The sequence below is a fragment of the Pseudophryne corroboree genome, chromosome 2 (genome assembly GCF_028390025.1).
Source record: "Pseudophryne corroboree isolate aPseCor3 chromosome 2, aPseCor3.hap2, whole genome shotgun sequence".
Taxonomy (NCBI): Eukaryota; Metazoa; Chordata; class Amphibia; order Anura; family Myobatrachidae; genus Pseudophryne; species Pseudophryne corroboree.
In genome coordinates this window covers 881,978,928-882,123,106 of record NC_086445.1, presented here as the reverse complement: position 1 = coordinate 882,123,106, position 144,179 = coordinate 881,978,928, and the positions used below count along the sequence as shown (strand labels likewise).

The window sequence follows — 144,179 nt, the reverse complement described above, 5'->3', positions numbered from 1 at the left end:
TTCACAGGAAAGATGCCCACTGGGGTGATGTGCATGTGGGGCCTGTATTGTTTGTTGACATGTGTGGGGTGGATGCTGCCGCCATGGTTATACGGTATACCTCTGTTGCTGCCCATGTGAGGCCACATCTACAGATTTTTCCAGGGTCACTGAGTACTCAATCTGCTAATCACCCAAATAACATTTATACACATGAAGATATGTCATCAACACTTTGGAACACTTGTTAGAGAATAGATAATTAAACATCTGAGACTTTTAGTTGGTTCTGTAAACATATCTGTGTTTCTGAGGCTGAGCAAAATTACCTGATCTGTTTCCCTGAGAATTTTGTATTGCCCATTTAATTTCTAATAACATTGATAATGAAGTCATGTTTTTTTATAGTATTTTTCCACATTTAACTCTCAGCAGTTTTTAGTTCTTATCACTACTTATAAAAATGTTGGCCCATTATCCTTTATGCAAAAGATAATCTGTGAACTTTGCATTCTGTACACCTACAATTCAGTTGTTCTCCACTTCATCAGGAAGCTTCACCTCATTGTATTTGTGTAACAACATAGAGAGACAATTGTTGTTGTCGCCTGTTACCACCCATACAATTTTTTATGTATGCAGCCACGCTAATACCCCTTATCCATTACTGAGCACGGGTCGCAGCCGGGAGCCTGACACAGGTGCTACCCGGCTGCGGTCCGTGCTCAACCCCCTTTCCCACTGCGCTCACCAACCCGGCATATTGCCGGGTTGGTGATGCTGCTGGTGACACGGCAGGGGCGGCGCTGGAAGATCACATGATCTCCCAGCGCCACCCTTCCATACAGTGTAAACACTACAACCCTACCCGGATCATTCCCGTGTCCTACCCAGGTAGTTACCCGGGTAGGATTCATGGGTCACTTGATCCAGGTTTTTGCGGAGGGACCCTTTTCCACTTGAAAAAAACACGGGTAAATGTGCGCCCTTGTGCATTTACCCATGTTTTTTGAGCTAGTGGAAAAGGGGTATAATTGTACTGTGTGTGGATTGGCTGATCTGCTATATACATAGGGAAACAGCTGCAGTTTAAAAAGCGCTTGAGAAGGAGGTTTCCATTTGTCATTGTGATATTGCTTGTAGACACCTGCAGATCGGCAAGAGATATATTGACTGATCAATTGATTGGCCAATATATCTGCCAATGTGTACCCAGCATTAGTGTATACCATGTAGAGACTTCAGTATGGTGCTTATCTAAAAGATAGTAAAATATTGTCCTATAAAAATTGAATAAAATTCGATTGGGTGTTACCAAAGATACCTCATCAGTAATATGCAAATATTAGGATAAGAAAATTTACAGTGTCTAAATTTAAGGAAATAGGAAATAAGCCCAGTCGGACAAAGGCTACAATATTTATCATACATCCATGGGATTAATAAATAAATCACTGCTATAAATAAGCTTGAAGCTGACTTTTGGAAAGCATCTGACATATCAATGTTACAAGTGATTTAGCTGGTAGCTCAAGCAGCTTGTAAAAGTTATTACATAATATTAACATGTATACAAGATGAGTTAATTAGTACGCCCAAAATAACTTTAGTGAATAACATGTTTATACTGAGCTATTTCCTTCCAACAAGCTAAATTTAAAAAAAATAAAAAAAATTATTGGGACTGAGCTTCTCTGAGGTTAAAGTGAGCCTCCTCCGGCTCACCTAACCCAGGAAGAAGTCGGGCGCCCACCGAGATTTTGTTACCAGCGGGTGCCAGCTTCTTCCTCTCAGTGGCCACCAGACGCCTGAGCTCACTCCTTAGCTCCGGCTTCCAGCTCAGGCAGTGAGCGCGTGCTGCGCTATGGGAGAGACGTCATAGCATCTCTACCATAGATCCAAAGAGCGCGCGGCCAGGTGGAGGGCAGCAGTGGTCCAGAAGCAACAGCGGGGCTGGTGAGTATAGTTTTTTTTTGTGTATGTGTGTAAGCGGTGCTACTAGGTGGCACATCTACTGGGGGCACAATGGCTGGGGCACAATTGCTGGGGTCACATCTGCTGGGGGTACAATTGCTGGGGGCACAACTACTGGGGTCACATCTACTGGGGTCACATCTGCTGCTGGCACATCTACTGGGGGCACAGCTACTGGGGGTATAACTTCTGACTGGGGTCACAACTACTGTGGTCACATTTACCGGGGGCACATCTGCTGGGGGCATATCTACTGGGGGCACATCTACTGGGGGTGCAACTACTGGGGGCATAACTTCTGACTGGGGGCACATGTACTGGAGGCACAACTGCTGGGGGCACGTTTACTGGGGGCATGTCTACTGGGGGCACGTCTACTGGGGGCACGACTACTGGGGCACAACTACAGGTGGCATAACATCTGACTGGGGGCATATCTACTGGGAGCATAGCTACAGGGGGCACAACTACTAGGGCCATATCTACTGATGGGGGACATAACTACTGGGGGCATAACTACTGACTGGGGGCATAACTACTGGGGGCGTAAGTACGGGGGCATTACTACTGGGGCAACACTACACAGGGCATTACCACTGGGGGCATTACTACTGGGGGCACTATGAATGAGGGCATTGCATAGGGGGCACTTTATAAGGGGCATCACTCCTGGGGACATAAGGGGCACTACTACTGGGGGCATTGTATAAGGGGCACTATTGCTGTGGGAATTATGTGTATTTGGGGTGCTACTACTGTAGGCTTTGTGTATAAGGGGCACTAATGTGTGTCATAACAAGAATAAGGGACACTACTATGTGGTGTAATATTAATAAGATTGTGCTACTGTGCGGCATAATTTGAATTGGGGCCTTATTGGATGACCACGACCCTTTTTGATACCATGCCCCTTTTTTTGCTGCGCATGCAATCCCTTTATTTCACGAGCGTGGGGGAGGGAGGGGGGAGTTCCACCAGCTCTCTAGGACCACTTTAAGCACTGCACATAACTGTGGAATAGCAATGCTGAGCCATTTGGTTTTAGCAATCTTTATGTGTTATTGTAGACACATACTATCCAGAAGCAAATAAGTCACTGTTTGTGGTTTTTACTATTTATGAAAGAACTGGTTCAGATAATTATGCTATAGTTTTAAAATGAGATGTATGAATGAATTTGACATTATTTCCTTGTGGAAATTTGAGATTGTTAAATGGAGCATTATTTGGCTCTTTTTAAATATGGAAATTCAAAAGCTGACCTTATGACCATTGTATGTGTTCTTGCTATAACACATGAGCTTCATTCTTTTGTTAGTTGTATCCTCTGGAACCTTAATTCCCCTCCTCCCCTATTCCGCTTCCTCCTAGACCCCATAGACGCTGATATCAGATCAACTCAATAACAATGTACATCAAATAATATTACAATAAAATACAATGAAGTAAAGTTAAAAATTAATAATGGTTTGCACAACACATGCTGCTAGTTCATACAGTGTAGTCACTCGCTATAGTGTTGGAAATGCCAATAGGAAATGGAATGGGAGAGAGGACAGCACAAGTGAAAATGCAATCAATATTGGATGACAATACATTCTGTAGGTTTCTATGATCAGTTAATTAAAGACTGCTAAAATCAGGCCCAGCGCTACCCGCTCAGCAAAGGGATGCAAAGCAGGTAGGCGCCAGGAAGGCAGTGGCGTGCGGTGAGGTCAGTGGCTGGTGAGGCACTATAGACATAATGTCCGCCGAATCCTGCCGATGGCCCCTACCGCCGCCGAGCCAATGCCCGCTACTTGCCCTGAGCCGCTGCTTGCTGCCACCGCCAATGGCTTACAAACTCACCCACCATCAACTGACCCAGCCCTCCGCCACTAATTTGCATCTCAGTCCAATGCCACCAATGCCTTCTACCTGCCTGCTCATCATACTTGTGATATATTGTACATTTGTATAGAAAAAAAAAATAGTGTTTGGGACTGGGAAGGGAGTGGGAGGAGGACATGAATGCAATTTTGTTGTCCAGGGCTTCCATTAACTTAATGGAAAAGGGTCTGAATGGGTTAAAAAAAAAATTTCAAAAAATGCGTGAGGTCCCCCCTCCTAAGTATAACCAGCCTCGGGCTCTTTGAGCCGGTCCTGGTTGTTTAAATACAAGGAAAAAAATTGACAGGGGTTCCCCATATTTGGACAACCAGCACCGGGCTCTTAGTCCAGTCCTGGTTCCAAAAATACGGGGGACAAAAGATGTAGGGGTCCCCCGTATTTTTAAAACCAGCACCGGGCTCCACTAGCCAGGGACATAATGCCACAGCCGGGGGACACTTTTATGTAGGTCCCTGCAGCCGTGGCATTACCCCCTCAACTAGTCACCCCTGGCCGGGGTTCCCTGGAGGAGTGGGGACCACTTAAATCAAGGGTTCCCCCCCCTCCAGGCACCCAAGGGCCAGGGGTGAAGCCCGAGGCTGTCCCCAGCACCCCTGGGCGGTGGGTGCCGGGCTGATAGCCATGTGTGTAAAACAAAAGAGTATTGTTTTTTGTTGTGGAACTACAAGGCCCAGCAAGCCTCCCCCGCTTGCTGGTACTTGGGGAACCTCAAGTACCAGCGTGCGAGGAAATAATGGGCCCGCTGGTACCTGTAGTTCTACAACAAAAAAAATACCCAAATAAAAGCACAACACACACACCGTGAAAGTAGAAGTTTATTAAAAACACACTTACACACTCACACATACTTACCTACATCCCACGCCGGTCACGTCCACTTGTCCAATAGAATCCAATAGTGGTACCTGTAAAAATGAGAGAGAGATTACTTACCTACATCCCACGCCGATCACGTCCACTTGTCCAGTAGAATCCAATAGGGGTACCTGTAAAAATGAGAGAGAGATTACTTACCTACATCCCACGCCGATCACGTCCACTTGTCCAGTAGAATCCATTAGGGCCGGTACCTGCAAAAACTGAAACTTATGCTTATATACATCAATGCACAGGAGAGAGAGAGAGAGAGAGAGAGAGAGGGAGGGAGGGAGGGATGGATGGATGGATGGATGTGCTGTACTCACCACAGGCGCCTCTCGCTGTCCCTGCACTCCGGACGCGGCTCCGCTGCACACACAGACAGACACCTGCTGCAGAGGCTGGAGGAGGAGAGCGCCAGCCGCCGCTGCTCAACTTTCACCACTTGCCTTACACTACAGACGCCGGCTCCAGGAACGCTGCCGCCGCTGTCTTCTACACATGGTCCCTGACATGATCGCCAGCAGGCAGCAGCAGGTGACGGACTACGGGGGAATGAAGGGAGGGGAGCAGCTTACTGTCCCGCCGCCTCGTATGGATGATTGGACCAGCGGATCCAGCACTGGATCCGCTGTCCAATCATTTCTGCCTTGCTGACAGTGATGTCAGCGAGGCACTTCTATAGGTGCCGCTTTGCCTATGCTTTTCAATGGGCTTTTACAGCCCACTTCTTGGCCCCACCCCCCGCTCGATCCCCGTTTCCATTATCTACGGGAGGCACTGCTATCAGTGCCTCCCAAACCTATTTAAAGCCGTAAAATTATTAGAATAACATAAAGAACATACTTATGACACAGAACATGTGTCATAAGTATCTTCTTTTTGTTATTTTAATAATTAATCACAGGGGAGGCACTGCCTCCCCTGACTGCACGTCCCTGCAGGAAGGAGAGGAGTCTCCCTGCTCTGTATCCCTGTGCTGCACCTGGGACCTTTCTTCTGCCGGCTGCTGTGCCTGTCACCCCGTTTGACAGGCAGCGGCTCCGGCAGCTTGAAGCTTCCTCCTACCCCCTTTCGCCGCAGTGTCAGTGTCTTGGCCGAAAACCGGGCGGAGCTACATGGCACCGAGGGGTGGAGCTACATTGGACCAGGCTACAGTGCAGAGGAGGACAGATACTGCTAGTGCTACAGATTCGGCCTGCCAGATCAGATGGTATGTTGAGAAAGAGAGTGAGTGAGAAAGTGTGTGTATGTGTGTATCTATGTGTATGTGTGTATCTATGTGTATGTGTGTGTGTGTGTGTGTATGTGTGTGTGTGCAGGGCCGGATTAAGGTAGATGGTGGCCCAGGACAACGAAGGTTGTGGGGGCTCCCACTATTGCTGGCAAAGCTTCTCAAACCCCCCCACCTAAACCGCAACATGCGCCCCCTTCCATTAATCCTGCCATGATCCCATAAAAGTTTTGGGGTAAGTCCTTCAGTCTGCTCCGCATTTTACCTGTGAGTCTTAATGGCAGGTGGTGCACCTGATGATCAGGAGGGAACGGTAGGGAAGGAGCCTCACTCCACTAGTAGATGGGTCCCCCTATTCTGTGTGCAGCAGGTGCTACTGTGTGAGTGTGAAGGACGTTGCGCCACCCTAGCAGATCCTTATAGCCAGTAGAGGGGGGTCCGCTCAGCGCCAGAGCATGCAGCAGCAGAGGAGAGTGAGATGAGCGGCGCTGCTCTCACTGCTGCCAGGGAGAAGCCACCGCTGCTGCAGCAGGATACACTCATATATAGGGAGCAGGCAGGGACGGCACTTCCCTCTGCACAGGACTCTTATAAGGCAAGTGGGACACTGGGACAAGCGGAGGGAAACTCCACCGATTCCAAACGCGCTGTGTGTGGGGGCCAATGGACGGCCGCTCCTGTCACCCCTCCCTTAATCCGGCCATGTGTGTGTGTATCTATCTATATGTGTGTGTGTGGGAGGGGGAGCATAATTTGTATAAATGGCACTTCTGAGGGCATTATATGTAATTAACACTACTACAGGGGCTATTATGTGTATAAGCATCACTACTACAAGGGCTATTATGTGTATATGTGGCACTACTACAGGGGCTATTATGTGTAAAACCGACACTACTACAGAGGCTATTATGTGTAAAACTGGCACTACTACAGGGGCTATTATGTGTATAACCAGTGCTACTACAGGGGCTATTATGTGTATAACCGGTGCTACTATAGGGTCATTATGTATATATAAGCGGTGCTACTACAGGGGCTATTATGCGTATAAGCGGTGCTATTACAGGGGATATTGTGTATAAGCGGTGCTACTACTGGGGCTATTATGTGTATAAGCGGTGCTACTACAAGGGCTATATGTGTATAAGTGGCACTACTACAGGGGCTATTATGTATATAAACAGCACTTCTATTCGTGGGATAATGTGAATAAGATTGTGTGGCGTAATTTGAAATGGGAGTACTATTGTGTGGCCACGCCCCTTCCTTGTGAGACCACACCCTTTTTTGCTGCACGCTGACCCTTTATAAAATATGGAAGGGCGCAAATTTATAGTTTGCAGGGGAGCGCCGAACACCCTAGCACCGGCCCTGGCTATAATGCATAGCAAATGAGAGAAAAAAATTGCATACTTTATAGGACACAGATGGGTGTGAATTATTAGATCTACACTAAAAAGGTCTACAGCCAATAGGTCTACCACTAATGGTAGACATACATTAGGTTAACAGGGACACAAAAAAAGGTAGACACAATTTTATTTATATTTTGGGGTCGTTCTGTCACTTTTCTGCCACAAACAAGCTCCATTAGAGCACCATGTCCCCTCTCATGGCTCGCTGCGCTCGGAACAGGTTACTATTCCCAATCATAGTTCACATGGATCGTAGAAGGATGGTGAAAGTATGAAAAAGTTGACAAAAATTAAACAAAAATGATAAAACTCGTGTCTACCTTATGTGTGTCGACCATTGTCATGTTGATCTTTTGACCATGTCGACCTTTTGACCCTGTAAACCTTTTGATCAGTCTTCCTTTTACATGATGACCTTTTGACCCTGTCGACATTTTGACCCTGTTGACCTAATGCACAGGTTCTCAAACTCGGTCCCGACTCCTCAGGACCCCACACAGTGCATGTTTTGCAGGTCTCCTCACAGAATCACAAGTGAAATAATTAGCTCCACCTGTGGACCTTTTAAAATGTGTCAGTGAGTAATTAATTCACCTGTGCACTTGCTGGATTACCTGCAAAACATGCACTGTGTGGGGTCCTGAGGACCGAGTTTGAGAACCACTGACCTAATGCATGTCTACTATTAGTGGTAGACCTATTGACTGTAGACCTTTTTAGTGTAGATCTATAGTCCAGATACCGGTGTGAATAGCCCAGTGATCGAAATCATAAAATGACGTAAAGTAGCAGTCACCAAGTGTCACTATGGAAGTTCAGAGGGATAAAATTTTAATCAGGAATATTAGCAGAAGTATATACAGTACATCATATTGTGCATAGGCTCTAAATAATATAGTAATAATAAAGTATTAACCTTAGCGTGTGCTTGCATGTTAGAGAATTTAGGGGGTTATTCAGGGTTGTTACCAAAGCAAAAAAGCACACAACTGGGAAAAACCATGTTGCACTGCAGGTGGGGCAGATGTAACAGAGAGATTTTGGTGGGTTAATTTATTTCTGTGCAGGGTAAATACTGGCTGCTTAATTTTTACATTGCAATCTAGATTTCAGTTTGAACACCCCCCACCCAAATCTAACTCTCTCTGTGTGATAGCCGGGCAGCGCCAGATCCATCAGTCATTTTTAAAGCATTGCACGCCAGGCCAACTAATCACATAAGCAAGCAATTTATTCACAGTTCAGACAGGGTTATCACGACAATAACATTTGATTTCTTGTTCTCCTCTCTTCAGCGAAATATTCATATGGGTTACATCAGGTTACATCTCCTTTCATTTGCTTCACTGCCATAACAGCATTAACAATGATGTGACAGTATTACAGTACAGTACATACCAGTGCAGTCTCTGGGAATCAGTAGTGCAGCTTCCGCAAACTGAGATTCATTTCAGTGTGCTCTCCCCCATTCGCTAGGGGCTCTATCTAAACAGGATCTCTCATGGACACGTTACTGGGGGCTTTCCGCCAAATGTGGTTTCCTACCACTCACCCAGATAGTTTTCTCCCGAAGAATCACACCTCCCGTCCTGCTTCTTGGGTATCCCTGAAGGTGGGGATCCCCTTTGTTCCTGGTTCCTTCCACGGTACTCTGCATACTGTGGCTCTCACACTGCACTCTCCATCTCTCACTGAAGCTGCTGGCTTTCCTGCTACACTGCAAATATGGGCTCTCCCTCTCTTCATAGCAACACCCACATGCTTCTCTTCTCTCCATAATGCCAGGGACTGTGGAGTACCATGCTTGTTCCACAGTCCCCAGACTGCGTTTCTGTTGGTCACTAGCCTGTGCCCTCCATCTCTGTCCTCAGCTCATACTGAATTCTAGCCTGTGTCTTTTCCTTGTCCTCTAAACCCCCCTACACTTCCTGTCATAACCCCCTACATGTTGCAGGGTCTGTGAGTACTGGTTTAACTGGTTTTGGGGCCATAAACTCCCCCACTCACTGATAAGAATTAAATGGCTTTTGAAACTTTCCAATATCTGTTAACATTCCAGTATGCCACATACACCCCTGCTAAAATCTTGCGTGTCCCCACGCAATATACCTATGATCTTGCAAAAACTCTAGCAAGGAACAGTCTCTTATACTCTACAGCAAGGTCAAAACATAACACACAATAAACAAGCATAATTGCAGTATACATCACACACAGTATAACAATCACATGAGCAGAATAACATGGCATGCAAACACACAATATAACAATCACATGAGCAGAATAACATGGAATGCAAACACACAATATAACAATCACATGAGCAGAAAAACATGGCATGCAAAACATCACATGAAATACAAATCACATATACTGCTGCCTATTTACTGTGAATTACAGTCCTGGGTCACAGATGATCATGAATGCTCCAACATCTTCTGGAAATTGTGCCAAACACTTAGAACCTGCCCGTGCTGGCCCTTGTCTCCGCAGTTCGCTGGGTCAAAAGAGGTAGGTGGCTTTCATGGGCCTCTCCCAATAAAGTTTTCCCCAAATTGTCAAATAAATCTTCGGTACCGATCCTGTTCGCGGACGCCAAGTTGTGATAGCCGGGCAGTGCCAGGTCCATCAGTCATTTTTAAAGCATTGCACGCCAGGCCGACTCATCACATAAGCAAGCAATTTATTCACAGTTCAGACAGGGTTATCACGACAATAACATTTGATTTCTTGTTCTCCTCTCTTCAGCGTAATATTCATATGGGTTACATCAGGTTACATCTCCTTTCATTTACTTCACTGCAATAACTGCATTAACAATGATGTGACAGCATTACAGTACAGTACATATCAGCACAGTCTCTGGGAATCAGTAGTGCGGCTTCCGCAAACTGAGATTCATTTCAGTGGGCTCTCCCCCAGTTGCTAGGGGCTCAATTTAAACGGGATCTCTCATGGACATGTTACCGGGAGCCTTCCGCCAGACGTGGTTACCTACCACTCACCCAGATAGTCCTCTCCCGAAGAATCACACCTCCTCTCCTGCTTTTTAGGTATTCCTGAAGGTGGGGATCCCCTTTGTTCCTTGTTCCTTCCACGGTACTCTGCATACTGTGGCTCTCACACTGCACTCTCCATCTCTCACTGAAGCTGCTGGCTTTCCTGTTAAACTGCAAATATGGGCTCTCCCTCTCTTCATAGCAACACCCACATGCTTCTCTTCTCTCCATAATGCCAGGGACTGTGGAGTACCATGCTTGTTCCACAGTCCCCAGACTGCATTTCTCCTGGTCACTAGCCTGTGCCCTCCATCTCTGTCCTCAGTTCACACTAAATTCTAGCCTGTGTCTTTTCCTTGTTCTCTAAACCCCTCTAAACTGGTTTTGGGGCCATAAACTCCCCCACTAACTGATAAGAATTAAATGGCTTTTGAAACTTTCCAACATCTGTTAACATTCCAGTATGCCACATCTGCACGTTATATCTAGCCCCCCTCCCCACCAGTGCAACATGGTATTGCCCATTAGTGTGCTTTTTTGGTTTGCTAACAAACCCTCAGACTGTACACTTCAAGGGGCCAGACACTGATATAATTCAGAAATATTCTCTATAAAGAGCTGTGTAAAAGCTATACAAAAACTATTAATAATGTAAATAATAATCTCAAAAGTCTATGTAGCTAATTATCAAATGGCAGCAAGGGATTTATATTGTTAGCAAGAGAGTGCTGCCTAACATATAAAAGGAGAAAACAGGAATGGGCAAAGGAGAAGAACAAAGGGGACAATTTCTATCAAAAGAGAATCACATATAATGCACACAATAGAATGACAGTAATGGTGTAGATATATGTGATAAGCATAGTAAGCACAGATGAAGCTAATGTGGATTGAAACTCCAAGGGCGAAATTTACTAAACAGTGGTTTTTGCACCTGATCCATCACAGAGGTTTGACCCCAAAATTCAAAATGATAATGACATTAAACATAAAACAAATATAACAAGTACAGTATGAGAAGAAAAACGCATGAAAAAAAATGGATGACAAGTATGAGAAAAAAAGTGGAATGGCTCACTTCTGAACAGAAGGGGAGCACCTTTGCCTATACAGGTTGAGTATCCCTTATCCAAAATGCTTGGGACCAGAGGTATTTTGGATATCGGATTTTTCCGTATTTTGGAATAATTGCATTCCATAATGAGATATCATAGTGATGGGACCTAAATCTAAGCACAGAATGCATTTATGTTTCATATGCACCTTAAACACACAGCCTGAAGGTCATTTTAGCCAATATTTTTTTTATAACTTTGTGCATTAAACAAAGTGTGTCTACATTCACACAATTCATTTATATTTCATATACATCTTATACACACAGCCTGAAGGTCATTTAATACAATATTTTTAATAATTTTGTGTATTAAACAAAGTTTGTGTACATTGAGCCATCAAAAAACAAAGGTTTCACTATCTCACTCTCACTCAAAAAAGTCCGTATTTCGGAATATTCCATATTTCGGAATATTTGGATATGGGATACTCAACCTGTATATGGATCCCAAATGGAGGATATCCATTTTTTCATTAGGAATAGCTAAAGTGCTTTAATCATATTTAGAAGGGGAAATAGCTCATTATGAAATCCTCATTGAAGCCATTATGAATAAATGTGATAAGACTATAGATCCCTTTGATGTTCAGTAGCAACACTTTCCTGCCCCTACTACTCTCTCATTAAAGAGGGGAATGAAGTTGAAGAAGACCTTTGTCAACTTCAGTGGCAACACAATGTTTTTAGGTTGTGGTGGTGGTGGTGAGGGAAGATATTTAATTTTGGTGCCCATAAATTGCTGATTGTTTCCCCCTCGGGGGCAGCTGGACTTGCCCTCCACACCACCTACCTGAAAGAGATATATAAATATACTGTATATCTATACAAATATATCTCTTTCTATCTATCTGCAGGGGAGGGTGTGTGGAGGAGGAGCTGAGGGGGAAGAGGGGAGAAACATATGAAGTGGGAGATGATAAGGATGCAGGACTGGTGCCAGAGGAGAGGCCAGCCCACAGAAAATCAGCACACACTGTGGGGGCTGGAGTTGGGTGCAGGGGGGCGGAGGACACTGGAGGCGGGTTGCAGAGAAGGGCTGGGGGTGGGGTGGGAGTAGGTGGAGCTGCCAAAAAGGGGAATATCTCCATCCTGACACTGACCGGGGTAAGCCTGGATGGTGGCTGCACTGCGCCTCAGGACTGAGTGCCTGGCCACTGGTAGACTTGTCAAGTTTTTGATGGTTTAGCAGCAGACAGTGCTTGATGGGTGCCATATGCTAAGTGGTGCCATATGCTAAGTGAGACCCTCTTTGGGAATTCGGTTAAATTTGCCCACATATAATAATTTATAAAGAAATAGATGATAAACCTGCTTTCAGTGCCGGGGGTTTGCCCCTGTGGGCCGGTCCAACCCTGTATAAGACTCATGTAATTTTATATTTAGGACTTGTGTGCTTGCTTTTGTACCTATGATCCATTATATGTCATCACATTTCCTTAATTTAAATTAAAAAAAGTGAACTCTAATTGTTGGCTTAGCAAGAAAGGGATGCTAAAGGATTAAACTCTGTGGACCTTGAAACGCCATCCAAGTTTCTTTATGATTATACTGCATTGATAGCAGTCATTTGCTTGGCTATGGCACATAAAAGTAAAACTGACAGTTACAAACTAGATCAACAAAGTTACCATGTGATCAAATCCCAGGGCCAGTGACCCTGATTCTGAGTTGCATGCAATGGCGATGGTCACATAGTTAAGGGATTATTTGTAACTGCGCATTCGTGAAAGATTCTGAAATCTACGGCGCATGTGTTATCCAGAGTATACGCACAAAGGTGCTATTGGTATTAGAAGTGGGGCCTTCCTCGGCGGTGGTTAGTAATAAATGCAAAAAGGTGATAAAAGAACATATGTGCACAAGGTACGAAGTTTCAAGTGGCATTTGCATAAAGTCGAAGGCGGGCGACCACTAACAGATGCTACTGCGTGAGATTTTGCGTGAACCAGGCCCATTATGTGCTTAGATTTATGTGTTTATAAATATACACACATGAGCCCGACCGCCGGCAAAGTGAAGACCACCCATTACATGACTGGGGGTCTGCTTTTTTGCATAGAATTAATAAAATCTTCAGTTCCACATTTTTAGCATATGTTCCACTGCTTACCAAATGCAGAATAAATCTTGTTTATTAATAGGTCCAAAATATATATATTTTCCTTAAAAGTATATAATAATGTGAATCATTTTGGAAACTGTTTTTTTTATAATTCTTTATTGTAATTCTATTTATGAAGTACACTTGTTTTACGGAAGACTCCCTGACATCTATAGAAAATAAACAGAAAATTGTGTACAGTGACGTTTCCATTTAAAGTACTGGTTGTACAAAAATATGTACTTATTACGTATATGTTCAGCCTTACCCCAATATTATATATAACTGAAGCTCTCTTTAAAAGGTAAATCTTCCTTTCATACTGGCATATCCTATTAATTGTTAAACTAGTGAATACCTCTGGGTAGGAGAAGAAAATCCAGTTTGGTCGATAGGGCTGCCATTATAGCAGGACAGTGCTTTCCATTGGAAGCACTCTCTCTGCTAATTGCAGTCTGGACAGGAAGGAAGTTCTAGGGGTAAATTTACTAGGGATGAGCGGGATCGGTTCTCTGAGAACCGAACCCCCCCCCTCCCCCCCCGAACATCACGTCCCGAGCCTGGATCCGAGTCCGGCTCGGGATCTTCCATATAAGGAGCCGCACGTCGCCACCATTTTCACTCCAGTCCTGGACAGTGTAGTAAGAGGATGTGTCTCCTAAAGTGGTGTGGCGACCTGCTCTTTTGTGTCATTCCAGTGTTTTATTGTGCTGCATCAGTCCAGTAGTGGTGTCTTGTGCTGCATCAGTCCAGTCACAGTGGTGGTATCCTGTGCTGCCAAAAGTCCAGTGCTGCTGTATAAGTTCAGTCCAGTGCAGTGGTGCTGTCTTGTGCTGCATCAGTCCAGTGGTGGTGTCCTGTGCTGCCATAAGTCCAGTGGTGGTGCTGTATAAGTTAAGTTTAGTGGTGCTGTCCTGTCCTGCTATAAGTCCAGTGGTGTTGTGTTGTGCTGCATCAGTCCAGCGGTGGTGTCCTGTGCTGCCATAAGTCCAGTGATGTTGCGTATTAGTCCAGTCCAGTGGTACTGCCATATCAGTCCAGTCCAGTGGTGCTGCCATATCAGTATAGTCCAGTGGTACTGCCGTATAAGTCCAGTCCAGTGGTGCTGCTGTATAAGTCCCGGGGTACTGCCGTATAAGTCCAGTCCAGTGTTACTGCCGTATAAGTCCAGTCCAGTGGTGCTGCCGTATAAGTCCAGGGGTACTGCCGTATAAGTCCAGCCCAGTGGTACTGCTGTATATGTCCAGTCCAGTGGGGAAGCCATATAAGTCCAGGGGCACTGCTGTATAAGTCCAGGCATACTGCCATATAAGTCCAGTCCAGTGGTGCAGCCGTATAAGTCCATGGGTACTGCCATATAAGTCCAGTCCAGTGGTGCTGCCGTATAAGTCCAGGGGTACTGCCATATAAGTCCAGTCCAGTGGTGCAGCCATATAAGTACAGGGGTACTGTCGCATAAGTCCAGTCCAGTGGTGCAGCTGTATAAGTCCAGGGGTACTGCCGTATAAGTCATGGGGTACTGCCATATAAGTCCAGTCCAGTGGTGCAGTTGTATAAGTTATGGGGTACTGCTTTATAAGTCCAGTCCACTGGTACTGCCGTATAAGTCCAGTCCAGTGGTGCTGCCGTTCAAGTCCAGGGGTACTGCTGTATAAGTCCAGGGGTACTGCTGTATAAGTCCAGTCCAGTGGTGCAGCCATATAAGTCCAGGGGTACAGCTGTATAAGTCCAGTCCAGTGGTACGGCCGTATAAGTCCAGTCCAGTGGTGCAGCCATATACGTCCAGGGGTGCTGCCGTATAAGTCCAGGGGTACTGCCGTATAAGTCCAGGGGTACTGCTGTATAAGTCTAGGGGTACTGCCATATAAGTCCCGGGGTACTGCCATATAAGTCCAGGGGTACTACCGTATAAGTCCAGTCCAGTGGTGCAGCCATATAAGTCATGGGGTACTGCCGTATAAGTCCAGTCCACTGGTACTGCTGTATAATTCCAGTCCAGTGGTGCTGCCATATAAGTCCAGGGGTAATGCTGTATAAGTCCAGTCTAGTGGTGCAGCCGTATAAGTCCAGGGGTACTACCGTATAAGTCCAGGGGTACTGCCATATAAGTCATGGGGTACTGCCGTATAAGTCCAGTCCAGTGGTGCAGCCATATAAATCATGGGGTACTGCCGTATAAGTCCAGGGGTACTGCCGTATAAGTCCACCAATATTGTGTGTGCATTACATCTGGGAAAATTCCAACACGTCCCATGATTTGCACATACAATTAATTTGGTGGTGCAGAATTTTTTGAAAAATGACAGGGGCATGCAGGAGATAATGTCGGTGGCCCAAAAAATTGCGGGCCACTTTCGACATTCAGCCACTGCGTGCCACTCCTAGATGAGCCAGGTGTTTGTGCCACACACTTGTGTTGCTTAGCTTAGTCATCCAGCTACAGTACCTCATTGCACCTCTTTTTCTTCTTTTCATGATGTGCTGTTTGGGGCCTAGTTTTTAAAAGTGCCATCCTGTCTGATACTGCAGTGCCACTCCTAGACGGGCCAGGTGTTTGTGCCGCACACTTGTATCACTCAGCTTAGTCATCCAGCTCCCTCATTGCACCTCTTTTTTTTCTTTGCATGATGTGCTGTTTGGGGCATAGTTTTTAAAAGTGCCATTCTGTCTGACACTGCAGTGCCACTCCTAGATGAGCCAGGTGTTTGTGCCGCACACTTGTGTCGCTTAGCAAAGTCATTCAGCTACCTCAGTGCAATCTTTCGGCCTAAAAACAATATTGTGAGGTGTGAGGTGTTCAGAATAGATTGGAAATGAGTGGAAATTAATGTTATTGAGGTTAATAATACCATAGGGTCAAAATTACCCACAAAATCTGTGATTTTAGCTGTTTTTGTGTTTTTTTCAAAAATTATCCAGATCCAAAACCAAAACCCGAAAGGGTGGTTTTGGCAAAACCAATCTAGATCCAAGACACAAGCGGGGATCCAGATTCAAAACCAAAACACAAAACACGAAAAGTGCCTGCTGCACATCTCCAAAATTTACTAATAATTGTGTTTACCTGAGATTGCATTCTCAGGAATTTTTGTCCTATTTGTCAATCACGGAAATTTACTTTAGACAAACAAGGGTGTGTGTATTGAATCAAACTTCCAAATATGGGGGGTGATTCCGAGTCAATCGTAGCCCTGCTACGATCATGACCATAGACATGCGGGGGGATGCCCCACAAGTCAGTGCTGCCCCCCCCCCCCCCCCCGCAGAAGTGTAAAAACATTGGGGGTAATTCTGAGTTGATCGCAGCAGTTGGGCAAAACCATGTGCACTGCAGGGGAGGCAGATATAACATGTGCAGAGAGAGTTAGATTTGGGTGTGGTGAGTTCAATCTGCAATCTAATTGCAGTTTAAAAATAAAGCAGCCAGTATTTACCCTGCACAGAAACAAAATAACCCACCCAAATCTAACTCTCTCTGCAAATGTTATATCTGCCTCCCCTGCAGTGCACATGGTTTTGCCCAACTGCTAAAAAATGTCCTGCTGCGATCAACTTGGAATTACCCCCATTGCACAGTGGCTTTTGCACTTTAGGAGTAGCTCCCGGCCAGCGCAGCTTTAGCGTGCTGTCCCGGATCTACTCATCGCTCCCCGGCCCACAGCAGCTGTGTGTGACATCACGCTGTCGCTGCGTCCCGTCCCCCGCACGGCCCCGCCACGCCTGCGTTGGCCGGATCGCGCCCACGAAACAGCAGCCAAACGCCGCCGTTCCGCCCCCCCACCCAGCGACTCCTCTGCTGTCTGCCATGCACCTGCGCCATTCTGACCCGATCGCACCGCTGCGATAAACTACAGCATGCGATCGGGTCAGATGACCCCCAAGGTCTATCACTCAAATACAAGTCAACACAACATCGACCAAACTAGCAAGTACTTTCAAAAGAATAGAATGCATTGTGGAAGGATCTGCAACCACTGCTGTGTGTTTGCAATACAGTTGTTTGGATTTGCGATGCCGTCTGTGGGTGTTTTATTACTTTTCCAGGTGGCTACAGCATAAGCATACTGTCACACAGCCATTGCATTAGCATACATCTCTGAATCAGGCCCACAATGATAAAACAAGACTGGATACTAACAAAGAGGTGTAGTATATAAGGCCACTGTTCATAAGCTTCAGTTTATAGGAGAGTAGAATATTAATTGGCAAATATTGCATATTATTGGGGGTAATTCTGAGTTGATCGCAGCAGGAACTTTGGTGGTCATTCCGAGTTGTTCGCTCGCAAGCTGCTTTTAGCAGCTTTGCACATGCTAAGCCGCCGCCTACTGGGAGTGAATCTTAGCTTATTAAAATTGCAAACGAAAGATTCGCAATATTGCGAAAATACTTCTCTGTGCAGTTTCTGAGTAGCTTGAGACTTACTCTGCCAGTGCGATCAGTTCAGTGCTTGTCGTTCCTGGTTTGACGTCACAAACACACCCAGCGTTCACCCAGACACTCCTCCGTTTCTCCTGCCACTCCCGCGTTTTTCCCAGAAACGGTAGCGTTTTTTCGCACACACCCATAAAACGGCCAGTTTCCACCCAGAAACACCCACTTCCTGTCAATCACATTACGATCACCAGAACGAAGAAAAAACCTCGTAATGCCGTGAGTAAAATTCCTAACTGCATAGCAATTTACTTGGCGCAGTCGCACTGCGGACATTGCGCATGCGCATTATCGACTAATCGCTCCGTTGCGAGAAAAAAATAACGAGCGAACAACTCGGAATGACCCCCTTTGTTAGCAGTTGGGCAAAACCATGTGCACTGCAGGGGAGACAAATGTAACATGTGCAGAGAGAGTTAGATTTGGGTGGATTATTTTGTTTCTGTGCAGGGTAAATACTGGCTGCTTTATTTTTACTCTGCAATTTAGAATGCAGATTGACCACACCACACACAAATCTAACTCTCTCTGCACATGTTATATCTGCCTCCCCTGCAGTGCACATGGTTTTGCCCAACTGCTAACAAAGGGGGTAATTCCAAGTTGATCGCAGCAGGAAATTTTTTAGCAGTTGGGCAAAACCATGGGGGTAATTCTGAGTTGATCGCAGCAGGATTTTTATTAGCAGTTGGGCAAAACCATGGCCCTCATTCCGAGTTGTTCGCTCGCTAACCGCTTTTCGCAGCAGTGCACACGCTAAGCCGCCGCCCTCTGGGAGTGAATCTTAGCTTAGCAGAATTGCGAACGAAAGCAGTTTCTGAGTAGCTCGAGACTTACTCTGCCACTGCGATCAGTTCAGTCAGTTTCGTTCCTGGTTTGACGTCACAAACACACCCAGCGTTCGCCCAGACACTCCCCCGTTTCTCCAGCCACTCCTGCATTTTTCCCAGAAACGGCAGCGTTTTTTCACACACACCCATAAAACGGCCAGTTTCCGCCCAGAAACACCCACTTCCTGTCAATCACACTCCGATCACCAGAACGAAGAAAAATCTTCGTAATGCCGTGAGTAAAATACCAAACTTCTTAGCAAATTTACTTGACGCAGCCGCAGTGCGAACATTGCGCATGCGCAGTTAGCGGAAAATCGCACCGATGCGAAGGAAATAACGAGCGAACAACTCGGAATGAGGGCCCATGTGCATTGCAGGGGAGGCAGATATAACATGTGCAGAAAGAGTTAGATTTGGGTGGGTTATTTTGTTTCTGTGCAGGGTAAATGCTGGCTGCTTTATTTTTACACTGCAATTTAGATTGCAGATTGAACACACCACACCCAAATCTAACTCTCTCTGCACATGTTAAATCTGCCTCCCCTGCAGTGCACATGGTTTTGCCCAACTGCTAACAAAAATCCTGCTGCAATCAACTCAGAATTACCCCCCATGTGCACTGCAGGGAAGGCAAATTTAACATGTGCAGAGAGAGTTAGATTTGGGTGTGGTGTGTTCAATCTGCAATCTAATTTGCAGTGTAAAAATAAAGCAGCCAGTATTTACTCTGCACAGAAATAAAATAACCCACCCAAATCTAACTTTTTCTGCACGTTATATCTGCCTCCCCTGCAGTGCACATGGGAGGTCATTCCGAGTTGGTCGCTAAGTTTTTCGTTCGCACAACATATTCGCAAAGTTGCGTTAATGTAGTAAATTTGCGAACATCCGCCCCCAACGTTTTTTTGCACATTCGTACGCAGTATTACACAAAGTGGGCGTACGCCAAATGACATCGCAGTAATGCGAAACCATCGCAGCAATGCGAAACCATCGCATTAACACATACTTCATCGTAAAAATACTAAGTTGTAGTAGATTTACACATTTTTCCTTAAAAGTGCACACTTTAAAGGAAAAACGCACAACAATGTTTTTTTTTGCTATTAAGTGAAAATACACCTTTCAGTTTAAAGTCCACAAGCCCTCGTCAATTACGAATCCAATTAGTGTAATGATTGATAATGTTCCAAACCAATTAAGTCAGCAAAAAAAACCTGAAGAACACTTTGTTGCCATAATTGGCCATCAACATGTAAAAGTCTAAAATATAAATATAGATGTTTTTTTGTTTTTTTTTTTGTTTTAAGGTGTTGATTGTGAATGAAGGTGTTTACATGTTTATTAACACAATAATCTCCTAATTTATTTTTGTTTTATAATCTTACGTTAGATGTGTGAAATGTTTTAGGGAATCAATTTCTGTTTGCCAATCTGCTGATCCTTTTTTGCATTAATAAACACAACACCCGGTTAACTTTAAACAACTTGTTTTTATCAGTATTTTTTTTGTAATCAATAAATGTATTTAAAAAAAAAAATCATGCAAATTTTTGTAAATGATCCAAACAATTAATTAACCCATGCAGGTGTTGGCGCATGGTTTCAATAATTACCCCAAAACTTGTGGGATCTCCAACTGCAACATCTGAAATTAAGATGCAACATAAACATTAATAACTTAATCACATTACTTATTAGCCAAGCAAGGCACAAAGCACACTTAAATGCAGGCATGTCCAAACTGCTGGCCTCCAGCTGTTGTGAAACTACATATACCAGCATGCCTTGACACAGTTTTGTGGTCAGAGAATGCCAAAGCTGTGTCAAGGCATGCTGGGATGTGTAGTTTTTATCCAGCTGGAGGGCCGCAGTTTGGACAGGCCTGCTTTAATGCCTAAGTGACTACATCATGGCTGCTTTAAGGATAAATCAGTAGCATAACAACACACAAGGCTGCTCAGCAATGTTTTTTTTTTTAAACAAGAAAGTGTACCACACCATGGGGTACATTTACTACTACGGGAGTTCAATTTAAGATGCGAAGTTGACCATAGCAACCAATCAAATTAAACATGTTATCTTGTAAAAGTGGGCCTAAAAACTTCAAATATAATCTTATTAGTTGCTATGGGCAACATCCCATGTTAAAGAGAACTACCATCTTAGTAAATGTAACACCATGTTGGCATTCATTCACATCTGTAGTGAAGAGAATTAAATTTAAGGAGGTTTGGTCCTGCATCATCACACTGCATATCAACATCTTCAGAAGGACTACATATCCTAGCATGCCCACAATCCCTGAAACCCGCCTTTACTAAATAAGGTCAAACAGGTCGTGAAAAATACAATAAGCATTTTGTGAGTGTAACTTTCACACCACAAATCATTGTGTTGTTCGGCTGGCTAACAAAGTGAAGCATGTGATTTGAAAGTGCAAACATTATGAATACACAGGCACAAGTGTAAAAGACTAACAACATACTAAACTCCACTCAGGTAGAAATGTTAGGCAGAAAACTGAGCACATATTAAACCATGTTGTCCTGGCAACCCTGTCAAACTAATGAGTGTCGACCTAGAGTGGACACACAAAACATTGCACACATAAACACTACATATAATGATACTCACAAAAATTACAATGCAACATGAACACCATCAATAATAACTCAAAATGTTTTCCATGCTAGCTGATTTTCAACAGTACAACAGTGCATGTTTTTACATTGTAAGTGTAAGTAGGTAATATTTTTGATAGAAATGTTAAAACACTTACTTTCCTCAGCAACATTATGTTCACCACTGAGACCATCAGGGGCTTCTTCTGCCCATTCAGTGGGTGGTGAAGGCAGCTGGATGGGGGAAGGAGGAGGGATTGGGGAAGGAGGAGGGATGGGGGAAGGAGTCTGGATGGGTGAAGGAGGAGGGATTGGGGAAGGAGGAGAGATGGGGTAAGGAGGAGGGATTGGGGATGTAATTTCTGAGGGGGGGTCTGATTGAGATGGCGAGGGGGGCGGAGAGAATGTTTGTCCAATAGAGGGTGAGGGGGGCTGAGAAGGGGAGTTGGAAGTAGAAGGAGAAGGGGACTGGGAAGGAGGAGAAGGGGGCACAGAAAGAGAAGGAGAGGTGGGCTGAGAAGGGGAGTGGAAAGGGGAGGGGGCCTGGGAAGCTGAGGGGGCCTGGGAAGCTGAGGGGGCCTGGGAAGCTGAGGGGGCCGGGGAAGCTGAGGGGGACTGGGAACCTGAGGGGGACTGGGAACCTGAGGGGAACTGGGAAGCTGAGGGGGACTGGGAAGGTGAGGGGGACTGGGAAGGGGAGGGGGAGTGAGAAGGGGAGGGGGATTGAGAAGGGGCGGGGGAGTGAGAAGGGGAGGGGGAGTGAGAAGGGGAGGGGGATTGAGAAGGGGAGGGGGAGTGAGAAGGGGAGGGGGAGTGAGAAGGGGAGGGGGGCTGAGAAGGGGCCTGATGTTGCCTCCCTGCATCTGGTTGCCGTTGTGGTCGTCCTATAATGATATATGTGTTATATTTTAGATTGCATGTTAAATTTCAGAAACACCATTTGTCAATTACACTGTTCTGTCCCATGTAAAAGACACAGGGCTTGTTTTTTTTTTTTTATTAAGATTTTTCTAACTCTTCATGTTGGCCACAGCAACCAAAATGATTCTACTAAACTTTTTTTATGCTCATTACTGAATCTATTCCATTGAGTCATATTGATTGGTATAGGCAACATCACCAGATCACTATTCAAGCCACCTTATTATATAGACACCACTGATCAAGTTATTTGGTACAGTTTCCAGCCTGGGTATTAATTCTGGACAACATGCACTTGTTTTGAATCACTTTGCTACAGTCAGTACTGTTTGCCCTAACCACACACACTGTCATATTTATTAAATTTGTTCAGTCAGTGTTGCAATTACAGACTACCACTTAGTGTAATTTTGCAAAATTTATGCTAATAATCTCTGTTATGTAATGTAACTTACTGCGTGCACGCAGTGCCCGGATTTGCTGGCGGATCTCCGCCAACAGTTCAGGAGTCCTCCTGCGGAGATCACTCCATCTCCTCTCCAGTTGAATGATGGTCCGCCTGCTGCGGAGGCGAGACCGCAGTAGGTGGCGGACCTCCGCGTAGGCCTCGCGCTTAACCCGATTTGGGATAAAGCGCCCAACGCGGCCTACGCGGCGGTCCATCACCGCAACCAGGACGCGGAGCTCCCGCCTGGTGAAAGGTGCTGCACGCATCATGGCAATGGCGTTTTCCTTATTTGGGCATATATTTATAGTGTGTGTTAGCATGTGATTTGTCTAAAATCTATGCCGTCATTTCAATTAACTTTATTGATCTTTGCAATGCTGTGAAGAGCACAGTGGTAATTTCGCTCGAGCGGAAATATGCAGTCGCGGAAGAGAAAAAAGAAAAAAATAATTTAACACACAACCAACTAAAACACCCACACAAACACAGACACACACACACACTTTTTTAAGAATTTGTAAAAATATCTGTGTACTCACCACAGTTTGTGTGATAATTCAGCTGGACAGTCACAAAGTGGTCAACATTCATTTTCATTTTTTTTTTTTTTTTTAAAACAACAGGATTTTATGAAAGAAAAAAAATAAGGACACTATTTAGCAACATCACATTATTAGATTTGAAAATAACACATTGTAAGCTTAACCTGTTTACGGTTATTTTTGATAAACATAATTAGAGATTCCCACACACCCGAATAATTACACAATGACCTTACAATAGTAAGCCAAATTTCTGCGTTACTAAATGAGCATAAGCATACTGTGTTTTTGATTAATTTCAAAAAGTAAATAAAAAAACACTATACCTGAAATATTCTTCAACAATGCTTGCCCTGACTTGGCTTCCCCTCCGTGTAACACTCCCCCCACCGAAGCGACGGACAACCCCTGGCTCCTCATCAGGCAATTCCTCTGTCTGAGGAAGCTTTACGCTACTCCTTACCGCGATGTTATGTAGTATAGCGCACAGGACCACTAGTTTACTTGCCATCTCCGGCGAATACATGATGTCGCCACCAGTGCGGTGGAGCACACGAAACCGGCCTTTAAGGACCCCAATTGTGCGCTCCACCAGCTGTCTAGTGGCAGTAAGCGCGGAGTTAAATGCCGTCTGTGGTCCTGGCCTGGGATTACGGTAAGGAGTCATGAGCCAGGGGGTGCAAGGATATTCACGGTCTCCTGTTTGAGGAGAAGAAAAAATTAGAAAGAGTATATTCCTAAAATTGTTTAAAAATGGCAGGAAATTATGTTGGCCAACTCACCCAATAACCACATGTCTGCTCGTTGACTTGATCTTAATCTGTGCCATATCCCTGATTGTCTAATGACATAAGCATCATGCGAGTTTCCGGGAAACTTGGCATTCAGGGAAAGGATCTGGAGGGATGGCCCACAAACAACCATTACATTCAGAGAATGAAACAGTTTCCTGTTTCTATAAATTTCTTCATTATGTCTTGGTGGCACAATAGCTACATGTGTGCCATCCACAACCCCAATAACATGTGGGAAGCGACTACCACCTTCCTCAAATTGCCGCTTCACCACATCTAGGGCACCAACATCCAAAGGCATAGCAATAAATTGCTTAACCCGCTTTATGAAAGCCTGGCTGACACGCCGCAGGACCTTACTGAACTGGCCCTGCGACATGCCAACCAGGTCTCCAACAACATGTTGAAAAGACCCTGTGGCCAAAAAATGTAACACAGCAAGGAATTGTGTCAATGGTGGTATTGCTGTAGGATACCGAATTGAAGACTCCAGATCACTCTCTATTATGGAGAGAGTGTCTAGGATTAGATGTGGTGGCAGCCTGTATCTACGCACAACAACATCATCTGGCATCCCAAAAAGTAGGACACGGGTGCCGAAAATTGGTGGCCTAGCACGCCTCCGTTGCCTTGGTTGATGAGGAGCCGGTTGTGGTTGTGGGGCTGGCGGTTGGGGTGGGAGTGCTGCCGTGGGTTGGGGTGGGAGGGCTTCTGCTGCCACAAACACTGACATCACACACTTTAAAAAAAATTAAAAAGATATGTTGAATAAGACAAATGCAATCCAAAAAACAACAACAAAAAACTAAAAACGGGGTGTCAACTTACTGCAGGAGCATACGACATTTTTTCTGGGTTCAATTCCGGAACAATTTGAAATTGAGACAAAAAAGGAAAAACACAAATTAAAAGTGTGAAACCTACATAGTTTTTACTAAAAAAAAAAAAAAAAATGTCAACCAACAATACAGACACATAATAAGAGCATCAAATACATAACAAACACCTAAGTATAAATATCGAAAAATAGGTTCGACATCTAAAATAGATTCCAAATTTTTTTTAGCCCTTTAGTAGCTAGTACAGGCAAGAACAGCACTACTTTGCAGAACAATCCTGGGAAAAATTATTTAATTTATTATAAAGATGGATGACAAACATAAGCAAAACACTTTGAACAAACACAAACAGCCACAAACACAGGCCAAGGGGACTTACCTGCTCCTCCAAAAACAGCAGTAAATTAGTGTTTTTGGGCACACTAAACAACACAAACCAAAAGGGGATAAATCTCCCAAAATAAGACACCTACAAGAGAGCAAAAATGACAGTAAGCACAAATAGAGCCCATTAACACAAACAGCCACAAACACAGGCCAAGGGGACTTACCTGCTCCTCCAAAAACAGCAGTAAATTAGTGTTTTTGGGCACACTAAACAACACAAACCAAAAGGGGATAAATCTCCCAAAATAAGACACCTACAAGAGAGCAAAAATGACAGTAAGCACACATAGAGCCCATTAACACAAACAGCCACAAACACAGGCCAAGGGGACTTACCTGCTCCTCCAAAAACAGCAGTAAATTAGTGTTTTTGGGCACACTAAACAACACAAACCAAAAGGGGATAAATCTCCCAAAATAAGACACCTACAAGAGAGCAAAAATGACAGTAAGCACACATAGAGCCCATTAACACAAACAGCCACAAACACAGGCCAAGGGGACTTACCTGCTCCTCCAAAAACAGCAGTAAATTAGTGTTTTTGGGCACACTAAACAACACAAACCAAAAGGGGATAAATCTCCCAAAATAAGACACCTACAAGAGAGCAAAAATGACAGTAAGCACACATAGAGCCCATTAACACAAACAGCCACAAACACAGGCCAAGGGGACTTACCTGCTCTTCCAAAAACAGCAGTAAATTAGTGTTTTTGGGCACACTAAACAACACAAACCAAAAGGGGATAAATCTCCCAAAATAAGACACCTACAAGAGAGCAAAAATGACAGTAAGCACACATAGAGCCCATTAACACAAACAGCCACAAACACAGGCCAAGGGGACTTACCTGCTCCTCCAAAAACAGCAGTAAATTAGTGTTTTTGGGCACACTAAACAACACAAACCAAAAGGGGATAAATCTCCCAAAATAAGACACCTACAAGAGAGCAAAAATGACAGTAAGCACACATAGAGCCCATTAACACAAACAGCCACAAACACAGGCCAAGGGGACTTACCTGCTCCTCCAAAAACAGCAGTAAATTAGTGTTTTTGGGCACACTAAACAACACAAACCAAAAGGGGATAAATCTCCCAAAATAAGACACCTACAAGAGAGCAAAAATGACAGTAAGCACACATAGAGCCCATTAACACAAACAGCCACAAACACAGGCCAAGGGGACTTACCTGCTCCTCCAAAAACAGCAGTAAATTAGTGTTTTTGGGCACACTAAACAACACAAACCAAAAGGGGATAAATCTCCCAAAATAAGAAACCTACAAGAGAGCAAAAATGACAGTAAGCACACATAGAGCCCATTAACACAAACAGCCACAAACACAGGCCAAGGGGACTTACCTGCTCCTCCAAAAACAGCAGTAAATTAGTGTTTTTGGGCACACTAAACAACACAAACCAAAAGGGGATAAATCTCCCAAAATAAGACACCTACAAGAGAGCAAAAATGACAGTAAGCACACATAGAGCCCATTAACACAAACAGCCACAAACACAGGCCAAGGGGACTTACCTGCTCCTCCAAAAACAGCAGTAAATTAGTGTTTTTGGGCACACTAAACAACACAAACCAAAAGGGGATAAATCTCCCAAAATAAGACACCTACAAGAGAGCAAAAATGACAGTAAGCACACATAGAGCCCATTAACACAAACAGCCACAAACACAGGCCAAGGAGACTTACCTGCTCCTCCAAAAACAGCAGTAAATTAGTGTTTTTGGGCACACTAAACAACACAAACCAAAAGGGGATAAATCTCCCAAAATAAGACACCTACAAGAGAGCAAAAATGACAGTAAGCACACATAGAGCCCATTAACACAAACAGCCACAAACACAGGCCAAGGGGACTTACCTGCTCCTCCAAAAACAGCAGTAAATTAGTGTTTTTGGGCACACTAAACAACACAAACCAAAAGGGGATAAATCTCCCAAAATAAGACACCTACAAGAGAGCAAAAATGACAGTAAGCACACATAGAGCCCATTAACACAAACAGCCACAAACACAGGCCAAGGGGACTTACCTGCTCCTCCAAAAACAGCAGTAAATTAGTGTTTTTGGGCACACTAAACAACACAAACCAAAAGGGGATAAATCTCCCAAAATAAGACACCTACAAGAGAGCAAAAATGACAGTAAGCACACATAGAGCCCATTAACACAAACAGCCACAAACACAGGCCAAGGGGACTTACCTGCTCCTCCAAAAACAGCAGTAAATTAGTGTTTTTGGGCACACTAAACAACACAAACCAAAAGGGGATAAATCTCCCAAAATAAGACACCTACAAGAGAGCAAAAATGACAGTAAGCACACATAGAGCCCATTAACACAAACAGCCACAAACACAGGCCAAGGGGACTTACCTGCTCCTCCAAAAACAGCAGTAAATTAGTGTTTTTGGGCACACTAAACAACACAAACCAAAAGGGGATAAATCTCCCAAAATAAGACACCTACAAGAGAGCAAAAATGACAGTAAGCACACATAGAGCCCATTAACACAAACAGCCACAAACACAGGCCAAGGGGACTTACCTGCTCCTCCAAAAACAGCAGTAAATTAGTGTTTTTGGGCACACTAAACAACACAAACCAAAAGGGGATAAATCTCCCAAAATAAGACACCTACAAGAGAGCAAAAATGACAGTAAGCACACATAGAGCCCATTAACACAAACAGCCACAAACACAGGCCAAGGGGACTTACCTGCTCCTCCAAAAACAGCAGTAAATTAGTGTTTTTGGGCACACTAAACAACACAAACCAAAAGGGGATAAATCTCCCAAAATAAGACACCTACAAGAGAGCAAAAATGACAGTAAGCACACATAGAGCCCATTAACACAAACAGCCACAAACACAGGCCAAGGGGACTTACCTGCTCCTCCAAAAACAGCAGTAAATTAGTGTTTTTGGGCACACTAAACAACACAAACCAAAAGGGGATAAATCTCCCAAAATAAGACACCTACAAGAGAGCAAAAATGACAGTAAGAACAACATTTTTACATTAGTCCACAAAACAGAAACACTAAAGCACAGGTTTAGTGTTATAAATTTACATTCAAAATATAGATTAACAACATTTAATATTTAATAAACAAAAAAAAATTGCTACAACAAACAGTTGCATTTAACAACAAGACGAATGCACGAATACTCACAAACGGAATTTCGCAAAAAGTATGCAATACTGTCTATATGCTAAACGCGAACAAACGTCAAAATGTATGCTTGACAATTACTCACTCAGAAAAGAACAATAGCACCTTCACGCACGGGCCAACGAACTCCAAACTGCAACATCCAAAATACGACAAACTCCAAACTACCAACACTCACAGCGTGCAAACTAGGCCCTTAAATAAGCAGTGCAATCATTAGCAAGATTACCATACTGTACACCTGTGTGAATGAACGCGCCGCACGTAGGTATAAATAGGCACACACCTGGGCGTACACACGTCATCTCCAACATGGCTTCTCGTGAGGAATTAGCAGCAGAGATGGACCGCATTGCACAGCCGCAGATGGCATTGGCGAAAAAACGCCTAGAGTGCCAGAAACGGATGTTGGAATACGCCTCTGCGGATTCTGAACAGGCAGGACCTAGTACTCTGCAAATGTCAGCTTCTGAGCCCCAACAATTGAGTGGGGATACCCTGCCACACACACATACTGGCCAAACTGAGGAGGAATCAGCATTAGCCACACAAACACAACAGACAGAAGCTGCTAGTGAGGAGGAAGATGGTGAGGAGCAACAGGAAGAAACCTCACAGGCTACCTCCAGACGTAAGAAAAGACAGCCAGCATTCACTAAGAGGGAGTTGCGTGTCTTGGTCACGCAGGCCATGTCCAAAGTACATAGAGGCCCCAAAAACATGGGTGCTGCTACAAAAGATCGCATCTGGAGGGACATCACACATTCTGTGAATGAAGTTGGCTCTGTCGTCAGAACATCGCAGGAAGTTAGACGACTGTAAGTGCATCTTGCCAGTCCTTTTTCTGTGCTAAGTTGACTTAAAAATGTAGTGACATGTGATGTTATGTATAGCAAACAGAAGCAGAACATGTGTCCTAGATATTTACATACACAAATAATAAGACTCTACTTTGCCCCTATTTCACAATACATATGTAGGTGGGCCGACTTCAAATCCCGCCTGAAGGCAAAGAGGTCTGCGGAGTGGAATGCCTCAAGGGCTACAGGGGGAGGACCATCTGTCGCTGTGGAGTTTACAGACATGGAGGAGATGGCGATGGCCTGTGTCAGTTATGAGGAGGGCCAAGGGGTGTCTAATATGGACACGGACCTGCCTGAGATCCTGACGGGACATGACTTGCCAGGTAAGTTTACACATGTATTTGTCTGCAATTTAAACTGTATTTATAAAATAAAATCTAATTTTTTTTATTGTACTCTTTTCCCACACATTCTTCTATTTGCTTGCCACAAAACACAGCACAGGGGGATGACCAGTTTGAGTCACAGGAGGGTTATGTGGCTGAGGCTGAGGTGGAGGGACCTAGTGGGTCTGCCAGTGTGGGGCCACAAATCCCACCTCTGCAGGTTCCTACTGGCCCCCCCACCCAACCCTCTGCTATCCCGGAGATCCTGCTTGAAATCGCTAGGTATGGTGAGAGCCTAAATGCGTTTCAAGACGGGGTCCTCCGGGAGGTAAGCCAGATAGCTGTCCGGCTCACTGAGCACCGAACCAGTGTTGAGCAAGGTGTTGCTCAACTCTGCCAAGGTCTGGCAGAGATCAGGCAGGGCCAAGAACAACTTGCCTCCTCATTCCAAAGCCTTGCAAATAACATCTTGCAAGGGCTCCAGGCCATCGCTGTCTCCCTTGCCCACAGTGGCAGAGAGCCACCCACATCGGCTCCCTCCCCTGCCCCTGCCCAGGAAGAACAGCCCACTGGGCAGGCCCAACGAAGGTCGCTCCGCAGACCAAGCCAAGAAGAACAGCCTCAGGCGGGGAGAAAAAAAAGAAAGTGATGTCTCTCCAGATGGGCAGCACCCATGTTTTTCATGTTGCCTCTATGTTATTTTGGAGTTGGCTTGTGTGGCCAGAATGGATAACTCCCTCTTAGTGAAATGTATTATTTATGTTTGGAGGTATTGTAGCCTGTGAGTTTTTTTGTATAAACACCAGAGCCATCTTCCTCTTACTAGTGTGCTATGTATTGTTGTGTTTGTGTGGTGGATCCTAATTCTTTCTCAGTTGTGGCAAAATTTTTGTGTGGCAGGGTGTGTAATATGTTTTATTTTTGATTACAAATTATAATTTAGTCAGAAGCAGAATTTTGCAGAGTACTAAGTTCTGCTATATCATTTGTGTCAGTGCCATATGCTTGCTGCTTGGTCCATCTCTGCCTGTGAGACTCACGTGTAGCCATGTTGTTTTCATGTTGTGAAATCTTACTACAGTAATAAAAAAAATGTAATTAAAAATTGTGCAGTTTATTCAAGGTAATGCATTAGGTAAATCTTAGTTCCAGAAAAATTAGGTCAGCATATAGACACTTGTGGACCAATCTGCAATTTCTGCCAAAAAATTGCATCATCCAACAAATACAGGTATGCTTTGCACCACACTTTAATGTCCATATTAAGTAAACTGACACAACACTTTTTAGATTTATCTATTGGTCAACAGGACATAATTTAAAACATTGTCAAATATTATAAACAAATATTAATGTTACATTTCTGACAAAATTAAAGTGTATGCTGCATTATGTGGGTGTCGGTTTCTTTAGCAAAAATGTTGCAGCTTTCAATTTAAATGTTTAATTATTTCACTTGTTTGTATTTGTTATTCTTACACACATTAAAACAATTTTAAAAAATGTTTACACACCAACTTTAACACAAAAAACAACCTTATTTGGCAGTGTGTGAGATCTATATGTGAGTAGAATAAACATGTAATGTTGGTTCAGACAATTGCTGTTTGCTAACTTTCATCTGCGCAGTAATTAGTAAGTAATTGGCCATCAGATGAATGTGCTCTCCAATTAACAGCTAATTACTGCATACACACTTGGTAACAGTACTTCGCAAATGTAGAGTAACTGCAGACCTACTCGGCTGCTGCGTGAAGGTTGCTACGGTTTCCTATGTTAGATTTAACAGCGACAAGGTATAATTGCGAAAAACACGCCCATTGCGAGTTGCATACTCCCACACTGTACGCCCACTTTCACGCCCATGTCGGAGCATTGCGAAGTCTCGCCTCCGCCACGCCTCCGCCACGCCTCCGCCACTCCTCGTTTTCGTTTGCCAGTTACGTGTTGGTTTAAATTTGGCATTTTTGCACTAATGTCGTACGCATGTACTCGCGCATGCGTATTTACGCTTTTGCGCATGCGCAGACACTTAGTTTTCGTACATTTGCGATGCGATGAATCTCTGCGATCAACTCGGAATGAGGGCCATGGTTTTGCCCAATTGCTAACAAAATTCCTGCTGCGATCAACTCAGAATTACCCCCAAAGTTCCTGCTGCGATCAACTCAGAATTACCCCCCATTATTCCAGCCACATTGGCCCTCATTCCGAGTTGTTCGCTCGCTGCTAATTTTAGCATAATTGCTAATAGGCTAAAATCCGGCAGTTCAGCGCATGCGTATGCACAGCAGGGCGCACGTGCTAAGCAATTTTACACAAACTATGCTATTTTACTCACGGGCGAACTAAGCTTTTCAATCGCTCTGCTGATCGTAGTGTGATTGACAGGTAGTGGGTGTTTCTGGGCAGAAACTGGGCGTTTTCAGGGAGTGTGCTAAAAAACGCAGGCGTGCCAGGTAAAAACGCAGTAGTGGATGGAGAAACGGAGGAGTGGCTTGCCGAACGCAGGGCATGTTTGTGATGTCAAACCAGGAACTAAACGGACTGAGGTGATCGCAATCTAGGAGTAGGTTTGGAGCTACTCAGAAACTGCAAGGAAATTGCTTTCGTTAGCAATTCTGCTAATAATAGCAGAATTGCTAATCTTTCATTAGCAATTCTGCTATGCTAAGAGACACTCCCAGAGGCCCTCATTCCGAGTTGTTCGCTCGCTAGCTGCTTTTAGCAGCATTGCACACGCTAAGCCGCCGCCCTTTGGGAGTGTATCTTAGCATAGCAGAATTGCGAACGAAAGATTAGCAGAATTGCGAATAGAAAATTCCTAGCAGTTTCTGAGTAGCTCGAGACTTACTCCTACATTGCTATCAGTTCAGTCAGTTTCGTTCCTGGTTTGACGTCACAAACACACCCAGCATTCAGCCAGACACTCCCCCGTTTCTCCAGCCACTCCCGCGTTTTTCCCTGAAATGCCTGCGTTTTTCCGCACACTCCCAGAAAACAGTCAGTTTCCGCCCAGAAACACCCACTTCCTGTCAATCACTCACCGATCAGCAGAACGATGAAAAAACTTAGTTACACCGTGAGTAAAATACCTAACTTTTGTGTAAAATAACTAAGCGCATGCGCACTGCGAACCTTGCGCATGCGCAGTAAGCGACTAATCGCAGTATAGCGAAAATCGGCAATGAGCGAACAACTCGGAATGACCCCCTGAGGGCGGAGGCTTTGTGTTTGCATTTCTGCTAAAAGTAGCTAGCGAGCGAACAACTCGGAATGAGGGCCCTTGTACTGAGAGAAAGTGCTTATGTGCTATGTGAGGCAGTCACACAGCAATGTCAGTTTTGGGACAAGAAGGCTGTTCAAGTATAGAACCAGGGCCAGATTAACAATGGGGCGGATGGAGCTCCAGCTCCAGGCCTCCACATAAAAATAGGCCCATCATGCTGGCAGCAGGATGATGACACTGGCCAAGCAATCATAATTGATAAGTATTAATATATTATTGTTTTTGTAGTTTTCTCAAAAAATTATCCAATTTTTCTATGTTTATGTATTTAGGGAGACATTGGGGCACATAGTGTACAGGATATACAGTGAGGTATGTGCGGTGAGCTAAATGGCTGAGGAGGCACTGGCTAGCACCAGAGCCAGATTTACACACAATATATGAGCCAAAGTGTACATCTAGGCATTACACACAGGTGCAACAGTATAAACTCCTGGAAATTTGGTGAGTTTTGATCAGAGATGTGCGGAAAAGGTAAGCAGGTTAGGCACTGCCTCACCTGCCATAGACTTTTTACTCCAAAGTTTTGGCTATAAAAATTATTAGTGTAATATAAAGAAGATATTTCAAACATATTTTTTGTATTTTTCATATACTTTATACCAGGGCTGGCCAAACCAGTCCTCGAGATCTACCTACAGTTCATGTTTTCCAGGCCTCCTGGAGATCTGTAGAATTGTCAGTTAGGAATGAATGCAGCACATCTTAATCAGTAATGACTACACCTGTGCACCAGCTAGGTGGTCTGGAAAATGTGTACTGTTGGTAGATCTCGAGGACTGGTTTGGCCAGCCCTGCTTTATACAGTCAAAATTCTGGCACAACTGTTAGTACGATAGGAAAGGCTATGTCTCACCTGCCTCACCCCACTGCACGTCACTACCCCACACGTGACTCGGGCCACACCCACACAGCACTGGTCACAGCACCTCTCCATCTCAGTATAGGCCCTTGAAAATTTTCAGCTCCAGGCCCATGTGGCCCTTAATCCAGCCCTGTATAGAACTATGGCCCAGAATTATCATAGTGAAAAATTGCATGGTGATACAGTACCAACCAACTAGATACTAACTGCCATGTTATAGGCTGTTTACAAAATGACAGTTAGGAGCTGATTGGTTGGTACTTAATCACCGTGCAATATCTCACTTTCCAAGGTTTGATAAATTTGGGCAAAGTAGCATTATTAACGTGTTTGTCCATAAAGCGCTGCAAAATATGATGCTATATATATATATATATATATATATATATATATACACACTAGTAGGCGGCACTCACGAGTCTTGGAACCAAGAATAATTCAGACGGACAGCGTCACAGTGTTCGACGTTTCAGTCGTGTTAAGACTTTTTTCAAGAACAAGTGTACAATAATGTAAACATACCTTAAATAGTGTAGTCTGACCAGAGCGCCAGGCTCAGCTTCCAGCCGCCGCCAGTCCCCATCGGATGACATCATCCCAGTGCATGGTCTCCTGTTCGCTCCCGCCGAACGGGCCAAGCGTCCCCCCGTCGCCGGAAAGCAACGCCTGAGCTGCCTCTCAATAGGGAAGGAGACGCCGAGTGGTTGCCATGGCACCCTGTAACCAGAAAGACACAAAACACAACACATAATAACAAGCGCATAATGCGGTGATACAAAATATCAAAAACAACTGATAACAAAAAGTGAATGTGAACTAAAAGTGAGACTGATGAAAGTGTTGTGCTTAACAATTAGTGAAACTGAGCAGGGTAAAAATGTGTGAATGAAAGTGCTATTAAAAACCACGTAAGAAAAACGTGATGTCTACAGTGTATTAATCAAATAATAAAACATTAATAAAAAAATGTGTAAAATAAGACTTTTAAGTTGTGTGCTATCACCGACTTAGTGCAATCTACTTATGCTGTTACTATAAAGATAAATACTGTATCGTAAAAATGTTGTTATCAAGCATTGCCAAGCAGCACAGCTCTGAGGTATGTACTTGTATACAAGTATAAACATAATATCTAAAAACTATTATGTCTTAAAGAATAATAATGGTAATGTATATCCAAAAGGAGATCTATATTAGAAAGATGGGTCAAATTAATAAATCCCATGACTCGAGCTAAAAAATATATATCTCATCCTACTTCCTCAGTTAGACATCCAGTGTGCCCATACCACCAAATCGAAACTAGAACACAGTGATAAAAAATCGGGTAAGCCATAGTGGAAGTGTAGGCTAACTACGTGTATATCAGTATCCAACAATAGGCTGGAAAAAAATAATTAATTAAAGAAAAAATTAATTAATTAAAGAAAACAAGAGAAGGACAAGGTCTCATTCAGGCCATAGGGTGAAACAGAATTCATGCGATGAATCCATTTGGCCTCTAGTTGTAATAGTTTTTTATCTCGGTCCCCGCCACGTATGGATAATCAATTTATATACTAAAGAGGATAGCGGATGTTGTTTTCTTAAAAATGTCTGGCCACCGGCTGGTCGATGGCTTTGCCCTCCAGGGCCATACGTATCGCAGATCTGTGCTGAGTCATCCTCTCGCGTACACAATGTTTTCCCGATGTACACGAGGCTGCAGGGACACCGTATCAGATATACAACATATCGCGTGGTGCAAGTGAGAACATGATGAATGGCCATCTTCTTGCCAGAGTACGGATGTAAAACATTGCTACCAGTTTCAAGATATCTGCATGTCGTGCAACCAATGCACTTATAACTTCCAGCCTTCTTAGTTAGGAAATGTGCAGGATTGTCACCAGTAGGGGTCTCTACATTGTTATGGACTAACCAGTCTTTGAGATTTTTGTTTCTTCTGTATCCCATCATCAATTTAGAGCCCTGTAAGGGTGGCAGAGTTGGATCCGTGTTGACAATCGGCCACAATCTTTTGGATACTGAGTTAATAGCTTGGGATTCCGTGTTGAAATTATTCACAAAGATGGTTTTCCGTTGTCATTAGGCTTTTGTTTCTTCAACATGTCACGGCTCAACTGCATGACCTTAGTTTTGGCCATGTCCAGTGTTTTCTTGGAATACTCTCGGGCTCGAAATTTATGCATCATTCGATCAATTTCCAACACGTCCAGCCCGTCATCTGTAGTAATTCTACGAATTAGCAAAAATTGCGAATAAGGAAGACCCATTTTGAGGGACACAGGGGGATGGCTTTGCGCATTGTTGACATCTGTGGGAATTACTACAGATGACGGGTAAAAAAACTATTACAACTAGAGGCCAAATGGATTCATCGCATGAACTCTGTTTCACCCTATGGCCTGAATGAGACCTTGTCCTTCTCTTGTTTTCTATAATTAATAATTTTTTTTCCAGCCTATTGTTGGATACTGATATACACGTAGTTAGCCTACACTTCCACTATGGCTTACCCGATTTTTTTTCACTGTGTTCTAGTTTCCATATGGTGTTATGGGCACACTAGATGTCTAACTGAGGAAGTAGGATGAGATATATATTTTTTAGCTCGAGTCATGGGATTTATTAATTTGACCCATCTTTCTAATATAGATCTCCTTTTGGATATACATTACCATTATTATTTTTTAAGACATAATAGTTTTTAGATATTATGTTTATACTTGTATACAAGTACATACCTCAGAGCTGTGCTGCTTGGCACTGCTTGATAACAACATTTTTACGATACAGTATTTATCTTTATAATAACAGCATAAGTAGATTGCACTAAGTCGGTGATAGCACACGACTTAAAAGTCTTATTTTACACATTTTTTTATTAATGTTTTATTATTTGATTAATACACTGTAGACCATGTTTTTCTTACGTGGTTTTTAATAGCACTTTCATTCACACATTTTCACCTTGCTCAGTTTCACTAATTGTTAAGCACAACACTTTCATTAGTCTCAGTTTTAGTTCACATTCACTTTTTATTATCAGTTGTTTTTGATATTTTGTATCACCGCATTATGCACTTGTTATTATGTGTTGTGTTTTGTGTCTTTCTGGTTACAGGGTGCCCTGGCAACCACTCGGCATTTCCTTCCCTATTGAGAGGCGGCTCAGCCGTTGCGTTCCAATTGCGTGCGCCGGAAGTGGCAGCGGCGACGGGGGGGGCACTTGGCCTGTCCGGCGGGCGCGAACAGGGGAGCGCGCACTGGGATGATGTCATCCGATGGGGACTGGCGGCGGCTGGAAGCTGAGCCTGGTGCTCTGGCCAGACTACACTATTTAAGGTGTGTTTACATTATTGTACACGTTTTCTTGAAAAAAGTCTTAACACGACTGAAACGTTGAACACTGTGACACCGTCCGTCTGAATTATTCTTGGTTGCAAGACTCGTGAGTGCCCCCTACTAGTGTGTACATTTGGTGGAGTTTTCTGCTTCAAGGAGGGCACCCGAGCGATTTTTAGCCTGGTCATTTATGAGAGTGCAGACTTAATTGTTTGATATATATATATATATATATATATATATATATACATACAAAGAACTGGTCCGGCACTCACAGTCGTATATAGCAGAAGGTGAATGTGCTCCGGTGCCCTCCCTCCGGACTGGGGGTCCGTACATATAGAGAAATGACAAATAAGGCGGCACCTGAGTGCCGCCTTATTTGTGATTTCTATATATATATATATATATACTGTATATATATATAAGGGCAGATCAATTAATAAGGTAGCAAGACTTCTCATTGCGTAAATGTATTCAACTTATATGTATTATCAATAGTGTGGCCTTGGTACACATTATATTTCCATATAGTTCTCATACTTGTCTAAGCATTTGTTCCAATGGTACACCAAGGCATCTGTCCCAACACAGAAGAAATAAGTGTCAAATGCCCACAGCCAATACGTGACAGCTTGCTGAACATCACTGTTGGTTGCAAATCCACCCAGGTGCTTCTTCAATTAAAAGATGGAAATCACTTGGCATCAGGTCATGGCTGTAGGGAGGATGGCCCAGTACTTCTTACGGTAACATCTTGACCATTGGCAATGGCCACATCTGGAAGTATGTACATGCCATAAAGACTTATGTGCTCCATACCAATGCACCAACAGTCTCCTCCTTGTGGCCGCAGCAATATCGTGGTCCAACAGAGACTATTTTCACCATTAATTGTTCAATGCTAGTAATTAATTAGGCAGTCGGGTGGATGTCGGCCGAACACGGACATTTTTTTATAGGAGGCAATCATGTACAAGGCATGGTTTAGACATGTACATGATTGCCACTTTAAAAAACAAGTCTAAGTTTGGCTCGCATCCATCATGACCGCCTATCTTGGACTTCATTACATCCCGGCTATAGTGTTAAATTACACATCTGCATAGGCCTAGAGAACACTGGGTCTGATTCAAAAGTGGACGCAGTTAAGTGCACACACATTGGCGTCGGGATGTGGGTACTAATTACCTGGGCCCAGTCTTGCAGGAGGGGCCTGGCAAGAGTATATATATCTTCATGTAGGATGTGTATACATCCATGATGCCGGTGCCATCTTCCCAGTGACATCTTCGGGAAAATGGCTCCACACTTTCAAAGCAAAGACTCTGGAGAGCCTTAAATTTCTAGTGCACATGCGCCATCTTCTCAAATGTCACTGGGAAGATGGCATCGGCCAGAGAGGGGGTACCCGCCTCTCGGAGCAAGCAAGGTAGGTAGCAGTTGCCCTCCACCATCCCCCTTGGATTTGAATGGCACCCCCCATGGAGTGTGGGTTTTTAATAAAGTTTATTAAAATCTCTATGGCCCTGAGAACACATGTTAGGTACAATAATTGGTAAATTCTGCATACTCAGCCCAGGAAAAATCCTTACAATGCACATGGAAAAACATAGCATTTGCATAGGAGAGAGCTTCTGTGATCCACCGGTTGTTCAGGGTGAAGACTGGAAGGTAAGGAGCGCTGGTTTAAAATTCAATTCATAAATTTAATATCAATTTAAACACACATAGTATAGTAAAAACTCAATTGAGTATCTATATAAGCTGACGCTTCAATAAGCTCATAAAAGTGCACATAACTGTATTTAAAAGTTCAAAGATAGATTCCAATCATGATCTACAGCAACAGAAATCAGCTGGTAATTGTCGGTCAAAGCTTAATTAGCAATCCAGGGTTCCTTTTATCTGCCTTTCAGTTGTAATTATGTCCTCCAAGTGCGCAGATGATTAGAGAGCATAGAATGGTTTTATGATAATTCAGATTAGAGCTCTATATGTTATGCACACCAGTGCCTGCAGGAAAGTACTGGTGTCAGGACTGTTATGCACTCCAGTGCCTGCAGGAATGTACTGGTGTTTGAACTGTTATGCAAAACAAATGGACTTACAGACAGACTGGGGAATATGACATAACGTACACAGAAGGTGATAGGTTAACAAAATACACACAAAGTGAACAGAGAAGCCCAGAGGCTAAGGAACTGGGTATCTCCCTTGTATTAGAACTGCTCAGATGGGAAAAGCAAGATGTTGTGTTTTAATACGTAGAGAACCCGAAATGCTGTTGCTAAGGGCAACAGCAAAACCCTAAAGGGTTACCAACGGGTGTGGCAGTAAACTCCTTGGTCAGAGATGGAATGATAGACACAAGGAGAGTCTCCACAATCCTAATTCTCACTTGCAGTGCACAGGTTCAGCTTACTGCCACTAAACTGACCCCTGACACCTAGCACAGTGAGACAGGATTAGACAGGCAAGTCTTAGAATACAGCCGCAAACTTGCTAAGTTCACAGAGTAGTAACAGAACCCCAGCAAGCTAAACGACTGACTCCAGTCTTACTGCTAGGTCTGGATTGGCAGAGTGTAATACCAAATCCCCAAGCCTATTTGCAGTAAGCAACAAACAAATACAAAGCTACACAGTACAGGCTAACTTTCAGAAACTGACTAACCAACAAAGATTCAGCAGCATCTGCTTACCCTGAGAAGAGGCCTTATAAAGCAGGTGCTGTCCACGCCCCACTCAGACCTCACAGACTGTGAGCACAAAAACCAGCACCGGATCCCCTGCCATGCACAGAGCCTATAACCACTGCACAGCAAAAGACCCGAACCGGAGTATCAGCTGCGCTCAGGTCACTCCGCTAGCACTTGTCTCCCGGTTGCCATGACGACGTGGCAGCACAGGGCAGGAGACCCTAACAGTCCCCCCCCTCTGACGAGGGGTCAAAGAACCCCTACCACCGGGTTTATCGGGGAACTGCGAGAAGAAAGAGCGTATCAGTCTGGGGGCATGAAGATCACAACTGCGCACCCACGACCGCTCCTCCGGGCCATACCCCTTCCAGTGCACCAAAAATGACAGCCGACCCCGAACCACCTTGGAGTCAAGAATCCTTTCAACAACAAACTCCCTCTGGCCACGTATCAGAAGAGGGGAAGGTCTTCCACTGGAAGAAGGATTACTAATCGCCCGTTTTAAAAGGGAACAATGAAAGGTTTTATTGATACCCAAAGAACGGGGCAGATCTAACTGAAATGCCACCGGATTGATAACCCTGGTGATCTTATAAGGGCCGATGAACCGGGGGCCTAACTTATGAGATGGCTGTCTCAACTTCAAATTCTTGGTAGACAACCAGACGAAGTCTCCTAATTTGAAGCTGCAGGGTCTTTTCCGCTTATCAAAAACCCTTTTGGTCACTAATGACACAGACGCAAGGGCTTTCTTCACTTTCCGCCAAATACCTCTAAGGACCGAAACCACAGAGGAACCACCAGGCGTGGAGTCCAGGGGGTCAAAAGAATTGGCCTTAGGATGATGCCCATACACACAAAGGAATGGAGAGATCCCTGTAGCAGAGTGAGCCGCGTTGTTATAGGCAAACTCCGCCATGGACAGATGAGCAACCCAGTCAGTCTGACACTTGGAGACATAACACCTGAGGAACTGCTCCAAGGACTGGTTCACCCTTTTAGTCTGCCCATTAGACTGCGGATGGTAGCCCGACGACAAGCTGACAGAAATCTGGAGATCGGAACAAAATGCCCTCCAGAATTTGGCCACAAACTGGGATCCGCGGTCAGAGACCACATCAAGTGGCAACCCGTGGAGACGCACAACATGCAGCATAAATAATTCAGACAAGAGGTCCTGGGTAATGCCCACTTTAATACATGATGGGGAAACAATGGGCAACGACTCCTCGGTGGTCTCCTGGATTGGAGCAAAACTCCGCGAGAGCGCATCAGCCTTGATGTTTTTTGACCCAGGGCGATATGTTATCAAAAAATTAAAGCGAGCAAAAAACAAAGCCCATCGTGCCTGCCTGGCATTGAGACGCTTCGCTGACTCTAAATATGCCAGATTCTTATGGTCAGTGAGAATTGAGACCACAAACTTAGCCCCCTCAAGCCAGTGTCTCCACTCTTCGAGTGCATCCTTAATAGCCAACAATTCCCGGTTACCCACGTCATAATTCATCTCGGCAGGCGAAAATTTACGGGAAAAGTAAGCACAGGGATGAAGGCGATTATCAGACACTCCCATCTGAGAAAGCACTGCCCCAATACCCATCTCAGAGGCATCCACCTCCACCACAAAAGGACGCTCTGGATCTGGGTGTCGCAGCACCTTGGCCGAAACAAATGCCCTTTTGAGACGGGCAAAAGCCGCTTTAGCCTCACAAGACCAGTGAGCAACATCCGCCCCTTTCTTAGTGAGTGCCACCAAGGGCGCCACTATAGACGAAAATCCAGCGATAAATCGTCTATAAAAATTCGCAAAGCCCAGGAAACGCTGAAGCGCCTTCAAACTAGTGGGCTGCACCCAATCCAGGACTGCCTGTACCTTGGAACCCTCCATTTGGAAACCTTCTGGGGAGATAATATATCCTAGAAATGCGATTTGCTGAACTTCAAATTCGCACTTCTCCAGCTTCGCCCCAAGCCGGTGGTCTCTGAGTTTCTGGAGGACTAAGCGTACATGCTTCCGATGTTCCTCCAGGGAATGGGAGAAGATTAGGATGTCATCTAAGTATACAACTAAGAATCTATCCAAATATTCCCTGAGCACATCATTCATGAAATCCTGGAAGACTGCCGGGGCATTACAGAGCCCAAAAGGCATCACCAAATATTCATAATGCCCTGAGTGGGTATTAAAGGCAGTCTTCCATTCATCCCCCTCTCTTATTCGGATTAGATTGTACGCACCGCGTAGGTCAATCTTAGAAAAAATGGTGGCAGTACGAAGCTGGTCAAACAAGACCGAAATGAGAGGCAGTGGGTATGAGTTTTTAATCGTGATACGGTTCAATTCCCTGAAGTCGATGCAGGGTCGCAACGAACCGTCCTTTTTACCCACGAAGAAGAACCCCGACCCAACTGGAGACTGTGAAGGTCTGATAAATCCCTTAGCCAAGTTCTCCTGAATGTACTCTGCCATAGCCTGAGTCTCAGGACGTGACAGGGAGTACAACCTGCTCTTGGGAAGCTTAGCATTTGGCAACAAATCAATGGCACAGTCATAGGGGCGATGGGGAGGTAGTACCTCTGCAACTTTTTTGGAGAACACGTCCGCAAAATCTGCATAACACCCTGGCAATCCTGGCAAACTTAGCTGCGAGAGCCTGACTGGAAGGCTCAAGCAACTCCTGAAACAATCAGTACCCCAACTAAGAATCTCCCCAGAGACCCAGTCAAATTGAGGATTGTGGGCCCTTAACCAGGGTAACCCCAACACCAATGGGGCAAAAGTACAGACAGTCACATAAAAGGACAATTTTTCAGAGTGTGTGGCTCCAATAAACAAAGAAATCTGGCTAGTGCAAGAGGTAATTTTACCTTGGGATAATGGTTCCCCGTTTAACCCACAAATCTCAATTTCCGATGCCAAGGGTACTAAGGGAACAGAGTGTTTCAGGGCGAATTGGCGGTCCATAAAAACCCCGTCGGCCCCACTGTCCACAAAGGCCTCAGTCTTGACAGTTTGACCGAGGATCTTCAAGGTCACCGGAATGATAAAAGTCTTCTTGGGAAATTCTGACTTCTGGCCTGACAGGATATTTCCCATCACCCTCAGGCCCTGAAGTTTTCCGGCTTTTCTGGGCATGATACTACCACATGACCTTTATTCCCACAGTACAAACACAACCCCTGCTGTCTCCTCCGCGTCTTCTCACGCGAGGAGAGGCGGGTAGCCCCAATCTGCATAGGCTCCTCTGAAAATTCCTCAGAGTCTGAGGTTCCCTTGGGAAGGAAGGAAATCTCAGTCTCCCTTTCAAGCCTACGCTCTCTCAGCCGTCTATCCACCCGGATGGATAACTGCATGAGCTGATCCAAGCTATCAGGCAAGGGATATTGTACCAGTTGGTCCTTTATCTGGTTAGAAAGACCTCTTCGGTACTGGTGTCTCAGGGCTGGGTCATTCCACTGGGTATCATGGGCCAACCTCCGAAACTCCGTACAGTAAACCTCAACTGGCCTTCGCCCTTGCTTAAGGATCGAAATCTGAGCCTCGGCTGAGGCCGTCTTGTCAGGGTCATCATACAACATGCCCAGTGCCGTAAAAAAAGCATCAACACTTTTAAGCGACGGACAGTCAGGCTGCAACCCAAATGCCCAGACCTGTGGGTCTCCTTGTAGCAAGGAAATCACTATGCCCACCCGCTGAATCTCCGACCCAGAAGACTGAGGCCTAAGCCGGAAGTATAGCTTGCAGCTATCCTTGAAACAAAAGAACTGCGAGCGATCTCCAGAAAAACGATCCGGGAGATTTACTTTCGGCTCCTTAACCCCTGCAGGTGCTGCTGCTGCGGGAGCTCCGCCAGCAGCCTGGGAGGTGTGCATTTTAATGGACAAATCATTAAATTGTCGAGTCAGGACCTGCACCTGATCGACCACCTGTTGCAACGTATTTTGAGGGGTATGCTCCATATTCCCACAAAATTTCAACAGGAGTATTAGGCTGCTGAATATGTTATGCACACCAGTGCCTGCAGGAAAGTACTGGTGTCAGGACTGTTATGCACTCCAGTGCCTGCAGGAATGTACTGGTGTTTGAACTGTTATGCAAAACAAATTGACTTACAGACAGACTGGGGAATATGACATAACGTACACAGAAGGTGATAGGTTAACAAAATACACACAAAGTGAACAGAGAAGCCCAGAGGCTAAGGAACTGTGTATCTCCCTTGTATTAGAACTGCTCAGATGGGAAAAGCAAGATGTTGTGTTTTAATACGTAGAGAACCCGAAATGCTGTTGCTAAGGGCAACAGCAAAACCCTAAAGGGTTACCAACGGGTGTGGCAGTAAACTCCTTGGTCAGAGATGGAATGATAGACACAAGGAGAGTCTCCACAATCCTAATTCTCACTTGCAGTGCACAGGTTCAGCTTACTGCCACTAAACTGACCCCTGACACCTAGCACAGTGAGACAGGATTAGACAGGCAAGTCTTAGAATACAGCCGCAAACTTGCTAAGTTCACAGAGTAGTAACAGAACCCCAGCAAGCTAAATTACTGACTCCAGTCTTACTGCTAGGTCTGGATTGGCAGAGTGTAATACCAAATCCCCAAGCCTATTTGCAGTAAGCAACAAACAAATACAAAGCTACACAGTACTGGCTAACTTTCAGAAACTGACTAACCAACAAAGATTCAGCAGCATCTGCTTACCCTGAGAAGAGGCCTTATAAAGCAGGTGCTGTCCACGCCCCACTCAGACCTCACAGACTGTGAGCACAAAAACCAGCACCGGATCCCCTGCCATGCACAGAGCCTATAACCACTGCACAGCAAAAGACCCGAACCGGAGTATCAGCTGCGCTCAGGTCACTCCGCTAGCACTTGTCTCCCGGTTGCCATGACGACGTGGCAGCACAGGGCAGGAGACCCTAACACTATAGCAGTTCAATTATCCGTTTAGTATAATCACACAGACAATGCAGAAGATGGAATTACCAGACCAGGCTGTCACGGAAATTTCTCCACCAAATTGCTAGTATTTTTCAAGCTGACACTGCATGGATACTTAACGGTGTTGGACCCAGCGGTCAGGATGTCCCGGGAGGGCTTGCCGGATATGGCGGTCACGGCGTTCGGTCCTCACAACTGGTAGACGCACTGAAAGGTTTGCACACGGAGGAAACGAGTGGCAGGGAACCAGGCTGACTGTAGCATACACGGTGCACAATGGAGCGTCCTCTACGCGTTTCTCCGCTCTAGTGGTAAGCGGTTTCCGCTTACCACTAGAGCGGAGAAACGCGTAGAGGACGCTCCATTGTGCACCGTGTATGCTACGGTCAGCCTGGTTCCCTGCCACTCGTTTCCTCCGTGTGCAAACCTTTCAGTGCGTCTACCAGTTGTGAGGACCGAACGCCGTGACCGCCATATCCGGCAAGCCCTCCCGGGACATCCTGACCGCTGGGTCCAACACCGTTAAGTATCCATGCAGTGTCAGCTTGAAAAATACTAGCAATTTGGTGGAGAAATTTCCGTGACAGCCTGGTCTGGTAATTCCATCTTCTGCATTGTCTGTGTGATTATACTAAACGGATAATTGAACTGCTATAGAGCTCTAATCTGAATTATCATAAAACCATTCTATGCTCTCTAATCATCTGCGCACTTGGAGGACATAATTACAACTGAAAGGCAGATAAAAGGAACCCTGGATTGCTAATTAAGCTTTGACCGACAATTACCAGCTGATTTCGGTTGCTGTAGATCATGATTGGAATCTATCTTTGAACTTTTAAATACAGTTATGTGCACTTCTATGAGCTTATTGAAGCGTCAGCTTATATAGATACTCAATTAAGTTTTTACTATACTATGTGTGTTTAAATTGATATTAAATTTATGAATTGAATTTTAAACCAGCGCTCCTTATGTTTGTCTCTAGTTTATCAGAGATTTATATATTTATCTTATCTTGACATCCAGTTGTCCCATAGGAGCTGCTATTGGAAGCTATTTATTATATGTATTGACAAAAGATAAAACCTTTTTTCCGTGTGTTTACAGGTAGATATATTTGCTTTTGTGCGCCCGATCAAATATTCATATACACTCAAGTAACGTTGAGTGTATATTGAAAATTATATTTGTAGAAGACTGGAAGGTGACACTAAGTCTTAGCAAAAGAGAGATGTCATGGGCATATAATTGGAGTGTCATGGGAATGTTTAGCATGTAGCTGCAATCTTATTTGCAGCACCACAGCCACACTGGCTATATCTTAAGAAAGTTACAAGGGAGGCTGTGCAACAGACAGGGACTGCTCATGGAGTCAATGTTGCAAGCGATGGTGTGTCAATGGTGGAGAGGTCAGATCCACCAGTACACTTGAGTAATGCTCAGATATGAAAAGTGGGCATTGCAGGGCTTGCTCAATTCATTGCATGAAAATACACAAGCGAAAGCTTGAACTGGCATTTGCATACTGTATATTTGTACTTGAGGATCAGTGAGAAATCACAGATCTGCATGCACCTCTGAACCAGGTCCTCTGTTGAATGGATTAGGGGAGAGGGCCTGGACTGCACACCCTAGCTACGTACTACTTATAATGGGATGTGCTACCTAGCTGAGACTTAGTACTACAACAAACTGTAGAAACAAGAGAGCAGGTGCACCATACAATCATTAGAATTATAATAAATGTAATAATTATACATTATATACAAGGTTTTTGGTATAAAAATATTATGAGCCTACCCACCAAACATCAATGTAATCTCATCGGGTAGGTCCCCAGAGGTGAACCCCTATAATGTTAGGGACCTACCCAATGAGGTTACCTTGGAGATTGCTGGTAGGCTCATAATATTGGCCAGTCCGTGTTGTGGAGTTCAGTGCACTGTGGAAACTAATACCGTTTGCCCATCACCTGTATGTCCCTGACTGCAGTGCTGCTGACTCAGGCATGCACCCTCTTTTGTTAATATATCTGTTTTTTTCAGTGGTATTTCATTTCTAAAATAATTACTCAGATAAATAACTAGAACATATTAAGACAGACCTGTGAATTAAAAAATTGTGAAAGAATTTTTTTATAAAATTAATAATCACTCGGCATCATTGAATAAAATGAAAAAACACTCAGCAACGATGGGTAAGCACTGCTAGTCACTTAATATTTATATTAAACAAATACAACAAAAAACGAAATTTATGGTAAGAACTTACCGTTGTTAAATCTCTTTCTGCGAGGTACACTGGGTTCCACAGGGAATAACATCGGGGTGTAGAGTAGGATCTTGATCTGAGGTACCAACAGGCTAAAAGCTTTGACTGTTCCAGAATGCATAGCGCCGCCTCCTCTATAACCCCGCCTCCGTGCACAGGAGCTCAGTTTTGTTAACCAGTCCAATGCAGTAGCAGGTAAAAGAGACGACAACCGTTAGTAGCCACATACACCACATTCTCACGACAAGAGAAGGTGTCAGCGGCTAATGCCATACAAACACAAAAAGCAAAGTGCGTCAGGGTGAGCGCCCTGTGGAACCCAGTGTACCTCGCAGAAAGAGATTTAACAATGGTAAGTTCTTACCATAAATCTCGTTTTCTGCAGCGGGGTACACTGGGTTCCACAGGGAATAACATTGGGGATGTCCTAAAGCAGTTCCTCATGGGAGGGGACGCACTGTAGCGGGCACAAGAACCCGGCATCCAAAGGAAGCATCCTGGGAGGCGGATGTATCAAAGGCATAGAACCTTATGAATGTGTTCACTGAAGACCACGTAGCCACCTTGCATAATTGTTCAAGGGTCGCACCACGTCGGGCCGCCCAAGAAGGTCCAACAGACCGAGTAGAATGGGCTTTGATAGTCGCAGGAGCTGGACGAGCAGCCTGTACATAAGCATGTGCAATCACCATTCTAATCCATCTGGCCAGGGTCTGCTTGTAAGTAGGCCAGCCACATTTGTGAAAACCAAACAGTACAAAGAGAGAATCAGACTTCCTGATGGGAGCTGTCCTCTTCACATAGATACGGGGAGCCCGTACCACATCCAAAGACCGCTCTTTGGAAGACAATTCAGGAGAGACAAAGGCCGGAACCACAATCTCCTGATTAAGGTGGAAATAAGACACCACCATAGGTTCTAAGAACCACCTGGTCACGGTGAAAAATCATATACGGGGGACCTACAAGACAAGGCACCCAAATCCGACACCCGTCTAGCAGAGGCAATAGCCAGCAGAAACAACACCTTAAGAGAAAGCCACTTAAGGTCTGCAGATTCAAGAGGCTCAAATGGAGAATCTTGTAATGCCTCCAGAACCACCGACAAATCCCAAGGAGCCACAGGCAGGACGTAAGGAGGTTGAGTCCGAAACACACCCTGAGTGAATGTATGAACATCAGGTACAGTCGCAATTTTCCTTTGAAACCATACTGACAAGGCAAAAATATGAACCTTGATGGAGGCCAGACAGAGGCCCAAGTCCAGGCCCTGTTGCAGAAAGGCCAAAAGTTTGGCCATACTAAACTTGTAAGCGTCATGATTGTTAGTGGCGCACCAAGCAAAGTAATAATTCCAGACCCTATGATACATCCGAGCAGAAGCAGGTTTCCGGGCCTTCAACATGGTTTGAATGACTGGCTCAGGAAATCCTTTGGCCCTCAGAACCGAATCTTCAAGATCCACGCCGTCAAAGCCAACCGAGCCAAATCCTGATATACACAGGGGCCCTGAACGAGGAGATCTGGGCACTGCGGAAGTAGAAGGGGACGCTCTATCGAGAGACCCTGAAGGTCTGAGAACCAATGCTGTCTGGGCCACGCTGGAGCGATCAGAAGTAGGATTCCTCCTTCTTGCTTGAACTTCCTTATTACTCTGGGCAGTAGTGACACCGGAGGGAACACGTATGGCAGCCGAAAGTTCCATGGAATTGCCAGTGCATCCACGAACGCTGCATGAGGATCCCTTGTCCTTGCTCCGAAGACCGGAACCTTGTGATTGTGTCGAGACGCCATCAGGTCCACATCTGGGAGTAGAAATACTTCTGGATGGAGGCTCCACTCTCCTGCATGTACGTCCTGATGACTGAGGAAGTCCGCTTCCCAGTTTAGGACCCCCGGAGTGAACACTGCCGATATGGCAGGCAGATGGCGTTCCACCCACTGAAGAATCCTTTATACTTCCTCATTGCAATGCGGCTTTAAGTGCCACCTTGATGATTTATGTACTCCACCATGGTGGCATTGTCCAACTGTACTTGAACAGGTCTGTCCTGTATTAAATGCTGTGCATTGAACACCGCCCGCAGTTCCAGAATGTTTATCGGGAGGAGAGACTCCTCCTTGGTCCACTGACCCTGAAGGAAGTGTTGCTCCAACACCGTGCCCCAAACTCTCAGACTGGCATCCGTCGTCAGAAGGACCCAGTAGGAGATCCAGAAGGGACGATCCCTGCTCAATCGTTAGTCCTGCAGCCACCAACTTAGTGACAGATGGACCCCCGGAGACAAGGAGATCATGTGAGACCTGATCCGGTGAGACAGCCCATCCCACTTGGCAAGAATCAGTTTCTGTAGAAGGCGGGAATGGAATTGAGAGTACTCCACCATGTCAAAAGCCGACACCATGAGACCTAATACTTGCATCGCCGAGTGTATCGACATTTGCGGACGAGATAGGAAGCATCGACTCCTGTCCTGAAGTTTCAGAACCTTCTCCTGAGACAAGAACAACCTCTGGTTGTGAGTGTCCAACAACGCTCCCAGGTGCACCATGCTCTGAGCAGGGACCAGGGAAGATTTCTTCCAGTTGATGAGCCACCCGTGGGCTTGAAGAAACTGGAGCGTCAGACCCAGATGACGTAGGAGAATTTTTGGGGAATTCGCCAGGATCAACAAGTTGTCCAGATACTGGAGGATCCTGACCCCTTGACGGCAGAGTACAGCCGCCATAACTGCCATGACCTTTGTGAAGACTTGCGGGGCCGTGGTAAAAACCAAAAGGTAAAGCCCAAAAACCTCAGGTAGTGCTGATGCGACATTGCAATAGGAATATGCAGGTAAGCATCCTGTATGTCCAGGGAGACCATATAATTCCTGGGCTCCAAGGCCAGAACAATAGAGCGAAGAGTTTCCATACAAAACTTGGAGACTCTCACAAATTTGTTCAAGGACTTGAGGTTGAGAATGGGCCGAGAGGACCCATTCGGTTTTGGGACTAGGAACAGCGGTGAATAGTACCCCTTGTCTCTCTGAGCCAGAGGCACCTGTACCACCACTCCCATGTCCAGGAGGGACTGTACCACCGAATGAAGAGTTTTTGCCTTCACCTGATCCGAAGGGACGTCTGTCAGGCAAAATCGATGAGAGGGACGATTCTTGAAGGATATGGCGTAACCGCGAGTGACGACTTCCCGTACCCAGGCGCCTAGAAGTCGGCCTCCCACCCTGGGATTCCCCAGAGAGAGGCCCATCCCATCATGCAGCAGGCTTGTCAGTTTTGGAAGCAGGCTGACGGGCATCCCAGGCAAGTTTAAGTTTGGGCTTAGTGGTTTTGGAAGTGCAAGCCTGTTTCGGGTACGCCTGACCTTTTTTTCTTTACCTGAAGGACGAAAGGAGCGAAAGGAAGTACTCTTAACCTTCAGCACCGAATGAGCAGTACTGGGTAGACACGCTGTTTTAGCAGAAGCTAAGTCAGCCACTATCTTGTTGAGATCCTCTCTGTCATGTTTAAATACAGAAAGGTGGATCACAAATTATATGTGATCTAAGGTGGGTGATTACCTGCAGGAATAATCACCAATAATGTTTTCAAGTGACTGTATATATATATATATAATTTTGCATTCTTTTCAGCCGAGATGTGACAACATGGCTGACAGGCAATATCCTGCATTTGACCCCAATAGGCCAGGCTGGGAGAGATCTGCAGACCATAAAGTTGAGATGACATGTGCCTGACTGGACCACTGTAAAGGGAGATGACATTTCTACATCAAATGCAGAGATTTGCAAGCTCTGGACATTGAGGGCTGATAAGGCCAATTTGTTTGTTGGGTCAACAGAGGGGCTGTAAACAGACCAGGGATCCTGTTTCCTGGCTAATGTCATAAACCTCACTTTCTTTGAAAGAGATTCATACAGTACACCCCTTACCGCCCCCCTTGGCTGTTGCCAAGCACCAAGTATGTAAAACCTGGTGAAGATACAGTCCAGCACAGAAGTGGTTAAAAATGAAGCTGGAGACTATATCTGTCCCACTCATGAAAATAGGAGTTGTGATCTCTTGGGGACAGCTAGTATGATGGGGATAACCTGAGTTATTCTGTGAAGCCCCCACGGCAGAAATCTAAAATTCGCTTGCGTAAGTGAGTAGGGTTTCTGTAAGTTTTATTTCCTTTTCATTTTTTGAGATTGCTGTATTCTGTGTGTGTTTTTAAAATATTCTTAATAATCTTTGTAACCTTTTTGTAACCAAAGCTCTGAAGTATTCTTGAAATTAAAATCCTAATTTTAGTTCTGATTTCTGTTGTTCTTATGAACTCAACGCCTGTGTGGCTCACGCTTACCTATTTTTCTAAGTATTGCAGTGTGTGTGTGACAGGTAAAGCTAAAGACGCCTGCAACGTCCGTAATACGTTGAAAAGTCTTTGCTGGTGGCAGCTGAAAATATTTAAGTAATCCCGTGTGTCAAAAGTACATCGCATGTGGCAGTTCTCAAATTGGCGTATTTGTGGAATTGGCCGGCAGCGTCGTCACACTCTCCAAAATGAATGTCTCCCTTAAAAGGGAGCACCTCCAGGGTTTTCTTTGAATCCAGATCCACAGACCAGGACCGTATCAAATTTCACTTAAAAAGCTCTTCTGAGGGCTACTTGAGCAGCCCTGCCCGTTGTATGCCTGCACTGCATGGCACCAAGAACTTAAGTGAATGTGGTAATAATTCTGTGAGCGGAACATCCACTTCACCAGAATCAGAACTCAGAGCTTTATTATAATTTTAAAATCCACACAGTGAGTGGCAATCTCTGTTCCCCTCCCCATCTCTTATTTTTCTTTTCTGTCTGTTTATTTGGCAAAAAGTGAGGTCCAAGATGTCTGAGTATAAGCAAATGAGGAAGGATGACCTTGTGCAGCTGTGCGAGGACAGAGGGATAGCCAGCACCAACAGGACTAAGGATCAGCTGATCCAAGCACTCCAAGAAGCCGACCAGAGGCAGGATGCGGAAAGGGATCAGACTGAGGCAAATGCTGTTAGGGGAAATTCTCTATCCTTAGATACTACAACAGATACTGGTACTATTGCTAGGAGGAGGTCGGAGCACTCTACTAGTTCCAGTGATGATAGTGCCTTGGACCAATATTTGCAAACTGCCCTCAAATATAGGAGGGATACGGATGTTGTGACACCTCTACAGCTGATACAGCAGTATTGAGAGGCTGAGGCTGCAGAGCGTAAAGCCGAATGAGAGGCTGCAGAGCATCAGGCCGAACGCGAGTACCAGCTGGAGCTGGCGAGGCTCAGAGGCCAGAGTGCTGTTGGTGACCCGGGTAGGAAAAAGCCCCGGCATGATCAATTTACGGTGTTGAAGGAAGATGGTGACCTGGATACTTTCTTCAGGAGCTTTGAAAAAACTTGACGACAGTTTGCACTGGACACCAGTCAGTGGGCAAGCTATTTAACCCCAGGGCTGAGGGGAAAAGCCTTGGAAACATTTGCATACCTTCCCCAGGAGCAGGATGGTGATTATGCTGCAATCAAGAAAGCCTTGTTAAAGCATTTCAACATCACCCCTGAGGCTTACCGACAAAAGTTCAGAGACTCTAAGCGCAGTCCCTCTGATACCTATGCTGGGCTGTTAGCTCATTTGTCAACCCAGTTGCATCAATGGGTTGAGGGCTGGCAAGTGAAGGACTATGATAAACTGAAAGATCTCATACTCCAGGAGCAGTTCATCGCACTCTGCCCAGCTGAGGTCAAAGAGTGGGTCCTGGATCGGAACCCTAAGACATCCAAAGAGGCTGCCACCCTGGCAGACCAGTACACCAGCACCAGTGCTTCTGTGGCAAAGAAGAGCTGGGGAGCGCCAGGGCAAGTCGGGTGGAGAGAACGGAGACCCAGAGGATCACCCCCACGGTCCTTTTCAATGAAACCAGCGGCTGCTGCATTTGTTGGGAGGGTTGGGGAAAAGCCTGTTTTGGCAAATGGCCGCAGGTGTTTTAATTGTGGTGAAGTGGGGCACCTCAGTCTTAGTTGCCCCAAAAAGAAGAAACTTCCCGCGGGGGGTCCAGCCATGAAACCGGTGCCTGCCGTACTGTGGGTCGAAGGACCCGAGGAGAGACCATGTGACAATCTACAAGCCGTCCAGGTAGGACACAAGGTAGCGTTTGGGCTATTAGATTCGGGTGCTGATCTAACTCTCGTACATTCAGCGCTGGTGGACCCGGAGAACCTTATCCCGGGGAATGCTATTGCTGTACGGGGAGTGGGAGGGATCAACCCAGAGGTTCCTATGGCCCAAGTATTTCTGGACTGGGGGGTTGGAAGGGGTGTCCGGGACGTTGGGGTGCTGGACAATTTACCTGCCAGTGTGCTTCTGGGGACTGATCTAGGAAAGATGCGCACTGCCTATGTAACTGGAAGTGATATTGTCGATGACACAGTATTGCCAGATAACCCTGCTTCCCCTCAGGTGACCCTTGCTGATCCACACATGAATGCAAATATATGTGATGCTGAGAATGTTACCAACCAGTGTGTATTAGAATCTAACCCTTTGCTCTTTCACAGGGCAGAAATATGTCACAATGCCTGTCCTGATGTAGAAGTGTGTAATGTACCATTGACAGGTAATGCTGCAAGTGTACCATTAGCAGGTGGTGAGGTGAATAATGGGGTGGTCTTCAGTATGCCGGCTGTCGGGATCCCGGCGCACAGTATACCGGCGCCGGGATCCCGACAGCCGGCATACCGACACTTATTCTCCCTCGTGGGGGTCCACGACCCCCCTGGAGGGAGAATAAAATAGTGTGGCGTGCGTAGCGCGCCACCGTGCCCGTAGCGTGGCGAGCGCAGCGAGCTCGCAAGGGGCTCATTTGCACTCGCCACACTGTCGGTAAGCCGGCAGTCGGGCTCCCGGCGCCGGTATGCTGGGCGCTGGGAGCCCGACCGCCGGCATATCGTAGTGAACCCGAATAATGTATGTAAGCCAGAGTGTAAAGCAATTCCCATACTTGCAGTAATGACAGGCAGAGCAGCAGCACAGAAAAGCTGTGATTTAACCCCTGCAGGTGGGGAGAGTGAATCCCAAGCAACTACTTCCCCTCCACCCCCCCTCCCTCCCTACAGAAGTTGCAGGCTCAGATCCTGGCCAGGGGGAGGGGAGGCCATCACCTACTTTGTTCCCTCACACTGATCAGCTCATCAGAAGTGAGGCATTCAAAGCAGAGCAACAGACTGATCCTAGCTTGACCTCTGTGAGGGCACGGGTCAATGAGGCAAACTTGGGAACAAAATCAGAGAGGATTATTGTTAAAAATGGTTTACTTTATCGAGAGTTCACTGTCTCAGATGTAACTGAGGATACAGGTCCTCGCAAACAGCTGGTTGTTCCCCAGACCTATACGAAAGGGTTGCTGAAGATAGCACATGAGATTCCCTTAGCAGGACATACGAGTCCGAAAAGAACCAATGCTCGTTTGAGGCCCTATTTTTTCTGGCCTAACATGGGGAAGGATGTAACCAATTACTGTCGCTCCTGCCATGCCTGTCAGATAGTTGGGAAATCTGGGGACGCATGCAAAGCACCTCTCATTCCATTACCAGTTATATCAGAACCATTTGCACAGGTTGCTGTTGATATTGTGGGGCCCCTAGCTATACCCAGCAGCTCAGGGAAAGAATACATTCTCACTGTGGTGGACTATGCCATGAGATACCCAAAAGCCTTAGCGCTCTCCTCAATCCGCGCAGATAAGGTAGCAGATGCGCTCATATCTATTTTCTCCAGGGTGGGGTTCCCACAGGAGATGCTAACTGACCAGGGTACCCAGTTCGTGTCCAACCTCATACAGAGTCTCTGTAAGAAGATGCAGGTGGATCACCACATTACCTCAGCCTATCACCCCCAAACGAATGGTCTCTGTGAACGTTTCCATGGCACCCTAAAACAGATGCTGAAGACTTTTGTGGAATCCCAGGGAAGAGACTGGGAGAGGTTCTTGCCGCACCTTCTCTGCATATCGGGAGATACCCCAAGAGTCCACGGGTTTCTCCCCCTTTGAACTCCTTTACGGGCACCGGGTACGTGGGCCCCTGGATTTGATTAGGCAAGAGTGGGAAGGGAAATTGGTCACCCCTGAAACATCAGTAGTGCACTATGTGGTGCAATTCAGGGAGAAAATGCAGTCCCTAATGGAGATGGCACAGAGCAACCTGAAGACTGCACAGACAAAGCAAAAGCAGTGGTATGACCACAACGCCAGAGAGCGCATCTTTGAGGTGTGGCAAAAGGTCTTAGCTCTGATGCCTATGCAGCAGAACAAGCTACAGGCTGCCTGGGAGGGCCCCCACACTATAGTACAGCGTGTCAAAGATGTCAATTATGTAGTGGAAAAAGGGGAGGGTCGTAAGAGGCAGAAGATGTATCGCATTAACATGTTAAAGCCTTACCATGACAGGGGGGCTTGTGTGTTTGCTGTGTGTAGCTTGCCTGAGGATGACCAGGAACCTGATCCCTTGCTGGATTTGGCCGCTGTGGCTAAAGGGGGGCGATCCCTGTCAGATGTCCCCTTCGGTGACGAATTGTCTAAGGTACAGTTAGAACAGCTCGCTGACACACTGCGGGTCTACGAGTCCCATTTCACAGGGAGGCCTGGGAAAACACAGTTGGTCACACATCATGTAGCTACTGGTAACTAGACCCCCCTCCGACAGCCAGCATATTGTGCCTCCCCAGCAGGGCTGGAGGCAATGAAGAGGGAGATGGATGAGATGCTGCAACTAGGGGTGATTCAATGGTCTCACAGTTCCTGGGCTGCCCCAGTCGTATTAGTCCCAAAGAAAAGTGGGGGCACCTGCTTCTGTGTAGACTATAGACGGTTAAATGACGCCACTGTATTTGATGCCTATCCCATGCCCAGGATAGATGAACTACTAGATCAGCTTGCCCAGGCACGTTACATCACTATCATGGATCTCAGTAGTGGGTACTGGCAGATCCCACTGTCACCTGAGGCCCGTGAGCGGTCCACATTTATCACACCATTCGGGCTGTTCGAGTTTCTGGTCATGCCCTTTTGTTGAAGAATGCCCCTGCATCCTTTCAGCGCCTGGTTAATGACCTGCTGGAAGGCCAGGAGGGACACGCAGTTGTCTACCTGGATGACATTGCGGTGTTCAGTCAGACCTGGGAGGAACACCTGATCCATCTGAATAGTGTACTAAGTAAAATCACTGGGGCCGGGTTAACGATTAAATCAGAGAAATGTCAGCTTGGCATGAGGGATGTGCAATATCTAGGGCACCGTGTTGGAGGGGGTACCCTCCGTCCAGAGCTGGACAAAGTATAGGCTATAACTGTGTGGCCTACCCCAAAGACAAAAAAGCAAGTCATGTCCTTTCTAGGTACTGCAAGGTATTACAGAAAATGTATACCCCACTATAGCACGCTGGCCAAACCACTGACCGACTTGACCAAAAAGAAATTACCCCAAGTGGTCAAGTGGACAGAGGACTGTGAGAAGGCCTTTCTAGCACTGATATCTGAAAAAAGAAAGAGAGATACATCTGCACACTTGATGCTCTAAATTAAAGATTTAATGAATTTACGGAACCCCAATATGCGTGTGTCTGAATTAGACTTTGAGCCTCTTTGGGGGTGCAACCCTGTTACAACCAAAGGATAACAACATGTACAAGGAACTAAAGAAGTGGTTGTTGAGTTGGGTGCACAATTGTGCACCCAACTCAACAACCACTTCTTTAGTTCCTTGTACATGTAGCACTGATATCTGCCTTAGCCAAATCACCTGTGCTGCAGGCCCCAGATTTCAGAAAGAGGTTCATTGTACAAACGGCTGCCTCTAATTATGGTCTAGGCGCTGTGCTCAGCCAGGTCAATGAGAAAGGGGAAGCGCATCCTATAATTTTTCTAAGTAAAAAATTACTTCCCTGTGAAGTTGCCTACGCCACCATTGAAAAGGAATGTTTGGCGATTGTGTGGTCTCTCCAAAAGCTACAGCCGTATCTGTATGGACGAGACTTCACAATAATAACTGATAATAACCCACTCGTATGGTTTAATAGAGTTTCTGGAGACAATGGGAAACTCCTCAGATGGAGTCTCACCTTGCTGCAGTATAACTTTACCATCCAGCACAGAAAGGGTTCTCAACACACTAATGCAGATAGTTTATCACGGCAGGGTGAACAAGTGATCAGTATCGCAGCAATGAGTCGGTGACGTGGGTCACCGCCCCTTGTGCGCCATTTGCCGGGGGAGATGTCACGTTTAAATACAGAAAGGTGGATCACAAATTATATGTGATCTAAGGTGTGGTGATTACCTGCAGGAATAATCACCAATAATGTTTTCAAGTGACTGTATATATATTTAATTTTGTATTCTTTTCAGCCGAGATGTAACAACTAGTGATGAGCACCGGAAATTTTTCGGGTTTTGTGTTTTGGTTTTGGGTTCGGTTCCGCGGCCGTGTTTTGGGTTCGAACGCGTTTTGGAAAAACCTCACCGAATTTTTTTTGTCGGATTCGGGTGTTTTTTTCAAAAAACCCTAAAAAACAGCTTAAATCATAGAATTTGGGGTTCATTTTGATCCCAAAGTATTATTAACCTCAATAACCATAATTTCCACTCATTTTCAGTCTATTCTGAACACCTCACACCTCACAATATTATTTTTAGTCCTAAAATTTGCACCGAGGTCGCTGGATGGCTAAGCTAAGCGACCCAAGTGGCCGACACAAACACCTGGCCCATCTAGGAGTGGCACTGCAGTGTCACGCAGGATGGCCCTTCCAAAAAACACTCCCCAAACAGCACATGACGCAAAGAAAAAAAGAGGCGCAATGAGGTAGCTGTGTGAGTAAGCTAAGCGACCCTAGTGGTCGACACAAACACCTGGCCCATCTAGGAGTGGCACTGCAGTGTCACGCAGGATGGCCCTTCCAAAAAACACTCCCCAAACAGCACATGATGCAAAGAAAAAAAGAGGCGCAATGAGGTAGCTGTGTGAGGTTGCTAAGCGACCCTAGTGGCCGACACAAACACCTGGCCCATCTAGGAGTGGCACTGCAGTGTCATGCAGGATGGCCCTTCCAAAAAACACTCCCCAAACAGCACATGACGCAAAGAAAAAAAGAGGCGCAATGAGGTAGCTGTGTGAGTAAGCTAAGCGACCCTAGTGGCCGACACAAACACCTGGCCCATCTAGGAGTGGCACTGCAGTGTCACGCAGGATGGCCCTTCCAAAAAACACTCCCCAAACAGCAGCACATGACGCAAAGAAGAAAAAAAAGAGGCGCAATGAGGTAGCTGTGTGAGTAAGCTAAGCGACCCTAGTGGCCGACACAAACACCTGGCCCATCTAGGAGTGGCACTGCAGTGTCACGCAGGATGGCCCTTCCAAAAAACACCCCCCAAACAGCACATGACGCAAAGAAAAATGAAAGAAAAAAGAGGTGCAAGATGGAATTGTCCTTGGGCCCTCCCACCCACCCTTATGTTGTATAAACAGGACATGCACACTTTAACCAACCCATCATTTCAGTGACAGGGTCTGCCACACGACTGTGACTGAAATGACGGGTTGGTTTGGACCCCCACCAAAAAAGAAGCAATTAATCTCTCCTTGCACAAACTGGCTCTACAGAGGCAAGATGTCCACCTCATCATCATCCTCCGATATATCACCGTGTACATCCCCCTCCTCACAGATTATCAATTCGTCCCCACTGGAATCCACCATCTCAGCTCCCTGTGTACTTTGTGGAGGCAATTGCTGCTGGTCAATGTCTCCACGGAGGAATTGATTATAATTCATTTTAATGAACATCATCTTCTCCACATTTTCTGGATGTAACCTCGTACGCCGATTGCTGACAAGGTGAGCGGCGGCACTAAACACTCTTTCAGAGTACACACTTGTGGGAGGGCAACTTAGGTAGAATAAAGCCAGTTTGTGCAAGGGCCTCCAAATTGCCTCTTTTTCCTGCCAGTATAAGTACGGACTGTCTGACGTGCCTACTTGGATGCGGTCACTCATATAATCCTCCACCATACTTTCAATGGGGAGAGAATCATATGCAGTGACAGTAGACGACATGTCCGTAATCGTTGTCAGGTCCTTCAGTCCGGACCAGATGTCAGCATCAGCAGTCGCTCCAGACTGCCCTGCATCACCGCCAGCGGGTGGGCTCGGAATTCTGAGCCTTTTCCTCGCACCCACAGTTGCGGGAGAATGTGAAGGAGGAGATGTTGACAGGTCGCGTTCCGCTTGACTTGACAATTTTGTCACCAGCAGTTCTTTGAACCCCAGCAGACTTGTGTCTGCCGGAAAGAGAGATCCAAGGTAGGTTTAAAATCTAGGATCGAGCACGGTGGCCAAAATGTAGTGCTCTGATTTCAACAGATTGACCACCCGTGAATCCTTGTTAAGCGAATTAAGGGCTCCATCCACAAGTCCCACATGCCTAGCGGAATCGCTCTGTGTTAGCTCCTCCTTCAATGTCTCCAGCTTCTTCTGCAAAAGCCTGATGAGGGGAATGACCTGACTCAGGCTGGCAGTGTCTGAACTGACTTCACGTGTGGCAAGTTCAAAAGGTTGCAGAACCTTGCACAACGTTGAAATCATTCTCCACTGCGCTTGAGACAGGTGCATTCCACCTCCTATATCGTGCTCAGTTGTATAGGCTTGAATGGCCTTTTGCTGCTCCTCCAACCTCTGAAGCATATAGAGGGTTGAATTCCACCTCGTTACCACTTCTTGCTTCAGATGATGGCAGGGCAGGTTCAGGCGTTTTTGGTGGTGCTCCAGTCTTCTGTACGTGGTGCCTGTACGCCGAAAGTGTCCCGCAATTCTTCTGGCCACCAACAGCATCTCTTGCACGCCCCTGTTGTTTTTTAAAAAATTCTGCACCACCAAATTCAAGGTATGTGCAAAACATGGGACGTGCTGGAATTTGCCCATATTTAATGCACACACAATATTGCTGGCGTTGTCCGATGCCACAAATCCACAGGAGAGTCCAATTGGGGTAAGCCATTCTGCGATGATCTTCCTCAGTTGCCGTAAGAGGTTTTTAGCTGTGTGCGTATTCTGGAAAGCGGTGATACAAAGCGTAGCCTGCCTAGGAAAGAGTTGGCGTTTGCGAGATGCTGCTACTGGTGCCGCCGCTGCTGTTCTTGCGGCGGGAGTCCATACATCTACCCAGTGGGCTGTCACAGTCATATAGTCCTGAGCCTGCCCTGCTCCACTTGTCCACATGTCCGTGGTTAAGTGGACATTGGGTACAACTGCATTTTTTAGGACACTGGTGAGTCTTTTTCTGAGGTCTGTGTACATTTTCGGTATCGCCTGCTTAGAGAAATGGAACCTAGATGGTATTTGGTACCGGGGACACAGTACCTCCAACAAGTCTCTAGTTGGCTCTGCAGTAATGATGGATACCGGAACCACGTTTCTCACCGCCCAGGATGCCAAGGCCTCAGTTATCCGCTTTGCAGCAGGATGACTGCTGTGATATTTCATCTTCCTCGCAAAGGACTGTTGGACAGTCAATTGCTTGGTGGAAGTAGTAAAAGTGGTCTTACGACTTCCCCTCTGGGATGACCATCGACTCCCAGCAGCAACAACAGCAGCGCCAGCAGCAGTAGGCGTTACACGCAAGGATGCATCGGAGGAATCCCAGGCAGGAGAGGACTCGTCAGAATTGCCAGTGACATGGCCTGCAGGACTATTGGCATTCCTGGGGAAGGAGGAAATTGACACTGAGGGAGTTGGTGGGGTGATTTGCGTGAGCTTGGTTACAATAGGAAGGGATTTACTGGTCAGTGGACTGCTTCCGCTGTCGCCCAAAGTTTTTGAACTTGTCACTGACTTATGATGAATGCGCTGCAGGTGACGTATAAGGGAGGATGTTCCGAGGTGGTTAACGTCCTTACCCCTACTTATTACAGCTTGACAAAGGCAACACACGGCTTGACAAATGTTGTCCGCATTTCTGTTGAAATACTTCCACACCGAAGAGCTGATTTTTTTGGTATTTTCACCAGGCATGTCAATGGCCCTATTCCTCCCACGGACAACAGGTGTCTCCCCGGGTGCCTGACTTAAACAAACCACCTCACCATCAGAATCCTCCTGGTCAATTTCCTCCCCAGCGCCAGCAACACCCATATCCTCCTCATCCTGGTGTACTTCAACACTGACATCTTCAATCTGACTATCAGGAACTGGACTGCGGGTGCTCCTTCCAGCACTTGCAGGGGGCGTGCAAATGATGGAAGGCGCATGCTCTTCACGTCCAGTGTTGGGAAGGTCAGGCATCGCAAACGACACAATTGGACTCTCCTTGTGGATTTGTGATTTCGAAGAACGCACAGTTCTTTGCTGTGCTTTTGCCAGCTTGAGTCTTTTCATTTTTCTAGCGAGAGGCTGAGTGCTTCCATCCTCATGTGAAGCTAAACCACTAGCCATGAACATAGGCCAGGGCCTCAGCCGTTCCTTGCCACTCCGTGTGGTAAATGGCATATTGGCAAGTTTACGCTTCTCCTCTGACAATTTTATTTTAGATTTTTGAGTCCATTTTTTACTGATATTTGGTGTTTTGGATTTTACATGCTCTGTACTATGACAATGGGCATCGGCCTTGGCAGACTACGTTGCTGGCATTTCATCGTCTCGGCCATGACTAGTGGCAGCAGCTTCAGCACGAGGTGGAAGTCGATCTTGATCTTTCCCTATTTTTGGAACCTCAATATTTTTGTTCTCCATATTTTAATAGGCACAACTAAAAGGCACCTCAGGTAAACAATGGAGATGGATGGATACTAGTATACTTATGGATGGACGAGCGACTGCCGACACAGAGGTAGCTACAGCCGTGGACTACCGTACTGCGTCTGCTGCTAATATAGACTGGATGATAATGATATAAAAAATATATATATATCACTACTGCAGCCGGACAGGTATATATTATATAATGACGGACCTGCTGGACACTGTCAGCAGCACTGCAGACTCCTAAAGTAAGCTACTAGTAGTATCAAGAAGATAGAAAAAAAAAAAAAACACCACAGGTAGGTGGTATACAATTATGGATGGACGAGCGACTGCCGACACAGAGGTAGCTACAGCCGTGGACTACCGTACTGCGTCTGCTGCTAATATAGACTGGATGATAATGATATAAAAAATATATATATATATATCACTACTGCAGCCGGACAGGTATATATTATATAATGACGGACCTGCTGGACACTGTCAGCAGCACTGCAGACTCCTAAAGTAAGCTACTAGTAGTATCAAGAAGATAGAAAAAAAAAAAAAACACCACAGGTAGGTGGTATACAATTATGGATGGACGAGCGACTGCCGACACAGAGGTAGCTACAGCCGTGGACTACCGTACTGCGTCTGCTGCTAATATAGACTGGATGATAATGATATAAAAAATATATATATATATCACTACTGCAGCCGGACAGGTATATATTATATAATGACGGACCTGCTGGACACTGTCAGCAGCACTGCAGACTCCTAAAGTAAGCTACTAGTAGTATCAAGAAGATAGGAAAAAAAAAACACCACAGGTAGGTGGTATACAATTATGGATGGACGAGCGACTGCCGACACAGAGGTAGCTACAGCCGTGGACTACCGTACTGCGTCTGCTGCTAATATAGACTGGATGATAATGATATAAAAAATATATATATATCACTACTGCAGCCGGACAGGTATATATTATATAATGACGGACCTGCTGGACACTGTCAGCAGCACTGCAGACTCCTAAAGTAAGCTACTAGTAGTATCAAGAAGATAGAAAAAAAAAAAAACACCACAGGTAGGTGGTATACAATTATGGATGGACGAGCGACTGCCGACACAGAGGTAGCTACAGCCGTGGACTACCGTACTGCGTCTGCTGCTAATATAGACTGGATGATAATGATATAAAAAATATATATATATCACTACTGCAGCCGGACAGGTATATATTATATAATGACGGACCTGCTGGACACTGTCAGCAGCACTGCAGACTCCTAAAGTAAGCTACTAGTAGTATCAAGAAGATAGAAAAAAAAACACCACAGGTAGGTGGTATACAATTATGGATGGACGAGCGACTGCCGACACAGAGGTAGCTACAGCCGTGGACTACCGTACTGCGTCTGCTGCTAATATAGACTGGATGATAACGATATAAAATATATATATATATATATCACTACTGCAGCCGGACAGGTATATATTATATAATTAATGACGGACCTGCTGGACACTGTCAGCAGAATGCGTTTATAGAATAAAAACACCACACGACGAGTGTTTAACTTTTTCAGGCAGACAATCACAATATACTGGTGGTCAGACAGTGGTCACTGGTCAGTCACACTGGCAGTGGCACTCTGGCAGCAAAAGTGTGCACTGTTAAATAATATGTACTCCTGCTACTGCTCCCCAGTCTCCACCACAATTAAACTGTGTGAGCACTGAGCACTCAGCACAGTCAGATATACATAGATGATGCAGCACACTGAGGCTGAGCACAGATATGGTATACTGTTACTGTGTCACTGTGTATCGTTTTTTTTCAGGCAGAGAACGGATTATATTAAATAATAATATAATAAAAAAACTGCACTGGTGGTCACTGGTCAGTCACTAGTAAACTCTGCACTCTCTGAGTACTCCTAAGCTCCAGTAAATCAAGTGTCTCACTCTCACTCTCTCTCTTCTAATCTAAATGGAGAGGACGCCAGCCACGTCCTCTCCCTATGAATCTCAATGCACGTGTGAAAATGGCGGCGACGCGCGGCTCCTTATATAGAATCCGAGTCTCACGATAGAATACGAGCCTCGCGAGAATCCGACAGCGGGATGATGACGTTCGGGCGCGCTCGGGTTAGCCGAGCAAGGCGGGAAGATCCGAGTCTGCCTCGGATCCGTGTAAAAAGGCTGAAGTTCGGGGGGGTTCGGATTCCGAGGAACCGAACCCGCTCATCACTAGTAACAACATGGCTGACAGGCAATATCCTGCATTTGACCCCAATAGGCCAGGCTGGGAGAGATCTGCAGACCATAAAGTTGAGATGACATGTGCCTGACTGGACCATTGTAAAGGGAGATGACATTTCTACATCAAAAGCAGAGATTTGCAAGCTCTGTACATTGAGGGCTGATAAGGCCAATTTGTTTGTTGGGTCAACAGAGGGGCTGCAAACAGACCAGGTATCCTGTTTCCTGGCTAATGTCATAAACCTCACTTTCTTTGAAAGAGATTCATACAGTACACCCCTTACCGCCCCCCTTGGCTGTTGCCAAGCACCAAGTATGTACAGTCTAGCACAGAAGTGGTTAAAAATCCCAAGGGAGGGGCCCTGATGAAGCTGGAGACTATATCTGTCCCACTCATGAAAATAGGAGTTGTGATCTCTTGGGGACAGCTAGTATGCTGGAGATGACCTGAGTTATTCTGTGAAGCCCCCACGGCAGAAATCTACAATTCGCTTGCGTAAGTGAGTAGGGTTTCTGTAATTTTTATTTCCTTTTCATTTATTGAGACTGCTGTATTCTGTGTATGTTTTTAAAGTATTCTTAATAATCTTTGTAACCTTTTTGTAACCAAAGCTCTGAAGTATTCTTGAAATTAAAATCCTAATTTTAGTTCTGATTTCTGTTGTTCTTATGAACTCAACGCCTGTGTGGCTCATGCTTACCTATTTTTCTAAGTATTGCAGTGTGTGTGTGACAGGTAAAGCTAAAGACGCCTGCAACGTCCGTAATACATTGAAAGTCTTTGCTGGTGGCAGCTGAAAGTATTTAAGTAATCCCGTGTGTCAAAAGTACATCGCATGTGGCAGTTCTCAAATTGGCGTATTTGTGGAATTGGCCGGCAGCGTCGTCACACGCTCCAAAATGAATGTCTCCCTTAAAAGGGAGCACCTCCAGGGTTTTCTTTGAATCCAGATCCACAGACAAGGACCGTATCAAATTTCACTTAAAAAAGCTCTTCTGAGGGCTACTTGAGCAGCACTGCCCGTTGTATGCCTGCACTGCATGGCACCAACTACAAAACTGAGCTCCTGTGCATGGAGGCGGGGTTATAGAGAAGGCTGCGCTATGCATTCTGGGAACAGTCAAAGCTTTTAGCATGTTGGTGCCTCGGATCAAGATCCTACTCTACACCCTGATGTTATTCCCTGTGGAACCCAGTGTACCCCGCTGCAGAAAATAATAAATATAGGGTTAAAATCTATTTAAATGATCTAAAACACAAAAAAATGTATTCTCATGTGAGTATATAGACCAATAGTCATTGGTAGTAGTAACTGTATTATTTGTTGAAGAGGAGTGCGCTACTGCACAAACTCCAGTCTATATTTTCTCCAGGGAGGCTTCATGCCCTATCCCAAAATGGCCACTGAAACCACTACTGAGCTATCTTGAGACTTTGTGAGACTTTGTACTGTGACATGTGGGAGTTAGAACTCTCCTACTTACAGTAGCTCCAGAGAGACCTGCAATCCACAATGATTCCAGTGTTCCTGCACCACTACCAAGTGCCTACATACACTCACAGCTCGTGAGCTGTATGAATCCCTGCTCCACTCAAGTGTGCATATTACAGTGAGTTTGACTGTACCTACTATCAATAAACCAACACCACTGGTTACGTAACTAGACTATTCATAGTTTGAGTCATCGTCTGGTGTGTACCTACTGTATAAAACGTTGCAATAGTAACACCTGCACACACATAATTTCCAACATTGGGGGTCATTCCGAGTTGTCCGCTCGTTGCCGATTTTCGCTATGCTGCGATTTTTTGCTAACTGCGCATGCGCTAAGTTATTTAACTCAAAACTTAGTAGATTTGCTGGTGTTCGAGCGTCGATTTTCAGTCGCATTGCTGATCGGTGAATGATTGACAGGAAAGGGGCGTTTCTGGGTGGTAACTGAGCGTTTTCAGGGAGTGTGCTAAAAAACGCAGGCATGTCAGGGAAAAACGTGGGAGTGTCTGGAGAAACGGGGGAGTGGCTGGCCGAACTCAGGGCGTGTTTGTGACGTCAAACCAGGAACTAAACGGACTGAGGTGATCGCAATCTAGGAGTAGGTCTGGAGCTACTCAGAAACTGCAAGAAAATATTTAGTAGCAATTCTGCTACTCTTTCGTTCGCGATTCTGCTAAGCTAAGATACACTCCCAGAGGGCGGAGGCCAGGCGTTTGCAATGCTGCTAAAAGCAGCTAGCGAGCGAACAACTCGGAATGAGGGCCATTATTCACTTGCTTACCATTGTGTTCTTCTATGTCTCCATAGGAAGCGAGCTGCGGCTATGTGATCATAATAATGGCTTTATTCTGGTGCACAGAAGCTCTTCCACTGGCTGTCACTGCTCTCTTCCCAGTGGTGCTCTTTCCTATGATGGGTATCATGGACTCTACATCTGTAAGTATTTATAGAGTATTAATTTATATAAAATTCTTCTATAGCTCAGTAAACCTTAATTTTTCAAGCATAGCTTTCCTTCCGGACTGATTTGACAATATAATTTTATTAGCCACTAGCTGGAGTACCCGGCATTGCCCGGGATTTCAAGAATGTTTGTTTACAAAAATTAATTTAAATATTAAACACGCAGTATAAATAACATAGTATAAAAAAGCATGTAAAATGTTATACACATCAATAAATTGAAACCCCAATTTAAAAATAGCACAGCATATTATGTATCTCCTGATATACTCTGTGCTGCTGGGGGACCGTGTTACTTCCACTATATAACTCTCAGTGGGGCAGATGTAATAACCTGGAGAAGGCATAAGGAAGTGATAAACCAGTGATATGTGCAAGGTGATAAAGGCACCAGCCAATCAGCTCCAATATGTAAATTAACAGTTAGGATCTGATTGGATGATGCCTTTATCACCTTGCACATATCACTGGTTTATCACTTCCTTATGCCTTCTCCGGGTTAATACATCTGCCCCAGTGTGTGGGTTCGTGCTACCTCCATTCCCCTCCTCACATCATGTCACTGCCCCTGTCACATGCAGCCCTGTCATCACTGACATATCATGCATGTCCTGATATAGTCTTTGCTGCTGGCCCACTCCTAGGGGTGCTTGTGGTGTGTTACCCCCACAGTGTTTGTTCTCAGAGTGTAAGTAATATGTGTAGCAAGTTTGGTGTAAATTGCTCCAGGCATTCCAGAGTTATGCTGTTTGTTGAAAACCTCTTTGCTGCCTCAACCTAGGGGTGCTAGGGGTGTCTTACCCCCATAGTGTTTGTTCCCAGCTTGTAAGTCATATGTGTACCAAGTTTGTTGTAAATTGGTCTAGGCATTCTGGAGTTATGCTGTCTCCTGAAATACTCTGTGCTGCTGTCCCACCCCTAGGGGTGTCTAACCCCCACAGAGTTTGTTCCCAGATTGTAAGTCAGATGTGTACCAAGTTTGGTGTAAATTGCTCCAGGCCTTCCACAGTTAAGCTGTGTGCTGACATACTCTGTGCTGCTATCCCACCCCTAGGGGTGCTAGGGGTGTCTGATCCCCACATCGTTTGTTTCCCGAGTGTAAGTCACATGTGTACCCAGTTTGTTCTAAATTGGTCTAGCCATTCAGGAGTTATGCTGTCTCCTAAAATACTCTGTGACGCTGTTCCACCCCTAGGGGTACGAGGGTTGTTTTCGAGATTGTAAGTCAAATGTGTACCAAGTTTGGTGTAAATTGCTCCAGGCCTTCCACAGTTATGCTGTCTGCTGACATACTCTGTGCTGCTGTCCCACCACTAGGGGTGTCTGACCCCCACATTGTTTGTTTCCTGAGTGTAAGTCATATGTGTACCCAGTTTTTTGTAAATTGGTCCAGCCATTCGGGATTTATGCTGTTTCCTGAAATACTCTGTGCTGCTGTTTCACCCCTAGGGGTGCTAGGGGTATCTAACCACCACAGACTTTGTTCCCAGATTGTAAGTGAGATGTGTACCAAGTTTGGTGTACATTGTCCAGGCCTTCCATAGTTTTGCTGTCTCCTGAAATACTATGTGCTGCTGTCCCACCCCTAGGGGTGCTAGGGGTGTCTAACCCCCACAGAGTTTGTTCCAAGATTTTAAGTCAGATGTGTACCAAGTTTGGTGTAAATTGCTCCAGGCGTTCCACAGTTTTGCTGGCTGCTGACATACTCTGTGCTGCTGTCCCATCCCTAGGGGTGGTTGGGGTGTCTGACCCCATAGTGTTTGTTTCCAGAGTGTAAGTCACATGTGTACCAAGTTTGTTGTAAATTGCTGCAGGCATTCCAGAGTTATGCTGTCTGCTGAAATACTCAGTGCTGCTGCCTCACCCCTAGCGGTGCTAGGGGTGTCTTCCTCCCACAGTGTTTGTTGCCAGATTGTAAGGCATATGTGTACCAATTTTTGAGTACATTGCTCCTGCAATTCCGGAGTTATGCTGTCTCCTGATATACTCTGTGCTGCTGTCTGCCCCCCTAGGGGTGCTAGGGATTTCAAATTGTTTTAGTTGCCTCGGCCATGTTTTAATACGCTTGTATGTGAAATCGTGGATTTGTATAGAAAGACAGAAGGACAGAATGATAGATTTTCATTTTTATATATTAGATGACAGAAAATGTGACGAAGAATTGAACTTCAAATGGGTTATCCATCACTGTCTCAGTGTATCAGTGTTAGTCCACAGCCTTAACCAAAGGCAGCTCCCTGTGTGGAGGGGGGATATATACAAATAGAGGAACAGCGCTTGATACTCAGATATGAATTTCCCCCAAAATTTAAATTTAGTTCCAATAAAGGAAATACAATTAAACATATATGTATTTTGATCACATTTTAAATATCTGAAAAATATATGAAAAATCAGCTAATAAAGTGCTTGGCTCCTGTGATCTGGACTGTTTTAATTGGTAGGCAAGTCCAAGTACTGTAAACACAGACCACCGGTTCTGTGATGAATGGTGTGGACCTTTCAAAAGTGCTTGATAGGGTAGATGGCACCGTTCAAATAAAAAGTTCTGGTCCTGTGCCACAGTTCGAATTTTTATTAGGTAGTTTCCTCCAATTGCCCGCAAGGCTTGTAGTGTAGACCAAAGTTAATTCACAGGACAGTAGTCAAGCTCCTCCACCAACATGTTTCAATGCCCATGTGCAGCTTTTTCAAGGTGTCTTAGGGTGTGCAGATAGTGCTTTTATAGCTGTGCTAGTGGCCTCATTCATTGCAGGTGTCTTTTAATTACACATATTGAAATACACAGAAAAAATATAAAAAATACAAATAAAAAACAAATTCAAATGTTTTTGATAGAATCAGTAGGCATACTTTGTCTAATAAAATCTATTTTAATCAATAAAACCATACAAATTCATTCATATCCATATGTTTATTTGTGGTTACATAATCGGGTGGATAACACACCTACAATGGGAATTAACTAATATATCGAGGATAGAATGTAGATGGCTCTATTTCCGCATTCCAAACCTCCATTTGGTGTTCATCCACAATCATGTGATCCTATGGACCAATCCCAGAGGAGTTCTCACATAGAATAAGCATGTGTAGGTGCCAAGGAGTTTTTATTGTGGCACCAGGATCGGCCACATCTGTCCAGCCACACCACCACACACTGATCCAGGCGGTGGCTGGCCCGGACAGGCCCTGTGTAGCTCGTTAATCTCTGCATACACATAAACACTTCCTGGTTTATCTCTTGTTGCTTGGCAACCTGCCAGTCATCAGAGATATTTCTAACAAACCACTGTTTAATAAGTAAGAATGGTATAAAACAAACAGACAGACAGACAGACAGACATAAGAAGTTATGAGCCTACCTGATAAGACATGTGGGATGTATTACAGAACCTGTATGAAAGACCAAGGTCTGTGCATGCGAAGCACTCAACCATGAATGGCTAAACCATTGATGATTTTCTAATAATGATTTAAAACTATCAACCACTGATAGTAGAGTGATTGATGGCCATCATTAGTTAATGGACATAAAGTGTAACCATATTCCTGTGTAGACTACCTGACACATACAGTGCACTGATAAATGTCCTGTATATAAGTAGACTTTGTGAAAAACATTCTTATAGATGACTAATCGCTTAAAGCAAAGTGATAAACTGATAAAGTCATACAATAAGGAGCATAGTTTAGAAACATGGAAACCTGAAGAAACATTGCCCCATATGGAGAGTCTTTTAAAAGAGTCCAAGCAGAACGTTAAAACCACACTCACTGATGCATGCACAATCAGTGAATTGGAACTTGTAAATAAAGACAAATTCACTTGTCCAATAGTTGTTTTATAGAATCTGGAGGAACATGTTACATGGCTTACACTTGCATTTACTATTGTTGGTATAGTGGGATAGACTTTCCAAAAATACCTGACCCTTTGATTGATTATAAGCAAATTGGTAGCTATTGCTATAACTTTGCATTTCAGTTCAGACCACACAGGCATATCAAGCATGCGTGGCCACCAGGCTGCACATATGTCAGTGAGGGTCGACAGGGAGGAATCTGGCAGATTCCTCTCCGAAAAAAATGCATAAGAGTAGCCATAGTCCCATGTGTCACCCCATTAGCTGCCGGGGTAAGATCAAAAATGCTTTGTATTCCAGAGATTGTTACATTTGGAAGTTTTGCAGCCTTTAAAAAAATACTGCAGTATTGTATTGGTGGGACCGCTATTTTCTGAATTCCCTCCTTCATACATCAAGGAGATACTTAGCTACTTATCTTTTTCACAATCCAGAAAGGGTGTGATGCATGTTCCTACACTATCTTGGAAGACAGACTCTTCACTGTTATGGGCATCATAGCTAAAGCATTCACAATCAAATTCCAAGATAACAAAGAATATAATCCAGAAAGGATGAAACATAATAAATAAAGTGAAATAGGGACACCTGTATTTGTCACACCTGAGGGTTGGGTTTGCTTGAGTAGGCTTGGGTGGATGGAGCTGACTCTGAGGGAGTGTGAATGAAACAAGAGGCTTAATCCAGACTCTTCTATAGAAAGCTAAAGCCACAAGAGCAACAATTCCTTAAAGGAGAAAGAGCAGAGCCTCAAGTGCCCATCCTGTATCTGGACCTGCGATCAGCTGAGCGGCGCCAGACAAGACTGGCTATGCACTTAAAAGGTGGCTTATTTAAATGAGTCCAGTACATTCCATCATATATGTTCAGCGGATGTATGGCTCAGTTCTTCTCCTTCTCGAATCCTTGAGGAAGACTCCCTTAATCTTTAGTGCAGTATTTGGTTCTTGGCTTTCCAGAGCTTCAGTAATGTGTGTCTCCTCCTGGATTCTCTTTTTGGATATCTCAGTGTCTTGACTGCAGCATCTCGTGTGTATAGTCTCACATGGCTTCTGCAGTGCTGTAGCTACACTCTTACTGTAACCCTCACTCTGCTTCAGCAGTCTTGTAACATATCCTGTGCATTAAGCTTTGATCTGTCCAGCAGTGCCTCTCCTATATGAGTGTACCTTCAGTTTTTCACTCAAGTTTCCAAGTGTTTCTACTGCCCTCACCAATCTCATCATAGGCTAGTCTGGGTGGGGAAGAGGGGTGTGTGACTGTGAGCCCTCTGTCCATCCCATTGTGGCAGTTCTTGTTGAACACCAGGGGACTTGTTTAGACTCCATCCATCCATCCATCCAGACTAACATTGCAGAATCTGGGTAGACTGGCACAAGTCCACTAGAAATCCCAATGTCATGATAAAGGGCAATTTGTATTCATCAGGCAACATCATAGATAAGCAAACCAACAGATGGATATACAGTAAGTGGCTGAAGAGGAAATAAAGGTCATAAACAACCAAACCTCTGAACTGCTACAATAAAAAAAGGCTCAGGGGCAGATGTACTAGCCTTGCAGAGTGATAAAGTAGAGACAGATAAACTAACAACCAATCAACTCCTGTTATGTTTTCTTACACAGACTGTAAGATGACAGTTAGGAGCTTATTGGTTGGTAGTTTATCTCTCTCCACTATATTACTCTCCATGACTTAGTACTTCAGATGTGGAGAAGGCATGTTGAAACATAATAACATCTAAAGCTAAAGCCAGTGGTTCCCTAACTTTTTTGAATTACGGCACCCTAGAGTATGAGAATTGTTTTCATGGCACCCCTAAGACAAAAGTTTCTTATTGAGAAACTTAAAAAAATATATTAAATTAAATAAATTATGTTTATATGTCATCCTTAGGTTCCATTATGTGGTGAGGACCAATATTTGCTTCTGTTTGTCCACATATTTTATGATTGGCAGTCACCAGCACTGGTTTTGCCTATTACAATGACAAGAAATAGTTTGAATTGGTCCTGTACCACGGGTGTAGTATGGTATGCCAGCAGCCAGGCTCCCGTGAGACCAGCATACCGGCGCCGGAAGCCCGACCGTCGACATACCAACAGCGTGGGGAGCGCAAATGAGCCCCTTGGGGGCTCGCTGCGCTCCCCACGCTGCGGACACAGTGGCGTGCTACACGCGCCACACTATTTATTCTCCCTCCAGGGGGGTCGTGGCAGTGACGTGCGGTGGGGTGAGGCATGTGAGGCAGAGCCTTTCCTGTCATACTAACGTTTGTGCCAGAGTTTTGACTGCATAAAGTATATGAAAAATACAAAGAATATGTTTGAAATATCTTCTTTGCATTATTCTAATAATTTTTATAGCCAAAACTTTGGAGTAAAAAGTCTATGGCAGGTGAGGCAGTGCCTCACCTGGCTAACTTTTCCACACATCTCTGATCAAAACTCACCAAATTTCCAGGAGTTTATACTGCTGCACCTGTGTATAATGCCCAGATGTAAGTTTTGGCTCATATATTGCATGTAAATCTGGCTCTGGTGCTAGTCAGTGACTCCTGAGCTATTTAGCTCACCGCACGTCCCTGGGTCGTGGACCCCCACGAGGGAGAAAAACTGTCGGTATGTCGACTGTCGGGATTCCGGCGCCGGTATACTGTGCGCCAGGATCCCAACAGTCGGCAACCTGAAGACCACCCCTGGACCACTAACCTGAGGCACCCCTGCAAGTGTCCTGTGGCACCCTAACGTGCCACCTCACACAGTTTGAGAACCACTGGCCTAAGGGATATTAATTCCAAACAGATATTTTTTAAAGATGCAGATTCTCAATGACTTTGTATGTTGATTTTTAAATGGCAATAGTAATAAATGCTAAATCATGATTGTTATGAATTTATTGTTATTGCTGTTTTACATCCAACAGTTAAAGCTGCCAATAAGCAGCAACTTTGAAACCTGCTTAGTGTTGCTTTAAAGCTATACCCCGAAGACAGTACAGTAGGTGACACTGGGGCAGATGTATTAAGCCTGGAGAAGTGATAAAACAGTGTTAAGTGCAAGGTGATAACGCACCGGCCAATCAGCTCCAATATGTAAATTTACAGTTAGGAGCTGACTGGCTGGTGCGTTATCACCTTGCACTTATCACTGCTTTATCACTTCTCCAGGCTTAATACATCTGCCCCATATGGGTGTATTCAGTTGGGATCCGGTCTGAAGATCGACACTGTCTAGGTCGACAATGTTTGGGTCGACCACTATAGGTCGACAGTCACATGAAAAACTCAAGTCGTCCTTTTGACCTGTCGACCTAGCACATGTCGACCTAGAAAGTCTGTCGACATTCAGACCCTGTCGACCTAGTGACTGAGGACAGGGGTACTGCCGCTGGCGGAATACTAGTGAGGTAGGTGTCCCTAGTGTACCCCTGTCAGGATTTCATTGTCAGTATTGTGAGCGCTGGAATCCCTATGGTCAGTAATTTATACGCATATTGACAGTACATGTCTAATGACTGGTTTGGATTTAATTTTTTGTATGTGTGATGTAAACTGGTTGCGGCAACAGAGGATAAATAATGTGATGCCAACTTTACCAGTTGACATCACATTCACATCAATCCCTAATCTCTAGTTAGATCGTCTCATAGGTGACATCATTCCCTAATTTATAGCTGTTTCCTGGAATAATCCCTCTGTCCAATAAATCCCTATATGTCAGCATGTTATATTCAGTTATTTCCATATCTGTTCTCTTAGCTTTATAATGTAATATTTATTGAGCTGTATGCTATAAAATAATATAATAATCAATTTCAGCAAACAAGATGGGTTGTAATGCTCAAAGTCCTTTAAATAAAGTGTTGCATGTGATGCACTTAGGCTCCAGGATCTTCTGCAAAAGGTCCCCGGAAACTATTTTAAAATGCTGACAGATATGCATATGTGTCATTAAGTCATGTGCAATAACTTCTTTATATTATATATTATCTAATGGAAAAAGGGCCAAAGTTGTATAGTACAACACCCAGGAAGACTTATTTACACAATGAACCAATACATATCAGCATGCCATACGCATGGGCTCTCAATAGACGCAGGTTGAGTACTATAAAACAGAGACATTGGCTCAAGTTTAATTATTATTAAAAAAACAAAGAAACATTAAAATTAAGTAAAAGAGACAAGTCAGAAAATGAATGACCCTATCTCACAAATAATATAACACATGGGGGTAAATATAATAGGGTCTGAGTTGCCTGGCGGTCCTGGATATCATTTAAGAACGTCCGTTTTTTTCAAGCGGCGATAATTTTCAAGGCAAAACTAGGTTGTTTTTTCCCTGCAATTGATTACCGCTTTAAAAATACGGACATTCTCGGATGAAATTTTAGACCTCTGGCAACACGGACCCTATTATATTTACCCTCATGGTGTCATTTTGGGGGCTGATTTGTAATTTTAAAAATAACATATAAAAATCAATTTTCTTTTGTAAATGTTTTATATCTGCCAAAATAGACTTTGTTACGCAGATTTTCAGCCAACAGTTTGTTGACAGTTAAAATTGTGAAAGTAAATTTCATTTGTTCATTGTATACATTTGGATAATTTGTATGAACAAAAATATTAATAAAAGATCGACAAAAGTTTGGACATTTATTTAACTTCAACTTTTAAAATAAAGTTAGGACTATAAAATTAATACTCTCATTTTAAATGTATTGATCTTTTAAATATTTCATACAGTACATAAAGTACATTTTCTGAAAGTAAAATCTTTTAAGACTATTTTAACATTGGCAATGTTCCTGAGTTACTTGTCAACCAGAATGTTTGAGGTTACCTGGGCCAGCCTATGTTTTGACACTGCAAATGTTTAAATATAAAATGGTCGATGTATCAAGCAGTGAACAGAGTGGAGACATGAACAAGTTAAGAATTTGCCATAGCAACCAATCAGCTTATAACTATCATTCTAGAGAATGTACTTAAATGCTACCTTGAAATTGATTGATTGATTGATTGATTGATTGATTGCTATAGGCAAATTATCCACTGGTCCACTTCTCCACTCTTTTTACTGCTTGATACATTGACTCCGTGGGCCAAATGTAATAGAGTGAGAGTTTCAAAAAGTGAGAGATTTGGTAAAGTTTTGCAGGTTTTTTTTTAAAGTGGCAATCATTTACACAGAAAGATCAACCTGGTTTTGCAGTGTAAATGATTGCCACTTTAAAAAAAAACCTGAAAAACCATACCAGATCTCTCACTTTCTGAAACTCTCACTCTATTACATTTGGCCCCATATTACAGTTGCCCAGGTCTTCTGCCTCAGAGAAAACATAATCCATACCTAATATGCTTCCTAAATTTTTTACTGTGCAACAAAAACTTAAACTATGGCCCTGAATGATAATTATGTTCTGTAGACACTCAATGTTCTTTTTTTTTTTTTTTCATTTCAGGTATGCAGTCAATATCTGAAAGATACCAACATGCTCTTCATTGGAGGACTACTAGTGGCAATATCAGTCGAGAAATGGAATTTGCACAAACGGATAGCCCTGAGGGTGCTGCTGATTGTTGGAGTCAAACCTGCCCTGTGAGCTTGTTCCCTATGTTTTTGTGTGTATGCAGCTTGGACAGGGTATAATGATGGGGGTGGTCACAGCTGGTGAGTGATACCAGTCAGAGTTACACTCTATGTACAAATGCCATGTGTGATTGAAACTACAATAGAAAATTATTGTTTTACATGAGAAGTTTATAACCTTTTTGAACTGTAAATTAGTAAGTTGTGGGACCAACGTCATTTAAACAGCAGTAAGGTTGCTATAATGATTTATGGTTTTTGACAACCATGGCAACCATCCATGACCTTTCTTCTCATACTACATCCGTTTTCTTGCCATCAATGAAGCCTGGGTCCCACATCTGGGACCATGCTGTCCTCTTCTTTGGAGGGTTATGCTTTATACAAACTCTCCACCATGGCATCTGTCAAGATGATGGCTTGTACATCCTATTAACCCTTAACTGCATTTTCAGCTGTTTATACTCCCTCTCATTCTCTTGCTTTGAGACTCATACATTTCTTCTACCCGCTCCACCTCAGTATTGCAGTCATGTACTAACCCAGGGCCCAACTTCTCACTTTTCGACAACTCTCCCATTTATTTTCCTCCAACCTTCCCAAATTCATCCTTGGGAACTTCAACATCCCCATTAATAACCTCTATGATACTTCTGCCTGCAAACTACTCTGTATCACATCCACCCATTGTCTCACCCAATCAACCTCTTCTCCTACACACCATGTTGGGCACTCTCATTAACTCATGTTCTCTCCCTTCTCTGGAATCTCAGACTTTTATTACTCATCATTTCTTCTTTTGACCTCAACCTCCTCTCTATCCATGCGCCCTCCCATACCTTCTTCTCCTCCACCACCAACCAAAAGGATACACACTTTTACAATTCTATTGCCTCCACAGTCCTGGCTGAAGATGACTCCATCACCATACTTTTCCTGTGTCAATACAAGCAGAACAAACCCTGGCATTACAAGCTCATTCACTACCTATAAATATCCTCATGTCAGCTGGGTGCCTCTGGAGAAAATTCCTGCTACAACATCATCTTTATTCACTTTATATTCATTCTGACTTCTTATGCTGCCCTCTCCTTCATGTCTGACTGCTTTCCTGCCATCCCCACTTGGATGGTTTAACAGTACTTTAAGCTCAACTTATCCAAAATAGAGCATACCTGTATCATCTTTCTACCACCAAGAGTCATATTCCCTCTTCCGATCTCCCTTAAATTTGTAGGTGTCACACTCTGCCCTGCTCTTTATGTGTTGACTGACTCCATCCCCAGCTTCACTATCCACATTTTTCATCACCCAATCCTGATGTCTATACCTTAGCAACATTACCAAATGTGTAATTTCCTCTCCCTGTAAGTCACTATGTCCATCATCTTCGCTTTTGTCATCTCCGGCATTGATTATTGCAACCTCCTCCTCTCATTTATGTTCACTGTGCAATGTGACAGCATAACTAATCAACCGTCCTTAATGTGACAGCATAACTAATCAACTTCTCATGTTATTCCTTTTTATCTATGCTTCTATGCTATGCTATCCATCTCCTACGTTATCATGAAATACTCCCCAACACACAATACTCCATTCTGTCATTGGCCTTCATTTCTCCTCCTACAAGCATCTTACTCTTCTATTATCACGATTTTGACCCTGCCGCTCTTCAGTATTGGAACTCCCTGCCATGCCTACCCATCCTCCACTCTTTCAAGCTCTAGCTCAAAATTCACTTTTTTAACTCTTGCAGAACCAACCCAATCATAGACAGCTTCCTCCTCTGGCTCCTCCAACACCTTCCACTAATTTATCTCCACCTCTATCAACTCTTATGAGCATGGCCCTACCTCCTTTCTCCTCACTTTCTTTGAAAGGTTTCCTTTTTTTCTAGTTGTGTTTCTTATGTAGTTTTCCTGTTATCTCAAATTGGAACATTCTTAACAGATTCTATTGTCTCTCTTGCCCCTTATTTAGTGCGTTTTGTTCTTTTTATATTTTGTTGATTGTACAATGCTACAGAATCTGTCTTGCCTTATAAATAGACTATGATGATGAACCATAGTCACATAACAGATGGGCAGGGAGGCTTTGGAATGTCGAGCAGTTCTTTTTGGATGCCCTAGATAGCAATTTTGAAAAATAATTATTTGTAGGATAGCTAAAGAAAATGATTATAAGATGTATGTAATAAAAGGTACTTAAAATGCTATTAAAACAAAAATCAAAAATCTATGTGGGATTGCTGATTTTATTATTTTTCTCTCATTTACAGTTAAGTCAGCCAAAAATAAAAAAAAATACAAGCTGTTCAAGTAGGGCACTGTCAGTTAAACCTTTAATGGGGTTAATGCAGAGTTGAGTGTTGACCTAGCATATCTTGAGTGTTTTTGCAGTGCGCATGCTACGGAACCAAGAGTACGTAACTTCAGGTGATACAGAGTCATGCTGTACATGTGCATCTCATGCGTTGAGTTGGGGCAGCTGGGCTGTAAAGGGATGTTCTAAGTTCAACAGTGCATGTTAATGGAATTGCTGACTACGCAGATCTGTGCGTATGTGTAAATGTTTTCATACGGACCTTTTACAAGGATAGGGCTGGTGCAAGTGTGCACTCATAATAATGATTGGTATGAAATTAAGAAAACAGGTTGGTGCTGTCCAGATGCAGAAACGTGTACAACTGGTGAGCATATGCATTATCATATGCATTTAGTCCTGGCATGCAATGTGCGAGCAATCACTCCTAACTTGCATTCAACACTGGATTGCTCTAGGCAAATGTAATCTAAGCAAAAGTGTATTCCCAGGTTGTGAAGCCCTTTAACACCAACTCTTTCTAAGTCAATGAAAAATGTGGCCACCATCCTTCTCAAGCATGCCACATTCATAGCCCCAGCTGAAGACATTGATGATACCCATACTCTCTCAACACATTGTTTCAGTCTAAAGTGTATCATTACTTGATCTCAGGTGTAAAATTATAAGAGTGCACTGACATTTGCATTTTTCCTTGCTTGCTCTTTACAGGTTGCTTCTGGGATTCATGCTTGTTACAGCCTTCCTCTCAATGTGGATCAGTAATACTGCCACAACAGCCATGATGATACCAATAGCTCAGGCTGTTCTGGAGCAACTTTACACCTCTGAAGAGAAACTGGAAGAGTATTCGCCTGAAATCAACAGCATGGGCAAGAGTGATGGACACCTTAATGGGAATGTGAACCAGGCCTTAGAGATGCAGGAAGAACATTTCACAGTCTCACTCAAACAGGAGAATCCAGGTAGGTTAGAAGGTCATAAAAATCTGTGGTTCAATTCCATTTTGAGCAGCATACATATCTACCTTTGGTGTGCGGTCACAGTAGGCAGCGGAGAGAGAGCCTCCCCTGTAATATGCTAATATTGTATACTCCAGAATTTTGACTATAAAACTCATTAGAAAAATACAAAGAATATATGTTTAAGTCATATACTGCTATACCATTGTAATGTCAATATTAACCCTTGTGTTCATAAATGTGTTTGTAAATCTGGCTCTGATACTAGACAATGCCCCCCTGAACATGCTTCAGTACTTGGTACAAAGAATCAAACGAAAATAAGATATAAAAAATAAAAACTAAGAAAAGAAATCTTAACCAAAAAAATATCTATACTAAAAAGACATTGATAATAATAATAATAATAATAATAATAATAATAATAATAAAACTTCATAAAATAAGCTAGACATTTTTTCTCAAAAATAAAAAAATTCCCAATCTGTAAAACATTACAACTAACCACTATCTTGAAGCAAGATGTTCACAAGCCATGTGTTCAGTACAGTGATGTGCAGTGAGGTCAGTGGCTGGGGAGGCACTTGCTGCTACCCAACCGCCCCCCCCCCCCTAAAAAAAAAAAAAAAGCGCAGAGTCCCCCTTGCATTACTACAACCAGCACCAGGCTGAATCAGCCAGGGGGATAATGCAATAGCAGGGGAGACACTCTGTATTGGGTCCCCCTGCCATAACATTAAAACACCCCCCAAACCAGTCAGCCCAGGGTTGGCATTCCTCAGAAAGTGGAAACCCCCAAAATTTAAGAGGGGTCCTCCCATCCTGAGCAACAACCAGCACTGGGCTGATAGCCCAGTACTATGCCCCGCACCCCTGGTGGCTGTGGGTGCGGGGTTCGTGCTTTAATATTGTTCTTTACAGGCGGCCTACAGACCTCAGCAAGCCCGTCCCAGCATGCCGGCTCTTGGAAAACCACAAGTGCCAGCCTGCCCGGACATTAAGGGGCCCCGCTGGCACCTGTATTCCACCTGAAAAAGAATAGTAATATTGTTCTTTACAGGCGGCCTACAGGGCCCAGCGAGCACTTGGAGAACCACATGCAAGGACATTAAGGGGCCCGCTGGCACCTGTAGTCCACCTGTAAAAAAAATATTAAAATAAATACAAGACACAGTTTTAAAATAAAATGTATTATTCAGGGTCTGGGAGGGCTGCCCAGGGCTGCCCAGGGCTTCCGACGTCTTCCTCCGGCGTCTTCACCTGGGAGGCGGCAGCCTATAAGCTCTTTTGCATAGCCGCTGCCTGCCCAGGGCTTCCGGCGTCTTCACCTGGTGGGCGGCGGCCTTTAAGCTCTATTGCATGGCCACTGCCCATCCAGGACTTCCACGGCGTCTTCTATCTTCAGGAGCTCTTCACTGCTCCTCCTCTGCCGTTGGACTGACAGCCGCTGCCTCGCGCTGACTTATATAAGTCAGCCTGAGGGGGGCAGGGTGATGATGCGGCAAGCCGTGATTGGCTTGCGGCGGCCATCTTTAATTAAAAAAATTACGCTGTAGCGCCATTTTTGAAATAGGTACCGCTCCGCTGCCAAACTCTGCAGAATGGCAGGCAGGGATCTTGGATCCGTGCCTGCCGCCACTGACGGCCGCACTGCCACCGCATCACGCCGTGTCCCGCCGCCCGCATCTCCGCCACATTCACCCGCACCCAGTGAGTGATGGCAGCGGATCCAGTGACGGATCCGCTGGCCAATTACATCTGGCATCACTGACAGGGGCGTGCTTTCATGGGTTGCAAGCACGTCCCTGTATGAAAGCAGCACTTTAATAGGTGCCGCCTTCCATTATATTTTCAATGGGCTTTTACTGCCCAAGGCTTGTCGGTGCCTCCCAAACCCATTCTAGAAGTGAAAATTATTAGATTAATATAAAGGAGATACTTATGACACAGAATATGTGTCATAAGTATCTTCTTTGTATTATTTTAATTAGAGATGTGCACCGGACATTTTTCGGGTTTTGTGTTTTGGTTTTGGATTCGGTTCCGCGGCCGTGTTTTGGATTCGGACGCGTTTTGGCATAACCTCCCTGAAATTTTTTTGTCGGATTCGGGTGTGTTTTGGATTCGGGTGTTTTTTTTCAAAACCCCCTCAAAAACAGCTTAAATCATAGAATTTGGGGGTCATTTTGATCCCATAGTATTATTAACCTCAATAACCATAATTTCCAGTCTATTCTGAACACCTCACAATATTATTTTTAGTCCTAAAATTTGCACCGAGGTCGCTGGATGACTAATCTAAGCGACCCAAGTGGGTGGCACAAACACCTTGCCCATCTAGGAGTGGCACTGCAGTGTCCGACAGGATGGCACTTAAAAAAAATTGAACAAGAAATTATATTATGTGCATAGGCGCCCTTGTGACAAAGATGACAAATGGCATAAAAAGTGTTTATGAATAAAAACACAAGTTTATTAATACAATAGTGACATAAAAACATGAAATAAATAAATGTATTGCACTGATCCCAAACGGTTTCTCACCCTCTTTTTGATTTGCGGTGGGCAGAAAGATTTTTCAGCAAAAAGCAATCAAGTCCCAGTGTAAATCAGATGGCACCACCGCAAAAGGCATTTTCTTTAGGAGGCTGAGTAGGGAATCCAGCAGTGCACTCACAAGAGGATATCCATATCGTCCAAACGACACGTTTCGGAGCAAAATCTCCTTTTTCAAGCTTGGATGATATGGATCTCCATAAACCAGATATATATACCCTTACTAATTGATACAATTGTTCAATTAGACCACTTTGATTTCCGGATTCGTCAACCAGAAGTGACATGTGCGGTTCATTAAAGTCTTCCGGTTGCATTCCATTCAGTGTATCCTCTTAGAATGCATAATGCATATTGTCCCTGGTATCCACTGCTTAGATTGCATGGTTCCATTAGTGCTATAAACATCATAAAGTCCAGAATACAAGAAGCCAGACTTCACTTCATTTTTCGCTGACCGGAAATGACGTATGCGTTCCACCGCTGCGTTCCATACAGTGGCCATTTTGAAAGTTTTTTCAATTCTAACATTCAGGAAATGCGACATGCGTTCCACTGTAGGGATCCATATGCGACATGCGTTCCACGGTAGTGATCTTATTTAAAATGATATTATTTCCACTTTATTGGATTCACCTTTTACTGTCGTAAGGGGGTTTAATTCAATATATGGATAATTCTAATGCCATATCTCCTCACCCCTTCTTAGCCGTACTTTGTATTCCGGGCCAGTCCATCCCTAATACCGGGAGATAGGCATCTCAGCATTCCCATATGTATCCTCGCTCCAATATTTAGCTCAAAAAAGAGGGGAAAAAAATAAACAATTAGAAAAAGTTCCACATAAAGAGACTTATAGATACTAAAAAGTAAAGGATTCAAAATGCAAATATAAAATCACAAGAAAGAAAATCACTCTAAAAACTAACTCAAAATCAGAGTTGTGTCCTTCAGGTTGTAAAGTATTCAAATTAAAGATCCACCTCATTTCGCTCTGTGCAAGTTTCTTTTCTATATTTTTATATTTCCAATTGCCCCTAATCAATTGAATACCTAGGAATCTTTTGATTCCTTTTTCACATTTGTTATGAACCAGAGAAAAATGCTCAGATAGCGGATGGGTACTAAGACCCTTTTTGATGTTATAGACATGTTCTGCAGTTCTCGTTTTTAGGCTTCTAGTAGTCTTGCCTACATATAGTTTACCACAGTGACATTCTATGAGGTAGATTACATTGCGTGAGTGACAAGTAATAAATTCTCTTATTTTATATTTTTTTCCTTGTATTTCAAATTCTGTGGTTTTTCTTTCTATTCCGTTTTTTGTGGTAGATTTACACATAAGGCATGTTCCACAACGATGGAATCCAACACTCCGTTCACTGGCTCCCTTTTCATTTTTTAGGGCACTTTGTACCAAAATATTCTTAAGAGAAGGTGCCATTTTGTAAATAAACCTAGGTTGATCAGGTATAATATCACATAAAATGGGGCCATCTTTTAAGATCCTCCAATTTTTCCTTATAATACCCTCAACCTTCTTATGATGGGCTCCATATTTCGTAATATAGGCCCATTCTTACCGAGTGTCCTTTTCTGCAGGTTTGGGTTTTTCTTTTATGAGTTCCTTTCTTTCTATAGTTTGAACTTTTTGTTTTGCAGTTTCCAGAAGATGTTCTGGATACCCTTTTTGTTGGAAGCGTGCGGTCATTTCATTCGTTTGTTCATGTAAAGTGCTTTTGTTAGTGCAGTTTCAGCAACCTTCTGTATTTGAAGGCCCTTAGGAACCATTTTATTTTTATAGTAGTGTTCCAAGCTAGCAACCTCCCACCACAAATGGTTTTCTTTCAACATCAATTTTTCAAGCTTATTTAATATGATACTAAGATCCTCATCCTCTATATGTATATCATTAGATTCTTGAGAGGACAGGAAATTCATGACCATATTTTTCCTTTGGTCTCTATATGCGAACATCTTTGCTGCACTTTGGGAAATAATTGGTGTAATAAACGTATACCCAAAATAGAAAATAGAACGCATACGTCATTTCCGGTCAGCAAAAAAGGAAGTGAAGTCTGGCTTCTTGTATTCTGGAGTTTATGATGTTTATAGCACTAATGGAACCATGCAATCTAAGCAGTGGATACCAGGGACAATATGCATTATGCATTCTAAGAGGATACACTGAATGGAACGCAACCGGAAGACTTTAATGAATCGCACATGTCACTTCCGGTTGACGAATCCAGAAATCAAAGTGGTCTAATTGAACAATTGTATCAATTAGTAAGGGTATATATATATGGTTTATGGAGATCCATATCATCCAAGCTTGAAAAAGGAGATTTTGCTCCGAAACGCGTCGTTTGGACGATATGGATATCCTCTTGTGAGTGCACTGCTGGATTCCCTACTCAGCCTCCTAAAGAAAAAGCCTTTTGCGGTGGTGCCATCTGAATTCCACCGGGACTTGATTGCTTTTTGCTGAAAAAGCTTTCTGCCCACCGCAAATCAAAAAGAGGGTGAGAAACCATTTGGGATCAGTGCAATACATTTATTTATTTCACGTTTTTATGTCACTATTGTATTAATAAACTTGTGTTTTTATTCATAAACACTTTTTATGCCATTTGTCATCTTTGTCACCAGGGCGCCTATGCACATAATATAATTTCTTGTTCGGTATCTATCTAGGGATGTGGTGTTCCCTTTTTATTATGTGACGGCTGCCCATTGTAACATTAATTGCGCACTTTGGATTTATCTTTCTATTTTGGACTTTAAAAAAATTGGCCACAAACATCACATGATGCAAAGATAAATTAAAGAAAAAGAGGTGCAAGATGGAATTGTCCTTGGGCCCTCCCACCCGGGCCTTCCCACCCACCCTTGTGTTGTATAAACAGGACATGCACACTTTAACAAACCCATCATTTCAGCGACAGGGTCTGCCACACGACTGTGACTGAAATGAGTGGTTGGTTTGGGCCCCCACCAAAAAAGAAGCAATCAATCTCTCCTTGCACAAACTGGCTCTACAGAGGCAAGATGTCCACCTCCTCCTCATCGTCCGATTCCTCACCCCTTTCACTGTGTACATCCCCCTCCTCACAGATTATTAATTCGTCCCCACTGGAATACACCATCTCAGGTCCCTGTGTACTTTCTGGAGGCAATTGCTGGTGAATGTCTCCACGGAGGAATTGATTATAATTCATTTTGATGAACATCATCTTCTCCACATTTTGTGGAAGTAACCTCGTACGCCGATTGCTGACAAGGTGAGCGGCTGCACTAAACACTCTTTCGGAGTACACACTGGAGGGGGGGCAACTTAGGTAAAAGAAAGCCAGTTTGTGCAAGGGCATCCAAATTGCCTGTTTTTCGTGCCAGTATACGTACGGACTGTCTGACGTGCCTACTTGGATGTGGTCACTCATATAATCCTTCACCATTCTTTCAATGGTGACAGAATCATATGCAGTGACAGTAGACAACATGTCAGTAATCGTTGGCAGGTCCTTCAGTCCGGACCAGATGTCAGCACTCACTCCAGACTGCCCTGCATCACCGCCAGCGGGTGGGCTCGGAATTCTTAACCTTTTCCTCGCAGCCCCAGTTGCGGGAGAATGTGAAGGAGGAGCTGTTGACGGGTCACGTTCCGCTTGACTTAAGTGTCTCACCAGCAGGTCTGTGCACCTCTGCAGACTTGTGTCTGCCGGAAAGAGAGATACAACGTAGGCTTTTAACCTAGGATCGAGCACGGTGGCCAAAATGTAGTGCTCTGATTTCAACAGATTGACCACTCGTGAATCCTGGTTAAGCGAATTAAGGGCTCCATCCACAAGTCCCACGTGTCTAGCGGAATCGCTCCATTTAAGCTTCTCCTTCAATCTCTCCAGCTTCTTCTGCAAAAGCATGATGAGGGGAATGACCTGACTCAGGCTGGCAGTGTCTGAACTGACTTCACGTGTGGCAAGTTCAAAGGGTTGCAGAACCTTGCACAACGTTGAAATCATTCTCCACTGCACTTGAGTCAGGTGCATTCCCCCTCCTTTGCCTATATCGTAGGCAGATGTATAGGCTTGAATGGCCTTTTGCTGCTCCTCCATCCTCTGAAGCATATAGAGGATTGAATTCCACCTCGTTACCACCTCTTGCTTCAGATGATGGCGGGGCAGGTTCAGGAGTGTTTGCTGGTGCTCCAGTCTTCGGCACGTGGTGGCTGAATGCCGAAAGTGGCCCGCAATTCTTCGGGCCACCGACAGCATCTCTTGCACGCCCCTGTCGTTTTTAAAAAAATTCTGCACCAGCAAATTCAATGTATGTGCAAAACATGGGACGTGCTGGAATTTGTCCACATGTAATGCACGCACAAGATTGGTGGCATTGTCCGATGTCACAAATACCCAGGAGAGTCCAATTGGGGTAAGCCATTCTGCGATGCTGTTCCTCAGTTTCCGTAAGAGGTTGTCAGCTGTGTGCCTCTTATGGAAAGCGGTGATACAAAGCATAGCCTGCCTAGGAACGAGTTGGCGTTTGCGAGATGCTGCTATTGGTGCTGCCGCTGCTGTTCTTGCTGCGGGAGGCAATACATCTACCCAGTGGGCTGTCACAGTCATATAGTCCTGAGTCTGCCCTGCTCCACTTGTCCACATGTCCGTGGTTAAAAGGACATTGGGTACAACTGCATTTTTTAGGACACTGGTGACTCTTTTTCTGAGGTCTGTGTACATTTTCGGTATCGCCTGCCTAGAGAAATGGAACCTAGATGGTATTTGGTACCGGGGACACAGTACCTCAATCAATTCTCTAATTCCCTGTGAATTAACGGTGGATACCGGACACACGTTTAACACCACCGCAGCTGCCAAGACCTGAGTTATCCGCTTTGCAGCAGGATGACTGCTGTGATATTTCATCTTCCTCGCAAAGGACTGTTGGACAGTCAATTGCTTACTGGAAGTAGTACAAGTGGGCTTACGACTTCCCCTCTGGGATGACCATCGACTCCCAGCGGCAACAACAGCAGCGCCAGCAGCAGTAGGCGTTACACGCAAGGATGCATCGGAGGAATCCCAGGCAGGAGAGGACTCGTCAGAATTGCCAGTGACATGGCCTGCAGGACTATTGGCTTTCCTGTCTAAGGAGGAAATTGACACTGATGGAGTTGGTGGGGTGGCTTGCAGGAGCTTGGGTACAAGAGGAAGGGATTTCGTTGTCAGTGGACTGCTTCCGCTGTCACCCAAAGTTTTTGAACTTGTCAATGACTTCTGATGAATGCGCTCCAGGTGACGTATAAGGGAGGATGTTCCTAGGTGGTCAACGTCCTTACCCCTACTTATTACAGCTTGACAAAGGCAACACACGGCTCGACACCTGTTGTTCGCATTTCTGTTAAAATAATTCCCCACCGAAGAGGTGATTTTATTTGTAATTTGACCAGGCATGTCAATGGCCATATTCATCCCACGGACAACAGGTGTCTCCCCGGGTGCCTGACTTAAACAAACCACCCCACCATCAGAATCCTCCTTGTCAATTTCCTCCTCAGTGCCAGCAACACCCATATCCTCATCCTGGTGTACTTCAACAGTGACATCTTCAATTTGACTATCAGGAACTGGACTGTGGGTGCTCCTTCCAGCACTTCCAGGGGGGGGGGGTGCAAATGGTGGAAGGAGCCACCTCTTCCCGTCCAGTGTTGGGAAGGTCAGGCATCGCAACCGACACAATTGGACTCTCCTTGGGGATTTGTGATTTAGAAGAACGTACAGTTCTTTGCTGTACTTTTGCCAGCTTAAGTCTTTTCATTTTTCTAGCGGGAGGATGAGTGCTTCCATCTTCATGTGAAGCTGAACCACGAGCCATGAACATAGGCCAGGGCCTCAGCCGTTCCTTGCCACTCCGTGTCGTAAATGGCATATTGGCAAGTTTACGCTTCTAATCAGATGCTTTTAATTTTGATTTTTGGGTCATTTTACTGAACTTTTTATTTTTTTATTTTACATGCTCTCTACTATGACATTGGACATTCGCCTTGGCAGACGATGTCTCGGCCATGACTAGTGGCAGCAGCTTCAGCACGAGGTGGAAGTGGATCTTGATCTTTCCCTATTTTACCCTCCACATTTTTGTTCTCCATTTTTTAATGTATGGAATTATATGCCAGTAATATATCAATAGCAATGGACTACTGTACCGTACTGCTATATATATATACTGGTGGTCAGCAAAATTCTGCACTGTCCTCCTACTATATACTGCGCACAACTACAATGCAGCACAGATATGGATAGTATACTTGACGACACAGAGGTAGGGCAATGGACTACTGTACCGTACTGCTATATATATACTGGTGGTCAGGAAAATTCTGCACTGTTCTCCTACTATATACTGTGCACAACTACAATGCAGCACAGATATGGATAGTATACTTGACGACACAGAGGTAGAGCAATGGACTGCTGTACCGTACTGCTATATATATACTGGTGGTCAGCAAAATTCTGCACTGTCCTCCTACTATATACTGCGCACAACTACAATGCAGCACAGATATGGAAAGTATACTTGATGACACAGAGGTAGAGCAATGGACTACTGTACCGTACTGCTATATATATACTGGTGGTCAGCAAAATTCTGCACTGTCCTCCTTCTATATACTGTGCACAACTACAATGCAGCACAGATATGGAGCGTTTTCAGGCAGAGAACATAGATATTTGCAGCACACTGAGCACAGATATTTGCAGCACACTGAGCACACATATTTGTAGCACACTGAACACAGAAACTGAGAGAACGCAGTCACGTCCTCTCGCTATCATCTCCAATGCACGAGTGAAAATGGCGGCGACGTGCGGCTCTTTATATGAAATACGAATCTCGCGAGAATACGACAGCGGGATGATGACATTCGGGCGCGTTCGTGTTAACCGAGCAAGGCGGGAAGATCTGAGGCTGCCACGGAACCGTGTAAAATGGGTGAAGTTCGGGGGGGTTCGGATCTCGAGGAACCGAACCCGCTCATCTCTAATTTTAATCATTAATGACAGGGGAGGCACTGCCTCCCCTGCCTCCCCTGACTGTATGTCCCTGGTTCAGTAGCAGTCATTATGGAGGGCTACCAACTGGCCACACGATCAGGATTCAAGATCATGGGGGAAGCACAAAGCCCCAGCACAGGTATCTTTGGGAAGGCCAGTCATGGTAATCACAGAGGGACTGTTTCTAAACCGGATGCATTTGCTTCTGCATGTGAAAGTCAACCCTGCTTACTCTTTCCAGCCGACATCATTAAAATTAGGACCTGCTCACACACCATGCTGGCTGCAAAAGATCCATCAGAAACAGGAGTCCTATATGCATCAGCACCCTATGGGCAGGCAAAATTAAATAATTTTCTAATGGGCAAAACCATGTGCACTGCAGGTGGGACAGAAGTAACATGTGCAGAGAGAGTTAGATTTGGGTGGGTTATTTTGTTTCTGTGCAGGGTAAATACTGGCTGCTTTATTTTTACACTGCAATTTAGATTTCAGTTTGAACACACCCCACCCAAATCTATCTCTCTGCACATGTTATATCTGCCCCACCTGCACTGCACATGGTTTTGTCCATTAGAGAAAAATTTAGCTGTTGCGATCAAGTCTGAATTAGGCCCAAAGCACTGTCGGCATAAGTATCAATCCGTACCCAGTTCCAAACTCCAACTATATGCACACACCTTGTCTGTCCCATGCTGTTTGCTATTTCTTTCTACAATGCACAGGGCCGTCTTAACAGCAGTGTAGGCCCCTGGGCACAGAAATGCACTGGGGCCCCTACCCATCCTCCATGGGTAGGGGTGGGGGGTGCTATCAGCGGCAGCTTTGATGTCCCGCAGTCGGTAGGTGGTGTTCTATCTTCCGCTCAGCATGTAGGACCTGGAGCAGTAATTTCTGCTAATTACTCCTTTACTGCACAGTTGGGGCTAAACTGTAGAAGGGGACATTGGGCTGAATGAAGAAGCCCTGATACATGAGTTTTAGGCTGGTAGGGGGTGTTTAATACATTGGGTAGGGGTGGATAGTGGAGTGGGCTTAATATTTATCATTTTCCGGTGGGAAGGCAGCTTGCTAGACTGCAGATATCTCAAGTTCCTGAAAGAATATTTCTTAGCTTTAAATGGGATAAAACACTAGAGAGTCCCACCTATCAGGAGGTGTTGGGGACTTGGGGATCAGAGTTCAGGTGCCAGAGCAATCCACAGACGAATACCTAAAACTGCATATTAGGCGTGTGGAGCTGGAGCAGGGACCAGCTGCTGGAAGGCTGATATCTCTGGTTCTGGGCATAGTAGAGACAAGCTGCCAGTGTCCACCAAGAGGGGAGAGTCCCAGCCTTTGGATTATATCCTCAGATAAACTCAAAGTCAGACAGAACCCGAGATACCTGGCTGGGAAGAGCAATTAACAGGCTTGGATAGGGACCACTGCTTTGAGGTGGAATATCTCCGGTTTCCAAGGGCCGATTTTAAAAAATCTGGTACCCCTGGAAAGAGGGGACCCTCAGCTATCATCCTGGGGCCCTTATACTCCTGTGGCCCTTGGTCAAGAGCCCATTGAGCCCATACGAAAAGACGGCCCTGACAATGCATGCATAGTATCCATGCACCAGATCCGTCCACATTTCCTTGTGTTTGACTCTCAGTCCTTCTACTGCAGCCAGCACTATCAGATCATCTGCAAGTTGAATCTAATAGTAACTTACATATTATCCACTGCTGGATCCTATTTACAGTGAAACTGAGTGATACTCAGCTGCCCAGTGATATTGGATGGCATGGCAGGCAGAGGCAGTCCAGGATGCCTATGCACATGCCTGTGTTTTGCCAATCCACACAGTAGTTGGGCCTGACTTCTAGTTCAACTCTCAACAGAGAAAGATTATCAAATGTTTAAACAATATACTGTAGCACATTACATTAAAGTATTTAATACAGTGACTGTTGAATTCTGTCTGTTATATGCTATATAATGGATCAGTATGTGACTTTCAGAGTCTCATCCACAGACTGTGCGTGAGGAGGTCAGTGCCAGATTAAGGTCCAAATGGGCCTGGAGCTGAAATTTCAAAAGGACCTATTATGCGCTGCTGCTGGGGGTGTGACTAATGATGTGGGGGCATGACCAGTGGTGTGGGGGAGTGGTCTGCGTAAATGGGCGTGATGTGAACAAAATTAAGAAAAAGGTGCCTACCTATAAAGGTGAGAAGCCCGCCAGTGAAAAGGCATCCTCCCTGCGGCATCTGCTCCAGGAGAGTTCCGGGACTGCTTCCTGAGTTCCTGGCAGATGACGTCCCTCCCCCCAGTGCGCGTGTTGTCAAGACAACACTCCACGCCGGACTGGAGCATGCGGGGTCCATGCAGGGTGCTTTTTTCAAGGCTCTATGATGTTTGTTCTATAGCATAGAGCCTTGAAAAAAGCGCCCTGCGCGGGCGCTGAAACATTGGCAAGCTATGCCCTAATTGCATTTTTGTCAGACTAAAGCACTATTTTTTCACCAAGTCCACTGAGTGCCGCATGGTTCTTATACATCGTGAGGAGGGAAGCGACAGACTCACTCCAGAGCAGACATCATTTGTCTGCTTTGAGAAAGGTGCTTGAGTGGCACCGAAAAGTAAGCCACATGACTCAGATGTAATGCTACTTTTTCACTAGGAGTGCCGCAGTTTATTCGACACATTACACATTAACTGATCACTGATGGCACCCTGCGTATAAGGATTCCATCAAATATCTGCTCCGGTGCCCTCAGTATGAATGGTATACACAAACACTGGTCCCCCGTTGCTAGGGGAAACAAACAGCAGCACTCCAGAGGCTTAATGAAAAAAGTTAAAAATGTATTTAAATCATTTGCAAAAAATGCACCACCGACGTTTCAGGGCTAACACGCCCCTTCTTTAAGGTGACATACCTCAAGACTATATTGAGAAGCTTACCTTAAGTAGGCAGGAATTCCCGCCACCAGTGCACGGTGAGTTGAGCGCTGTGTCTCCGTCCGCCGGCTATGACGTGATCACCTCCACGCCGTCCGTTGCCTAGCGACGGGGTACAGCCGGGGACGCCGCTGTCTGACTACTCCGTCTCCCATAGAGTGCTTGAAACCCAGAAAGTGTGTAAAAGGCCAGTGTTGAGACGCCCACTGTGGTACAAAAAGTAAATACACACTTTCTGGGTTTCAAGCACTCTATGGGAGATTAGTCAGACCGCGGCGTCCCCGGCTGTACCCTGTCACTAGGCAACGGATGGTGCGGGGGTGATCATGTCATAGCTGGCGGGCGGAGACGCGACGCTTGACTCACCGTGCACTGGTGCCGGTAATTCCTGCCTACTTAAGGTAAGCTTCTCACTATAGTCTTGTTGTGTGTCACCTTGAAGAAGGGGCGTGTGAGCCCTGAAACGTCGGTGGTGCATTTTTTGCAAATTATTTAAATACAGTTTTTACTTTTTTCATCAAAACTCTGGCGTGCAGCTGTTTGTTTCCCCTAGCAATGGGGGAACAGTGTGTGTGTGTATATATATATATATATATATATATATACACACACACACACACACACACACACACACACACACACACACACACACCCCACCACATATAGTACACTCACAAGTGCACACTACACACACATAAAGTACACCCCCCCCCACATATACAAACACACAGTACACACTATACACACACACAGTACACCCCCACAAAGTACACACACACACACACACACACACACACACACACACACACACACACACACACACATAGTATACACACATTCAGCACACATACAGTACACACACACATACTGTATACATGCACAGTACACACACATACAGTATATACATACTGTACAGTACACACACAGTATACACACCACACATACAGTATACACACACACATACAGTATACACACACCACACCATACATACAGTACACACACACACACACACACACTATTGATTCCACTAAACAAGAAGCCATTAAACGTACCAGGCTTCCTGCATCAGCAGCAGCTCCCCGTACAGCCTGGGGGCGGAGCTTGGGCCTGTGAGTGACAGACTCGGGCCCTGAGTGAAGGAGAGACTGGAGGGGAGGGGCGGCTACCACACTGCCTGCACGGATCTGAGGTGAGTACTGGAGCCGGGGGAGGAGATGCACGGGAGAGAGGATGGCCGCTGGCAGTCTGTGACAGGAAAGAGATTTTTCCTGTCACTGCTGTCACTCCTGTGGGCCTATTTTCAATGGGGGGCCTGGAGCTGCAGCTCCATCCGCCCCATTGTTAATCCGGCCATGGAGGAGGTGAAGAGTGGATAGGTGCTTCAAAATATTATTATGGGTTCCTCTCTTTCCAGTAATACCCTTGACTATCTGTTTACACTTTCTGCAGATTTGAGTAAGGACTCCTTTCACCCATTTTTTGTGTATTTTTGGCTAATTATGAGTTGGATGGATCTTTGTCAGATCACTCTTTTCATGAAATGGACATTACTGGGTTGCAAACTGGACAGAAATGATTCGGGCACACACAAGAGATTTATCTCATGGAAATGTCATGATTGGCGAAGGGTATGAACCAGTGCTCCCCAATTAAAGAAGAACTCTATTAGCAGTTCTGACCGTAAGGGACCTGAGGAGGACAAGTAGGAGTGTATCACACTCATATGTGGGCAACAGCAAGCAACAGCTAAGGGTTACCATAATCTCCTCCAAGTGGGGTGAATGATCATTATCGGCACTAAGGCCCCAGTCACCATGTCGCACCACTTGTGCTTGCACACAGTGGAGGCTGAACATGTACTTTTATACAGGTGTGCAACAGAATTGTGGCTGGACGAGGAATGGAGAAGATGGGCAAACACTTTTGTTGGCTTACTGTAGTTACACTGGGTCACTTGGGTCTAGTGTCCGCCTACAATGTGTCCTCCTAGTTCTTATTTTATTTTGATGCCTGTTGGTGAAGATTTGATAAAATGGTATAGGATATTTTTGTTTCAAAACTTGTTTTCCAGAAACCTCCAAAAATTATAAAGACAAGGGAAAATATGTAATAGCCTGTGAGGTGCAGGCTGTTCGGGAGATTCAGCAAGTCTGTTTGTATCTTTAAAGCGGCAGTCATTTACAAGGCAAAACTGGCCTGTTTTTTTCCTTGTAAATGATTGCCGCTTTAAAAATATGGGCAAATTTGCCAGAATTTCTGAAACAGCCTGCGCCTTGCAGGTTATTAAATATTGCCCAAAAAGTAGATCATTGCTGCTTTTACAGACTGATATGAAACCTGGGCGTCTAAATAGAGAATGAGGTTCAATATAGAAAAATTAAAAGTTATGCATTTTGGGATAAAAAACAAACTTGCATCCTACACATTAAATGGGGAAAATATAGGGGTAACAGTAGTGGGAAAAGATTTGGGGGTGCTCACAGATAATAGGCTTAATAACAGTACACAATGTCAAAATGCAGCAAAGAAGGCTAGTAAGGTGCTTGCGTGCATTAAACGGGGTATTGAGACAAGGGACGAGGATGTAATCCTTCAGCTGTACAATTCTTTGGTACGTCCGCACCTGGAATATTGTGTTCAGTTTTGGGCACCACATTATAAAAAAGATATCGGGGAACTCGAAAGAGTTCAAAGGCGAGCTACTAAATTGACTAAAGGGCTAGAGGGACTGGATTGCGAGGAAAGGCTTACTAGGTTAAATATTTATACACTAGAAAAGAGGCGTCTAAGAGGAGACATTATTAATATCTTCAAATATGTAAAGGGTCATTACAAGGAGTTAGCAGGAGATATGTTTATTAAAAGAACTCTGTATAGGACACGTGATCACTCACTGAGGCTAGAGATGAGAGAATTCCGTACACAATGTAGGAAAGGGTTCTTCACAGTAAGGGCAATAAAGATTTGGAACTCCCTGCCGGAGAAGGTGATAATGGTGGACTCTGTAAATGCATTTAAAAATGGATTGGACAAATTTCTAACTACTGTAAAAAAGGTATCCAAGGCTATAGCATTTAATATATTGACATTAAATATCTGGGAGTGATACGAATTATAGTTGTTAATTAGTACTAAACCATTACTTCAGCAGGTACATTATAATGTGCACAGCTTAATACAGAATACAGGTTGAACCTGATGGGCATTTTGCCTCTTTTCAACCTCATTAACTATGTTACTATGATATAATCACAAAGTATTTCCTGCTTCAGTTGGGCGTATATGTGACTGCTGGTCAACATACCTTCGCCGGGATCCCGGCAGCGGAATGCTAGTGGGGGGCGAGTGCTGTGCTCGCCACGCTGTGGGCTCAGTGGCGACCTGCGGTTGCCACAAGTTCTATTCTCACTCTATGAGTGTTGTAGACACCCGCGAGTGGGAATAGTCCCTGTTGGTCAGCATGCCGACCGTCGGGATTCTGGGGATGCGGGATGTAGGGGGAGGTATTGTGAGACCGCCGGTCACGTAACTACATCCCCTTCAGTCTCTGGGGAAAGCAAAATATAAGAGGGAGAGACACTTGACTTATTATGACTCAATTAGAATTTAGAAGTTCTGTTACCTGATGGAGCAGTACCAAGGATGAACATGGGGGCTTGGTTAGTTTCCATGAAAACTAGAGATTTGTGCGCTTTCCAATCAAATTTAGTGGTCCTGACATACCCCTGACTTCACCATTGGTTGACCAAGTCTCTGTTGTGTCTGGCCACACCTACTCTGGAGGCTGGCCACACCCCTTAAACATTCCCCCAGTGGACCCTTCATGCCCAAGTCTGACACAATTGCTAGTTATAACATGATCTGACTTACTGTACAGTACATACAAATAATGTAATTGTGATGTAGATGACATTTCTTGCCTGTGTGAACTATATTTTAAGTACAGTATATATTTGTTTTTATAATATTTCTCTGTATATTGTCATTGTAACATCCATATGTGATATTAATACTTTGATTTTTAGGTGTAGCTACATTTGTGATTGATCTAGAGGATGACAAATTGAAGCAAGAGAAACAAGATCTAAGGCTGCAGAAGCACCTCAAGCTATGCAAGGGCATGAGCCTCTGTGTGTGCTATGCTGCCAGCATAGGGGGCATTGCAACATTAACTGGCACCACACCCAACCTTGTATTGAAAGGACAGTTGGACGAGTAAGTACTTTTAGCTTTCAATGAGCGTGCAGGATCACAAATTACTGTGCTTAGTAATGTCATGCTTAACCTAGAAATTCCTCTTAGCCCCTTCTCCTTACGTGAATGTTTAATATTATTACAATAATGTAGACCCATCACATCTTCCATCAGGTGCAAAATGCTCTGCACCTGGACATCCCTCTTAATTTTATGATTGCCGTCACCTGTGTTGAACTTAATTGATGAGAAAGGTGTTTCAACATAGGTGATGGCAGTCATAAATTACGGGTCTGATAATATAACAATGTAATTGCTAAGGGCAAGTGGAGAAGGCAAGATCGTCCCATGCAGTGTGAAAGTAGTGTCTACCAATTGTACCCCCGTGGCTACATACAGTATACAGTTGATTATAGTTAGGAGTAATGGTCAAATGCAGGGTTGGCTCCAGGTACGTTCCAATAGAGCGGCCGAACAGGGCGCCACACTTAATGGGTGCTGCTATTCTCGCCGCCAAATCCCGCGGCCCCCTAGCAGTGGCTGATGGCTGTGGCGATGAGGGGTAGTGCTGTGGGCGGGCCAAAGCTATGTGCGTGCTGTGCGGCGTCGGTGTCACCACAGCAGCTGCACCACTTCCGGTGGGACCCTGGCTCTCCCGGCGCAACTCCTGGTCACACAGCAGCCCCAATCTTTCTTTCAGGTGATTGGTCCTCCGTCCGGCAGTGCTTGTCCCCTATCCAGGCTCTCGGCTTACAGCGCTGCTCTCTCTTTTAAGGGTCCCCATTTTTCTCAGATGGTGTATCTGGCACTGTGGGGCATATATGTTTATCTGGCACTGTGGGGCATATAATGTGTATCTGGCACTGTGGGGCATATAATGTGTATATATGTGTATATGGCACTGTGGGGCATATCATGTGTATCTGACACTGTGGGGGCAATATCATGTGTATCTGGCGCTATGGAGTATATCATGTGTATCTGGCACTGTGGGGGCATATCATGTGTATCTGGCACTGCTGGGGGGCATATCATGTGTATATGGCACTGCTGGGGGGCATATCATGTGTATCTGGCACTGCTGGGGGCATATCATGTGTATCTGGTGCACTGCTTGGGGACATATCATGTGTATCTGGTGCACTGCTTGGGGACATATCATGTGTATCTGGCACTGCTGGGGGGCATATCATGTGTATCTGGCGCACTGCTGGAAGGCATATCATGTGTATCTGGCACTACCCTACTGGGGTCATTATGTGTATCGGGCACTATACTGGAGATATTATGTGTAAGGAACACCATTGTGGCTGTTATTTGTAGGGCTTCTAATTGTGTGTGTAGAGGGGGTGTGAAAATATTCATATTTATTGTTTGATAATATGAAGTTGCGAGGCCATGCCCACTTTTCCAGGAGTGAGGGGGTGGGGAGGGGGGGGGCTCTTGGAAATTTTCTCGCTCAGGGTGCTAGTAGGCCTGGAGCTAGCTCTGGTCAAATGTCAGGAGCCAGTCATTTTGTGAGTAAATATTAATGTTGTGCACAGAACGCCATCTAAAAAGAATAATGGTAATTTTCCTCCACACTGGTTTTCCCATAGTAGTGTATACTAGACCCAGTGACTAGAGGCACCAGCGTGTGCCCTAATATGCATTAACGCCAGTGTTCCCACATCACACAGTGCCCAACTTACTTGTCATTGTTCTCAAAAAACAGAAAGTAAATTACCAATAGAATTGTCAGATACAGTATATACTGTTGCTGTTATTCTAAAGTTACTTTACTTCTAGCTGCACAAGTGTATTGAACTCACTGTAGTTCAGCCAGTTCACATTATACCACATTGAAGTGCCCACAGTTCACTTTATGCCATACAGTGTCCCAAGCTCACATGATGTCACACAGTGCCTGCAATTCACATTATACCTCAATGACTCTAGTTCACATGATGCCACACTGTAGTTCCCTCCAGTTCACATGCTACACAATACCCCCACTTCACATGGTGTCACACAGTTCTCATTATTGCCTCAGAGTACCCTAAGTTCACATCATTGCCTCACAGTGCCCCCAGATCACACCCATTGCTACTTACCTCCCTTTGTATGGCAGGCTTCTCCTGATATTACCTCAAATCTTAGAATCTAGTACACTTCAGCCATACCGCTGGTGCTGCCCGATACCTTGCATCTTGTTCCTCCTTCTTGCTCCTCCTACTCAGCACCTCCCACCAATGCTGTCTGTAACAGCATCATTTGTTTCAGCCTGAGCTCTGCTCCTCACGAGCCAGTCTTGCACTGCCCTCCATTATTTAACTGCCGGCAATAACGGTTACTTACTGATAGTATGGGCGCCATCCCTCCATGGTAAATGGTGGGGCTAAGAGTCAGTAGGGCCCACCAGTAATTACCTCAGTCAACTGCCTGGACTGTCTGTCAATCATATAACATCTACATTTATTATAGACATCAAAGTTACTAATGTTTAAAAAGTGTTTACTTAACAAAAATGCTGAATAATAATTATGGCATTAAAAGTATGAATGAAAGTATATTGATCAATGTGGTGAGACATCATCGGCTAAATGTAATAGCCTCCGAGTTCTGGAGGTGCGGGACTTTTTTTCTGCAAGTCTGTCTGTTTTTGTTTAAAGCTGCAGTCATTTACAAGGCAAAACCAGGCTGGTTTTGTCTTGTAAATGATTGCTGCTTTAAAAACACGGGCATGCTCGCAGAAAGTCTCGCACCTCCGGCAACTTTTGCTACATATCTTTATGGAATCAATGGTATTGAATGAAAAATACTTGTTTATTGCATAATTTGCAATACATTTGGTATGGTGGTGATAGTTCGGTCAGCAGATGTGTTTACTACTACTATTCATAATAATAATAATAATAATAATAATAATAATAATGAAAATAACTATTTATATAGCGCTCTTTCTCAGATGTGGTGTGGTGAAATCCATGTGGGTGTGTACATTCCCTACACTGTCAGCTCCAATGTCTCACTAAATATGTAAAAATATAAAAAAATTTAATACTTTTGTAAAAACAATAGAAATGCAATCAAAATAGTTATGATTCTTAGTCGACCATGTAGCCAGCTGTTGGCTAGTGATCAAACTGCCATGATGATGGGCCTATTTTTATGTGGAGGCCCGGAGCTGGAGCTCCATCCGCCCTATTGTTAATCTGGCCCTGCTTCTCAGTCCCTGGACCTTATGACTCATGGATGTACAACAGAGAAGGGTTTTGAAGAGGCATTTAGTATTATTATTATTATCCTTTATATGGCACCACAAGGGTTCCGCAGCGCTCAATTACAGAGTACATAAACAAAATAATCAAAACAGAAAAATAGTGACTTACAGTTGAAGACAATATAGAACAAGTACAGGGTAAATAAACATAGCTACATCAGCAGATGACACTAGCATAAGTATCATGGTGGCAGAAAAACGCGGTTTAAGTAAGCAAAGGATAAGCACATGAGGGTTGAGGACTCTGCTTGTGAGAGCTTACATTCTAAAGGGGAGGGGCAGAGAGACTGGGGTGACACAGATGGGGTAGATATTGAGTGTGGAACAGAGGTTTAGGATGAGATTAGGATGGGTTTGGTAAAGAAGTGCGTCTTCAGGGCACGTTTGAAGATTTGTAGAGAGGTGGAGAGTCTGAGGAGGAGAGATAGAGAATTCCAGAGGAAAGGGAGCAGCAAGTGTTCAATCTTGAAGGTAGGGGTGGGAGAAAGTAATCAGTAGGCAGGAGAGGCAGCGTGCATTAGCGGAGCGAATGCATAAAGATGCAGACGGGAGAACGCAAATAGACGCAGACACAGATATGGTTATGTCTGACTCCCCTCAAGGTCTGGAGAAAGCACAGGGAAGATCACAGAATAGATTTTTCCCCATAGCTTGACAATTTTAAACAAAACAGTATAACTTTTTTGTGGTCTGTTCCAGACACATATTATTTGGTAAAGAATATGTTGGTAAATGGAAAAAACCCCCCATTAAAAGTGGAACATCACAATGAGATGTAGCCAGTATGTCGAGATTGGCATTCATAATGTTGGCAGTTATGGTGTTGACATGGTTAAAATGTCGACATTGTAAGTATTGTCATCTGGAATATGTCAATATGGACATAATGTCAACATATGAACTGTGAACATTAGGCTGAGGGTTAGGATTAGGCATAGGTTTAGGCTTAATGTTACGGTTGTCATAATGTCCAATGTCAACATAATGACCACGTCCACATCCTCATGTCGACAGTCGACAATGATGAATGGTAAACTAATATACCAAATCCAACACAATGACCCCTCACACTCATGATTAAATGGTCTTTTTACTAAGCCTTGAAGGGATATAAAGTGGACAGAGTTATAGGGGGTAATTCAGAGTTGATTGCAGCAGCACATTTGTTAGCAGTTGGGCAAAACCATGTGCACTGCGGGGGGGGGGGGGGGCACATATAACATTTGCAGAGAGAGTTAGATTTGGGTGGGTTATTTTGTTTCTGTGCAGGGTAAATACTGGCTGCTTTATTTTTACACTGCAATTTAGATTTCAGTTTGAAGTGAACACACCCTACCCAAATCTAACTCTCTCTGCACATGTTATACCTGCCCCTCCCCCTGCAGTGCACATGGTTTTGCCCATTTGATAACAAAAATTTGCTGCTGCGATCAACTCTGAATTAGTCCCATAGTTCCAACCAAACAGCTTTTAACTGTCATTTTTCAAACACAGCCTGTAACATGGCTGTTATGAGCCTATTGGCTGGTACTTTATCTCTCTCCACTTTATCTCCTTCCAAGGCTTAGTAAATAGACCCCTAACTTATAACTCTAGGTCTCCTCACTCCCATCACTGACTTATATTCTCAATGTTACCTCACTCTCATGACCAGTGTCATATTGAGGCATGAAGGGCCCACCAGTAGAATGCAATCACAGAGACCCTTTAAGGTGTGTGGCCTGTTGCTGGAAGGGGTGTGGCCATTTGACCTGAGAGGAATGGCACAGGCCATAGGGTATCATTTAAGTATACATTAATTGGTATTACCACGTGTATGGAAGCTAAAGTGGTCATCTTACTAAATTTGGCTATACAGATATACAGCAGGGAAGGGTATGTAGCACCATTTTCTGCTACTTGTGCTTCTGCATCCACCTCTGAATAAGTCCCTCTTAAAAAAAACCTCACACACATTGGCCACTACAGAACATAAACACATTGGCCCCTACAGACAAAATATAAAGACCTCAGTCCCCACAGACAAAACAAACACATTAGTCCCCACAGAAAAAAACACAATGTCCATCACAGTAAAAAATAAACAAAAAAACACAAAACACATTAGCCCCACACAGAAAAATAAAATAAAATACAATTGCCTTCACAAAAAAATAAAAATAAACACAATGGCCCCTATATTAATGGAAAAAGCAAAATAGCCCCCACAGTAAAACATGTAAAATAATGCATTTTAGCCCACCACAGTGAAAAACTAAAACTGAAACACAAAAACAATAAAAAATTAAATTATTTATATGGTAAAAATAATATCACACACTGGTCCCCACAAAAAAAACAAACCAACACAATGGTCCACAGATGAAAAAAAAAACAAAACAAAAAAAACCACACATACACAATGGCTCCCACAGTAAAAAAGAAAAGAAAATACAATGTCCCTTACAGTAAAAAAAATTAAAAAATAACACACGTTAATTATTGCCCCAGCCCCCCAAAGTAGTCATACCTGACCTGTAGGTAGCAGAGAATAAAGAGGATCCCACTTTCCACCATGTTTGGTTCCAGTTAAACACCCAAACATGCAATGTGGGCACAGGCTCTTTCATAAATGGCAGTTCCCTGAATGAAATACAGTAGGGCCTGACCGCCATGTATGCACAAAGCAGACTAATATGAAAGCTGGGCATGTGGCTATTTGCACGTTTATAAATCACCTACATGAAGGTGACTAGGGATAGCCAGGCAAATCAGGCTCATTACCATGTGAAATGGGACAAAAAAAATGACTATTTCTGTACACAGTTAGAGTTGGTTGAATTATAAGGTTGCTTGGGAGAAAAATCAGTAGGGAATAAATGTAATGAATTAAATATACAATTTGTGATTTAAAAGGCCAAATAAGTGGCTTATATCTTGATGGTAAATCTAATAACAAATTTGAATCTTTTAATACTAGGCACTAAACAATGGACACAAAGAGACAAAGGGCTAAATGTAATAGCCTACGAGAAACCGGAGGTGCAGGACTTTGTGCGAGATATTTTTTTAAATGGCAATAATTTACAAGCAGTATTGGACTGGCTGACTGGGGAACCGCTTCTGGTCCATTTATGATGGAACAATGTTTAGAAGCCCCGGATCTGCAACGCAGGTAATTGTAGGTGAAAGTGTAGAGAACCGGGTTCCTCTAAACATTGTCCCGGCATAAATTAACTGGAAGTGGTTCCCCAGTTAGCCAGTTCGACGCAGTTTACAAGGCAAAACCAGGTTGGTTTTTCCTTGTAAATGACTGCTCCTTTAAAGATAAGGGCATTCTTGTACAAAGTGCCGCACCTCCGGCTTTTTTTGCAGGCAATTACATTTAGCCCAATGACTTAGTCCAGTTCCAAGGGACAAAGGGGTCAATTAACTAATCCTTGGATGGAGATAAAGAGGATGGAGATAAAGTACCAGCCAATCAGCTCCTAACTGTCATGTCACAGGCTGGGTTTGAAAAATGACAGTTAGGAGCTGATTGACTGGTCCTTTATCTCCGTTCATGTTATCTCCATCCAATGCTTAGTAAATAAGCCCCAAAGTCATTTATCTTACATTTTATCCAACTATTTTGCCAGTGTTTTAACCAATGTTATAGTGCTAAAAACCCAATAATATTTGGTTCTCTTTTGTTGACTTAATTCTTGACTTTCGCCTTGCAGGCTTTTCCCTGGGAACAACAATATCATCAATTTTGCTTCATGGTTTGGTTTTGCCTTCCCTACCATGATACTGTTGCTTGCTTTTGCCTGGTTCTGGCTGCAGATCATGTTCCTGGGAATTAAGTAAGTCTACGGATGGTGTAATGGTTAGCATTACTGACTCAGAGAACTGAAGGTCATGGATTCCATTCCCATCATATTCCTAACAGTGTGGAGTTTGTATATTCTTCCCGTGCTTACGTGGGTTTCCGCTGAGTACTCTGGTTTCCCCCTTCATACTCCCACACAGGTTAATTGTGTGTATGTACATGTGTTTAGGGTAGACTAGATGGGCTTGGTGGTTCTTATCTGCAGCCAAAGTCTATGTTTCTATGATGGAATCTTTTTCAATAAGTACTAAGTATAATTTGACAGTGACACTGTAGGAGTAAAGATAATAATACATTACTGTATAGAATTTTTGTTGTATTAAGCTCTTACTACTGTATGTACTATACATAGGTTTCCTGATATGAGGATTATGTGATAGAGGGCAGGTGTGCTGTAGGGTGACAACTTTCCCATCTTAACTTACGGTGCGTGTGTGTGTGTGTGTGTGTGTGTGTGTGTGTGTGTGTATGTATATATATATATATATATATATGAAGCACTACTCCACTCACCAGTCCTAGATTTGGAGTGCAACACGGATGTGACCACACTGTTTAAATAGAAATCACAGAAGCTTTGCAGAGCCTCTGTAATATATATATATATATATATATAACTTCCAAAATAGGACCCTGGTACTCCAGTCTTACGTATCACCTGCTCAGGTGCCTTCCCATCAGTCTTATTCCTGCTATATATGATCCATGGTTTGGGCGGCACTCAGAGACTTTTACAAACCGAACAAACAGTGAACAAGCCTTGCAGGGCTGTTTTAATGTGACGTTTCGGGGCAAAGATCCCCTTCCTCAGACTGGGGATCAGAAGGGGATCTTTGCCCCAAAATGTCACATTAAAACAGCCCTGCGGGATTTGTTCACTGTTTGTTCGATTTGTGAAAGTCTCTGAGTGCCGTACAACCCATGGATCATATATATATATATATATATATATATATATATAGAGTGGGGGGATAAGGGTACCGGCGACTTGTGTTGTTTATAATGCAATCACTAAAAATTTAAATTTATGAGCCAAAAAATACATAATAATACAAACAAGTTTTTAATAACATATAGAAGTGGAATAAAACATAAAAAGTTTTCTAAATATTGGTAAAAACATAAAGGTCTTTGTAAAAGGTAAGGAGTTCTGACTTAACTTAAAATAGGCAAGGGGGTCAATGCAGGGAACCCAACGCATTTCGTCACACCAGACTTTATGTTTTTACGAATATTTAGAAAACTTTTTATGTTTTATTCCACTTTTATATGTTATTGAAAACTTGTTTGTATTATTATATATTTTTTGGCTCATAAATTTAAATTTTTAGTGATTGCATTATAAACAACACAAGTCGCCGGTACCCTTATCCCCCCACTCCATACTCTTTTTAGCAGTACTGTACCAGTATTGCACTCTTAAGGGTTGGCAGACACCTATAACGAGGTTTTGTGTGTTTTTAGTATTTTAGTAATTTTTTAATTCACGTTCTTTACTGGGACCCTACCCCACAAGTGGCGCTGTATCATTTCTTGCTATATATATATATATATATATATATATATGTATATTATGACCAAACAGGCTGCTCTGTTTTTCTTTCAGCTTCAAAAAGAATTTTGGCTGTGGTGATAACCCAGAGCAGATGGAAAAAGAGAAGCGAGCGTACAAAGTCATCTCTGCTGAGCACAAGAAGCTGGGTTCTATGACCTTTGCAGAGATCTGTGTTCTGGTTTTATTCGTCTTGTTGGTTATCTTGTGGTTCTCAAGGGAACCAGGTTTCATGCCAGGCTGGGCAACTATCAGCTTTAATAAGCAAGGAAAAGAGTAAGTATGTACATAAGGCCAAACTGTTGTTACTTGGATACTGAAACAGATTTCTAAGTTAGAGATTTTTTTTTACTTTTATATATCATTAATCTAGTGTCAAAAAGTGTTAAGACACATTTATACTGCAAAATAAACTAACATAATTATTTAAAATATGAACATATAATCTAACCACATACTGTAGGAAACAAGAAACTATATATTTTCCTCCAATGCATCCAATAAAAGCATAAATAAGTTATTTCAAAAGAGGGCACTAATCACTGTATATAAAGCCAAAAAAGGCATATTTTTTTATCACAGTATTAATGTGATGCTATTCAATAAATCAACAATAAACCATACAGGACAAGTGGGCATTTCAGCGTGTTTCTTGGACCTTTTTCAAGACATCATTGCGCCACTAACATGCATCAGGATAAACAAGTGTGGAAAGGAGTCCTTACCCCAAGCAATACTTTATACCCCACAAGTAACAACTTCCAGGTGTGGTGTAATTTGAATAATGGACACTACTGTGCGGTGTAATTTGAATTGGCACTATTCAGTGGTAATGTCCGTTCATCGTGAAGCCACACCCCTATATTTTGGGTGTGCGCTTAAGATGTGCACTATCCCTATTTTAAATATGAAGGAGGACACCAATTCTCTTTCTGGCACAGGGCACCAAAATGTCTAGTTACCACTCTGTTGGATACAGTGCAGGTCAGATACAGTACAGGTAACAGGTCAGGTCGGATGCAGTGCAGGTTACAGTGTGGGTCGAATACAGTGTGGGAAGGGAGGCCAATCCCAGGATCAGGATCGGCGGGATCCCGGGATTCTGTTCCAAAAATGTCGGGATTTGAATCCCGGGATTGGAGCCTCCAATCCCGGGATTCACGGGATTTCATTGCACATGCGCACTTTTGCCGAGCAGCGCTGAGCACTATAACACAGAGCTGCCCTGCCCGGGTGTCAGCAGGGTATTAAAGCTGAAGCGCGCTGCATTAATACATACACTGACCGCGCTGGTGGCATTTCAAATGTAGCGTCGGCCGCCAGCCAATCGGAGCAGGCGGACCGGCAGCCAATCAGGGAAGCGGGCTCAGCAGCGGCGTCTGATTGGCTGCCGGACTGCCCGTTCTGACTGGCTGGTGGCTATCGCTACATTTGAAATGCCGCCGGTGCAGTCAGTCAGTGTGTGTTCATGCCACCCATGGCCCGCCTAATACGATGGGTCTACGTTTATCTTGACCTTTAATAGGATTAATTGAGACTGTCCAGTCAGATTTAATCCCCTGCTATAATGACTTAATCCCCTGCTGTATTGTTCTCTGTATTGTATTGCAGCTGAGAACAATAGATGAAGGGTTTATGCTAATAAATCATGTTGTGCCTAGGCGCAGAAAACTAGTCAAGATAACCGTGGACCCATCTTTAGTAAGTTTTGCAGCGCTGCTCCGAGTCCCTACATCCTCCCTCCCGTGCCCTACATCCTCCCTCCCGCGCTGCTCCCTACATCTTCCCTGCTATCTACACTCACCCTCCTGCGCTGCTCCCTACATGCTTCCTACACCCACCCTCCCTTGCTGTTCCTACACCCTTCTTCTCTGCCCTCCACTACCACTCTCCCTACACGGATCCCTACTGCAATCCCGGGAGCATTTTTCAATCTATGTGGCTTCACCACCCCTATCCGTACGCTTATGATAGTAGACATTATTACTGTCAGTGCGCATTTGCACCAGTCCTATCCTTGGTTCTAGAGATGGACCTTAGTATACGGTGACCTCTGAATAGACTTCAGTTCTGTCTGTACATCTGTGACACACCCTCATAACACATCCTGCGAGTGAACGCCCGTTATCACTTAGTTACAACCACCCAGCCACATCTCCACTTGCATGCGCTCTAAATTGCCCACTGTTGCTCAAAGCTGTTTATGCAGACTCCGATGCAAACACAGTTGCTAAAAACCACAGGGACTGTCAACAAAGTGGACCCTGGATCAGCCACTAGAGGTGAATACTTTGCCTGGGCACACCAAAGGAGATAATGGTTTATCTTTAGGCTCAGCCTTCTCTACTGTCTGATGAAGTAAACAATATGGATGCTTGTACTCATGTTTACTGTATCTAAGCAGATAAAACATTAATTTACTTTATTTCTAATTTTCAGGTATGTTACAGATGCCACAGTTGCTGTATTTATATCCCTCATGCTGTTTATATTCCCTTCTGAATTTCCCTCATGTAAGCCCAAGGACCCCAAGCAGACAGGTAAGAGTCTCTTTATATTCTGTTTGTAAGGGTGCGTACACACCAGCGCGATGCAGCTCAGACCACGATCACTAGCTGATAGTGGTCCGATCCCCCCACCAGCTCCCTGCTTCCCGATGCCCTGCTGATTCACATGGGAAGCAGAGAGAGGGTCCCCCGATACCGATCCGATGCACAGTGACATGTATTCACCCTGCATCGGATTGGGTGATCTTAACTGCAGCAGTCAAGATATCCGATCCGACGTACGTGAGGCGGGTATGCGCATTGGATCAGAAACGTTAGCAAAAAAGGTATATTTCTGCGAAGATTCCCATCGGGACTAAATCGTCCTGGTGTGTACCCATAATAAGTAGTAGTAGTAGCATTGGTATGGATGATCAGGGACGGATTAAGGGCAACATTGGCCTGGGGCAGATAATGATCAAAGGAATTATGTGAGAAGCAGAGAAGCTGTAGCCAGTGCAGTGCGAGTGGGGTCAGTGTCAGATGGGCAGTGTCAGAACAGACAGAGGAGCCGTCCTTACCCCTGACACATGCACGGTAGCATACCTACACTCATTCCCCCATGTTTCTGCAGCTCCAGCCCCCCAGGGTCTCTCCAACTCCAATCAGCCCTCTTCTGTCTTTACAACCCCTCTTCTGTTTCTCCAACCAGCCCTATTCTGTCTCTCCATCCATCCCCTTTACGTCTCTGCAGCCCCTTCTGTCTGTTAGGGAAATCCAGTCAATTGTGTAAGACCCCTAGAGCCAACTAGAGGGTCTTCCATCTATAACAGCCTCTCTTAGGGGTCTATCTACTAAGCTTTGGATAGAAATAAAGTCGCTGGAGATAAAGTACCAGCCGATTGGCTCCTAACTGTAATTTTTCAAACACAGCCTGTGGCATAGCAGTTAGGAGCCGATTAGCTGGTGCTTTATCTCCATCCGAGACTTTATCTCCATCCAAGGCTTAGTAAATAGACCCCTAAGTGTTTGATTTACACACCAGTACTTAAGATGCCGTCAGAACGTACATCCTCAGCAGTAAGGGCTTACCCAGTTGACTGGAAACCACATGGTATTGGCTGGAGTAATGAACAACCGGGCACAGAGTACTGAAGATGAGAGGGTTAACTGGCATATTCTGGACTCAGTTTAGTGATAGTTACACCGAAGGTAATATGCAGGTGTGTACAGTTGGTGCAGCTGCACTGCAGGATTGTATGCGCAGCACAGTGAGGATGGTGAATGCCTCTAGCTGGGCTCATGCATGTACTGGGGAAATATCCAACCATATAACCATGCAGGAGTACCAGGGTGCAGGCTCGACAAACTGGCAAAGAGTAACCAGAGTATCCACAGGAACTTGGCAGAGAATCCTCCAAACGCACAGGGTATCACTATCTACAACAACCAGGAAAAGAGACCAGCGACTTACATACAGAATATAAGCCATAACCGGCACAGGTCAGAAGGACTGGCTGTCTAATAAGAGGAAGAGCAACCAATGAGGAACGCAGAAACAGCCAGCCCACAATAATGAGAGAACACAGTACGGCTGGGTTGCCGCACATAGTCTATCTTCCAGACTTGCTAGGCAACTAGGGACGCAGTAGCTATATGGCGTACCAGCTAGGACCGCTAGCCTTTGTGGCTGTTAGATGCGATGTTCCGGTTGCTTGGAAACAACCAGGACTCGTGATGGGAACAAGCCACACGTCAGCTTGTAGCATATGTTATGTACTTTTTTCAATTACAATACCTTGTCAGATGCTGCACACTGAGAACAAGGGGGCCTAATTATCAAGTGCAAAACCAAGCAGTAATGGCCTTTTCTCATGGTTTAGGCATATTTTAGTATTATGGCTACAATATTTAATAAATGTCTAATGCAGGGGATACAGTATCAGAGATATCTCCTACATTAGGCAAAGCAACAAATATGACCACAGTCACCATCTTTCTCAATGGGGACTGTGGACTGGACCAATTACTCAAGCTCTGAAATGAATTCTCATAGATTGGCCATGGTTGCTGTCATTACCTGTTCTATCCTATTGGGAGAGTCGCTTCTCTGCCTTTGGCTAAGAACAAGCATGGATGTCCATATATGCTGGTGGGTTAGTGGAGCCCCCAGTAGAATATGGGTTATCTGCTTGATCCTATGGTAAATAGGCCGGGATATGGTTGTTAGGTCGACACAGCTTAGGTCGACAGTAATTAGGCCGCCCACTGAACTGAAGGTCGACATGTATGAGGTCGACATGGTCAATAGGTCGACATGAGTTTTTCGCATATTTTTCTTTTGGACTTTTTTATACTTGATGATCCACGTGGACTACGATTGGGAATGGTAACCTTGCCCGAAGAATGGCGAGCGAAGCGAGCCATGCGAGGAGATACGGTGCACTAATTGGGGTTCCCCGTCACTTTACGAAGAAAACGACACCAAAAAAAGTCCAAAAACTCATGTCGACCTTTTGACCTGTCGACCCAGTACATGTCGACATAATGTCCATGTCAACCTAGTACATGTCTACCTAATGCCCATGTTGACCTTCAGTGGTCGACTTAACGACTGCCGACCTAAGTTGAGTCGACCCAATGACCCGTACCCAAGAGGCACTTTATTTTTCAGGAGGCACTATTTTTTCCTTTGCCCTGACCTTCTGGATAGGGCAAAGATAATTTTATTTATTTCACCGGCCTTCTGGCTGGGGCTTATTTATTTCAGAGTTGGCAAAAAACTTTTTTATTTTTATTTTAAATGTTTTGGGGGGTTTTTTAAACAGTTTTTTTAACCAGGTTTTTTTGCATTAATGTTTTAATAAAATAAAAAAATCCAGCTTATAATAGTAATACTATGAAACGTTGCTATGTATTAAAAATCAGTCAGGTTTAATGCTTTCTAACATTAACAATCCAATGCTATTAGGCTTTGATATGATTTATTTTCCATTTTTCAATAAAACCATATTTTACTGATTATTCCTATTGTGTGGGTTTGGACTTACTTGGATTTACTCAGTTTTACTTGGTTCTCGAAAGCAGCATCTTATTGGCTATCAACTCTCACATGTGTTTGCCAATAAGATAAATCCAGATAAGTTCGAATTTGCACTAGTTTGGTATATCCGAACCCACACATTTCTACATCTAACAGGATACACACTTTTTTATTTCCCTGTTTACCATTATTAGAGCACTCTGTGTACTCTGTGTGAAGTTAATATTCCAGTGCAACGTACTTAGTCAAAACTAGCTCTGAAAGATAGCACACTGGCTAACCCAATTTAAAACCAAGACAGTAAATGAGTATATACTCTTTTTATCAATATTTGTGCCTTTTTGCTTTCTAAAGACATGTGTTTTTCTATTATATACTAGGACAGAAGATAAAAGCCTTTGTGCCACCGCCTCTTCTGGACTGGAAGACTGTAAGCCAGAAGATGCCATGGAACATAGTTTTACTGCTGGGAGGAGGATTTGCTCTTGCTAAAGGCAGTGAGGTAAACCTTCAATGATTCCATTCTTAACATTAATTTGAGGAACTTATTGGATAAGTGTTCCTGTCACCTATGCACATCACTTTGGGGATGAACCAGGGTTTAGCTTATGTCTCAGTGATGCAGTAATCTCCTACCTAGTGTAAAGTTCAAATTATTTCTTAATAAACATTTCAAATGCCAGCGTTAATATATGCTGCGGATGCATGGCACATCTTATTACCATATACGATAAAAGTGCGCTGTACGTCACAAACACTATATCCCTTAAGAGAAAGCAAGCAGTCGCACATATTGTAGGCTGAGGTCCAACACTCAGAGATATATATATATATATTTGATATTAAAAGGGTATGCATACAATATAACATATGTACAGTATATCATTCAGTTATAATATATATATATAAATATGGTTAGAGAGTTACAATTACACAAGAAGCAGTTGTAGTTACAAAATAATCAGTTACAGCCAATATACATACTCTTAGTTTCTCTGGTCCCAGGCAACCAGTCCTCAGGTACTTCTGATAATGGTGTGTGTGTGTGTGTGTGTGTGTGTGTGTGTGTGTGTGTGTGTGAGTGTGTGAATGTATGAGAATGTATCAGAGAGAGAGAGAGCTGCTGGAATCTGAGTCCCTTTATACAGTAAAATAATGGGTGTATACAACAGTGGGTTTCATCTTCTTCCATTGGTCCGGGGGCCAGACCTCTCAAGAACTCGACGGTTCATAGGTCAGTGTGAGGGCTTTTGTCCTAGGTTGCTGGCACATGTGTCTGCAGGAAATCCTTTGTATTCATACATTTGGTCATAACTAATCGTTGCAATGTGCTACAATCTACCCATAGCTATCAAATTAACACACATTCTCCTGATTATTTTGACACTAAGCATGATATGTTTATCTTGTTCCGTTCCAATAATACATATATATCTGATGTTAAACTCTATTATATAATTTAATACATAATGATGCTAAACATGTTTTGTCTATGTTTTGTATGAATATGTTGTATATGTCTTTGTGGCTTCTCCGTGCGAATGCGTATGCTACCGTATATGCGCAAAACGCACAAACAGAGACCCATCTGTTTGGAGTTTGCATGTGGTGTGTATGTAATATTTTTGACTTCGAGAGTCCACCATTTGTCAGTAGACAATAACTGGCATAACTGACACACTAAACATAATTACAAAAAAATATTTTAAACACATAATCGGTGACCTAGACACACATATGTATACATTTCGCAAATCAGACATTGACTATATTTGGGGAAGACAGGGAGGAGGACGGGACATCCTCTATATGCACTCAGCAGTCACGGGACCACTGGTTGGGTGTGGGATGACATTCAACCTATAGAGTATGCTAGTGCTAGGACAGTGCTATGGCCTATGATGTCTGATTTGAACGAATGTTGCACACATACATGCACCTACGTCTTTGTACACTGATGTTCGGATTCAATAGAGGTTTTGCTGGGTAGAGGGAGAAAACACAAACAAATCGTGTAAAATTTTCATGGTATATATTCCTATCACTCCCTGAACATTGTTTCCATTTCTGGATCGTATGCTAGGTCTGTTTCATCATTGAACAAGGGTTATTATTTCAGGTAGTGTCCATCCTAGATAACATAAACCTTCGGAGTTCGGGGAGAGCCACTCATAAACTTTTCTTCCACATATATTAATGAGCTCTTTATCTGCTATGTGTGAATAGCCATTGTCTGATTGTTCCTGATTACCTCCCAATTTCCTGATTTCCTGAAATTGGTGAGATTTAAACATACCAGGGATTTATCTATGGTACTGGTGGATCTTAAGACTAGGGGGTCTAGTTATATTATATTCCTTGGCCACAGATCCCCCCCCCCCCTCCTCCATGTAATTCAAGTACCTCAGCTAACTCTAAAGATTATGGCACTAGTCCTGCATTATTTTGTCTTAGAGGTACGTGTGAGCACATCCAACATTCCATTTGGTTTAAGACCTTACCCACTAGTGAGTGGTAATCACTCAAAGGATGTCTGTCAAATGCTGCCTTATTGCTAGACTGACATCTCTGGATGCACTCATCTTCAATTATGGGGTCACAATAACTACAAAATACAGTATTTATCAGACAATAGCCTATCACAATACCTCCGAACTCTGTAACTACTAGACCTTTGATTTTCTCTGGCTGTAACAAAGTGATAGGCTGATCCTGTGATGCTATAAAGACATCACTCCTTTCTCCTGAACCAGTTCCAGTCCCACACTCAACTCCCCATGAAACCTCACAAAAATAGAATGTCCTGAAAAAAAAAATGTTTGTCAACGGGAAAAAAGGATAGAACAAAACAAATCTTGCTTATAGCAAAAAGCAAATCCATTACAACGTTATAATCCTTTGCAATCCTTTAGTACGCTCAGGTAGTGTTCAACAGTGCCGCCTCCCAGTCTTCATGGAACAGATCCTCGAGTGATATTTCAGCGATTTCACTCCCTTTACGAGTTCCTTCTGGACTAACGACTTTCCTGCGATGGGAATTCGTGGACCCAAGTCTCTCTCTCAGCTACTTTCACTGGGATCGTGCTGTCAACAAAACTTGGTATGGTCCTTCCCACCTGTCTATTAGGCAACCTGAGCGTAAGAACAATCACACAGTCTCTTGGTTCACAATCAAGACAGTTAGTAGTTGGCAAACCAGGAATCAACAGTTTCAAGTGCTTTTGTTAAGTTCTCAAATGCTTGCTCATCTCGATAAGGTACTGTACTGTCACCTCATTGGTGTATTTCTGATTATGGTGCGGATCAATCATGACATGAGGTTGTCTTCCAAAAAAAAAAAAATTATTTCAAAGAGAGTGATTTGTTAAGTGGGGATCTGGCAGTGGTTCTGATGCTGCATAACACTAGTGGCAGTGTCTATGATCACAATACGCCAGTTTCAAGCTATCACTTTGCTCCTACTCCTAAGGATACCATATCTACACACAAATTTCTGCACAATTTTCTTTGCGGTAAACACAGCAGTATTTGTGGTGGCAGGAAATGCCTCTACCCGGTTTGAGAAAACATCAGTGCACACCAATATATATTTCAAATTCCTACAGGGTGTTAACTGTACGAAGTTGATTTGTATTACCTGAAAAGGTCCGTCTGCAGGAGGAATATGGGATGGCTCTGTTAGTGCTACCTTACCAATATTCTTCCTCAAGCAAGTAAGACATGTCATTGCTTTCCTGCTTGCCTGAAAAGAGAACCCTGGTACATGCCAGTAAGCTCTTACCAATTTGCACATACCTTCCTTACCCTAGGTGAGTCAGAGCAGTGCCGCCTCAGCTAGGCTTGGGAGATATGCCCAGGGGGCTTCTGTCTTACCTTGTCCATCTCTCTAGAGTCCTGAGGACTCCTGACCATACCCCTTCACCTTCCAGACTGCCTTCTCCTGTAGGGAACACAAATCTGCATCTCAATTTAACTGTAGTGTGTTTGCAATGTAGAGTAAAAACATCACTAGAGGAGAAAAAAAAATATCAGGAATATCAGGTCTGTGTTCACCAACGGGCTGTCACGTATGTCTGGTCTCGTAGTAAAGGTCTGATTCAGATATTCCACACCATTATGCGCATTAGTGTCCATACAAAATTTTTCTTCACCAATATTCTCATCCTTCACCCTTTGTGCATGACAAGACACACTGCAGTAATATACTGGTGCCATCGTGACAGCTACCTCATGCTGATGAGACATACCGGGTTCGGGCAGAACTTTGAAGGACCAATACAGCATGTGGTGTATGAACTGTCAAATAATGTACCAGTACTACGTCCCAAGTATTTTACCCTTGTCCTACACAATTGCAGTTTATCCCTTGAGACCTTGTGTCCTGTCTGGAAGAGGTGAAACAGAAACTGCTTCGTATCTGCAGGGACGACTCAAATGAATCAGTGCACAACAACAAGTCATCAACATATTGTATCAGCACCGACCCATTCTCAGTCTGAAAGGACTGTAAACTGTCATGTAGGGCTTGGGAGAAAATACTCAGTCTGTCACTTGAAACCTTGGGAGAATCGGGTCCATGTATTGTACCCCCTTTGTGAACGCAGAGATGAAGAGGAAACTGTGAAGAAAAACAGAATAGAGGTTGGTGACAGTAAAGCTTGTAGAGGTGGAGAGGATTTTATTAAAATGACAGCTGGATTGGGCACTACGGGGAATTGATTCTTAAATACTTGGTCTACCCCCTTAAATCTTGTGCTTGCTGTGTCACTACTGGGACTACCTCAGCCATCAATCCAGTGTCCTGTCCATCCTAAGTTCATAGGGAACCCGGTATCTGCGAGATAATTTCCTCTACCTGTGATGGACATGAATCTAGGACAGTGGAATGCAACATTAGTCTTTGAGAAATATCTAACATACCTTGTACTTCCTGAGCGGGAGTACAATATATGTATTTCACATTTCAATTTACATAACAAAATCTCTGTCGATTAAGTTAGTCAGGGGCCACTGCTGCTAGGAAAAAATTGAAAAGGGTTTAGCATCATAGAGGCCCAATTGTAACTTCAGCAGGTTTTGTCAAAGGGTAATGTTGCACTTCTCTCGTTCCTCCCATTTGCCGAACTAGTGTTTACCAGTGATCTTATCCTGACAGAGAATTTTCTAGTACTGCAAAAAATAAAAAAGCTTCTAGGTCATGCGAAGTATTCATTCAATCCTTCTCATCCCGTATTAAGGGTCTGTACATGGTCCAACAAACATTTCCAAGCTTATCTAGACAAGGCCATTCCTAGAAATGAATACTTCTTATGTGGTAATTAAAAAGAAATACCCTGGGGGTTACCCCATCTTTGTCCGCTTTTCTACTGTGAAATACTAATGTGCGGACAGGATATTCTCCATTTATGACATTACTTTCTTGATTTTTTTTATTTTTTTGTTTTGTTTTTGGTTATATGTACTTGAATGGCTCCATACTTACTGGTTCCACTGGTCTCAGCCACTTTCCCTGCAGGCTATAGATCCTCTTTTACCGGTTGGATATTACTCCTCTGAGTGCATGAGAAATGGCTGAAACCAGAGTCGGGTCACCTTCTCCTCCTAAATAAAACTATGACATTCATTAGTACATATATAGGTTACATTCAAATTTTAATTTTTATTATTTTCTGTAGTTTGTATGCTGGCTGTAACTGCTTCCACATCCACATATGGCGGTGTACTTGCTTTTTCTTTTTACTTACTTATTGTTGCTACGAGTTCAAACAGTTATTATGTTTTCATTCTTGTCTTATATGACTTTGGTTAAACATACTACCTGCAATACCTTAGGATCAAAACCACCAATCACTGGAAATGATATTTCACCATTCATACGTACTCAATCATTACAAAAAGCCTCCGTGTAGGGACCATACTTCCTACTCATAATATACCGAGCGCACCCTCTTGGTCTCTGCTCCTCAGCCTGAACCCTAGCTCCTGAACGCTTCTCGCATGCCCATTTGGCTCTCATTGTGGGCTTTTTTCACAACACACGAAATGGCCCACACGAGACGACGGTGAAAAGTTCCTTACCGAGCACTTTTCACTGGCTCCTGCCTCCGCTGGCCAGTACCATGGTCCACTCCAGTAGTGATTGCCCCACGTACCCAGACTAAGCCCCTACCAGACCCCTCAGCACTGGAAGTATTGAAGTATTGACAGCAATAAATTAATACCCCATCTTTTTCAGTGGAGGTTTCAGGCCTGATCTTTTTGGTTTCTTTCCACAGGAATTCTGCCAGGGAAACGTCACCAAGCCTTCCTATGGAGTTCCACCAGGAATATTTTCCTGAGAGAGAGTCAGCGAAAAATTCCTTTACTTTACACAAATCACGTCTGTGTATGCTAACACAGCACGTATGATGACGCAATTGCACGGAATTACGCAAATGTTATCATGTTGCACCGTGTATCACGCACACAGACGTGCGGTCCAATCGCACAGCTTATAGATACTTGTTATCTATACGCCCTACGATCACGGGAGTCGAATTCACAAGCTGCGTTCCACAGACGGAGCGTAACACCAACCCTTTGGTCAATATATATCACGCTCCTCCGCACGTTTTACCTTGAAAAAAAGCCCACACACACTACGTGCCTCAAATACCAATTAATACGTAATGTCGCTAACCTTCACGCCACCGAGCCTCTGTTAACTCAGTGCCTCACCGACGAGATTCCGCTTTATCCTGGTTCAATCCACTCACACTTTCTTTTCAACAACCCACACTTTTAGATTTTCTGTACAGAAAAAAAGTCATTTATTAGTGATTGATAACATCCCCTTCAGAGGTTTTACACTTTAAACAAAGTATTATAGTAATATGCTTTAACATCGGATAGTTACCTGTTAAAATGTGTTCTATCCCACCTTAACAATCGATTTCTATTGTGCGGCTAACTTCCGCTTGCGTAAATACGCACTCATGTTTCCTGCCTTCTGTGCGTTCACATGTGTACCCAAGTGTCGCTATATACACGTCCACGTGCTATTGTACTATGACACATGTATTCTCGTGTATGCAAATGTGTATCGCTGCGTACCTTCGCACGCAGCTTGCCACACTGTTACCCAACTCTAGTAATACAAAAAAAAAAAAAAAAAAACACTATTTGTATTGTATTGTTATTGTAGTAGTTAGAGAAATGCTTCCACGTTCCCTTTGAGCACCGGAAGTCCCCTGCCGGAAAGCTTCCGCTACGTGCTGCCTAAACTTTTAGGCAGGAACGGAGCTTCACTTATGAAATGCAAATATTTTGTACATTTTCGTTAACAATAAAACTTCAACAATCAATTTAAAAACACTTCTATATAATATGGCTATTGGCTATAATTTAAATACTATGATTCAGATTGGATAGCTATCTTGCAGAACATACACTGATACAAATACCCATATAATAATAATAATAATAATAATAATAATAATATAACATGTATATATATATATATATATATATATATATATATATAGTAGAGATGAGCGCCTGAAATTTTTCGGGTTTTGTGTTTTGGTTTTGGGTTCGGTTCCGCGGCCGTGTTTTGGGTTCGAACGCGTTTTGGCAAAACCTCACCGAATTATTTTTGTCGGATTCGGGTGTGTTTTGGATTCGGGTGTTTTTTTCCAAAAACACTAAAAAACAGCTTAAATCATAGAATTTGGGGGTCATTTTGATCCCAAAGTATTATTAACCTCAAAAACCATAATTTACACTCATTTTCAGTCTATTCTGAATACCTCACACCTCACAATATTATTTTTAGTCCTAAAATTTGCACCGAGGTCGCTGTGTGAGTAAGATAAGCGACCCTAGTGGCCGACACAAACACCGGGCCCATCTAGGAGTGGCACTGCAGTGTCACGCAGGATGTCCCTTCCAAAAAACCCTCCCCAAACAGCACATGACGCAAAGAAAAAAAGAGGCGCAATGAGGTAGCTGTGTGAGTAAGATTAGCGACCCTAGTGGCCGACACAAACACCGGGCCCATCTAGGAGTGGCACTGCAGTGTCACGCAGGATGGCCCTTCCAAAAAACCCTCCCCAAACAGCACATGACGCAAAGAAAAAAAGAGGCGCAATGAGGTAGCTGACTGTGTGAGTAAGATTAGCGACCCTAGTGGCCGACACAAACACCGGGCACATCTAGGAGTGGCACTGCAGTGTCACGCAGGATGTCCCTTCCAAAAAACCCTCCCCAAACAGCACATGACGCAAAGAAAAAAAGAGGCGCAATGAGGTAGCTGTGTGAGTAAGATTAGCGACCCTAGTGGCCGACACAAACACCGGGCACATCTAGGAGTGGCACTGCAGTGTCACGCAGGATGTCCCTTCCAAAAAACCCTCCCCAAACAGCACATGACGCAAAGAAAAAAAGAGGCGCAATGAGGTAGCTGTGTGAGTAAGATTAGCGACCCTAGTGGCCGACACAAACACCGGGCCCATCTAGGAGTGGCACTGCAGTGTCACGCAGGATGTCCCTTCCAAAAAACCCTCCCCAATCAGCACATGATGCAAAGAAAAAGAAAAGAAAAAAGAGGTGCAAGATGGAATTATCCTTGGGCCCTCCCACCCACCCTTATGTTGTATAAACAAAACAGGACATGCACACTTTAACCAACCCATCATTTCAGTGACAGGGTCTGCCACACGACTGTGACTGATATGACGGGTTGGTTTGGACCCCCCCCAAAAAAGAAGCAATTAATCTCTCCTTGCACAAACTGGCTCTACAGAGGCAAGATGTCCACCTCATCTTCACCCTCCGATATATCACCGTGTACATCCCCCTCCTCACAGATTATCAATTCGTCCCCACTGGAATCCACCATCTCAGCTCCCTGTGTACTTTGTGGAGGCAATTGCTGCTGGTCAATGTCTCCGCGGAGGAATTGATTATAATTCATTTTAATGAACATCATCTTCTCCACATTTTCTGGATGTAACCTCGTACGCCGATTGCTGACAAGGTGAGCGGCGGCACTAAACACTCTTTCGGAGTACACACTTGTGGGAGGGCAACTTAGGTAGAATAAAGCCAGTTTGTGCAAGGGCCTCCAAATTGCCTCTTTTTCCTGCCAGTATAAGTACGGACTGTGTGACGTGCCTACTTGGATGCGGTCACTCATATAATCCTCCACCATTCTATCAATGTTGAGAGAATCATATGCAGTGACAGTAGACGACATGTCCGTAATCGTTGTCAGGTCCTTCAGTCCGGACCAGATGTCAGCATCAGCAGTCGCTCCAGACTGCCCTGCATCACCGCCAGCGGGTGGGCTCGGAATTCTGAGCCTTTTCCTCGCACCCCCAGTTGCGGGAGAATGTGAAGGAGGAGATGTTGACAGGTCGCGTTCCGCTTGACTTGACAATTTTGTCACCAGCAGGTCTTTCAACCCCAGCAGACCTGTGTCTGCCGGAAAGAGAGATCCAAGGTAGGCTTTAAATCTAGGATCGAGCACGGTGGCCAAAATGTAGTGCTCTGATTTCAACAGATTGACCACCCGTGAATCCTTGTTAAGCGAATTAAGGGCTGCATCCACAAGTCCCACATGCCTAGCGGAATCGCTCCGTGTTAGCTCCTTCTTCAATGCCTCCAGCTTCTTCTGCAAAAGCCTGATGAGGGGAATGACCTGACTCAGGCTGGCAGTGTCTGAACTGACTTCACGTGTGGCAAGTTCAAAGGGCATCAGAACCTTGCACAACGTTGAAATCATTCTCCACTGCACTTGAGACAGGTGCATTCCATCTCCTATATCGTGCTCAATTGTATAGGCTTGAATGGCCTTTTGCTGCTCCTCCAACCTCTGAAGCATATAGAGGGTTGAATTCCACCTCGTTACCACTTCTTGCTTCAGATGATGGCAGGGCAGGTTCAGTAGTTTTTGGTGGTGCTCCAGTCTTCTGTACGTGGTGCCTGTACGCCGAAAGTGTCCCGCAATTTTTCTGGCCACCGACAGCATCTCTTGCACGCCCCTGTCGTTTTTTAAAAAATTCTGCACCACCAAATTCAAGGTATGTGCAAAACATGGGACGTGCTGGAATTTGCCCATATTTAATGCACACACAATATTGCTGGCGTTGTCCGATGCCACAAATCCACAGGAGAGTCCAATTGGGGTAAGCCATTCCGCGATGATCTTCCTCAGTTACCGTAAGAGGTTTTCAGCTGTGTGCGTATTCTGGAAAGCGGTGATACAAAGCGTAGCCTGCCTAGGAAAGAGTTGGCGTTTGCGAGATGCTGCTACTGGTGCCGCCGCTGCTGTTCTTGCGGCGGGAGTCCATACATCTACCCAGTGGGCTGTCACAGTCATATAGTCCTGACCCTGCCCTGCTCCACTTGTCCACATGTCCGTGGTTAAGTGGACATTGGGTACAACTGCATTTTTTAGGACACTGGTGAGTCTTTTTCTGACGTCCGTGTACATTCTCGGTATCGCCTGCCTAGAGAAGTGGAACCTAGATGGTATTTGGTAACGGGGGCACACTGCCTCAATAAATTGTCTAGTTCCCTGTGAACTAACGGCGGATACCGGACGCACGTCTAACACCAACATAGTTGTCAAGGACTCAGTTATCCGCTTTGCAGTAGGATGACTGCTGTGATATTTCATCTTCCTCGCAAAGGACTGTTGAACAGTCAATTGCTTACTGGAAGTAGTACAAGTGGGCTTACGACTTCCCCTCTGGGATGACCATCGACTCCCAGCGGCAACAACAGCAGCGCCAGCAGCAGTAGGCGTTACACGCAAGGATGCATCGGAGGAATCCCAGGCAGGAGAGGACTCGTCAGACTTGCCAGTGACATGGCCTGCAGGACTATTGGCATTCCTGGGGAAGGAGGAAATTGACACTGAGGGAGTTGGTGGGGTGGTTTGCGTGAGCTTGGTTACAAGAGGAAGGGATTTACTGGTCAGTGGACTGCTTCCGCTGTCACCCAAAGTTTTTGAACTTGTCACTGACTTATTATGAATGCGCTGCAGGTGACGTATAAGGGAGGATGTTCCGAGGTGGTTAACGTCCTTACCCCTACTTATTACAGCTTGACAAAGGGAACACACGGCTTGACACCTGTTGTCCGCATTTCTGGTGAAATACCTCCACACCGAAGAGCTGATTTTTTTGGTATTTTCACCTGGCATGTCAACGGCCATATTCCTCCCACGGACAAAACAGGTGTCTCCCCGGGTGCCTGACTTAAACAAACCACCTCACCATCAGAATCCTCCTGGTCAATTTCCTCCCCAGCGCCAGCAACACCCATATCCTCCTCATCCTGGTGTACTTCAACACTGACATCTTCAATCTGACTATCAGGAACTGGACTGCGGGTGCTCCTTCCAGCACTTGCAGGGGGCATGCAAATAGTGGAAGGCGCATGCTCTTCACGTCCAGTGTTGGGAAGGTCAGTCATCGCAAACGACACAATTGGACTCTCCTTGTGGATTTGGGATTTCAAAGAACGCACAGTTCTTTGCGGTGCTTTTGCCAGCTTGAGTCTTTTCAGTTTTCTAGCGAGAGGCTGAGTGCTTCCATCCTCATGTGAAGCTGAACCACTAGCCATGAACATAGGCCAGGGCCTCAGCCGTTCCTTGCCACTCCGTGTGGTAAATGGCATATTGGCAAGTTTACGCTTCTCCTCCGACAATTTTATTTTAGGTTTTGGAGTCCTTTTTTTTCTGATATTTGGTGTTTTGGATTTGACATGCTCTGTACTATGACATTGGGCATCGGCCTTGGCAGACGACGTTGCTGGCATTTCATCGTCTCGGCCATGACTAGTGGCAGCAGCTTCAGCACGAGGTGGAAGTGGATCTTGATCTTTCCCTAATTTTGGAACCTCAACTTTTTTGTTCTCCATATTTTATAGGCAGAACTAAAAGGCACCTCAGGTAAACAATGGAGATGGATGGATTGGATACTAGTATACAATTATGGACGGACTGCCACGGTTAGGTGGTATAAAAAAACCACGGTTAGGTGGTATATAATACAATTATGGATGGACGGACTGCCTGCCGAGTGCCGACACAGAGGTAGCCACAGCCGTGAACTACCGCACTGTACACTGGTTGATAAAGAGATAGTAGTATACTCGTAACAACTAGTATGACGACGGTATAAAGAATGAAAAAAAAACCACGGTTAGGTGGTATATATTATAATACAATTATGGTTGGACGGACTGCCTGCCGAGTGCCGACACAGAGGTAGCCACAGCCGTGAACTACCGCACTGTACACTGGTTGATAAAGAGATAGTAGTATACTCGTAACAACTAGTATGACGACGGTATAAAGAATGAAAAAAAAACCACGGTTAGGTGGTATATATTATAATACAATTATGGTTGGACGGACTGCCTGCCGAGTGCCGACACAGAGGTAGCCACAGCCGTGAACTACCGCACTGTACACTGGTTGATAAAGAGATAGTAGTATACTCGTAACAACTAGTATGACGACGGTATAAAGAATGAAAAAAAAACCACGGTTAGGTGGTATATAATACAATTATGGTTGGACGGACTGCCTGCCGAGTGCCGACACAGAGGTAGCCACAGCCGTGAACTACCGCACTGTACACTGGTTGATAAAGAGATAGTAGTATACTCGTAACAACTAGTATGACGACGGTATAAAGAATGAAAAAAAAACCACGGTTAGGTGGTATATATTATAATACAATTATGGATGGACGGACTGCCTGCCGAGTGCCGACACAGAGGTAGCCACAGCCGTGAACTACCGCACTGTACACTGGTTGATAAAGAGATAGTAGTATACTCGTAACAACTAGTATGACGACGGTATAAAGAATGAAAAAAAAACCACGGTTAGGTGGTATATATTATAATACAATTATGGTTGGACGGACTGCCTGCCGAGTGCCGACACAGAGGTAGCCACAGCCGTGAACTACCGCACTGTACACTGGTTGATAAAGAGATAGTAGTATACTCGTAACAACTAGTATGACGACGGTATAAAGAATGAAAAAAAAACCACGGTTAGGTGGTATATAATACAATTATGGTTGGACGGACTGCCTGCCGAGTGCCGACACAGAGGTAGCCACAGCCGTGAACTACCGCACTGTACACTGGTTGATAAAGAGATAGTAGTATACTCGTAACAACTAGTATGACGACGGTATAAAGAATGAAAAAAAAACCACGGTTAGGTGGTATATATTATAATACAATTATGGTTGGACGGACTGCCTGCCGAGTGCCGACACAGAGGTAGCCACAGCCGTGAACTACCGCACTGTACACTGGTTGATAAAGAGATAGTAGTATACTCGTAACAACTAGTATGACGACGGTATAAAGAATGAAAAAAAAACCACGGTTAGGTGGTATATATTATAATACAATTATGGATGGACGGACTGCCTGCCGAGTGCCGACACAGAGGTAGCCACAGCCGTGAACTACCGCACTGTACACTGGTTGATAAAGAGATAGTAGTATACTCGTAACAACAACTAGTATGACGACGGTATAAAGAATGAAAAAAAAACCACGGTTAGGTGGTATATATTATAATACAATTATGGATGGACGGACTGCCTGCCGAGTGCCGACACAGAGGTAGCCACAGCCGTGAACTACCGCACTGTACTGTGTCTGCTGCTAATATAGACTGGTTGATAAAGAGATAGTATACAATACTACTAATATACTGGTGGTCAGGCACTGGTCACCACTAGTCACACTGGCAGTGGCACTCCTGCAGCAAAAGTGTGCACTGTTTAATTTTAATATAATATTATTTATCATGTACTCCTGGCTCCTGCTATAACAACCTGCAGTGCTCCCCAGTCTCCCCCACAATTATAAGCTTTATATACAATACATTGATGTGCAGCACACTGGGCTGAGCAGTGCACACAGACTGAGTCACTGTGTGACTGTGTATCGTTTTTTTCAGGCAGAGAACGGATATATTAAATAAAACAAACAACTGCACTGTCTCTGGTGGTCACTGGTCACTGTGGTCGTCAGTCACTAAACTCTGTCTGCACTCTCTTCTAATCTACAGTATCACAGCAATATCTCTCTCTCTCTCTCTTCTAAATCTAATCTAAATGGAGAGGACGCCAGCCACGTCCTCTCCCTATCAATCTCAATGCACGTGTGAAAATGGCGGCGACGCGCGGCTCCTTATATAGAATCCGAGTCTCGCGAGAATCCGACAGCGTCATGATGACGTTCGGGTGCGCTCGGGTTAACCGAGCAAGGCGGGAAGATCCGAGTCGCTCGGACCCGTGAAAAAAAAAGTGAAGTTCGTGCGGGTTCGGATTCAAAGAAACCGAACCCGCTCATCTCTAATATATAGGAAATGAAACGATTAGAGGGTAAAAACCTAGTTTTTGAAAGAAAAGACCTGAGCCATTTCGTTACTAATAAAACAAAGACGTTCTTTGAATTGTTTGGGATCCACGACGTGACAGAATACTGCAGTGATTCTCTAAGAAGCCATGTGAACGCTCTTAAGGTGGTCAATGATACCGCAGAAAGAGGAATTGCTCTGATAAAAAAGTTTAACGAATTGGTCAGGGACGAACAACAAAAACAATTATTGTTGAGAGTAGTCGAGCATCACAGAAAAGTCGTCACCAAGCGAACAAAAGAAGGGATTGCATCGTTCAAAGTTGATTAATATAACACATTTTTTGCCTATCATACTACCTATTAATCTTAGTGTCTAGTTTTAGTATTATTTTAAGTTTGTGATATGTAGTTTTCCCAATAAAAGTAATTAACATTGAAAAATCTTATTTTTTGCCTACTTTTACAAAACTGATCAAAGTGTGCAACCTCTAAATATTATCCAATATTATTGAAAATTGGCAAATATATATTTTACATCACTAAGACTCGGGGCATAAACAAAGTCTGCAAAAATTTAACATTTTATTTTTTGCCTTACAAAATGAAACACCCTAGTATGTATGTATATATATTTTTCTTTGCAGGTTTGGTTTCTAAATTTTCATTCATCTTTTCCTTCTCAGCCTGAGTAATACGCTCGTCCAAAAAAGCCAATCCTACGTTTGTTTCTGACAGATACCAAAGGTGTCTCATAGCAACTGTGAGAGCACTGTTTCTGCTGTGGGGTACACTGGGCTCCACAAGGATAGACATTGGGATGTAGAGTAGGATCTTGATCCGAGGCACCAACAGGCTCAAAGTTTTGACTGTTCCCAGAATGCACAGCGTCGCCTCCTCTATAACCCCGCCTCCCTGCACAGGAGCTCAGTTTTGTAGTTGGTGATGCAGTAAGCAGGCACATAACAGAGGGGCTGCTCCAGGCAGCCCTAAGAAGAGTTTTTTTTTAAAGAAAAAAGTGAAGATTACAAGGGCAGCAGCGGTGGTAAATGTCAGAAGACATTCACTGCTGCAGCTCCAGCTCTCCCCAGCGGCGCTGTACACTCCCGAGCCCTGGTTGCCGGGTAACTACAGCAGGAGGCTCCGGTTTTCTTCACGTCAGGCACACACGACGAAGGCTCTCCGGGATCGCGTGGCCGCGCTTCGGGAGGTGGTGAGTAGGTCCTGCTTGCGGGACCTGGTCTTTATCGCGATCCGGCACGTCAGTGGGAGGCGGGCCGCACGCGCTGGCGGTGGACACTGTGGCAGTACAGGCGATCCCACTAGATCACCAGGGCATGGGTGCAGGCGAGGTTTTCATGGACAAAATGGACAAAATGGTGATCACACCATGCGGCCAGGATACAAACACTAGCTCTCTTGTCACAAAAGAAATCCCAAATTATACAAGCACCGGAAGTTTGTTACTTCAGGCCTGTGTTAGCAGTATGCGAATAGGCCGCAGCATGCTAACACAGCTATATCCATACTATGCACCAACTTTTAAACGCTCTTTAAATTTACTTAACAGATAAACAATCCAATCTGATTCAAACACAATATGACTTATTGAACCTCGTTTAGCAACAATAAAAATATGCTGTAACATTTCAAATATTGTGCGTTTTTTTCACACTCACGCAACAAAGAAATATATTGTCCCTTGATTCATATCAGCGCCTTACTGATAACACAAACGGCATGCAGTTCAGCAGCATCTAGATGCGTCCATCCTTAGCTGGTAGACCACAGTGTGTCTGTACTGCGCATCATTAACATAGTAACATAGTAACATAGTATCTGAGGTTGAAAAAAGACAATTGTCCATCGAGTTCAACCTATTTGTGGTCTCCTATGCACGATTATTTTGTATAAAATTTTGACTGAAGTTGATGACTGCCGTTACGTTTTACCCCTCTTTTTTATAATAACCATAGTGAGTGACTATGCCCCGTAACCCTGGATATCCTTATCCATTAGGAATTTATCTAACCCATTCTTAAAGGTGTTGACTGAGTCGGCCATTACAACTCCCTCAGGCAGGGAATTCCAAACACGTATCGTCCTTACCGTAAAAAAGCCTTTACGCCGTATTGTGCGGAATCTCCTCTCCTCTAACCTGAGCGAGTGTCCATGAGTTCTCCGTGTTGATCTAACCAAAAAAAAGGTCCTGCGCAAGATCTGTATATTGTCCCCTTATATATTTGTAAATGTTGATCATATCCCCTCTTAATCTCCTCTTTTCCAGTGTAAACATGCCTAGTCTTGCAAGCCTTTCCTCATATTCCAGCGTTTCCATACCCTTAATTATTTGGTCGCCCACCTTTGAACCTTTTCTAGCTCCAGGATATCCTTTTTGTAGTAAGGTGCCCTGAATTGTACACAGTATTCAAGGTGTGGCCTCACAAGTGATTTATATAACGGGAGAATAACACTCTCGTCCCTAGCATAAATTCCCCGTTTTATGCATGCTAATATCTTATTAGCCTTCTTTGCTGCAGTCCTACTTTGGGTACTATTGCTTAGTTTGCTATCTATGAGGACACCTAAGTCCTTTTCCAGTACAGAATCCCCTAATTTTACCCCATTTAGTAGGTAGGTGTTATTTTTGTTCTTGTTACCACAGTGCATTACCTTACACTTGTCTGGATTGAAGCGCATTCTCCATTTCACTGCCCAAGCTTCTAATTTAATTAAGTCATTTTGAAGCGACTCAGCATACCCCTCCGCATTTATAACTTTACACAATTTGGTATCATCTGCAAAAATTGACACCATGCTCACTAGACCTTCTGTTAGGTCGTTAATGAAACTATTGAACAATAGCGGTCCTAATAGTGAGCCTTGCGGCACACCACTTAGCACTTCAGTCCAAGTTGAAAAAGATCCATTAACCACAACACGCTGCTCCCTATTATCTAACCAGTTTTTGACCCAAGTGCATATTGTGCTTCCTAGCCCTGATTCTTGTAGCTTGTAGATAAGTCTCATGTGTGGTACAGTGTCGAATGCTTTGGCAAAATCTAAAAAGATTACATCCACCTCTTTACCATGATCTAGGTTTGCGTCTACTGTTTCATAAAAACCAAGTAAGTTGGTTTGACAGGATCTGTCCTTCATAAACCCATGTTGATTCCTTTTAATGACCTTATTGACTTCAAAGAACTTCAGAATACTATCTCTTAGAATACCTTCCAATACTTTCTCCACTATAGATGTAAGACTAACTGGTCTATAATTACCTGGTTCAACTTTACTTCCCTTTTTGAATATAGGCACTACTTCCGCTATACACCAGTCTTTGGGAACCATACCTGATATTATTGAATCCTTAAAGATCAAAAATAGCGGTTTTGTAAGTTCAGAGTGAAGCTCCATTAGAACCCTTGGGTGAATACCATCTGGACCTGGTGACTTATTAATCTTTAAATGTTTTAATCGGTCACAGACTACTTCCTCGCTTAAATAAGTACCTATCAGTGGGATATTCTCATTATTGAGATTATGTGTTAGTCCCTGAATTGGGTCCTCTCTAGTAAATACTGTTGAAAAAAACTCATTTAGTGTGTCCGCTATGTCATTATCATTTTTGCTTAAGACTCCCAACTTGTCTTTTAACGGGCCTATACTCTCCTTCTTTAATCTCTTGCTATTAATGTATTTAAAATTTAAAAATGTAAAGAATTTTTTGGGATTCGCTTCGCTTTCCTTTGCTACTAGTTTTTCAGTTTCTACTTTCCTTTTTGCAAATTTTGTTACATTCCTTATAGTGCTGATATGACTCTGCTTCCCCGTCAGATTTGTATTTTTTAAATGCTCGCCTTTTCTTGCCCATAAATTCCTTTATCTTTTTGTTAAGCCACATCGGTTTATGATTTTTATTCCTTTTTTTGCTGCTCGTAGGAATAAATTTGAGTGTATTTTTAGCTAGCAGGAATTTTAGTACCTCCCATTTCTCCGTAGTATTTTTTCTTAAAAACAAACCTTCCCATTCAATATCCATGAAAAATACCCTCATTTTTTCAAAATTCGCTTTGATAAAGTTTAGAATCCTAGTTGAGACAGTATAGGGCTGTCTATGAAAACTGATATTGAATGTGACCATATTGTGGTCGCTGTTTCCTATGGGTTCCCCTACTATAATACCTGATACCAAATCCCCATTGTTTGTTAATACCAGGTCTAAGATTGCATTGTACCTAGTTGGTTCCTCAATTAGTTGAACTAAGTAGTTATCATTAAGTTTGTTTAAAAATATATTGCCCCTAGCAGTATCACATGAATCGTTTTTCCAGTTTATCTCTGGATAGTTAAAATCTCCCATCACTACTATGTCTCCTACTCCTGCTGCTCTTTCAATTTGCTTTAGTAACAGTTCCTCATCAGATACGTTGATACCAGGTGGCCTATAGCATACACCCAATACTAACTTTTTTATTCCTTTTTCCCCCGCATGCAATTTCTACCCATAATGTCTCGACAGTGTCTACAGTCCCCTCCTGAATATCTTCCCGTATATCAGGTTTTAAAAACGGCTTTACGTAAAGACACACCCCTCCACCCTTTTTATTTAGTCTGTCTCTCCTAAACAGTGTATAGCCCTCTAGATTGACTGTCCAATCATGAGATTCGTCTCACCAAGTTTCAGTAATGCCTATAATATCATACTGTTTGCTTGCTGCAAGTATTTCTAGTTCGCCCTTTTTACCAGTAATGCTTCTAGCGTTTACATACATAAAACTAAGATAAGTATTTTCCCTTGCGTTATGTAGCAATGATGACCTGTAATCATCATTGGTTTGTGCTTTGGTAAAATCTCTTTTAGTACCCATGTTAGTAACCTTACCGCCTGCTCTTACCCTCCCCCAACTTCTCCCCCATTTCGTTTACTACTGCCATCCCCACTATTCTCACTGCATGACCCGTAGTTTCTAGCTACACCCTCCCCCCAGGCTCCTAGTTTAAAATCTCCTCCAACCTTCTAACCATCCTTCCCCCCAGCACCGCTGCCCCCTCCTCAGTCAGGTGCAATCTGTCACGACAAAAGAGATGGCGCCTGACTGAGAAGTCCACCCAGTGTTCCAGGAACACAAACCCCTCTTTCCTGCACCAATTCCTAAGCCACACATTTACCTCCCTAATCTCCCTCTGCCTCCCTGGACTAGCGCGTGGCACGGGTAATATTTCGGAGAATATTATCTTAGATGTCCTTGCCTTAAGTTTCTTTCCTTAGTCCCTATAGTCTTTCTTAAGGACATCCCACCTTCCGCTGACTTTGTCATTGGTGCCAACGTGCACCAAGACCGACAGGTCTTTCCCAGCCCCTCCCAACAATCTATCTACCCGTTCCACGATGTGCCGTACCCGAGCACCCGGGAGACAACAGACTGTATGGCGATCACGGTCCCGGTAGCAGATTGCCCTATCTGCCTTCCTGATGATTGAATCCCCTACCACCACCATCTGACTAGTTACCTCACTATCTTTTATCCCAACTGCGCCAGAGGGACCGCTCCTCTGGATGCTAGAGGGAGCAGTCTCCTCCGGCACCGTAATTTCTTCACTATCATCCTCCGATTCCTCGACCAGTCGGGCAAATTTGTTCAGGTTTGATAGTTCGGAGATGTCGAGCCTCCCCCTCTTTTTCTTCCTTCTAACTGTGACCCAGCTGGCTACCTGATCATCATCCTCTTCTACCAGTGACCCCTCCCGCAACTCCTCCACCGTTCTGTCTAAACTTTGCTTGAGATTGTGAATCTCCCTCAGTCGCGTAATGGTTTGCTCTAGATCAGTTACCTGGGCTTCCAGGGCAACTGTTCGCACACACCTCGTGCAGATGTAATCAAACTGGGCTCATAGCTCCAGGTGTGCATACATCTTGCACAACATGCACTGAGTGAGGTCCCCAATCACAGCCCCTCCCATATTGTTTGTAAGGTCTAACTCCCTGTTACTCTCCCTGTTAGAAGACAAACAATCTCACTTATACAATAATTAAGCTGGCTTATACTTATCTATCTTTGTGCGGTTCTTGGTCCTTCACTTTTATGCAGCTGTAGTACTCCAGTGCCCCCTCTGAGTGGGACCTCTCATGTGGCACCAATACTCCACTTAGCAGTTGCAGTTGTTCCAGCTCACTGCACCTCCTTTTCACTCGGCTTCCAGCTCCTGCTTTTGCTGTTACCAACTCACATACACTTACAAATCCAAGCAACACTTTAAAATACAAGCCCTTACAATGTGCCGTTACAAGCCCTTACAGTACCCAAGTACGTGATATCGCAGCTGCGAGCCCCCAACTGTAAAGTTCAATTATTTTTCTAATAAATATTTATAATGCCAGCGTTAATATATGATGCGGACGCATGGCGCATTTTATTACCATATACGATAAAAGATTATATCCCTTAGGAGAAAGCAAGCAGTCGCACACATTGTAGGCTGAGGTCCAACGCTCAGAGATATATATATATATATATAATATTAAAAGGATATGCATACAATATAACATATGTATAGTATATCATTCAGTTATAATATATTTAGGTTACAAAGTTACAATTACACAAGAAGCAGTTGTAGTTACAAAAGAATCAGTTACAGCCAATATATATACTCTTAGTTTCTCTGGTCCCAGGCAGCCAGTCTTCAGGTAGGAGACTTCTGATAATGGTGTGTGTGTGTGTGTGTGTGTGTGTGTGTGTGTGTGTGTAAGTGAGCGAGTGAGTGTGTGTGTGTGCGTGTGTGTGAATGTATGAGAATGTATCACAGAGAGCTGCCTGGAATCTGAGTCCCTTTATACAGTAAAATAATGGGTGTAAACAACAGTGGGTTTCATCTTCTTCCATTGGTCCAGGGGCCAGACCCCTCAAGAACTCGACGGTCAGTGTGAGGGCTTTTGTGTTAGGTTGCTGGCACATGTGTCTTCTGGAAATCCTTTGTATTCATACATTTGGTCATAGCTAATCGTTGCAATGTGCTACAATCTACCCTGCAGGGGAGGCAGATATAACATGTGCAAAGAGAGTTAGATTTGAGTGGTGTAAAAAAGTGTAAAAAATAAAGCAGGCAGTACTTAACCTGCACAGAAACAATATAACGCACCCAAATCTAACTCGCTCTGCACATGTTATATCTGCCCCACCTGCAGTGCACATGGTTTTGCCCATTAGAGGAAAATGTTGGTTTGCAATCAACCTTGAATTAGGCCCAAAATGTTGAAAGTAAAAGAACAGTTTAAATGGCTTTGTGTGGGGTTAGGTAATATAAGAACAATACAATATGCAAAAGGGTGCCTTATATAATAAGAAACAGGATAGTAATAAAATGTTGTTTTGCAATCAACCTTGAATTAAGCCCTTTATTGGGTTACTGCTTGTGCACAGAGTATATACATGTTTAAATTCTGAATCTATATAATTTAGTTTTATTTACACAATATTAATACTCGCCTTTAGTGCCACGTTTGTGCTCATAATTATTGTTAGAACTAGAATGAATGCAGACTACAGTCACAAATCAAACATGACTTTTTATGGAATTAGAATTTCTTTGATGGTAGGAAACTATAAATATATACTATAAATATATACTTTTTCATATCTACAAGGAATCTGGACTATCAAGATGGCTTGGAGAGAAACTGACTCCCCTGGAGAGTATACCCCCTGCAGCTATAGTCTTGGTGCTTTGCTTGCTTGTCGCTACGTTCACAGAATGTACCAGTAATGTTGCCACTACTACGCTTTTCCTACCCATCCTGGCATCTATGGTGAGTGATTGGTAACACCATATAAAGTCACATAACTGACACTTGTTCCAGAGTATTGAATGAGGATTCTAGATATAAGTAGGACTATGAAATGAATTGGCACGATACTTCAAACTACGGCTCTATGACATATGCCATTATCATGCGTGGTACACTTAGCATTTCCAGACATATTAACTAATGTATAGGGCCGCAGCCAGAACCTTGTGGTCCCCATAGTATCATTTTGAAGATCCAATGCCCCAATACTTCTAGAGAGACCTTTCTCAACAGCAGTTGTTAATTTTATGCTCCATAATAGCGCCCTTGTTCATTTTCTGAACCATAATAGTGCCCTAGTTAATGTTATACCCCACATTAGTTCCATGGTTTATTTTGTGAACCATAATGGTGCTTTAGTTCACATTTTGTTATATTATAAGTCCGCCAGTACACATGACGTGACACAGTACCCAAATTCACATGACATAGTGTCCCCAGTTCATATTATGCCACATTACAGTGCACAGTGTACATATTATGCCTCACTATAGTGCCTTCACTCCATATTGTGCCCAATTGCAGTGCCTTAGTTCATATTATGTAACATTATAATTCCCTTCAGTTCATATTATACCACACTACAATAAACAGGACAGATTAGGGCACTGTAATGTGGCATAATCTGAACTGGAGAGCACTGTACAGTGCCCAGTTGAGATTATGCCACATTGTAGCACCCCCTTACCATTATGCTGCGCTATATAAGAAACTGTTAATAAATAATTAAATAACATCAATTACACAGTCCTCTGACTGAAAATGGAAAACTCGGTTTAGGCTGGGCAACGAGTCAGACACAAATGTTTGCCATGCTAATCCGGAACATTAGTATGCAACTGTGGGGTCTATTTACTTAGCCTTGGATGGAGATAATGTGGGTGGAGTTAAAGTCCCAACCAATCAGCTACTAACGGCCATGTCACAGGCTGGGTTTATAAAATGACAGTTAGGAGCTGGTTGGCTGGTACTTTATCTCCATCCACTTTATCTCCATCCAAAGCTTAGTAAATAGACCCCATCACTTGGGTACGGTGACCCCTAAGCCTCTGTGTCCCAAAGCAATGGCACCCCTTGCATCCACTACAGCTACATCCATGGTAAGGTACACTGTATCTGAAGGTCTTTTTTTATTTTCAATATTTAAGTGAGTCTATCTAAATGTTATATGTTTTCAAATATTATATTGGTCGTACTTTGATGATAGTTATTAAATTACCGTTTTATTAAGGATTTTATGTGTATTACACAAAACAGATTGGGCCTGATTTAGAGTTACAGTAAACATAAATCTGTTTGGGCTTTGTAAAAATGTGACTTGAAATGAGTTGCATAGTGTATGTGCCCAGCTTGTCTGGATATTTGAGCTGAAAGTATCTTGTACTCACGGCCCCTTGAGCTTGAAGAGGCTGGTCAAGGATGTTCATAGGTTAGTTTTACAAGGCGTAACTTTGTATATCCAGTAAGCGAAGCACAAGTGTCAGAATTGATGATGATTTTAACGGCTGCATTTTTACTCTGGATGCATCTGTACGCTAGACTTACAGGTTTCATATAAGTGAGCTACAGCTTCAGAAACATCTTTGTCATACCCTCCAACATGACCCGCCCCACTAGGTACAAAATGCTCTGTTTCTGGACTTCCATCTTAATTTATTATTGCAATCACCTGTGAAGAAACAGCTTTCTTATCATTTAACTAGTTCAACACAGGTGATGGAAATTATAAATTAAGAGGGAAGTCGAGAAACAGAGCATTTTGTACCTAGTGGGGTGGGTCATGTTGGAGGGTCTGCTTTGTATGTATAGTACCACAAAGTCCTGCCTAGTTTGGATGTTTCTGTAAGTAAGCATAGCACAGCAGTAGGCTCTGTCAGCCTGTGAGCAATCTGTGAATATTTCCTGTGAATATATCCTGCATAATTACACAATACACCTGCTTTAGATATGAACATCACTTGTTTCTGTAATAACATTTGTCCTTTCTCACCACCCAGGCAAAAGCCATACACCGGAACCCATTATACATCATGCTGCCATGCACCCTCTCTGCCTCCTTTGCATTTATGTTACCAGTGGCTACACCACCTAATGCCATAGCCTTTTCATACGGGCAGCTCAAGGTTGTTGATATGGTAAGTATGTCATCACTTTCCTATCTTTAGCTTCTGCTTTGCTGAAATCCTGAGCTTTCTGGGTACTACACAAGGGAAATATCAGGCCTATATTTTATGCTTGTATAAAGGGGAGTGTCTCTAGATTGCACACCGTAACTGCTTGTAGTGAGAGGTGCTATCTTGCTGAGATTTATAGTACTATGCATAGAAAAAAATGGATGCAAATGCACTATGCAATCATTTCTAGTCAAAATGTAAATATATATATTACAATTAAATATCATATAAGAGGTTGTTAGCATATATTTGGACAAAGATACGGGCCTGCCCACTAATATCCAGGTCACCTTGTCGGGCAAGTCCCTAACACTCTGGGGTTCACCTCTGGGGTGAAGGGTGCCCCCAAACAAGCCCACCGCCCAAACGCTGGGGTGTGCATTGGAGCGTGGGCCTCATGATCTGTTCTGGCTGGGCAACTTCAGGGCATCATCACTTAACATAAATTCTATTCACATTTTATATCACTCTTTTTGTTTGTTTATTATCCATTTATTTTTTCACACATTTTTGTACTCTTGTGACACTCTTAACACTGAGTAGCTGCTTTCACACACCAGATACTCTGTAACACTCCACTGCTATCTTTCACTAGTGTAATGCCCTGGAAGAGGGTTTGGCTAGGTTGGTTTGGTGATACCCTGCACGCTAGATGTAAACCTCATGTGGCCTGGTGGTAAGGGGGTGTAGCCTCTTGGTAACAGGGCATGGCCTCGCAACAAGTGCTACGATTGCAAGCAACGCCCCCCTTTTTGTGAGCTGTTGGCCATGCCCGCTGGCCCTCTCTGTCGGGTTATAGACGCTGTGCGCATGCGCACAGCATCTATTCAATGCTGCTCTGCTCAGAGCAGCGAGTGACAGAGGGGATCTCCCACCTTCTCCCCCCACTGCGGGACACTGCGACCCGCGGATGGGACAATGGGACAGAACGTGAAAAACAGTACTATCCCACCAAAATCGCGACAGTTGGGAGGTATGTAACTACAGTATAAAGCATCGGTTCACCTTCTGTATTTGTAAAAAAAAAAATGTAAACTTTAACATTTGCAAACCTTGTCCCAAGCAGGTCTGGAATTTCATTCCAATCTCCCCCTGGACCTACCCTATTCCTCCCCTTTCCTTTTTACAGCCCTATTTCTCCATAGTTATTCCCTACAGCACACACAATAAATAAATACAATCAATTACTGGAACCACTTTAGTCCAAAGTGAAACCATGGTTCATTTTCTATAATATGTAACATTATCCAACTGCATAAGAACATGGTACTATCTCTGGACCTTTGCTACCATAGGTTCAGGGCTACAGTATGTCACCTTATACTAGACCAGGCTCATGGCATAGAGGGTAAACTCACAGTTCAGTTTACAAGGCACTTGACTTAACCAAGCATTCCCTACAATACTGGAATACCTGGTTATACTGTATATACATATAAAAATAATACAACACATTTTCTGGACTGTGTGATTTTATTGTGCAGAGTAAATAGATTGCATCCCAACTGTAAGTGTGATTAGACTCTAAAGTGGTAAAGAAAAGTCTATGTATGTCCAATGAGTAAAGTGCATGTGTAATACAGAGACATATACGTAAATCCAATGAATTACATCATTTTTTTTAAATCTTCTTTACAGGCTAAAGCTGGATTTATGTTGAATATCTTAGGAGTACTTGTTATTACACTGGCCATTAACAGCTGGGGGTTTTATATGTTTGACCTGGGTGCATTCCCTTCTTGGGCAAACTCCACAGGAAATCCATAGCAACATACTGTATTATTATTATTATTTCCATTTGGAGGCGACCTATATTCAGCAAATTGTTGCAGAGATTCCAGAAATCACTGTGGAAGGCTTTTTCGGGTTTTGTGAAATCCTCCTTGGATAATAATGGTCTCAAGAAACCTGACTACTTATTGAATTCCAGCTTACAGTCTCCATAGTGCTCTGGATACAGAAACAACCATGGTCTTTCCAGAAGACAACCTTGCAGGGAAAGCAACTCAGTAGCCATTTCTTTGCGAAGAACAAATCTTGGACAATTCACTCTGCAAAATTCTCAGTTCACAGTTTAAAATGTCCTCCTAGTCCTAGTCAGAATAGAAAAAAAGGTACACTTGCTGGACCAGAAAAATATAATTTGTGGAAACATTTGTTTACAAAGTAGATATTGCACTCCACTAATTATATATGGACAAAAGGATGGAAAGGAGCGCTGTTTTTCATAAATAAATGAATTATTGTTTTTTCATTAAGTTCATTTTGTAAAATGGGATCTAACTGGATAATTGGAAACATTTAATTGATTATTTTTTTTTCATTTTGAAGCATTTTTTAAATTTGAATACAAATGTTAGGTAATCATCAAATATATAAATATTTGTTTTCATCTTAGGTTTAGGAATTAATAATAAGGTTCTATCCAATTTAAAGTTTCCTGAAGAGCCTTATCTAATATATTAGCAGGATAAGGCAACAATCCATAAGTGAAGTGACCTGTTCTATAAATGTAGTTGTATTTGTACAATTGCATCTAAGCCTGCTCAGTAGTCACTTTGGGATATTTTCCAACCACTTTTTTGTAGTGGATGCTAATATACTCAAAAAATTGTTACACTCAACCTCTTTATGGTAAGTTGATAGAGAGATCTGGTTATTCACAATCTCGAGTAATGCACATAAACAATTGATAGTTTTGGAGTGAATGGTTCTCATGAAAGTAATGGGCCCTACACACTGGGCGAGAATACTGAAAGATATGAATGATCTCGTTCATTAATGAATGAGATACCGTTCATATCTTTCAGTGTGGAGGCACCAGCGATGAACGATCATCGCTGGTACCCCGTCGCTTTTGCATGCAGGCCAATATGGATGATCTCGTCCATATTTGCCTGCACTTCACTCCCCCCATCACTGCCCCCCCTCCCCACCGCCGGGTCGCCCATCGGCCGTATCCGCCATCGGGCAGCTCGGCGGTGGATCGACAAATGTGTAGGTCCCATAAGAGTTAAACTATTGTGATTTAGGTACTCAACAAATCTAGTAGCAGAACATAAATACCCTTTACAAATAAACATTAAATCATCTATAAAATGTGTATAGTGGACCAGGTCATCCCCGAAGCTGTTATTCCAGATGCACTGTAACTCAAATGTGACAATATAGATATTAGCATCTCTCGGGGCGAACCTAGTCCCCATTGCAGTGCCAAGGATCCGAGGATAGAAAACGTGATCAAATAGAAAATAATCATGTGAGGATGTAGTGTATACAATGTAAAGTAAATTCATGCTGTTTACCTGCAACCTCAAAATCAGCCCGTATTTTCAACTTCCCAGATGCCACCTTCATGTGGGATGTGTGTATGTAATGATAAAACATCACATGTAAGAAAAAGATAGTCAGAATTCCATTGTATATTTGCTATTAAGTGAAGAAAATGGGAAGTATCTTTGATATGGGATATCAGAGAAACAACATGAATTTGAAGACACTGATCCACATAGTGAGAAAGACTGGCCAATAGAGACCCTATACCAGAAATGATGGAATGCACAGGTGTATTGTGATTGTGATTTTTGAATTTTAGGGAAGTGGTAGTATGTGGGAGCAATGGGATGTGCAAAGTAAAGGAATGCAAACTTATCCTTAAATATAATGCTCTGAGATTGTGAAGTCTGCAATAGTTGATGAACTGTAATTCATGTTGGTACTTTAGAATTTAGTATTATTCAACTTCCTGAGGGCTTCTGTGACATATGGGGAGAGTTATTAAAGCTAGGAGAGTGATAACGTGGCGTTAGATAACGTACCAACCAATCAGCTCTTAACTGCCATGTTACAGGCTGTGTTTGAAAAATTAGTTTGGAGTTCATTTGTTGGTACATTATCTATCTCCACTTTATTTCTCTCCAAGGTATGATACATTTCCCCCTCAGTCTGTAGTGTCTCACACTATGACTTCCCTCCCCAGGGTCAGATTAATAATGGGGCAGATGGAGCTATAGCTCCAGGCCTCCACATAAAAATAGACCCATCGTCGTGACAGCATGATGATGACCAGCTACCAGCTGGCCACATGGTCGGGCATAAATCATAATGGTTAAAATTGCATTTCTATTTTCCACACCAAATGATGCAATTTTTGTACTTTTATATATGATGGGAGTCATTGGGGCTTAAAGTGTACGGTGTCTACTTGCTTTCATGGCACTGGCCTCACCTCCTCCGCTTCTCATAATAGGCCCTGAAACATTTTCAGCTCCAGGCCCATGTGGCCCTTAATCCAGCCCTGCCCCTCCCCCTCTATCAGCTGGTTTGATAGTAGGTGATTTATCATCCTTAAGTTCCTTTACAGTTTTCTTTTTAGAATATGCAAAATATGTACAGTATATTATAAATATGATATTTTGTACACAAGAACTGAAAGTCACTAAGTGCTTTTGATAAAATGCTTCTATACAGGGGCTTATATATTTTAAAGGTTAGAATTGGGACCTATTTTCAGTCTGAGGTCTAGTTAAGTCATTATGTGGGGTACAACCTGGGGTTGTCAGATTCTTCTAATAAACTACAAAGTTCAGCTAGAGCTTCATCCTCCTCTTTACCAAGGGTCTCCCCAAAGATTTGTTTTCGGCAATAATACTGTAGGTACCCTCCCTATGTCTATTGTGGTTTTTAAGATTTTTTTTCATGAAAAATAACGTTTTCTATAAAGGTTTAAAATGTGTCTGTATAAATAAATCAAAAAGGTTATGCATAGGGGATGGGATAAATAGTTTGAAACTTTGATGCACACTACTTAATAGTCGGTGACCTAGGTTACATATACTAATGGTATTCTAAATATAACGTCTAAAAATTACTCTTAGCAGGGTTCAATAACTGACTCTAATTAAACAATCCCTAAGAAATATATGGATACTGTATGAGTTGAGTTCGGTGCAAATAGAGTGGCAGGCAACTGTGTCTGCTCCTGTGGGTAGCTTGCATGGTTGACACAAATGTAATGAGAAGTATTGTGCAGGAAAGTGTATAAGAATTCTGAAGATGCGCTTACAGTATCTGAGGGTTATACCACAAGTAGGGGATGCTGACATTGCTTGAAATCATTCTCAGCTCACAGTGGGAGGGATGTGCTAAATATAAATAATATAATATATAATATATAAACGCTGGGTGTGTTTGTGACGTCAAACCAGGAACGAAACTGACTGAACTGATCGCAGTGGCAGAGTAAGTCTGGAGCTACTCAGAAACTGCTAAGAAATTTCTATTCGCAATTTTGCGAATCTTTCGTTCGCAATTCTGTAAAGCTAAGATTCACTCCCAGTAGGCGGCGGCTTAGCGTGTGCAATGCTGCTAAAAGCAGCTAGCGAGTGAACAACTCGGAATGAGGGCCCATGTATTAATATTTAACACTATAGATGGTCTATAGTATAAGCTGTATCAAACATTTAAATAATATAAATTAGTGGTCAGGAAAAGTTACACATCCCATAATAAATACACAAATAGTGCACTGATTGAGGACTCAGATGCACACACAGAACAAGCTTGGTAGAAGAAGCTACCACCACTGGGCATGTGCAGCAGCTCTGCTCTGTCGCTTACACTGCATGATGTAACGGCAGCTCTAGTAATCGTATTATATACCATTGCTATTGCTGTCATAATTTGAGTCATTGGCCAAGAGAAGAGGGGTTTCTGGGCAACCAGAACCCCCCCTGCGTTTGCCTATGCTACTCTTACTTCCTCCTTCCCTTACTTACCCGCTGCACCTCTCGTAGCCTCTATTCCTGTTTAACCTTGTACTTTTCATTCCCTTCCTCCATCCCTCTACCTACACCTCTCCTTCCTCCCTCTCTCACCCCTTGTACCTCTTTCCAACTATCACCCCTGCATCTCTCACCCCCTCCACCAACCATCCTCCCTAACTCTCTCTTTCTATCTCTCACCCCTGCACCTTTCCCTCCATCTCTCACCCCTACACCTCTCACTCTCCTTCCCTCCCTCTATCACCCTTTCATTCTCTTTCCTTTGATCACCGCTGCACTTCTCACTCCCTTCTTCCATCACTCACCCCTGCACCTCTCCTTCCATCCCTCACTCCTGCGCCTTTCCTTCCATCTTTCACCCTCCCTCACTGCTTGCTTCCCCCTTCTCTCTGTCATCCATATATTTATCAGGCAGCACACTTACCAAGGTCACCAGTGGGCTATTCATGGCCAAGACCGCTGAAATCCAATTTCAGACCTCCAGTGGCCTGCACGCTGCGGCAGACAGGAAGAAAGATGGTCGACCGCTGGTGAGGTGGCCCCGGGAATGCATCATCTGACTGCAGAAGAGCATCCCACACTCTTGTGCAGTCTCTTCCCAGCTTCTGCCTTCACTGTGACAGCGGCCACAGCCACCGCTACAGCTGAGTCCGCCCCTCCAGCTGCCCATAAAACTGGGTCTTTTGGCTGCTCCAAAAGCTATTTTTAGGACGCTGGGGCACAGACCCAGAATTGGGTACATTCCCGTAAAATCTCCGATAGCAATGCTGAAGTCAATGACATACAAGTATCTGTTACCTCAGTGGAACTACTTTAACTCTTGGAAGTATTGCAGCAGTCATTGTGCCCAGGAATACACTTATTTATATTCTTATATGTGCAGAGATTTAGATTGGTTGTTGCCAGTACTTCTTTACTATGTATTATCATTTTCTTTTGAAGATTTTTCAGTGATTATATGTATTTACATGGCACTGTTTTGAAGTTTACTATCGTTTTATATTAGTATTAATTCCTATATTGTACTTAGCATTACATCACCACTGTCATCATCTTCAACATCATCATTATTTATTAATCAGGTGCCACAGATTCTGCAGGACTGGAGAGTCAGCATACAGTTACATTAATGCAATTAAGCATTATAACAATTAATTGAATACAAATAATGATCATAACATCCAAATAAGCATAAGCAGTGTGTAGTACAATAAACACAAGAATAAGTCATATTCAAACATGTCAGTGCCTGAGTTAACATACACTAGCACTCACATCTACAATTTAGCTTACATCATAACAGAGACAGAGTAAGGAGACTGACATGAAACACAGGGTAGAGAGGACCCTGCCTGTAAGAGCTTCCACTGTTGAGGAAGGGGGTAATGGAAGACAGTGTGTGCAATATTGTCACCAGAAAATATGGTGGGTGAAGGAAGTAGAAAGATTGGGCCTATGAGGGAGTGGGGAAGGCAAGCCTGATGAAGTTTGTTTTAAATGAATGTTTGAAGGATTTTAGGTTTCAGGAGAATCTGATAGGTTGAGGTTACGAGTTCCAGGGGTGCCAGTCAGTGTGGGAGACATCCTTGAGATAGCAGTGAGAGGAGGTAATAAAAGGGGAAGAAAGGTAAAGTTCAGAGGTGTGGCAGAGTGGTGAGTTGGGGTGTCTCTCATGACAAGCATTGGTGAGCTTTTTATGTGAGGGTTGAATGATAAAGACAATGGGGCACCTGTGAAGAGTGGACTGGAGGGAGAGAGAGAGATTAATCTAGAAACAGCATCCAGGATGTATCATAGAGGAAAATGTTGGGTAAGATGAAGGCCCGTGAGGAGGAGATTAAAGTAGACTGCTCAGGAATTACTATCTGTGTGGACCAAGGTTTGGTAAATATGAACAGTGGGTAGGATGTTATAGGGGGAGGACATTAATGAGCCCATATTTGGAAATATTAATTTTATACATATTGTTTGTGGTGGTGTTGGGTCATTTAAGTGTGGGGTAAGAAATAAGAACAGAGGAGAGATAGTGTTAGGTGTCATTTACATAAGGGTGGTAGAAAAAGATGAAGGAACATCTTCTGTAGAGTGAGAAGAGGGCAGAGGGTGAAGAACAGAATCTCGAGGTTCAGTAAAATGACTGAGAAAGAGGAGGGGATCAGGAGTCAAAAGTAGATATACGGAAGTACTGTAGAAGCCAGGCAGGTGGGATGTGAACCACGAGAGAGCAGTGTCACAAAGTCAAAGGAAATGAAGAACAAATTAATACTCACTTGGAATGGGCAGTTGTGTGGAGTGAAAAGAAGGAAGAAGCCACACTGCAGAGGGTCAAAAGAGAGTAGAGGGCCCCATACACTACAGCGACATGTCAGACCCTCATGTCGCGTAAGGTTTCCCTTGAACCGCCCCCGGCAGCCTCCCAGGCGGCAGGATCGCTCAGGATGGGATCAGTATGAGATCCCGCCGGACGAGATCCCAGTGGTCAGAATAGAGACACCGGGATCCCGACCGGCACAATCCCGACAGGGTGGCGAGCGCAATGCAGCCCCTTGTGGGCTCGCTGCGCTCGCCACGCTGCGGGCCCGGTACCTCGCTAAGCTTGGCACACTAATTTATACTCCCTCTATGGGTGTCGTGGACACCCACAGAAGGAGAATATGTTGGGATTGTGCCGGTCGAGATCCCGTCCGGCGGGATCTTGACCGCATCCCCATAGGATACATCATATGCGGTCCTTTTGCATACAATGTATCTTATGCGATCCCAACCATGCCTGCGGGAACCGACATATCACAAGTGCAGCACTAATGACCTAGGGGCTCCGATCCGATGCTCACGGGACTGCGCATCGGATGTAAAACACATCCGATTTGACACTTTCCATCCGATTTATCGACCCAAAAGGTCGAAATCGGATGAAATCGGGCATTATCATTGTAGTGTTGTTCATACTTTTGTAAGCAAAGATTGGCAGAGAAATAGAGAATAAGAGAGAGAAAGTCAAGAGATGGGTTCTTAAGAACTCGGGAGTTTATAGCATATTTGTAGGTGGAGGGAAGGACACCAATGGAGAGTGACAGATTAAAGAGGCGAGAAAGGTTCTGGCAGGAATTTTGGAGAGAGGGATGGAGTAGCTTGGAGGGGACAGGTTGAGGTAGGATTGCTTTACATTACGTCCCGTATTTTCCAGGTCCGTACCGGAATTAGTGTCTTTAGGATACCCAAATGTCCCGTTTTCGAAGGGTATGTTGGGCTGGAGCAGTAGTGGCTGCTGCTGTCAAGTCCCTGTGTCTACTCTGCTAGTAATCATCAGGGCACAAGCATGAAGGGGCCGGGATCACCCGGCACAATAAAGTCACTGACGCTGAAGAAAAGAATACTGGGGTGTCTGCCGCCGCTGCATGGGAAGAGCAAGCCTAGGTAAGGCTGCTACAGTAACATGGGAGGGACAGGGAGGGGAGATGGTGGCTGCTGCTCTAGAGACACGGGGTGGAACAGAAGATGCTGCGCAGAGACACAGGAGGGAGAATGGAAGAAGCTGCATAGAGACATGGGAGGAACAGAAGAGGCAGCACAGAGACACACAGGG

At 43.9% G+C, this 144,179-nt stretch overlaps 1 protein-coding gene and 1 long non-coding RNA gene across 2 annotated transcripts; one reads left to right on the top strand and one right to left on the bottom strand.

Moving 5' to 3' along the window:
• Positions 1-22,202: 22,202 nt before the first annotated feature.
• On the bottom strand, positions 22,203-23,797 carry LOC135051354 (uncharacterized). Its single transcript, XR_010242199.1, has 3 exons — positions 23,699-23,797; positions 23,370-23,391; positions 22,203-22,345 (listed from the first exon to the last, which is right to left on the bottom strand). It is a non-coding gene; the product is annotated as an uncharacterized LOC135051354 (long non-coding RNA).
• A 42,778-nt stretch (positions 23,798-66,575) lies between these two features.
• LOC135051353 (solute carrier family 13 member 2-like) lies at positions 66,576-137,021 on the top strand. Its single transcript, XM_063957397.1, has 11 exons — positions 66,576-66,690; positions 76,054-76,190; positions 79,218-79,471; positions 96,044-96,233; positions 103,176-103,298; positions 104,931-105,152; positions 107,316-107,416; positions 110,786-110,907; positions 132,436-132,597; positions 134,634-134,771; positions 136,449-137,021. The coding sequence occupies exons 1-11, from the start codon at positions 66,592-66,594 to the stop codon at positions 136,575-136,577; spliced, it is 1,677 nt and encodes a 558-aa protein (XP_063813467.1). The 5' UTR covers positions 66,576-66,591; the 3' UTR covers positions 136,578-137,021.
• Positions 137,022-144,179: the final 7,158 nt, after the last annotated feature.

Bases quoted from the DNA above. Each gene is read 5' to 3' on its own strand.
- LOC135051353 (XM_063957397.1), top strand. From the start codon at position 66,592: ATGGCTTTATTCTGGTGCACAGAAGCTCTTCCACTGGCTGTCACTGCT. The intron at 79,472-96,043 runs GTAGGTTAGAAG...TTTGATTTTTAG, and splicing joins ACTCAAACAGGAGAATCCAG to GTGTAGCTACATTTGTGATT. The intron at 96,234-103,175 runs GTAAGTACTTTT...TTCGCCTTGCAG, and splicing joins TTGAAAGGACAGTTGGACGA to GCTTTTCCCTGGGAACAACA.